Source organism: Eschscholzia californica, unplaced genomic scaffold (assembly GCF_041429995.1).
Source record: "Eschscholzia californica isolate CP2 unplaced genomic scaffold, dmEscCali1.0.p SCAF_1, whole genome shotgun sequence".
Taxonomy (NCBI): Eukaryota; Viridiplantae; Streptophyta; class Magnoliopsida; order Ranunculales; family Papaveraceae; genus Eschscholzia; species Eschscholzia californica.
In genome coordinates this window covers 68,601,264-68,744,363 of record NW_028238198.1, presented here as the reverse complement: position 1 = coordinate 68,744,363, position 143,100 = coordinate 68,601,264, and the positions used below count along the sequence as shown (strand labels likewise).

The following is a 143,100-nucleotide window of genomic DNA, read 5'->3' as shown; positions in this document are numbered from 1 at the left end:
ATGGACACCAAGATTTTTACATTGGATAGGAAGTGTTGGTCATTGATGATACCATTTGTCTCTCAGTTTAAAACTTGCATACTTTCAAAAGGCAATTGATGAACTCTGTCACATAACCTTACAAACTAAACTCTCAATAAACTTTACAAGAATGAAACAGTTCTTGTTAAAATATGTCATCAAATGGAGAACCAAGTGTTTATTTTTAGGCATTTAATCGACCAAAAGATACATACATTCTTACACCTGCAAATTTTTGGTTTTCATAGTGTAATTGTTTTATCGAATGTATTATTATTACATGAGTACAATAGACGTCATACATTATACTATAACATATAGTTTGGATACATATTGAAGAGAGAATATGTTCATAGTTGCTATGAAACTTTTATTTATACCATACCAGACTATAATTTCAGGTTGATCTAATTATATATGACGCGAGTGCAATATCTATGTGTATAGCAATTGGTTGCGGTTTTGGACTTTGCCACCTAAATACTAATTGATGATTGAGTTTACACACCTAAGGAATTGGTAATTGAACTTTGAGCGGGTTGGAAAACAAATATAATTAAGATTCAAATAGTAGCACAAATTAAAGTTGAGGGGGGCCAGAGGTAAAAACAAAAAACCCTAATTCTTAATTATATCCGTCCGTAATGGAAAGAAAAATAGTAGTGAAGAAACGCGGAGAACATTGAATGAGTTTTAGGATTTCAGCACCTTAGTCACGGAGTTTGAGATTAGACAGCGGGAATCAAGCTTCAATCTATTCCACGATGATGCATGATGAAAACTAGGGAAACCCACTTGATACAATACCTCAACCTTCATCAAAATGCATATACTCCTCTCTCCTATATCTACTAAGCTCTTTCACCACCACTTTGACTTATCAATGTATATAGTGTGTTTAGATGGCGGATTCATGAATCCACGAGTATTTAGAATTTATTATTACTTGGATTCATCAATCCAAGTAATATGTTTTGGTTTGTTTGGCAACTCATAAGAATCCTATTATTTATTATTATTTGAATATTTTTAACTACTTCTTTAGAAAAAACGGTCTTCGGAAAAAACGGGGTTTTCTTTTTTTTGAAGAAAAAAACGACTTTTGAATAAAAAATTGACTTTAAAAAAAATAATGATTTTTGAAAAAAATATATTTTAAAAAAATAGAAATAATTAGTTTTCAAAACAATCATCTTCTCTTCTTCTCTCTTTTTGAAAGAATTTTTCATTGTTTCATCTTTCGGTTTACTCTCTCATAATATAATTACAAAAAATCCGTGTCCATAGGGCATCTTTTTTTTTTGTGTTGCAAATATGTAGCATCTCTTCATTCATCCAAAATTTTGCTTGACCTACTTATGTAAGAGGATGCATATTGGTATTACCTGCATCTCCAAAGCCATTAGTCATAATTAGCTAGTGAATTTAATGAGACATCCTTGGATGAGTAGGTCAAGATGTGGTAATATGACATAATATCCATGAGACATAGAAAAAACATAAGGCCATTTGAGGTGGGTGTAAGAAATAAAGGAGACACCTAATGAATTGACATTTAAGGGACCAAACAAACATGGCGACCCACTTACTCCTTCCCACCCTTTTGTGGGTCACTTCCCCAATGGGGAGATGCTAGAGAGCCCAAATTTTTTGGGCATTTTAGTGCCCAGCTGATGTGGAATCACTAAAAGACAAGGTCTTTTCAAAGTTTGAAAAAACCTTGTCTTTTAGTGATTCCACATCAGCTGGGCACTAAAATGCCCAAAAAATTTGGGCTCTCTAGCATCTCCCCCTCCCCAATTTCATAAAACACTTCTGGCAAACTATGGTTCCACATCAATCTAAGATGGCATTTCTTTTTTCTTATTTGCGTCAGGAAAAAAAATCTTTCGTTGTTGTGACAATATATTGACGTTACAACAATACAGACAATGAACATAAATCATAATTTACTTTTAAAATTTAGTGCAAGTGGTGAGACATGACTAAACAGTAAAATGTAATTTAGAAATACTATTAACGATCTTTATGTAGACGACAAAACTATTTCTTTTTCCTAGGAAGTGCACAAAAAGATTAGGAATAATTACTGCTTTGTTATTATGGGTATAAAAAAGGTAAATCATAAAATGGAAGGGACAAGAAAACTTGGAGTGAAGATGATGTTGGTGGAAATGGAGGAAATCAAGAGGCAAAAACAATATATATTTTTTTTTCATAAATACTGTATCTAATTTATTAATTATGTTATCTCAGTGTATTTCTTTAGTTGCCCATCAAATTAAATACAATTTATAATTTTATTATTTATTTTTTAACTATATTATGAACTCAAGGTGTTGGTTTAAAATTCATCTTCTCCACCTTTAAAAGGGCTCCTTGTGCTTCAACTATTTTGGTACAATATTAATGGTGAAAAGGATGAGTTGTAAATGCAGTTTTTTGCTAATTTTAATACTTGTTGTTTCCTCATCTTTGTTTGATTATAGTTTAGCCTCTAGGTTTAGAAGTAGAAGGGAAATGAAGATTCATGAAAATCAACATAATTTTCCTACCAAATCAGTTACTCAAAGTTTGGATATTGAGAAGCAAAGAAGTTTATCTTCCTTATATCATGACAAATTTCATGTAATGGTAGATACTTCAGTTCCAAGTCCTGGGGTTGGCCATTGAAGATAATATCTATGCACCAATATATGTTTCTATAGTTCCTCACTTCCTTGTGATTGTTTGTTTCTCTTTCTTTGTGATACTCTTGTTCTTCCTCACTTAGATTAAATCTAGGAATTTTTATTTTTCGGTTTTGCAGATAAGTATAGGATCGATTAATGGAGGAAGCGAACACAATGTAATAATTAAAGTAGTGAAATCTTTGATATATTTTATGTCGTTCAATTTTTTTGTTTTTTGGATATAATATAGCTAGGATAGTAATGATGATTCGACCAATACATACTCACATCTAATATATTTCGTGTTCAAGTCGAAGGAGATGTGAGTTGAGTGTGGGCTCTAGTGTTCTAAAATGTGAGTAATGGTAATAGATGGTTGAGTATTTGTTAATCGTCCTCTGCAAAACATTTTTTGGCTTAGTTTTTTCAGGTAGTCTGTCCAAACAACTTCAAGACATTAACATTTTTTTAACTTTGGTTACTAAGCTAGTTCTCAATATTTAATTCGTGGGTCTATTAAATAAAAACTTGAAATAAAAAATGTAAATATTAAATATTTTCATGTAACACACCAATTTTAGTCACATCCCACTTTTGTGTTATTCACACACTACTAAACCAATTGACTTGGTCAATTTGCTAGGACCATATCAAACATTATACACACCTCAGGGCTCAGGTCATGGTCTCAAGTCGAGCTCATAAAAAAAACCTCACGATTTAACCTTCAACCTCAATCCCATCATCTAGTCATTGAAACTTGGCGCATTGATGTTTTTATTGGGGAAACCATGGAAAAAGGTACAAGTTAAAATCTTATATTGGTAATTGATCCATGCAAACAATATAATAAAAAGTGAAGATTCACCCATTAATATAAACCATTTAGCTAATCTTTGTTTCAATTTTTTTCATCGGAAGACCCAGGTTAATAGGAAAAAACCCTAGAATGAATTATATTCAGAAATATAAATCCGAGTGCAACTCATATGACTCGACTCGACCCAACGTACGTTGTCGGACATATGGAAAAAATGGTGAGAACTCATTGACTTGGATATAGACAACTTGGTTAGATGCCTGATGTGACATGAAAATGTCACATTTGGAGCGCCTAACTTAGACTAATTAGTCCTTTTCGAGTGTTACCAATAATACTTTATGTGTTTTTTCTTGTTAGGTATCATATTAATTTGGAGTTAAGCGTGTGATTCGGAATAAAACGAAGCACTAATCACTATCATTTCATGTGCCCAAAACGAGAAAAAAAAGACTTCAAGCAAATCAAATGACAAGTGGAGTCACTAACGAGTCCGACGGTGAAAATGGAAGTCGAAACAGAGTTCGGACGGAGAAGTTATGAAAGAAAGAAGTTCGAGGTTATTTTAGTCCTTTGTGACAATTTGGAGATGTAGAGACAAGGATGGAGGCACTTCTTGGTTTCTAAATCAAGCCCAAAACCAAGCCAAAAGCCCACACAAATCCAAAAAAGAATGACAAGGAAGAATTATATGAGCACCCTCTCTTATGGATTCAAGTCAACAAAGCCTAAACGAATTGACTAAGTCAAAGGACTCTAGGGTTTTAGTAGTCTATTATACTATGCATCTTCTTCTTCATCAAAAAAACAAGCAACAAGAGGAGAGAGAAAAAAAGAGGCTAGAGGCTATAGCTTTAGGGTTTGTTCTTGAGAAAGTTTTGAAGGTTGAAGGAGAGGGAAAGAGAGAGAAAGAGCCGGCCAAGCTAGGTCGGCCACTACCAAGGTCGGGCTTAGCTTGGCCGACCAAGTGTCACGTCCATATTCTTGGAGATTCTATATGGCGTGACGATTGCTACGATGGCATGCGAGCATATAGGCCGGAGGGCCAAAGACGAGGTCGAAGGGGCCAGAAGCTTCTTGGAGCTATGCACGGAAGGTGTCCGGTGCATTCAAGTCTAAACCAAGAGCGAGTATGCTTGGTTGAAAGGATTGATGTTTCCTTGTGGAAATAGGCTAAACAAGAAGTTGACTTTATAGGAGGGGGTGGTCTCCCTTCCTTATATATATCCTGCATATGCCAAGACCTCGTGGATGGGATGCTCGCCCATCTTAGCTAGTGTGCACGAAAGTGAGCATCCTCATGGCGCAACCCATGAGGCCGGCCTAGCATATGTGAGAGAAGCATATTGCATGGGTTCCCTTGTCATAGGAGATGGCTTGGGAGAGTACCTGGAGATAGGTTACTGCGGGTTCCTTTGGAGAGCTTGTTACATGTTCTCATGCCATGTCAAAGTGTGCGATATGCTAGCTTCTTCCATAAGGAGGATTGAGCTATAAAGGGGCTAGACCTTGATGTGCTATGTTGGGCATATATATATATATATATAATATAGAACATACCAATCAAATTGACTACACAAAATCCTTAAATCAAAACTCAAAACCTGATACCCTAAATCGGTTGTGGAATGGGAGAAGAAGATATAAACTGATAGAATGGGAGAGGTAAAGCTAAAGGTTCAGGAAAGAAAGAAAAAGATGGGGGGAGATGAATCGGTTAAATCATCTGTTACAAGAGAGAGATGGCAATGAAGTGGTTGATTGATGTATAACCCGTGGATTAGAGCTTATGATTATCTATTTTGGGAGTAGAAGAAGAAATGGTAACTTAGAGATAGTCAGATGCAGAGAGATGAAAATGGTTAGATTGAGGGACAGTCGTTTCAGAGGAAGATTGGAAGAGGGTAACGAAGGGTTGATGGGTAGCACGGATCCGTTAGATATCAACTGACGTGGCGAATAGGACGACAAGATGTATAACCTGTGGATTAGAGCTTATGATTATCTATTTTGGGAGTAGAAGAAGAAATGGTAACTTAGAGATAGTCAGATGCAGAGAGATGAAAATGGTTAGATTGAGGGACAGTCGTTTCAGAGGAAGATTGGAAGAGGGTAATGAAGGGTTGATGGGTAGCACGGATCCGTTAGATATCAACTGACGTGGCGAATAGGACGACAAGATGTATAGCCCGTGGATTAGAGCTTATGATTATCTATTTTGGGAGTAGAAGAAGAAATGGTAACTTAGAGATAGTCAGATGCAGAGAGATGAAAATGGTTAGACTGAGGGACAACCGTTTCAGAGGAAGATTGGAAGAGGGTAACGAAGGGTTGATGGGTAGCACGGATCCGTTAGATATCAACCGACGTGGCGAATAGGACGGCAAGATTTACCCTAGTCAGCATCTAGGAACATTAAGTTTGTCCTAGTCAGATTGTTCTAGTCACAACCTTTCTGTTTTGTTATATAGATTCTTTCAATCGTGGGTGATACTGTAATTAGAAATATCTTTCTATTCTTAGTTATCGGATTCCATTAGTTTATCTTTTGGGCAGGAGGATGGGGTTGAATGAAACTCTTTATGTGGTGTGAAAATTTCGTCAAAATTATTTGGTAGACAATTAGACATTTATATTGGATTCTAAAGAATCTATTCCTATTGAATGTTCTTTACTTATTTTCTCAAAATATATTGGAATAATACTCCCCCAGTGAATTGTCTATGGAAAAATGGAGTTTTTATCTATTTTATATTAAGTCTTAAACACAAACGTTTTATATTGGGCGCACCTCTGAAAATCGTGATAAATCATTAAATAAATGTTTTTTTAAAAATAACTGAAGAGTACAAAATTGGTTGTTATTTCTTTATAGGTTTCGTGTTTCAATCTTCACACGTTTCTCTATTTTTCTTGTTAAATTATGTCGTCTCACACAGGGGCGGAACCAGGATTTTATGTTAAACAAGGCTAGCCTAAAGTTATTACAAAATAACCTTCGACTGAAAACTTTGGACAAACTTGCAAAATATAGCGTGTCGCAACTCTGAAGTTAATGTGACATCTTTTTGTTTTACGATTCTCACACTTATCTTATTTTTCTGAGGCAATAACTTAATGGAGGATTTTTTGGTTTAACTTTATAAACTATAAAATATTAGACGATCGTACGGCAAATTTCTTTTGACAAATATTATACATCTAAAAAAAATACATGTTTTTAGAAACTGATGTCAAATTTTCTAAAATAACTGTATAGAGTTGTTCAGTAACACTTCAAATAAAAAATACATACAAAAAACCTAATTGAGCACACTAATGTGAATCTTTAAAGTTTATGTCATCGCAATTTAAAGGAAGTTCAAACCAGTAAGAAATTAGGAAAATAAAGAGTGTGATTGAGCAAATAACAATGCTCTTTAGCATTTCTTCTTAAAGGTGAAAGATATTAAACGCAAAAGATGAAACAATGGGGTTTGAACTCTGGTCGCCAGAGCATTGAGAAATAACGTCCACAACTAAAGCTAGACACACTTGCATTAAAAGAGGCTTACAGCTAATATAAATAGAAGTCAGGCCGGCAATTCCAAGTAGGTCCGCCCCTGGTTTCACAAAAAAAAGTAGGTCCTTTCATCAAAAAACAAGTACGGCGAATGTTTTTTTGACAAATATTGTACATCTAAAAAAAAATACATGTTTTTAGAAACTGCTGTCAAATTTTCTAAAATATCTGTATAGAATTGTTCAATAACACTTCAAATAAAAAATACATACAAAAAAACCTAATTGGGCACAATAATGTGAATAAGTTTATGTCATCTCAGTTTAAAGGAAGTTCAAACCAGTAAGAAATTAGGAAAATAAAGAGTATGATTGAGCAAATAACACTGCTCTTTAGCATTTCTTCTTAAAGGTGAAGAATATTAAAAGCAAAAGATGAAACAATGGGGTTTGAACTCTGGTCGCCAGAGCATTGAGAAATAACGTCCACAACTAAAGCTAGACAGACTTGCATTAAAAGAAACTTACAACTAATATAAATAGAAGTCAGACCGGCAATTCCAAGTAGGTCCGCCCCTGATTTCACAAAAAAAAAGTAGGTCCTTTCATAAAAAAAAAAGTACGGCGAATTTTTTTTGACAAATATTGTACATCTAAAAAAAATACATGTTTTTAGAAACTGCTGTCAAATTTTCTAAAATATCCGTATAGAATGGTTCAGTAACACTTCAAATAAAAAATACATACAAAAAAATTAATTGAGCACAATAATGTGAATCTTTTAAGTTTATGTCATCTCAGTTTAAAGGAAGTTCAAACCAGTAAGAAATTAGGAAAATAAAGAGTATGATTGAGCAAATAACAATGCTCTTTAGCATTTCTTCTTACAGGTGAAAGATATTAAAAGCAAAAGATGAAACAATGAGGTTTGAACTCTGGTCGCCAGAGCATTGAGAAATTACGTCCACAACTAAAGCTAGACACATTTGCATTAAAAGAAGCTTACAACTAATATAAATAGAAGTCAGGCCGGCAATTCCAAGTAGGTCCGCCCCTGGTTTCATAAAAAAAAGTAGGTCCTTTCATAAAAAAAAAAAAAAGTACGCCCTTGGTTTCACACACATGACAATTCTTCACTTGTTACATTTTTACACCACTAGCTTCTTGTTGGCTTCTTTCTACCTTTTATTTCTCTTTTCTTCATTCTTACTCCTAATTTACTTTTGTTCTATTTTCTTTCTTCTCCGTTTGTTTTTCTTACAATATTTTGGTTATTGAGATGGTAACAGAGACCTAACTTGTTTATTATTTTGTGATGACGGTCTCTCTTAGTTTGCTCACTTAACAATAAAAGTATAAGTGATGCGTGTTAAGATACGCTTTGTCATTTGAAAGTAAGGCGCACACTACATAATAGGATTTAGATGAACCACGATCACCTAATGCCTACTAGATACACATATATTTCAATAATATAAGAAAAAGATAAGTGTTTCAATAGACCTGCCAATAGGTCTATCTAATTTTTTATTGAGAGCTATAAGACTGATTCCCATATTGGATATTACGTTTATAAAGGATGCATCTACGTTAATTTTAATGAAGTGATTAGCGGGGGGATGCCATTTTTCAGTGGGATTTTGTTTTTTTCCTTCATAGATTTTGTTGATTCTAGGAAATGTTTTTATCATTCTGATGATCTTGCCTAGATCATTAATCTCATGCTGGAAGTAGTGGTCGCATCTCACTTTCCATATGATCCATAGGATGCTCGAATAGTGTATGTTCTCACTGGTATAGCAGAGACTGGAGTTGTCTTCCCACGAGAAAATCCAGTCATAGATGGATGTAATGTTCTTCGTAATGATATTAAAATAAAACCAAACATTTTTAGCCAGTTGACAGTGTAAAAGTGCATGTTCAATAGATTCTATATTATTACAATTAGGACAAGACATGTTATTATCTATGTATTTACCGATTTTCTCTCTGACTGGGAGAGCTTTTGTACATATTTTCCTGATGAAGGTTTTTATTCTCGGGATGATAGGTAGAGACCATATGAACTTCTAGTTCTGAGAGGTAAGAGTTTCGTTGGTGTTGTGCGAACTGAGATGTTGGTACATAGATTTTACTGTGAATTTACCTGAGTTAGTTAGCTTCCATTTGAGATGGTCTTTGCCTTCACTATTCACTTGGATAGCTTTGATTAGATTCTGAGTCGTGTTATCAAAGTTTTCGTTAAAGATCTCGTTGTTCCAGTTGTTGTTAGTGATAAGCTGCGCAACCTTGTTCAGTCTAGAGTGATTGTTGTTTAGCACTGGTCCGCGATTTTCGGAATCCAAAGTCTTCCCAAATGTCAATATCTCTGCCTGACTGCACTTCCCAAGTGTTAAGGTCTTTAATGAGGGTGTAGTGCTTCTTGATCGTTTTCCAACTCCAGGAGTGACGTGGCTTAGCTGGGCCAGGTTTATTAGTGTGGGGGAAGTATTTAGCTTTGAGGAGTTTGACCCATAAATTCTCAAGTTCCATCTTGAGCCTCCTTGCCAGTTTAGAGAGTAACGCCGTGTTGTCCAGCTCTGGCAAGTGAATCCCTAGGCCTTCGAGCTCATTCGGAAGGCAAATGTATGACCATGCTTTGGTGCATATACCTTTAGATTTCCACACCAGAATGTCCTCTGAACGGATTTGATGCGTTTGCTGACTCCTTTAGGAATAGCAAAGCATTGCATTTGATATCGGGGTACGGCTGTAGCAATGGCCGAGATGACCACTGTGCGACCAGCTTGGAAGAGAAAGGAGTGATTCCATTTATTGAGCTTGTTCCTGATGTGATCGAGGATATCATTGAATACTTTGATTTTCTAGGCTCCGATAAATAGCTGCGCCCCTAGGTATTTCTCAGAGGTGGAGGCATATTTGACTTTAAGGGTGCGCATAATAAGGCGTTTAAACTTGGGATGAGAGTTCTTTGAGTAAAAGATGTTGGATTTAGCGTAGTTGATCATTTGTCCCGAGGAAAATACGAGAATTACGAAGAGAATTTGAAGTAATTCAATTCAAGTATATCAGGAGGGAACTCAACTCACAAGCAGACAAGCTAGTTAAATGGGCAAGGAAGAAGAACAGAAGCAACAAGTGGTATAATGTTCCTTGTATTTTAGTTAATAAGTATTGTAATAATGTTTTGATTAATTAATGAAAGTCTAGTTCAACCAAAAAAAATATGTCAATCTGATTTCTTTTTTTTAAGACAATAAATAAACAATCCATTTAGTCATCACTAAACCAAACACACACTAAAGAAACAAAAGGAGATCTATAATTTTCAATGCTTTAAATAATATATAATATAAGAAAGAATGGAGACAAGAAATGAATGTAGAATTTTTAGTTATCTAAAAATTAAAAATTATATAAGAAAGATTCTATGTGGTAAGAAAGATCCATGGTCCTCAAGTAGTCCTTGTGTTTTTCACTACCGACTGAAGACCACAATTTTAACAGATCAAAAGTCTCTATGAGATGCGCGTCTCTTTACCATTTTAGGTTAATTCCGTTTTGGCCCCCTATTTGTGACCAATTTTGGTCCCAATAAGTGTCCAGCAGTTCGTTTTGGCCCCAAAATCGATTTTTCGGACAGTGCTGCCATCATCAGGTCAAACCGATACTTTTCAATATCCAAAATACCCCTCTGACCAAATTTTCCTTCCCCACACCAAATCTCGAGCCGTCACATCCCCTATCACATCCCTTCGGCTGTTTAATGCCTCATCCCTTACCTTTCCAACCTAACTTCACCTCAACTTCATCAGTTAATACTCAACTTCATTGAATGATTTTCTTCTTTCTTCATCTTAATTTAACCCCTCTTTCTTCATATTTCTTTATCTTCTTCACCAACACACTCCAAACACCAGCAAGAATCGTCAATAAAGTTTCATCTCTCTTTAGCTTCTTCATCTTTCTTTAACTTCTTCTTCACCAACCTTGTGGCCGAAAGAGATGGGCGACAGTTCTTCATCCCCACCAATAAGTTTCACAATTTCCTGTCAAATGTGTGATTAACCATTTCATTCAGCAATTGAATGTCTTTGGGTTTACAATCAGTGCAAAAGGCCCAAATGCATTGGCATTAGACGTCTTGAGGTTGCTAAGACTAGAGAAGGTAGGGTTAGGAAATACCTTACTTGCAAAGTTCATACCTGTTTTGCTTTCCAGTGGCTTGATGAAGCCAAGGATGAAGAGAGAGTCGAACAGAAAACGGTAGAGATAAATGAAAAGAAATCCCCTCCACAACAAATATTAAAAGCTCTTGGTTCTTACAACAAAGATGAATCATGCTTTTATTGTGGTCTTCACGATCACTGGGCGAAAAATTGTCCATGGGTAGACACCCCCTGCCCAAGATCAAATGAAAAGAAATCCCCTCCACAAAAAATATTGATGAAGCCAAGGATGAAGAGAGAGTCATACAGAAAAAGGTGGAGATAAATGAAAAGAAATCCCCTCCACAACAAATATTGAAAGATCTTGGTTCTTACAACAAAGATGAATCATGCTTTTATTGTGGTCTTCATGATCACTGAGCGAAAGATTGTCCATGGGTAGACACCCCCTGCCCAAGATCAAACTGCCAAGGTAGAAAGAAAATTCGAACATCGCTAACAGATCTGAATTTTGAAAATAATTTTTTTTCTTGTGTTGTTTGCAACAAGTTCGATTGGGTTCATAAGACTAAAGCAAGCAAAGGAAAGATGGTTACTATCCAAGTTCCATATGACCAAATGTGTAAGAAGTTTAAGGATTTACTTTGAGATTGGGGCAAATGGGAAATGAGGGCCAAAAGGTAATTGTTATCCAAGCTATTATGTATCTGTTTCATTGTTATCAAAGTTATTATGTATCTCTTTCATTATTATCCAAGTTACTTAGTGTCTTCAACTAAACAAGTTATTATGGATATGGGGGCCAAAATGGAGTAAAGCACATAAAACTATCTGGAAATTAAGTTATAAAACTGTCTGGAAAATAAGTCATAAAACTGTCTTCAACCACCAACTGAATACATCCATAAGATACATCCACAAAATAAGCAAACACAAAACATTGTCTAGAATAAAACCATATGATCAAAGTCAAAACACAACCACAAAATTCCCAACAAAACAATTGTCTTGAAACAAATATACTAGTCAGACCCCCCTGGGTCATTACGGGTCCCTAGCCTTTTTTCCATCCTTGCACCTCCACTACTCCTAGTTTGTTCTTGACTACCAACCCTGCTACTTGAAGATGCCTGCCCTGATGTGGGACTTGTGGGTCCTCTGCAAGATTTTTTGTTATGTCCATGACTCCCACAAGTGTAGCAACAATAACCACGACGTTACCACCCTGCTTCTCTGAAGCATCTCTCATCCTCTGAGTTCTATGTCACCCTGCTGGCCTAGTCATTCTTGGGGGTTTGACAACATATCGAGGCTACAAGGATACACATTATCATCAATTGTTGTCTATTTCTAAACAAACACGTGCGAAACAAAGGAAAGTAATTTTCCTGCCCCCATGTTGCCTCACCTGGGATTGACACAATATGATGACCATACGTCGCTTTATAAGCTTTGACAGTATAATAGTAGCTACAATACCTACATAAAAGGAACATATGAACCAAAACGTATAAATAGGGCCAAAAAGGAAAAGGATATAAACCAAAACATATAAATAGGGCCAAAACGGACTAATGGGTCATTGGACTTACTTTATAAGATCTTCTCTTTTAGGCACCGATACAGCGAGAGCATGCACACAAGGTAATCCAGATATTTACCATGCACAATAGGTGCATGTTTGATTACCCTAATCCACTTGCCATCGAACTCCAGTCCTCACGTTCACATTCTAGTAGTTCTCATCAGAGGGTTGGACATAGTAATGCTTGATCGACTTTTGAGCTTTTCGAGTGAGGCTTTAACCTTTGGCACCAACCCATTCTCTGGCCACTCTTTCGCCTGCATACGTCTCCTGTAGTATGTGGCCATGACCATTAACCAGTACTTCTCAATCATGTTGTAAAGGGGTTTGTCTTTAAGCTTCATAATCTTACTATTGAAACTCTAAGAAAAGTTGTTGGTGATGAAAATGCACTTCGAATCAGTATCGAAGTGTGACCTTGCCCATGAAGAAGGAGTTTCCCTCTCTAACCATTTTTTTGCAACCGGACTAACAAATTGTAAGACTGTCATCCATCTCCTAAAATCTGTAATTGAATGAGACTTGCCGCATTCCAGACAATTTTCTCAAGATGAAGCCCAGGTGGACTTGCTTGAAATTCTTATACATGTGACGGAAACAATATCTGTGTCTTCCATAACCAAGTATCAACAGCCTGAATAAGACCTTTCTGTTGGTCAGATAAGATAGTCAGTGGTTGCTCGTGTCGTCGCAATTGTGGACCCACTGCCTGTAGAAAAGACAACCATGTCTCCTTGCATTCGTTTCTACATATGTAGATAGCTATTGGAAAAATTCCATTTGTAGCTTCTACTCCCAAAACAGTGAACAAACACCGGCATATTTTCCCTTCAAGAAACATCCATCAAGGCCCAAAACTGGTCTACATCCTTTCACAAATCCTTCAATAGATGCTCGAAAACAAACACACATACGTGTAAAGGATTTTGTCATATCATGTCTTGATACTGTAGCTATACTTCCTTTGTTTGATATAAGTATCTGTCTTTCCAACTCAATTGCAAGTTTGTACCCTTCTTCAAAGTTTCCTTTAATTCGCTCTACCATTTTAGTTCTGGCAACCCAAGCTTTCTTGTAATTGACATTCACACCATGATGAAGTTTTACCAATGCCTGTATGTTCTCCGGAGTTAGATCCAAATTTTGAGCAAAGGTTTCCATCAGTTTATGAGCAATCCAATTTCAACTAACCATTGGGTTTTTATCATCTTGATCTGCAGTACATGTATGCTCAAAGTTGGCTTGGCTGAGCTTGTACGTGTGCTTATCACTTAGCTGCGGTACGTACACAAACTAGTAACATCCCTTTTCTTTGCATTTAAATCTCAACCTGTTTGTCTCATTTCTTACCTGAGTATATGAAAATTGATTGTCAATTGCAGTGTTTCTAATTTCTACTCGAGCCTGCTCAATCTTTGACCAAGTCTGGCCAACATACAAGTCATTTCTAATTTGGCCCCCATTTCCATTTTGGCACCCATTTCCGTTTTGGTCCCCTTCCTCGTCTGTATTGTACAAGTCTTCTTCTGCATAAAATGATCCAGACTCTTCAAATCTTGGATCATAATGATCATTTTGTTCACCATCTTCACCATCACTGGAGTATAAATCCCCTCCCTCACCCGACTCTTCCCCATTCAATTGATATCTTTCTTCAGGGTTTACATCATCACCAAAGTCCTAACATTCGTTTTCTTCTACAGTTGTGGAAGGGGTCATTTCTGATCGACCTTGTGAACTGCTTTCAAATACCTCCGATTGTAAAGAACTAAGTAAGGCATCACTTACTCCCACCATATCTCTAAGAGTAACCCTCCACTTATCAGAATCCGACATCAAAAACTCATTCTAATCAAGTGATTGTCGGTCAAAATTATTCCCTGTTTGGACCCCAGTTTGAGTGCCCTGTTCCATCTGGACACTCATCTAATCATCTTTAACTACATCTGCTTCCCGTTCAGTACACTGCCCCCTACAACAATTTCAGACTCATTTTGGACTTCCATATGATCATCTCTAACCATATATGTATCTCTTTCAGACTCCATCTCCACATCACTTAGATCCAACACGATCACAGGTGGTTCAAACATGCAAGGAAGATCGATCACCGGACGATCTCTATTGTAGGGCCATCTCTTAACAACAACTTGTTTAGGATACATGACTGTTTTACCACCCCACTGACGATTTTGCCTCGTCAAAAACCTTGATTTAGTCCTAGGTTTTCTTGGTGGGGGAGGGATTCAAACCAATCGATGTAAACATGCATATGACAAATGATTTCATAATCATTAGGAATCCCAACTTCAACCAAGGTGTCTAGACTTGTATCATCCATAATCTGAAGAAGTTCTATCTCGAATAGACCAACCCGATTCTCACTCTCTACAAGAGACCAGAGTTCGATGCTAACACCTCCTTCTAGCCCTAACTTTTTTTTACCAATGATATCCATCAGACGAAGCAACGTCAGTCTCTTTGAAAGGGAACTTGAATGTCTAGCATCAAGAATATATCCTCCCAATGTAATCACACGGCCTCACGTCAAACATGTCTTCGTTGTCCTTCCACTCGCCACCATAATGAACGATGATGTTGATAATCTTCGACATTTTTAACTGAGATTTACAGAGGTTATGATAGAGAAGAAGAAAAAAAGACTAATGAAAGAGAAGATGAGAAGAAGAGTAATAAAATAGGGGAGTTGTGTAATGAAAAATAAGAAGATTAATGAAAGATAGGAATATAGTGGGTTTCTTTATAACTGCCTCGGGAAGGTGCAGTTAGGTTAGAAAGGTAAGGGATGAGGCATTAAATAGCCGAAGGGATGTGATAGGGGATGTGACGGCTCGAGATTTGGCGTAGGGAAGGAAGATTTGGTCAGAGGGGTATTTTGGGTATTGAAAAGTATTAGGTTTGACCTGATGATGTCAGCACTGCCCAAAAAATCAATTTTGGGGCCAAAACGAACTGCCGGACGAGTTAGTCACAAATCGGGGGCTAAAACGGAATTAACCCTACTATTTTAGTATGAACTTTGCTTCATAAAAAAAGTCCAAAATGGTTCATCCAGTCATACTCTAAGCGCCTAGATACCATTCATAATCAGAGCATATTGTTGATAAAGAAGTGAAGGTTAATTTTCTAGGGTTTATATTCTGAAAATCAGTTCTCCTTTGATATACGATTGGTCTTGGAAGAGATTTAAAAATATTAACATCACGAAAAAGAGTTATTATGGGAGGGACTGAATATATTCTTATACTTCAGTTATGTCATTTAACCAAGATTCAAAATAGTGTAGTTGTTATGGAATTTGTGATTTTTTTATTTATAGTAGTAGGGGTAGTTAAGTAATTTTGCTATATTTCAGTCCTTTTCTTCCTTAGGGGTCTTTGTACGGGATTAAGTTTCGGAGACTTTTGGTTTTGGAGAGGTTAGGTTTGGAGATTAGTAGAAGTCAGGCGATTCAATTCTTGAAGGATTGGAAGTCCGAAGGAACCCTAGCTATCTTGGAAACTTTCTTATAAATTGATTCAAAGAAGGATCAGCCAAGCAGGTTCCTTCTTCAATCCTTCTTGAGTTTTGAAGTCTCGCGAACCCTAGACATAGATTAGCCGTTGACAAATTTTTTTCCTTCAACTTCTCTGTAATCTAGACTTTCTAGATGCAGCCTAGTTATGCATTTCAGTCGATGTTTTTTTACCTGAGTTCAGATAAACTGATAATGATAGGTTAGGGTTTTGTCATATCGTGTAATTTACTATTTGTCTGCTTCCTTTATGAATTAGATTAACTACGAATGTCGAATTGGCCATTTCGTTTGTTAGGGTTATATGATGAAAGTTTATTTTGGATAGATCGATTTAGGTTATATAGTTCATATGTATTTGATCGTTGATCTTTACAATTTAGTACCTTAAGAATACATTTTTTTGTTACAACTTAAAGTAAGGGTCTGCCCTCTCGGACCTGAAATCCTGGTTCCGCCCCTAAAATAATTAGAGGTGCATATCAATTATTCTTGTTTTATGGCTAGGGTTCCTATTCAATAAAATCTTAAGAAAGAATAAATATAGTCCGCAAATTAAACTAAATTCGAGAGGACTTACAAATATCGGAGTCGGTTCTGGTGTTGGAGTCGGTCCCGGTGTTGGGGTTTATAGTAGATGAGTTGAAGTTTGTATGTGTTTAGGGTATTTGAATTGATTTTATATGAATTTAGGTGATCATTAAATTTAATAACTTCAAAAATAAAATTAGAAATGTCGGAAGTTGAATTTTATCTCTATATTTGGATTCATAACTTGAAATTGGTAGTCTAAGATCCGGATAATTTGGTAAAGATGATAAGTTAAATTCGAGAGGACTTATCAATATTGGAGTCGGTTCTGGTGTTGGAGTCGGTTCCGGTGTTGGGGTTTATGGTAGATGAGTTGAAGTTTGTAGAGGTTTAGGGTAGTTGAATTAATTATATAGGTTTTAGCATAGTCGAATTAATTTATAATTTCAAAAATAAAATTAAAAATGTGGGAAGTTAGATTCAAACCCATTACCTCAAGGTATCATCCACAAGCCACATTGTCAATGCCATTGAATTGTGCTCTAGTTTTTGTGCTCTTTATACACGCACTGTTTGATATGTTATAACCCAACTTTTAACCAATACACCAAGGTCTTTTTTATGTCATTTGTATACTTCATTATATACATGATTATATATACCTACATATATAAAAAAAAAAAAAAAAAAAATTTACTACTACTACATTTTTTTCGGAAATGATTCAGGGGGTGCGGCCGCAACCCCTCTCACCCCCATGAATCCGCCCCTGGGTGCTACGAGATGGATGATTGTTCTTCAAATTCATTAATTGACCAAATTTCGTAATGTGTCATGTGTTGGTGTGCTATGTGTCATGTGTTAATGTGTTATGTGTCATGTGCGGAGTTTGTTTCAGTCTCTAACTCACCTATATAATTCTATCATTAAATACCTACAATATCTTATATCTCTTATTTATCTTATGTCTCCTGGTCAAGTAGCTTATAACCTTCTATGCGGACCAAATGAGCATCTTTTCCGCCATTCACATCTTTTTTGAATTAGAATATTCTAGTGTTGACTATTTCTACATAGTGGTAGGTAGCTTTCAATTTTAATTTATCTGTGTGTGGGTATTTGAACTTCACTCACTCCAAATAATGTCACATTTGATCTTAGTCATGTTGTTACCAAAACCAATAAAACTTGTGCAATTGGGAGATCCCAATTGAATGCTTTGTCTTCCACCTATAATTCTTATAGGTCTCAAGATTTACAAACGTATTTTTACCCACAAACTCTCGATCATTTCAACTATAGACCCGATAGGTATACAATTTTCCAACAAAAATATGTCCACTACTCTAAATATTGGGGTGGTGCTAAGATTGGGGCACCCATCTTTGTGTATTTAGGAGTTAGGAGAAGAGAGTAATATTGATGGTGATATTGATGCCATTGGTTTCCTTATTGACCATGCCCCTTTGTTTAGGCTCTAGTAGTCTTTATAGAGGTAAACTAGCCAATTAAAACATTATTTATTTATTTTTTCTAATTTTTTTATTAAAGTTCTGATCAAATTACAACACCTATATAAAGGGAAATCAATACCGTTTGCATCGAAGGAGGAAGCATATAGAAATGCAAGTACCTTGGGCTACTTTAACTCAGCTCAGCTTTGGTGGATTATGCCGAGGTCATTATAAGTCTAAAGACGAATTTAACGGCTAAGTCTTCTCCTGTTATTGTTTTCGGAGGTCATTATAATCTCTCTTTTTTTGTGGTATGTGTTATGTGTGGAGTTTGATTCTGTCTCTTACTCGCCTACATAATTCTATCGTTAAATACCTATAATATTATATATATATAAATATATATATATATATCTTATTTGTCTTATATCTCTTAGTCAAGTAGTTTATAACCTTCTAAGTTAACTATCTTATTTGTCTTATATCTCTTAGTCAAGTAGTTTATAACCTTCTAAGTTAACCAAATGAGCATTCTTTTAGCCATTCACATCTTTCTTGGATTAGAATATTCCAGTGTTGACTATTACTGCATAGTGGCACGTAGCTTACTCTAAAGATGAATTTAAGGGCCAAGTCTTCTCCTGTTATTGTTTTGGGAGGATCTTAGGGTGGAAGTAAGTCATCATTTAAATTGCTATTTTCTACATAATATCTCTCTTTTTGTGGTTATTATTTAGGCAATAACACCAAAATATGTACGTAGTGCTTGCATCATGGTTTTGGTTAAAGTATTCCCATGTTGCTATAGGCGTCTGAGCATCATCTGCACTAATATTATACTTTGACGATGTTGCACCCAAGAATGGGTATTATTCGGTCGTCTCCAAGGATTTTAGAGTAAGCTTCAATTTGATATATATCATGACAAATACACTTTTATTTTTATTTTTCTTCTTACTAAAGTTTTTTTTTTGAACTACATGAAGTTAGCAAGAATTGTTTCGACGCCACAAAAGAGTCGTGGTCAGAAATCGATAAAATTGCTTCCAAAAAAGACGGTCTTGCCCTCCTTAGTCGAAAATTCAAGACTTGCACGTAATATTTAGTTTCACCCTATTAACATTAAATATTCGAAATTTAATGGGAATCTAACTTGGGCCATTGGATCTGTAATATTTAGTTTCACCCTATTAACATTAAATATTCGAAATTTAATGGGAATCTAACTTGGGCCATTGGATCTTAAATGAGTATGGTGGACGGGTAAGTTCTTATTTAATTAATGTCTTTTAACGAGTCTATTTGATTTCAGAAAAAAATGGGACGAAGCAGATTATTGTTAATTGCATATTTCTAAAAATTAATCACGAGAAAAAAGAAATTTTTAAAAGAACACTAATCAAATACATCAATACATGGCATATGCAAATTGATACATCAATACATGGCATATGCAAATTGGTGCTCATTCTAATATGTTATTTTAAGAGTCTCTCTTTTGGGTATGTGGTATGTTGTAAGTGATATTTGAGGGGATCGGTTTGTGGATTCATTTTAGATCTTCCTAGAAAAAGCAACAGAAATTATGGGTTTTGATTGAAAAGGTGAGTGATCCGATCATGTTCATTATGTTGGAAATTATTTATTTTATAAACGGGGGATGGGATTAAAGTCCAAAATCGCATGATCAACGAGTCTAGAGATCAAAGATAATCTGAAATAGAAAATAAACCCACTCAAAGTAAATTACATGTCTATCCTCTTATTCTCTTTTACTGCCTAACCTATCCTAAGTTAAAAAAAAACAACCCAAAATAAAAGATACCATAATATATAGAGATTTATTAAATTATTTCTTTAAAAATAAACTTTCTTTCCCCGGAAAAAATTGCCTTTTCCGTTTAGCATAACGAAAAAAAAGTAGCCTTTTTTGTTTCAAAAAAATAACCAAAAAAAAAGTTACATTTTCCTCAAATATCAAACCAAAGAGAGAGAGAGAGAAAGGGAAACTCTTATCTTAAACACGCCCAAAATAAACCTAACAGAGAGGGAGAATCCATTGCTGGTTTCGTTCATCATCATCAACAGTAAAGAGTAAGTTATTATGATTTTCATCATTTTTGTTGTTCCTTCAACTTTGTTTATGATTTAGATTGATTTCTATAACACAAAACGAATTAGGTTTTAATTTTTACAACTTTAACTATGATTTATTTTTCTGAAATTGATTTGCTAATAAGAAATTTCTAGGATTTAGTTTTTTCGAAGTGATTTAATAGAAGTTATTTTCAAAACCCTAAATCAGTTCAAAGTGAAGAGTATGTTTCTTTTTTGCATGCAACAAAAAATTTGTATGGTTACCTTGTCTCTGTTGTTGTGCAATTTCTGTGAAGAAATAACATATGAAGCTTGATCTCTTTATAAATTGTAGTTACTACTACATCTTCTGCTTAAATTTTTTATTTTAGACCGACAATTTAGGGTTCTATCTAATTTAGGATTTTGTATTGTAGACTTTCAAGCATAGTGTTAGATCCAGAATATAGTTACTTTCAATAAAAACTTAACATTTTGTCCAGCATTATTAAGTTTCTTATAAAACTTTATCAATGGTTACCTGTCAAACCTGATTTTTTGACAACCATAGAACATTACATGGTGTAATATAAGAAAAGAATGAGAGAATAAAGTGGATTGTAAAAACAATGTCATTTGTCTAGCATTTTTGAAGTTTATCATAGAACCTTGAAATGGTTACTGTTCAAAACTGGTTTCATAAGAAAAATGACTTGTTTGACTAGCATTTTTTAGTTTCTTATAGAAACGCATAAATGGTTACAACCCAAAGATGTTGAATTGGTTTGTTGTTTGAACTTTGACAGGCCTGATTGTGGGTTGCATGTGATTTTGCACATGGAATAACTTTATATCGAATCGAAATATAAACATTTTCCTAACGAGATGCCAAAAGATGATTGGGCAAAACTAGCGCAAAGGAAGAAGGGTGAACTAACTTGGTTGTTGCTGAATGAATCAAAGGATATATGGAGAAAAAATGTTTAAGTACTTTAACTTGTATTTTGTAACGGGCTATGTGATAAAACGTAGCAAACATGTTTATGTTTTAAGTTTGAATAACATCTTGAGCAGTTATGGGATTATTTATCAATGTTCTATAATACCACAATTATATTATATTTTAGATGTCGTTCAACAGGTTTATAGGATGTTACTCAAATTTCTTGGACACTACTGAAACTATACAATTATAATACGTGGTAGGGCAAAGGCATGATGAACTCAAACACTTAATGCTGAATCCATTGACAACATATATAACTAAGGAAACAAATAGTTCGTACAAAAATATATCAAAAATCTAGACATTTTGATTAAAATATAACAAAGGCTAAAACCAACCTGCTTTGATTGTATTGAAAATTGCTAAATTGTTAGAAACATCAAACAAATTTTTCTAGCATGGTCCAATGGGTATAAAGATACCAGTAAGATGTTGACAAAATTTCTCCAACACTACCAGCATTTTTTCAGTTTTTCGACATTTTGTAACTTACTCTTAGCCAAATCATAATACCAACTGAAACATTGATCCAAATACATATGAGTATAACTACGATAAATCGTAACCATTGATAAAATTTAATAGGAAATAGGAAAATCCTCTTATTTAAATACGATAATCTGTTAACATTGATCAAATTCTCTAAACATATAAAAGACATAAGTAGAATATTTATGTTTCTAGCAGAGTAAGTAAACCTGCATAATCAAAATTTAAGTTAGTTATTATATTGCTATGGTGCATGAGGCACTATTGTGATAAGCCGGGTTTTTACACCGACCGCAAACCCTCATTTTTTTGGGTATGTTTCCTGAGCTCTCTCTTCTTACTGTCCTTGGTCTTCACAGTTTTCTCTTTGTTAACAGAGGTAGTGTTCTTGTTTCATCGTTGTACTCCATTGGCTCATCATAATTTGGTATTGGGCAGACATAATATTGATAAGTGTTGACGAACGCTTTTTTGGTGAATGATAAAAAAACTTGCCGTATCACCATCATGGCATGTCGACAAGGGATACCATCTATCGACCACCTACCGCAACTACATGTGAGATCAATGAGATTGACAGAGTGGGTAGGAAATGAGCATACCTCATACACAAGCTACTGTAACAAATTCATAATAGATGTCACTAGAATCGATAAAATGCTAGTAGAATACGGAAAATGTAACAAAAATAATTTCACTTTACACATTTTAATTACTAAAAAGTATTTGTTAACCTACTGTAACAAATTCATTCAACAGATACTGATAGAATGTAGAATATGCTAGTAGAATCAGTAGGATGCTAGAAAAATAGTATTTGCATTTTAACGTACTGTAATAAATACATTCAACAGATGCTAATAGAATGTAAAAAAATGTTATTAGAATCAATAAGATGCTAACAAAATAGTATTTTTTTTAACCTATTGTAACAAATTCATAACAAATGCTAATAAAATGTAGAAAATGCTAGTAGAATACAGAAAATGTAGCAAACACAATTTCACTTAATAAAACTTTTTTATGAAAAAAATATTGAATTGATAGAGATTTCAGCATTCACTTTTTACCAAAAAGTGATAAAAAAATGTTACATATAAGTTTTTTGTTAGAATAAATAATTTTTTTAAGAAGATTGTAGTAATAGAAATTGTAGTAATAGAGATTTATAGATTCTAACGATCAATTTAAGTTAGACATACCTCACAAACGAATTTGTAGATGTCTAATTAGATCGAGGTAGAGATAAAACGCAAATCACAACTTCATACTTTCTTGAAGTTTAAAGAACAAAGAGTTACAGAGAGAGAAATTCGTTTTTGGGATTGAGCATCTCATTTTAGGTAAATATCCATTGATTTGGTAGGTTACTTTAATCAAATACAACGGATTTAGAAATAATATACTTTCTTGAATTCAAAGAATATGGAGTTACATAGATAGAAACTCATTTTTTTTAGAGGACAACTCGTTTTTGTTAAATATCCACTGATTTGGTTAAATATTTATAGAGTTTATGGAAATAAAGATTGGTATTAAATATCCAACATAAATATTCTTTCATAAAATTTATGGAAAGAGTTATTAACTTAACCAGTATAAACCTTTGGTTTACCAATGGTTGAAAAATATTTATGAAAGGGCAAAAATGAGAGATAATTAAAAGGATTGATGCATGGGACCCACCAAATAGTTAATTTTTGGACTTATTTTACATTTTCGGTTTATTTTGGTTTTATTTTATTTATTAATTTAGGAGTGGATATATGACTCATTACCCCCCCTATTTTTGGACCTTAAACTCAAAAATCCTTTTATAAATAAGTTTTTGTTTGAGTAAAATTATATTCCATAAATACTTGTGAAAAGACACAAGTTTTATAGATAGTCACAACCAAATGGAGGGTATTTCATAGAGTCATGAGTAACTCTATAAATACTATAATTTGGTTTGTTTTTAATAATAAGATTGGAACAACTTTTAGTATATTTTTGTTTTTTTGAAAGTATCCTCAAATAGATCAAACGCAGAGACAATTAGTTCAAGACAAAAGACACAATACAAGACAGGAACTAAATTGTAACCAAATTAACATCTGAAGGACTAAATTGTAAACTTCAATAATTAATGGGGCAGAATTGAAGCAGCCAGGGCATGTGCATCCGTATTATGAATGTGACTGCGCCACGTGACCCCCATCTGTCCCTCACTAAGAATTGATCTCAGACCATTGATTTCGTGACTCAATCTCCACGGTAAAACTGGATCAACGGCTGTGATATAATCCACCAAAACCCTAGCATCCCCTTCCAATATAAAAGCATTGTTTTGGATCTCAGATGGTAGGGTTAAGCCAGCCTCCAAGCTCCTAATTTCACTGTCTAATGGAGATATCGGCGTTATTACTCGAGCAATCGAACCTACCACCTCACCTTCTGAATTTTTGGCTATGGCCGCACATGAAGCATGCAGATCACGGTATGCACCATCGAAATTAATCTTAATCACTCCTGGAGGAGGAGGGATCCAGTTGGTTTCCTGCACAGAGGAGTTAGAAGTAGAAGGTTGAGATAGATCAGTAAGATACCTGATAACATCCTTCGTTGCCCACCAAACACGAACCAGATCTGGTTGTCTCTGCCGAAAATGAGTTTCGTTCCTGGCTTTCCACCATTCCCACCATAGGTAAGTCACCTTGTACCAGTCCTTGTTCCCCATTTCCTTCTTAAGTAAAATATTTTCTAGACATTTGATGGGATTATCGTTTTTATGGTCAAGGTTATCAATCTCTGCAGTTTTGTGAGTTCCTGGTATCGAGAGCAAGAACCAAATAAGTGGTTCGTATTTTCATCTTCTCCTGTGTTACATAAGAGGCATTCCATTCAATGGTTGGTACTCTGATCCCTATATTCCCCAAATTCGGTAAGCCACTATGAACTACTGATGGGCCTAGATAGTTTCCTAAATAGGTCTACACCCGCAAGTGCACGGTGGTCAAGTAGTAAAATCCCGGTAAGACCGGGGTCGATCCGCAGGGACTAGTCAAACCTATTCTAAACTAGAACTGTTTTCTTTTTCGAAATAGATTTTGGTGATAAAATAATAAAATATTAAAACAAATAAAAGAAACGATCTCAAATGGGAGAGAAGTCTAGGATTTTAGAATCCATCTTACACATATTAACAATGACAAAATCATGCATATCTTTTCTTATCACTCAAGTTTCGGTAACCTATCATACCGAACCCCGGAAAATATTCGAGTTAAAGCCGACTAACCTTAAAGTTTAAACTCAAAGTATCGAAATGTCGAACTCGCAACTATTATCTATCAATTAGTAAGCATGACTCATTAAAGAACTTAACCTAAACATGAGCCATCAGATCAAAAGCATAGGTAATGAAGAAATATTCGAATATTCAAAACTATGAAATTCTTACAACGTTCGAAGCATTAAGATATTAAGCAAAAAAATATATCATCGAAAATAACATGTTAAAACTTCATCCAAAACCTTAGACAAAGAGTGTTAGCTAATCATGATCAGGATTAAAAGTAGTAAGTATGATGAATAGGAAAGAAAAAGGAGAAGAATTAAACTTTTCTCTCTGAATTTTCCACTGGAAGCCAAACGCTCCCCTGGAGAAAATTATTTTCCAGCAACGTTGGAGAATAATTTTCCAGCAGAAATTTTGATCCAAACAGGGTCTTCTTCTCCACTGAAATTTCTCTTTCTCTCTCTACTGTTCTGTTTTATGAAACAAAGATAAAGAGAAGATAATTCAATGTTGAATAATACTTTGTTTATTTCTTTTCTCTCTCTATCTCTCTTTACAATTACCTTCTTCTCTCTCTCACAAAGATACAAAGATAATGAAGAACTAGAATGAATATGAAATCCCTCTCTCTCTCCTCTGTTTTCTCTCTTTCTCACTCTACAAATTGCTTTATCTCTCTATCTCTCTCTCTCTCTCTCTCTTTAATTCTATCTCTGTTCTTCTTCTCTCTCTCTAAAATATTATCTTGAGTGCTCAGAGAAGAAGAAACAGAGCACTCTTCAATGGATCTTTGTCTCTTGTTTTTGTCTTCAAAAGAAGATATCCCTCTTTGTTTTCTCTCCCCTTTATATAAAGACAGCAGCAGTGTACTTAAAACCTAGACCGCTCGTTCTTCCTCAAACCATCTCTTAATAATCTTCTCAATCAAATCTTCAATCTCTCTAAAGTTTCGAATATCTATGTTTCTCAATCTCCAGCTATGAACCGAATCATCTCTCTCAATATTCTCCAATCTTGCTAAATCCGATCGGAAAAGGAGAGGAAGAAATATCTCCTTCATCCCTCTCTCTGTACTGTTTCTATAAAGATAAAAATTCCTATCTCTACAATCAGTCCCCAAGAGAAGATCATTCCTCTTTTTAATCTCTCATAAAATCTTCTCTCTCTACGGTATATTAATGAAGATAGAAAGAAATGAGAGAAAGAAGGAAAGGGACGTTAAAGAGAAGGATTTTTTAGGGAGAGGACCATAAAAAGGGGGGTAAATAAGGTTCTTCCCCAGTCATAACCCAAAATGTAAAAGAAGTCCAAATTGTCAGTGCATCACACCTTTTTCTTTTCTTTTTACTTTTTCATTCCCGTATTGCCCTTGGTTGTATACTGAGCCCCAACTTCCTTCTTTTGCAGATTGATTGAAAATTTGCATTTAATGAGGGTCCCATCCATAAGTAGGAAATCTTCCTTCTCAAATTTTTCTTCCCATTTTAGCTCCCAAGATCTCATATTTACCTTTTCTTTCTCTCACTACAATAAAAAATCTTCTCTTCATCCTATCTTGCTCTCAAAATTTCTCTCTGCTACCATTTTTATCAAAATAGATAGATGTGGTTTTCTAATATAGTGAATACCGTGAAGAAATCAGATCTGGGTTATTGATTTTGGAATGGTTTGTGTTTCTTGAACAGATTTGGTGAGTGTTTAATGGTGAAGAAACATTTTAAAGAAATTTCATGGTGAAGAAATTTGGAAAAATCAGATTCATCTTCTCTCTATCTCTAATCTATGATGTTTATGTTTCTGAAATTTTTTTAATCTTCCAATCCTGTATTTTTTGGGTATTTTTTTGGTTTAGCAATGAAGAAATGAATCAGTGATTTTTGGTTTACCAGGAAAAACCAAATCGTTGGGATTTGGAAGCAAAAAAGCTGGATTTTTTATTTAATGGTAAAAAAGTTCAGTTTGATTTGTGTATCTATCCCCCTCTTTCTCTTTACACAATCTGAATTTAGATGGGAAAAATCATCAACTTCTGAAAAATCATCAAAATTTGAAAAGTGTATCTTATCTTTACAAATCTCTGATATTGTTAGATCATCAACTTTTGATAAGTGTATCTTATCTTTACAATCTTTGATATTGTTAAAAAAAGAAAAAATAAATAAATCTGGAAAGATTTGAAAACATAATCGGCTAGTACATAAAACAATTCCTGGTACACAAGAAAATTCTCAGTACAAAAAGTGTCTAGTACATAACCAAATGACTGATACATAAATCAATTCCCAGTACACAAGAAATTCCCAGTACAAAAGTGTCTCGTACATAACTAAATGATTAGTACATTGAACATTTACCGGTAGACAAGAAAATTCCTAGTACAAAAGTGTCCGGTATATAAAAAGAATGTACAGTACATAAAATAGTTCCCGGTACACAAGAAAATTCCCAATACAAAAGTGTCTAATACATAACCAAATGACTAGTACATAAAACAGTTACCGGTACACAGGAAAATTCCTAGTTCAAAAAGTGTCTAGTACATAACCAAATGACTGGTACATAAATCAATTCCCGGTACACAAGAAATTCCCAGTACAAAAGTGTCTCGTACATAACTAAATGATTAGTACATTGAACATTTACTGGTAGACAAGAAAATTCCCAGTACAAAAGTGTCCGGTAAATTAAAAGAGTGTACATTACATAAAATAGTTCCCGGTACACAAGAAAATTCCCAATACAAAAGTGTCTAGTACATAACCAAATGACTAGTACATAAAACAATTACCGGTACACAAAAAAATTCCCAGTTCAAAAAGTGTCTAGTACATAACCAAATGACTGGTACATAAATCAATTCCCGGTACATAAGAAATTCTCAATACAAAAGTGTCTCGTCCATAGCCAAATGGTTAGTACATAGAACGTTTTCCATTAGACAAGAAAATTTCCAGCACAAAAGTGTTCAGTTCATAACAAAATGTCTTGTGAATTTTAAGTGAAAAGTTGAAAAGAAAAAAATCAAACATTGGTTAGAAATTGATTAAAATTAAGAGAGAAATTAGGAATGGGTTAGAAATGGAGAGAGATAGAGAGATAAAGTAGTTAGAGAGAATTTATGAGAGATAAATTAGGGAGAGAGAAATCACGTGAAAAGACGTGAATTGGTTAGAAAGAGAGAAAAAATAGAGAGAGAAAGTACACATGTCGCTTTTGAAAAGAGAGAACGTGAGGGTGAGATGGGATTGTTCCTCCAACAATCACTTCCCCTCTTTCAAGCGTCAGAAATTTAAAAAAAAAATCAGATTTTTGAATGGCATTTCTGTAATATCTCTAGGATTAAAGGTTTTTTCGCTTTCCCGTGTAAAGGGCTGACAACTTTGGACCTGGTCCGTAATTTAAGTCTGCTTTGGGCCCGGTCCTCATTGTTGCCCTGATTTTGGGCTGTTTGCCCAACGCCTCTAAAGAGAATAGGTATTGGTTGGCCAGTTGGGTATTTCCATTTGGTTTCACATTCCCAAGAGAAAATCACGTTGCTGACTGGTGAGTGCTCGATTCTCTATGGTAGGGGCTACCAAGTTCATGCGTGTCTCACTATGGATGACCGTCCGACGAGAGTTGACCCACATGTATGCAACAGATTCCATTGGATTAGGTCAGGGAGTACTAGACAATGAATGTGCAAAACACTGAATCACTATTCAAGATAAATCCCGAATGCAGTTCTGTAAAGCCCACCACTGTACCGAAAATTCACACTCGCTGCCGCGTGCCATCTAAAAGATTTGGTCAACCGACATAAACTCCAATCTTTGACTTGGTCAAACTCTCTCATCCGGACTCCGATTCGACTTCTGTTTTCGCCTACTGATTCGTCTTGGACTCTACTTTTCAACCGAGTACTAAAATTTCCAAAATACCCTCATGTCTAAATGACCGAAATGCCCTCAAGTGTGTATTTCTCCTGATTTTAGCTATTTTTCACACCGAACTCTGTAAAAGACATCTGAGAAAGAAAACACAAACAAATCATCAGAGTAACCGCTCGAACTAGACTAACTAACCCGTGTTAAGAGATTCAGATGGGACATTTTCATGTTTCATCAACTATTTTCCATATGAAATTTTGGATTTTTGGTGCCATCTAATTTTTCTTCCAAAATTCCTTCCAAGGATAATTATAAGCCTCCTGAGATAAAGCTGGGATCTCCTTCATTTCTGAGTAATATGACTTTGAAGAGAATTTACCATTTACATTAGGGCACCAAATTAATTTATCTTCTTGTAAGTTGTGATGGATGGGAGTAGATAAGATTGATGAGACTTCAGACTCATTAAAAAACTGATTTATCAATTATATGTTCCATTGAGTTGAGTCCTGCATCATAAGATCAGAAACAAGAATGATATTATCTGGAACATTAGAGAAGTCTATATTGCCATCGTTAGATAAGTTCTGGACCCATGGGTTTGTTCTAATGTTAATGAGTTTACCATTACCAATATGCCAGATCGTATTAGCCCTGAATATGGTCTTAGTGGAGTTAATAGCTTTCCAAAAATGAGACATTCCTTGAGTAATCTCATAAGACCAAAAATCAGAATTCTTAAGGTATTTGGCCCGTAATAGTTGGACCCAAATATCACCTGGCTTAGTCAGAAAGCTCCAAGTCATTTTAGCAATCAAAAAAAGATTAACTTCATGAATAGAACGAATTCCTAAACCTCCTTCATGTTTGGGACAAGAAATAATGTCTCAATTAATGAAATGAAGCTTCAACTGATTAGTAGCATGGCCCCACCAGAAACTTCTTTCGATCTTTTCCAAATGGCTAGACACATTCTTTGGAAGGATTTGGTAAATGCAGTTATATGTGAAAAAAGAAGACAAAATAGATTTAATAAGAGTAGTTCTACCTGCTTGGGTTGTAAATTTTTGTTTCCAACCCGAGAGAGAATTTTGAAATTTATCAATAAGCCACTCATAACTATCTATTCTATTTTCTTTTTTGAGGACAAGAGCACCCAAATACTTTTCTCTATCTGTCATGAGGGGTAGGGGTGGCAATTTAGTCCGAATCGGCGGTTTTTTTTTCAAACCCGCCCCTAATGGAACGGGTTTTACCGACCCGTTTATTAAACGGTTCGGGTTTGGTATGAAGTTAAAACAAATAATCGGGTTCGGGGCGGGTTTAGTATTAGATAGTAAACTCAGCCCCAAACCGATTAGTACGATATATATTAAATATATGTTTATTTAAGGTTATGTTTCTAAAACTTTAATCTTATATTATCAATTTAACTATGTTATGTTTTATATTATTTAAGTAGTTGTAGTGTTTATGATTGATAAACTCAAAATCTTATAAATTTTTTGTTAACGATTGTTATGTTACTTCGAACTAAAATAACTTTTGTGAAACAAAACACAAAATATTTTGTTTGAACCCGACCCGACACATGTTATATTAAACGAGGCGGGGCGGTAATGGTTTAGCAATTTTAACTTGGGGCGGGTATGGTAATTGAATATCCGTCCCGATTAATTATTGGGACGGTAATGGTAAAACCCGTTTGCTAACGGGACGAAGTTGGGAAGGGGATGAACGGTCCCAAAGCCGCCCCGTTGACATCCCTAATGAGGGGAGCACGTAGTCTGTGGATAAAGCTATCTTTGATGTTGGAGGACACCCCCTTGCTGAAATATAAAGAAGACTTAGAGAAGTTTACCTTTTGGCCGGAGAAGCTTGCATAATGATCCATTAGTTGAATAATTGTATTAAGATTGTTTGAATTTGCTTTGCCAAACACAATTAGATCATCAGCAAACAGCAAATGTGTAATGCTGGGAGCAGCTGAGTTGATCGAATATCCTGTAAACTTGCCTTGATTTTTATAGTAATGAAATAAGAGAGAGAGAGAGACTGTGAGGTAAGAATGAAAAGATAGGGCGAAAGAGGGCAGCCCTGTCTTAGGCCTCTAGAGGTCGAGAAATCCCCCACAATGCCACCATTGATAAGTATATTAAATGTGGGAGTAGTGATGCAGCACATGATAAGATCTAATATGCGCCTATGAATGCCAGATGCCTTGAGGACAATCTCAAAAAATTCCCAACTCACTCTATCATAGGCTTTCGCCATATCCATTTTGAGTGAGAAGGTACCATTCTTGGCCCTCGAGGAATGCATTGAATGGAGCAATTCTTTGGTAATCACAATATTGTCCATAATTTGTCTATTAGGGACAAAGGCACTTTGGGTCCACATAATTCCTTCCTCCAAAAAAGGTCTAATTCGATTCGCAATTAATTTAGTGATGAACTTATAAATCGAATTGCAAAGGGAAATAGGCCTGAACTCCGAGGCAGTACTCGGATTCCTAATCTTAGGAATTAAAGCAATGGTCGTATTATTTAAATGAGGATCGATCTTAACCGACGAGAAGGCTGATTGGATATACTTAATGAGTTCCGGACCAACCACTTCCCAGTTATGTTGGAAAAAGAAATATGGAAGTCCATCTGGTCCTGGACTTTTGACCGATCCCATGTCCATCACGACTCCTTTAATTTCCTCCGGCGTCGGAATTCTTGAGATATCAGCCAGTTGTTCGTCCGAAAATATCTTATATGCATTCATGACTTCGATTGGTGGATCAGTAGTTGGTTCTGCCTGAAATAAGTTCTGAAAATACCTAATGAATTCATTTGGTATTTTGTCCTCGTTTCTAGAAGATTGACCATTTGCAAGTGTGATCTTATGAATCTTGTTTTTCTGTTTTCTACTAGACATGGCAATATGGAAAGCTTTTGTATTCCGATCATCGTTTAAGACCCATTTTGATCAAGATCTTTGTTCTGCTTTAGTTCGGTTCAAGCTCTCTAGACAGATGATTTCCTCCTGAATCGTACTCTCTATTTCTAAAATCTCTGTTGTCGAGGGAAGACTTTGAACATCCAACAATCTTTTGTAGAGTATATTCAATCTATTTTTGATGACTCCGAAGGCCCTTTTACTCCAATGTTTAATCGAGTCCTTAACATGTTGAATTCTATCTATGAACGACCCCGAACTACTTTCCCACTTGTCTTTAAAAATCTATGAGTATTGGTTATGTTTAGTCCAAAAGACCTCAAACTTCGAAATTATATTGACTGGTCGGCCTTCCACCACAAGTTTCAGAAGCAGGGGAGCATGATCGCTGTTATAGCGAGGCAAGTGAAAAACTCCTGCTTCTGGGAACTTCATTAACCAATTTGCATCGCATAAAAATCTGTCCAACCTTTCTTTCGTAAGATGGTGAATGGATTTGTTATTTGTCCAAGTATAAGCGGGTCCGTTAAATCCCAAATCAATTAATGCCGCATCTTGGATAAACTGTTTAAACTGAAACATAAAAGGAATGTTAGAATTTCCACCCCATTTTTCATTTCTAGTAGATAAAGCATTTAAATCCCTTAAACAACAATAAGGATTGGTCAGGCTTTGAATTCTGTTTAAGAGAGCAGACCAAAAAGCTGGTCTATTTTGTGCATTAGGTGGACCATATATACAAAGCAAATCCCACGGATCCATACCCATCTGGTTGACCACAACATGAATTAAGTTACTAGAGGAATAAACAATATTAATATTAATATCGTCGGACCAGCAAAGGAGTAAACCTCCACTACGACCAACCTCATGAACAGGAAAATAATTAACTAGATTATATTTATTAAAACAACATAGAGGAATATATGTAGATGATGGGTCATGAAAATGTCCCATCGGAGTCGTTTAAATTAGTCGAGTTAGTTCGTTTCGAGTCTTTATTATAATAAAATGGTTGATTTTCTTGATTAGGTGTGTTTTGTGGAGTTAGGTGTGAAAATGGTAAAAAAATGGGAAAAAGATGCATAAAGGGTATTTTGGTCATTTGGAGTCGAGGACATTCTGGTAATTTGGCCAAAGTCAGTGCATGGTTGAAAAGTAGAGGTCGAGACGAGTCCGTAGGAGAAAACGGAAGTCAAATCGGAGTCCGGACGAAGGAATAAATCAAGGTCAAAGTTTTGTCAAAGTCTGTTGACTAGGTGGGACACATTCGGGCAAGTTTCTGGCCCGCGGTACGCTTAAGGACACGTGTCCATGTATGGAGGCTGGTATACGCGATTCCCGTGTTTCCGCTGGACAACGAAGTGGCCCTTATAAGTCTGATTCGGTGTAGCGCGTTGCATTGTGCTTCCGTAGCCCCGTACCCACGTTTTAATCTCAGCCGCAACTTCCCGCGTCATCAAGATCGACGGCTCCTGTTCATCCCGTGTTTTAGTGATCATCCCGTGCACCCGAAGCAACTTAAGCACCGCGCTCCGGGCCACGTGTCTGCTTCCCCGACGTCCAGATCCCGCGTTTCTCTTCATCCGACGGATCCTGTTGCTGCCGGTCACTTCTTCATCCGACCATTAAGCACCAAATTCGCATGTTTTTTTTGAGAAACCCTAGCAGGTACCTGGAACCGACAAGTGTCACCTCCCATTTCTCTTTTAGGAATCAGACTCCCTTCCCTCCTTGCGACACATGGCGCTCCCTCTTTTCCTTACCCAAACCCTAGCCGCCACTACACTTGTGTGTTTAGGGTTTTATATTTTTAACCCATTTTCCAAATATAACCCTTCACTTTATTCCTTTCTACCATTTAACCCCAACTAAACCCTAACTCTATATAAACCCTTTTTGAGAACCAACCAAGCTCTCCCCCTCTTAGCCTCTCTTAGCCTCCTTTTCTCTCTACCTCTTCTCAACTAAAAACCCTAGCCACCATTCCTTTTCTCTACCACCTTCATCTTTTCTCTAGATCTACTTTCTTCTTCTAATTTCTACCTCTAACCTTCTAATTTCTTCATACCTTCTTCTCTAAAATCTCTTCTTCTTCTATCTCTCTTCTAAATTTCTCTTCTTTTATCTTCTAATAAGCTATTACTTGGAGTTTTGAGCAATATTCTTGATATACTTGGAGCTTAAATTGGACATCAAAATGGAGATACATGGGAGTATGGATTGGGAACATTCTTGGTGATTTCTTTCCATTAATCTTTTGTAATTCCATTTATTTTATGCATTCAATGAATATTATTTTAGATTCCATGAGTAGCTAAATTTTGTATCTAGGGTGTAGAGGAAACCCATATTTGGGCTTATTTTGAGATATGTATTAAATCAATGAATCCTTATTTTGAGCTTCAATGCCTATTGATTGTCATTTCATGTTGATTCTATAACCTTGTTATCATTCATGTATTATAATTAGATATTTCATGCTTTTATTGATTTATTAGATGAGATATGCCTTTTAGATCTTGAATGATAGTGTAGGAAATTAGTTTTATATGGTAGTCAATCATACATTCTTGATTTTGAATTGTGCTATTAAAGAATATTATCCGAAACCTAATTAGTTCATTAAGCTAGGTTTTGAGTTATGAACAAATAGTGATTTATTGATTGAATGCTTGTCTTAAGTAGTCCATTTATGTGGTGAAATCGAAATCCCTAGATTCTTCTTCTTCCTTGATTTCATCCTTATTAGTTTATTAGCATTGTTTTCTCTCTTTAAGTAGTTTCAAAATCAAATCTAAAAAAATTGAAAGGGGTTTTAAATTCAAGATTTAGGTAAATTAGCTTATCTTTGGAACGATACTTTGAATACTATAACTTGACCCCGTATACTTGCGGGAAAAGACCTAGTTTTAGGTCCACCAAGTTTTTGGCGCCGCTGCCGGGGATAAGTTTAATTTTATTTTCAATCTTGAATTGGTTTTTATTTTTATTTTTGTCTATTTTGATTACTTTGACTTGTTTTTCCTTTCTTTTTGTAGATTCACAAAGGAGGGAGCATCAAGGAAGAGGACATCAAGAAGACCCTTTTTAGTTATTTTTACTTTATTTTTATTTTGGTGAGAGAGTGTTATAATCTTTTTTTTGTATTTCTTTATTTTTGTTGTTTTGTAATAAGGCCTTTATTGTTTTGACCCTAAATTAGAGGGCATTTAATTTGTAACCAAAACGAAGCCTCGGGTTCGAACACTCACGGGAGAGTGGCCCGGGTCGTCTACAAAGGTCGTCGCCCGTCTTGAACGGGAGGTAACTTCTTGATCACCCACGAATCTCCTGTAAGTGGGTACTTGTGATGTTTCTTGCTTGCTAATTGATTGTCGAACTATTAGTTTAATTATCATATTAGTAAGGGCATCAACCCATTACAAGATAGGAGTCGGATTTCATCACCGGTCTCTTGCCCATCTAGGTAACAACATCGCCGATCCCAAGCCTCACTTAAAATTAAAAATCGATTTAGACATTGGCCAAAGGGTAACGAGCTTATAGGACACTCTTGACAAATCTCGAACTTGATTAGTATTTGGAGTTTTCCCAGGAAGAGGGAACGATCCAAGAACACAATTCTTGATCGTTGTACTGTGACGGAGTAACTCCTCATAAGAATCATAGTTCAAGTTTGGTAAGAAGTAGAAGCTGTCTAGATCAATTTTTAGGTGAAAAAGACTACCCGGTCGTCTAGATTGTGTCTAGGTTGCTTGGTGGAGTCAGCTTGCTTGCTTTGTTGTTTTCCTTAGGATCTTCGTAGTTTCCTTAATTCTTTTCTTTTCAAAAAAATTTTTTCAAAAAAAAAAGAGTCCCTTGTCTTGTCTTTTGGTTTATGCCCCCTAGGTTACGTGATAAGAGAGGTCGTTTTGTTAAAGAGTCTGATTTGAGTATTTTACTTGAAAACCTTTCTTTAAAAGAGTCTATGGAGGATCACGTTGATCAAGATAGAGTCGAGGATCAACCTATGACTCTCAAAAACTACATGCATCCGGCTAGAGTTAGCCAACCATCATGCATTAGGCTACCCCCGACTAACACTTATTTCGAGTTAAAGTCGGGAATCATCAATATGCTTCCGGTGTTTCGTGGTTTAGAGAACGAGAACGCGTATTATCATGTTAGGGAATTTGAGGACGTTTGCAAGACCATGAACGTCCCTAACTCGATTGATGCCGTTAGATTAAGGTTGTTCCCTTTTTCTCTAAAAGATAAAGCTAAGTCGTGGTTGTATGCCTTACAACCTGAGTCTATTTCTACTTGGGCAGAACTTAGTGGTGTCTTTCTAGAAAAATTCTTTCCCAAGCATAAAACTAGAGCTTTAAGGCAGAGTTTGCTTAATTTCGAGCAACTCCAAGGAGAATCTCTCTACTCCTATATTGAGAGATTCAAGGACATTCTTCTAGAGTGTCCACATCATGGGTTCGAAAAAATGAAACTAGTCCAACTATTGTATGAAGGACTAGATTATCCTACCACCTCCATGATTGAGTCATTTTGTAATGGCGGGTTTTCTAACAAATCCGCCGATGAGGCCATGGATTTTCTTGAGGGACTAGCCGCACAATCCCAACAATGGGAAACTTCTAGAGAACCTATCACTCGGGCAAAGCCTAATCCAACTAAGGGCGGGATTTATAGGATCGATGATTCTGAGTCCAAACTTGACGCCATTACCAGAAGGTTGGAAGCCTTAGTGATGAATCAACCTAAAACCTTCGCGGAGGATCCCACTCATGTCATGAGTGTTGGAAATGAACCCATCTCTTACCCTTGTTCAGTCTGTGGAGACCCTACTCATACGGGGAACAAATGTGCCTTATTCTTTGAGTCTGCTAACAAAGAACAAGCTCATGCTCTCTATCAAAACTCTAGGCATGACAATCGTCAGAAGTATGATCCTTTCTCGAACACGTATAATCCAGGCTGGAGAAATCATCCCAATCTCTCTTGGTCTAAAGGTCAATACCAGAGTCAGCCTAGTAGTTCTATGAACCCTCAGGGGTTTAATGCACCTAGCAACCCTTTTGCTCAGCCCAGTGTCCAACATCCACCTGAAAAGAAGACATCATTAGAGGACACCATGCAAATGCTAGCTCAGAACCAGGTTATGTTAACTAAGAACCATGAGGAATTTCAGGAATCCACCCGTCAAGCTTTGACTAAGCTAGAAACATCTCACCAACAATCTTTGTCTAAGCTAGAAACATCTCACCAACAATCTTTGTCTAAGCTAGAAACCCAAATAGGTCTACTTCATGAAGCCTTGAGTCAGAGAGAGAAAGGTAAGTTTCCAAGTCAAGTTGAGCAAAACCCAAAAGGTCTATTGGGTAGACCACCACCAGATGAAGCTAATGCGATAACAACCCTTAGAAGTGGTAAAATTGTGGACAACAAGGTAAGAGCTCCTGAAGAGGAAGAGAGTGAGAACGAGCCGTCTTTGTTGCCAACCAGAGTCTCGAGGGATGAGCCTGAAAAGGCTCCTGAGTCAGAAAGTCCACCCTTAGTATCCGAGCCTTATGTCCCTAGAGCTCCATACCCTCAACGTTTGGTCGAGTCAAAGAAGAAATCTCAGTTTCAGGAGATAATGGAGTTGTTCAAACAAGTTAGTATCAACATTCCACTTTTAGATGCGATCAAACAGATCCCAGCTTACGCCAAGTTTCTTAAGGATTTATGTACTAGTAAGCGTAAGATGAATGTGCATAAGAAAGTGCTCCTTACTCAGAATGTTAGTTCGATCATCCAACAAAATATTCCACCTAAGTTCAAGGATCCAGGAAGTCCTACATTACCATGTACCATAGGAGATTATAAAATAGAGCGTGCTCTATTGGATCTCGGTGCTAGTGTTAACCTTCTTCCTTATTCTGTGTACTTACAGTTGGGATTAGGAGAGATCAAACCAACCTCTGTGGTCCTTCAGTTAGCGGATCGGTCTGTTAGGCACCCACGTGGCATAGTCGAAGATGTTTTGATCAAAGTTGGTGAATTCTTATTTCCTGTTGATTTCATCATTTTAGATACTGAGCCAGTCCATAATTCCAAAAGTCAAATACCTGTCATACTAGGGCGACCATTCTTAGCTACATCCAATGCTATCATCTATTGTCGTAGCGGCCTTTTGAAATTGTCTTTTGGAAATATGACTGTAGAGATGAACATCTTCCATGCTGGACTTCACCCCGATGATGTTGATGATTTTAACGAGTTAAATTTGATAGAAATGTTGGTTCAGGATTCTTTACCAACAACTCTATCAGATGACCCGTTGGAAACATTGTTGGCCTACTTTGGTTTAGATTTTGATGAGGAAGGTAGTATCAATGAGGTGAATGCTTTATTAGATTCCACCCCATTACTGGATACTGAGAAATGGAAAGCGAAAACTGAATCCCTCACAATCTCTGAACCAAGTATGGCATCAACTTTAGAGACAACTCAACCATCGGCAAGTGATGAGTCCAAATCACCCTCTGTCTCAGAGTCGTCTCAGCCTATTGAGAAACCACCATCCTTAGAGTTGAAACCTTTACCTGAGAACATGAAATATTCGTTTTTAGGACCTTCAGAGACCCTACCTGTTATTATTGCATCCGAGCTAGAGAAAGAACAAGAGGGTCGATTGTTAGATGTCCTAAGAGAACACAAAGAGGCACTAGGATGGTCTATAGCCGATCTCAAGGGTATAAGTCCGTTAGTTTGCATGCACCACATTTACTTAGAAGAAGATGCTAAACCATCGAGAGAGATGCAACGTCGACTTAACCCTCATATGAAGGAAGTTGTGAGATCTGAAGTCCTGAAATTATTAGATGCGGGTATTATCTACCCTATTTCAGATAGCACTTGGGTCAGTCCTGTTCAAACTGTTCCCAAGAAGTCAGGCATTACTGTAGTTAGAAATGAGTGCAATGAGTTAATACCCACCAGGATGACCACTGCGTGGCGTGTTTGTGTAGACTACAGGAAGTTGAACACGGTCACGAGGAAAGATCATTTTCCTCTTCCATTCATTGATCAGATGCTCGAGAGACTGGCAGGACATAGTTACTATTGTTTCTTAGATGGCTATTCCGGGTATAATCAAATTGCCATTGCTCCTGAAGATCAAGAGAAAACAACCTTCACTTGCCCATTTGGAACTTATGCTTATCGTCGTATGCCGTTTGGGTTGTGTAATGCACCCGCTACTTTTCAACGTTGTATGATGAGCATATTTTCTGATATGGTAGAAAGGTTTCTCGAAGTTTTCATGGATGATTTTTCAGTCTTCGGTTCATCATTTGATGAATGTCTACATCACCTCACACTCGTGTTGGTTAGATGTAAGGAGAAGAATTTAGTGCTTAATTGGGAGAAGTGTCATTTCATGGTTCGTTCAGGAATTGTCTTAGGGCATGTCATTTCAGCTAAGGGTATAGAAGTAGATAAAGCCAAAGTAGAGTTGATAAAAAGTCTTCCTGTACCAAAAACAGTTAAAGACATCCGATCTTTTTTAGGTCATGCAGGCTTTTATCGTCGATTTATCAAAGACTTTAGTAAGATATCAAGACCTCTTTGTAATCTTTTGGCAAAAGAGAACAAGTTTGTCTTTGATAATGCTTGTCTAGAGGCCTTTGATAAACTCAAACTTTTGCTTACTACTGCTCCTATTGTTCAACCGCCTAACTGGAAAGCTCCTTTTGAGATCATGTGCGATGCATCTGATTATGCAATAGGAGTCGTTTTAGGTCAGCGTGAAAACAAATTACTTCACGTAATCTATTATGCTAGTAAGACGTTGAATGATGCACAACTCAACTATTCGACCACTGAAAAAGAGTTGTTAGCTGTTGTTTATGCCTTAGAGAAGTTTCGATCATACCTAGTAGGTTCTAAGGTCATAGTATTTTCTGATCATGCCGCATTAAAGTACCTCCTCTCTAAAAAAGAGGCCAAACCTAGGTTGATTAGATGGATACTTTTGCTACAAGAGTTTGACATAGAGATACGGGATAAGAAAGGTTCCGAAAATGTTGTAGCAGACCACTTGTCTAGGCTTGTTGTGGAGTCCGTAAATGATGAGTTACCTATTAGAGAGAGTTTTCCCGATGAACATCTTTTTGTAGTCTCCCAATTACCTTGGTTCGCAGACATAGTGAACTATCTTGTTATAGGACAAATGCCCAAACATTGGACTAAACAAGATCGTGATAAATTCTTGTCCGAGGTAAAGCGGTTCTTCTGGGACGATCCATACTTGTTTAAGTATTGTCCCGATCAGATTATTAGGAGATGTGTCCCTGATAGTGAACAAACCAATATCATCTCCTTTTGTCATGACCATGCATGTGGAGGTCACTTTAGTAGCAAGAAGACGGCCGCCAAAATTTTACAATGTGGTTTCTACTGGCCGTCTTTATTCAAGGATACCCATGCATATTGTGTAGCTTGTGAGCGATGTCAGAAGTTGGGGAGTATTTCACGTAGAAATATGATGCCCCTAAATCCTATTCTTGTCATTGAGGTCTTCGATGTATGGGGCATCGATTTCATGGGTCCATTTCCGAACTCCTTCGGCAACCTATATATTCTAGTCGCGGTCGATTATGTGTCTAAGTGGATAGAGGCGGTTGCTTGCAAAACGAATGATCACAAAGTTGTGATCCAGTTTCTAAAAGAAAACATCCTTTCTCGTTTTGGTACACCGCGTGCGATTATTAGTGATGGGGGAACACACTTTTGTAATAGGCAGTTTGAGGTTCTAATGAAAAAGTATGGTATTACTCATCGAGTGTCCACCCCGTATCATCCACAGACAAGCGGTCAAGTTGAGGTTTCCAATAGGGAAATTAAACGCATTCTTGAGAAAACAGTCAATCCAAATAGAAAAGATTGGTCATTACGACTAACTGATGCATTATGGGCTTATCGTACAGCGTTTAAGACTCCCATTGGAATGTCTCCGTATAGATTGGTGTATGGCAAGGCTTGCCACCTCCCTGTAGAGTTAGAGCATAGAGCATATTGGGCTATCAAGCAAATGAACTTTTCGCTTGACAACGCAGGTAGAGAGAGAAAACTCCAACTTAGTGAGTTAGAAGAATTGAGGAATGATGCATATGAGAGTTCTAGAGTGTATAAGCATAAAATGAAGGTGTTTCATGATAAAAACATTTTGAGAAAATCATTTTCACCAGGTCAAAAAGTTCTTTTATACAACACTCGTTTGCATTTATTTCCTGGAAAACTTCGTTCTAGATGGTCGGGGCCTTTTGTTGTCAAATTTGTGTATCCTCATGGTGCGGTCGATATTGAGGATAAAAATGGTGTTTGTTTTAAAGTCAATGGTCAACGTTTAAAACCATTTTTAGAAATATCACCCGAAACCGTGGATGTTTTTATTGAAAATCCAGTATATCAGAAGTGATTCCCGATGTTCAGCTTAGTCTGGCTGAAGACTTTAAACTTAGCGCTTCTTGGGAGGCAACCCATGCTTCTGATATAGGACGGTAGCGTCTGGTAATATCTTTCCTCTCATCTTTTTATTTTGGCATGGTCTTCAGAACATTGGGGACAATGTTCGGTTTAAGTTTGGGGATAAGGAAGAACTTTTTGCTAAGTCCTTCATTTCGAAAATTCAAGAGGGTTCAAAATTTTTTCAATTTTGACCGAAAATGTGAGTCTAATGGTTGTTTTTGGCTTGTTAATAGTTATAGAGTCGAGTTGATCGTACTATCCGGTTGTTAAAGGTTTTTTCATGAATGTCGTGTCTTGAGGTCGTTTGTGTGCTAGCCACGTGAGTATTATGGAAGTGAAGGGTAGACGGTTCTGAGAGAACTAGATTAATCATTAGTGGAGACTTAACCCTTGTGAGATTTCTGAGCCTTTCTATTACCTTTGAGTGTACTCTTCTGCGCTGATTCCGAGTAGAGTGAAGAGCTACTCAACCTCGCAAATTTGTAAAAAGAGTTCATTTGATCTCGTGTGCTCAACTTCCATAGCCACTAGGAGTGACATCAGGATAGCGAATAAACCTTACTCTTGTAGTCCATGAAACTCGATAATAGTGTCAACTTTAGGAAGACGGATACTCCACCATCCATTCATCATATGACTCCCGAGAATGAAGGCATGAAAAGTAAAGAAAGAAGAATGTGAAAGCAAAGTGCGAAAAATAGAAAAGGCGATTGTTGAGAATACTAGTGTTGGTATTGCATTGTTTGTATTGTTTATAGTTGAATGCCAAAAAAAAAAAAAAAAAAAAAAAAAAAAAAAAAAAAAAAAAAAAAAATGAAGTGAAAATCTCTGAAAAAGAAAGTTTGTGTAAAAAGTTCATGTGAACTTTAGTTTGTTATGTAAAATAAGTGTTCGAAGCAAAAAGCTAAGTATGGAAGTTGCTTGAAGTTCTCTAGCATTGAAGGCGTCGACATTCTCGGGATCTCATCACCATCCATCTCATCACTTGTATCCGTTGACCTTTAGGAAGCATTATTAGAGGGTAGAGTGGGTGAGAAGGGTAAGTGAGCTTCCCCATTCCATTTAGTGGTTATATTCCTTTTCGTAGATCATTCGTTCTAAAATGTTGTCCTCACCCTTTTTATGTGTTGAGTTCAAGTTTAGTGATCACACTCGCACATACGAGCGAACCATTTCTGAGTGATTCATCTTTTAGAGCGTATGTCTGTGAGGCCAAAGTCGAGGCGAAATGTATTAAGATAGGGATCAAGGGTCTGTCTGCTTGGAACTGAAGTGATTCTCATTGTGGCTAGTCACGTACACTTTGAGTCTAGATTATTAGTGAAGAGATCTTTAGCGTCTGTATAGTGTTGTTAACTTTGACTGATTCCTATTAGCTTGCTAAAATTTTCTAGGAGATAAACATTTTTGGTCCGTCTTAGTTGACTTTGAGTGCTTTTGGACCCTTTTGTATTTTTGAAATGTTTTTGAATTTTGTGGGTATATTCTCTGGAAACCCTCACGAGACAAAACTCGTCCACTAGGGCAACCTAGGGGTTTAACGGCTTGTTGCATATGCTAAATGCAACCGGAATTCCTCCGAAAGTGAGTTAGGTTTTTCTTTTATTTTGTTTTGCTCGAGGACTAGCAAAATCTAAGTTTGGGGATGTTTGATGGGTCATGAAAATGTCCCATCGGAGTCGTTTAAATTAGTCGAGTTAGTTCGTTTCGAGTCTTTATTATAATAAAATGGTTGATTTTCTTGATTAGGTGTGTTTTGTGGAGTTAGGTGTGAAAATGGTAAAAAAATGGGAAAAAGATGCATAAAGGGTATTTTGGTCATTTGGAGTCGAGGACATTCTGGTAATTTGGCCAAAGTCAGTGCATGGTTGAAAAGTAGAGGTCGAGACGAGTCCGTAGGAGAAAACGGAAGTCAAATCGGAGTCCGGACGAAGGAATAAATCAAGGTCAAAGTTTTGTCAAAGTCTGTTGACTAGGTGGGACACATTCGGGCAAGTTTCTGGCCCGCGGTACGCTTAAGGACACGTGTCCATGTATGGAGGCTGGTATACGCGATTCCCGTGTTTCCGCTGGACAACGAAGTGGCCCTTATAAGTCTGATTCGGTGTAGCGCGTTGCATTGTGCTTCCGTAGCCCCGTACCCACGTTTTAATCTCAGCCGCAACTTCCCGCGTCATCAAGATCGACGGCTCCTGTTCATCCCGTGTTTTAGTGATCATCCCGTGCACCCGAAGCAACTTAAGCACCGCGCTCCGGGCCACGTGTCTGCTTCCCCGACGTCCAGATCCCGCGTTTCTCTTCATCCGACGGATCCTGTTGCTGCCGGTCACTTCTTCATCCGACCATTAAGCACCAAATTCGCATGTTTTTTTTGAGAAACCCTAGCAGGTACCTGGAACCGACAAGTGTCACCTCCCATTTCTCTTTTAGGAATCAGACTCCCTTCCCTCCTTGCGACACATGGCGCTCCCTCTTTTCCTTACCCAAACCCTAGCCGCCACTACACTTGTGTGTTTAGGGTTTTATATTTTTAACCCATTTTCCAAATATAACCCTTCACTTTATTCCTTTCTACCATTTAACCCCAACTAAACCCTAACTCTATATAAACCCTTTTTGAGAACCAACCAAGCTCTCCCCCTCTTAGCCTCTCTTAGCCTCCTTTTCTCTCTACCTCTTCTCAACTAAAAACCCTAGCCACCATTCCTTTTCTCTACCACCTTCATCTTTTCTCTAGATCTACTTTCTTCTTCTAATTTCTACCTCTAACCTTCTAATTTCTTCATACCTTCTTCTCTAAAATCTCTTCTTCTTCTATCTCTCTTCTAAATTTCTCTTCTTTTATCTTCTAATAAGCTATTACTTGGAGTTTTGAGCAATATTCTTGATATACTTGGAGCTTAAATTGGACATCAAAATGGAGATACATGGGAGTATGGATTGGGAACATTCTTGGTGATTTCTTTCCATTAATCTTTTGTAATTCCATTTATTTTATGCATTCAATGAATATTATTTTAGATTCCATGAGTAGCTAAATTTTGTATCTAGGGTGTAGAGGAAACCCATATTTGGGCTTATTTTGAGATATGTATTAAATCAATGAATCCTTATTTTGAGCTTCAATGCCTATTGATTGTCATTTCATGTTGATTCTATAACCTTGTTATCATTCATGTATTATAATTAGATATTTCATGCTTTTATTGATTTATTAGATGAGATATGCCTTTTAGATCTTGAATGATAGTGTAGGAAATTAGTTTTATATGGTAGTCAATCATACATTCTTGATTTTGAATTGTGCTATTAAAGAATATTATCCGAAACCTAATTAGTTCATTAAGCTAGGTTTTGAGTTATGAACAAATAGTGATTTATTGATTGAATGCTTGTCTTAAGTAGTCCATTTATGTGGTGAAATCGAAATCCCTAGATTCTTCTTCTTCCTTGATTTCATCCTTATTAGTTTATTAGCATTGTTTTCTCTCTTTAAGTAGTTTCAAAATCAAATCTAAAAAAATTGAAAGGGGTTTTAAATTCAAGATTTAGGTAAATTAGCTTATCTTTGGAACGATACTTTGAATACTATAACTTGACCCCGTATACTTGCGGGAAAAGACCTAGTTTTAGGTCCACCAGTAGACAATTTAGTTTCAGAGAGAAAAACCACAGAAGGTTTAATCGCTCCTAGGAACTGGTTTAAAGTATCTTTTGTCGGGGTGTTCCCTAGCCCGCGACAATTCCAAGCGAAGACCTTCATTTATTCTCCGGCATTTGGGTTGTCGTTGCCCCTTCAGTATTTGTCTCCACGTTAAAAGGACGAGTAGATCTTTTATAATGCTTTGTAGATCGGGCCTCTAGAGGGGTCATATCCTCATCTGTTGTGCCTGTTACTGACGTAGAAGCTCCACCCTGAAAAAGTGCATTATGATACAGATCTGTTGTATGGTTGTATATTTGTACTCCTCTTTTCCTGTTTTTTCATAAACTGGAAAGTAAATCACCAAAGTTAGATTTTATGGAAAGATCTGGTTGATTTCCATCCTAATTACCCTCAAGATCAGAAGTAGATTCATTGACTCGATTAGAGTCAGACTGACCATACGATCCCAGGATTTTAGTTTTGTTTCTAGTAGTAAATGGCACTCTAAAGTCCCCATTGTACTTAAGAGTGATTGCCTTTACAACAAGATTTCGCTGTTCAGTAGTCAAATTGTGTTTCAGAAGATCATTGGATGCCAGGACAGTAGGACAAAACTTTATGGTATGGCCTGGAATTCCGCAAAAAATACAAAACCTAGGTAATTTTTCCACTTTAAGAACAATGGAAATGAGTTTAAATCTCGAAAGAGTTAGAGTAACTCTCTGGTTCATAGGCTTGGTGATGTTTAGTTCAATCTTTACACGGCCGTAAAGGCACCATTTTGATGCCTCAACCGGAGTGGCTGGAATAAAGTTTCCAATAGATCCCGAAAGACGATTAACCGTCTCACAAGTAAGAAGATTTGGAGGTATTCCATGAAATTGAACATAAAACCAAGCCGAATCAAAAACATATTCCTCCGGCAGCATATCTGGTTTGCATTATTGAATCACTATAAGTTCATCTTGAATCACCCAAGGAGAGCTGTCGATGGCTAATTCTAATTCTGTTGTCGTGTTAAACTTGATGAGGAATACATTATCCTTTATCTCCGTTAAACTGAATTGATTCGGACCATGAATTACCCTTCACAGACGAGACATGGCTTGAATGATTTCTATTTTCTTTGTACTTTGGAACCAGATAACACCATTTTTCATCACATCTGAACTCCAAGTTTGGAGGTCTTCTCCTTCAACTATAATCGGGGTTGGATCATCTGTAGACAGAGCGGCGAACTGCTGAATGAAATTGTTGCTTGGTTCAACCATTGGCACTAGATAATCGTAAGAGAAAGGAAATAATATAAAGCAAGATAACTTAAAGACTGAATCTCGACAAAGAAACTCCTAAAGAGCGACTAACTTGGAATTCCAGGCTATAAAGCCTGAATTCGATAAATTGAAATTCAAAAAACTTAGAAACTGCCAGCCGCCCAAAAAGTAGCTGATAACTAACGGAACCGCTTAAGAAACTGATTTCCCCACCGTGGATGGTGGTGCCGGAATGAATCTAAGAAATCTCTGCCCGAGAGCCCGTTTTTGTTTTTTGGGTTTTCTTTTTGATAGTTTGGTTCTATCCCATTTCTTGTTTCTATGTCTCTTGTTTATGAGAACAATATAGAATGATAAGAGTTAGTTTCTTCCAAAATTCCATTTTTCTGAATCTTTGGTAAGTTTGGGGCAGATTTGCAAAAATAGCCCTGGAAAAGAAGGGTTGAACTCAGTTTTGAGTTAACCATGGATCTTGTTTGTGCTGCAAAATGCTGGCGTTCTTCTTCGAAGGAATCGAAGGTTTATCCTTTCACCTTTCTACTTCAATTACCAAGATATGTTTTTTCTCCTCTTTTTAATGATTGTTGTACCCATATACCAATCTGGTGATTCGAAAGTCTATTAAAGTTCTTTGGAGAAAGAGAAATGAAAATTTGTGATGTTTTAGACTTACTTGTGGTTTAATTACATGAATCTGAGTTTGTCGAATTACATTTTCAGAAGGATTCATGGAAGACAATTTTGTTGTTAGCATATCAAAGTCTTGGTGTGGTGTATGGAGATCTCAGTATCTATCCTTTATATGTTTATAAGAGCACATTTGCCAAAGATATTCATCATTCGGAGACAAACGAAGAGATTGTTGGCGTGCTTTCTTTTGTTTTCTGGACTCTAAGTCTAGTCCCTCTGTTCAAGTATGTTTTTATTGTTCTTCGAGCCGATGACAATGGAGAAGGTGAAATTCAACAAATCTTAGGGAGTAGTATTATCATATATATGTTCTTATAATTATGATTTGAGAACTTCTAATTGTGGGTTTTCAAGTGGAACATTTGCACCAGTGGCGGACCCAGAAAAATTTCTTTCCGGGGGCACTTTTAGTTATAATAAGTTTTAAATCGTGTAGAAATTTTGGTGTGACGTAGATTTCCATATATTATCTTTACATTCTAAGCCTACTCAACTACTATTGAACTAACAGTTGTATTGGTTGTAACCAATATAAAATAGACTTGTACACATTCGAGTTATAAAGAAGTTAAGAAACCAGAGAGAGTCGACTCATTTTAGAAAAATAGTAAGAAACTAATAAGACATACTTATATATATATACATATATTATAAACGAAATAAAAAGAAAGCATAAGGATGATACGAAGAAAAAAAAAACTTAAACCACATTTACGAGAATCAACAACGAATTTAAAAAGAAAAATGGCTAAAAGATGAGTTATTCTGTAAATAAGGCGTCAAAATGGAAGTAATAAAGCGCTAATTTGATAATTCGTTGAAAACTAGGGTGCCATAGGCAAATTTCTCCGTAAAAAAACTGAAGTTGTTAGCAATGGGATTCAAACCTCTGCCTACTAATATGAACTCCTTGCACTCAAACCACCCCGCTAACTCTTGTTTTCTGTTGAGTTTTTGGTGTTTTGACTTTTTTTTATATCTGTTAGCTCTATTTACGAATAGTCACTGTTTTAGACCCGTGGGGGTACGTGACCCCACGGGTCCCAACGTGGGTCCGCCCCTGATTTGCACTATATTCTTTGCTTTGTAGACATGCAAAGGTAAGTCTTTTGCCGAATAGGCAGGTTGCGGATGAAGCAGTTTCCACGTATGAATTGGAGTCTTCGCCGGAAACGAAAAACAACTCATGGTTGAAAAATGTTCTTGAAAAAAACAAGAGTTTACAAACTGCTTTGCTAATCTTTGTTTTGCTAGGAACTTGTATGGTTATTGGAGATGGAGTTCTCACTCCGGCAATTTCTGGTACTTCTCCACGAACCATGAACTTTTTTCAGCAGTTTTTTGATTCGGGTGGTTCTTCACGTTACTGATTGTCGATCTTTACTTGTCTATCCAGTTTTTTCAACAGTTTGGGGACTTGAATTGTTATCCATGTCCCTACTGAATTTACTCTAATGATAGACAAAAGTGAATAGAACGTCACCTGCTTAAACACAGACAACTTAGTGACACACCTCTGGCTCCGAGTTGCCTACTTGTAGAAAAAAGAAGGATGAACCTACTCATTAGAAATTTAGATTACCACCATTCAGTAATTCTTGACGATGGTAAGACATCACCTACTCGAAGACAAACAACTCGGACTGATATGTTCCACAAAACTAAAGAAAAATAATTGAGATAATCTTAACATTTTGATTCAACAAATGTTCGAAAAATTCCTTTTTCTCCTTGTTGAGAGAAATGAAGATGAAATCATTTCTTCTGACTCCAACCGATGGAGCTAATAACTGTTGGGGTCCCTCCTTATAATAAAAGGACTCCTATTTGGAATAGGATTTTCCTTATTCCTTGTTTGGGGAAAAAATAGAAACTTCTATTTTTTCAAGCCTAAAAAGGAATTCCTATTTCTATTGGTAAACCTCCCTATTTATCATTATAAAAGGGAATGAAAGGGAAGAGATTATTAACAACAACTTCCAGAACAAAGAGAAGTCAGAGAAAGAGAGATTTCTGAAGTGGTTCTTTCAAGAGAGATTGAAAGAGAAGAATATTGGTTTGAAGAAAAGAAGATTATTAATCTTGTGAAGCAATTTAGTTTGTGGTTATCTTCTTCAACCTTTAGTAATCTAGGATTTGTTCTAATCCTAAGGAGTAAGAGATTTATATTTCTTTGTTTCTTTGTTCAGTTTATCCACCATAGTTTTGGTGAAGAGTTGTTATCCAAGAGTGTTTCTACACATCTTGAAGAATTGGTTTATCCACCATAGGTTTGGTGAATAATTGTGTAACCCATTATTTAATTATAGTGGAAGATTTCTGGACTAGGTTCCGTGGTTTTTTACCTTCTATCTTGGAGGGTTTTTTTGCCATGTTAAATAATCTTGGTGTCTCTACTTTTACTTTCACATCGTTTATCTTCATATTCCTGAACAAGTTAATTAGGTTATTTTTCCTAACAATAACCCGGGTGTAGTGATACATATAACCATAGTTGTGGATAACAAAAATGAGGGGTGTGTATAAAACCATTTTGGGTGTGTAGGGTATATAATTCCGTCCTCCTCTTAACCATCATGGGTGGGTGGGGGGTCCCCCTAGTATCCCTTGAGCTTTCCCTAGGAAAGATCGTTGCGAGAATGTGGTGGTTCCTAATACTGAAAGAAACAAGGTTGAGAATGGGCCATGGCAGGGTGGAAGGCCCAATAGAAATCACAGGTTGGGCCTTGATTGTGTTTTGCTAGCCACAGCTCAAGAGTGTCCTCATGTTGAGACCAATTTAGGGCAACTTGAGTCTTTCATTTAAAAGTTATCCCTTTCTAAATTCAAAGAGCTAAACTAGGAGATGCTTACTATGGATTACTATAGCTCTACTTATAATAAAGGCCGCGGCTTTGGGGAATAAAGAAAATTCTTCGGGGAATAAAGACTTTTCTTAAAACTAGTCAAATAAGGTTGACTTTTTATGTTTCTTTTTATTGCTAAGGGGCTTCTAATTTTAGAAGATGCTATAAAAAAGGCTCCTCCATCTCATCACCTCTCTCTGCCACTTCTTCTTCTCGACACCTCATCATCTTCTCAGGCGAAGGTCGCAGGCCGGCCAATTTTCCGGCCGGCGACCTTCAAACATAATATTTTTTTTATTATTTTCTCTCTCCTCTCTCTCTCTCTAAATTTTTTTTTCTTTTCTTTTCTCTCTCTCTCTCTAGAAAAGATCTAGAGAGAGGGAGAAGGTTTGTTCTCACGAACCAACATTGTGACCTATACCCTAGAGGACAAAATACAAATCCAGCATCTGAAATTACCAGAAGCTCATCAAATAGAACCTAAAACACATTCCCAGTTAGGTTCGACTCACAAACTACGCTTCCAGTAATCAAGAAAGCAATTCTACACTTTGTGTTACGAAATTGACAACAAGAACTTCAATGCATCATATTTTGATCAAAAGGAGAAACTAACAATGTAAAACCACAGTACCCAATCATTCAATGTATCAATGGGTGTTCCAGCAAATAATTGATAAAGTGAAATTCCCACAACTCTCAAGCATGTAACAACCAAATGTTAAATTAGGGTTTTTGCACAAAACCAAGATATCAAAAGAACAATGTTGAAGGTAGAAGTGATTTTCTAGAGAGAGACTGACCAGTGGTGGTGGTAGATGAATATTTAGGGCGTTTCATCTTCTGAATCTCAAGCTGAATTTCCATAAACATTTGAGTCCTCTTTAATTCGATTTCTTTAGTGAAATCCATCCATTGTCTTTCCATATCCATCAGAGTTATTCAACCTAGATCTAGAAGAAGATCCACCGGAATAAATAGCAGTGATAGGAAGAGGGTAACGATTAGGATTATTAGGGCTATATAGTTTAACGGCGGGAGGAGGAGAGGGTTTATGAAGAACAGAAAAAATCAGAGTGGTTTTGAAACGTTTGGAAGTAGTAGGAGTAGTATTAATTTTGGTGGTGGTGGTGGTTCCGATGAGGTAATCTAAACGTGAATAGAAAGGCCATTGTGAAGGAAATGGTTTTGATTTCTCGAGTTTGTATTTTTTCTTGATGGTATCAATTCGATTCTTATCAGTTCTAGGAGGTTTACCAGAACTATCTCGATGGGCATTGACGGCATCGGCAACTTCTTTCCAGTCTTTTTGACGGAGATTACCACGGTTTAGTTGAAGATAACCATTGAAGGTCTGTTCTCTCTCTCTAGATCTGATCTAGAGAGAGAAAAGAAAAAAAATTAGAGAGAGAGAAATTTTTTTTTTTTTTTTTTTTTATGTTTGAAGGTCGCCGGCCGACAACTTTCGCCGGAGAAGATGATGAGGTGTCGAGAAGATGAAGTGGCAGAGAGAACAGATGAGATGGATGAGAACTTTAAAAAAATGTATTCTGTATTCCCTATAGAAATTTATTCCCCGGAGAATTTTGAAAAAAATCTGGATTCCCTCGAGAATTTATTCCCCGGAGAATTTTCTTTATTCCCCAAAGCCGCGGCCGTAATAAACTAATAAACATATTGTTAGGTGATCTCGCACTCACTCACTTGTTCAGTTGCTCGTAATTCTAATCGAAAAAACTAATATCTCTCTACTTACCCTCCATACTTAATATGATCTACAAGATACAATGGAGACTACTTTAACAAGGCATAAGAAACACTCTAGTGTTATAAGTTTAATGATGGAACCACTAAAAAGTTTTGCTCGCCTTATGACACACCGGACAGAGAGCTGATTTTTAGGATGTTTTGTTTTAATTGGTTACAAAAATAGTTTATAAGTTTTGGAGAATATTTGGGAAGAATTTAGAATCTTTTCGCTTGTTAACCTTGTGGTCATCCAATTCAAAACCAATTAGTAATGAGTTGATAGGACCTAGACATTATATTCTTGGATGCTAGATACCCCTTCTCCAATGTGAGACTATTCTCACATGCCCCCTCACGTATGGCCCTGTTTGAGCCTAGGAAACGTTTTTGTTTTCTTTTCGGGTGACGTGGAACACGTATGACTTTTAAGCTTGTCACGTTTGGGGCTAGCTTTGATACCCTGTTAAGTTTGTGGTCATCCAACTCAAAACCAATTGACAATAAGTGGAGAGAACCTAGACATTATATTCTCGGTTACCAGATACCCCTTCTCCCGTGAGAGACTATTCTCATATCGCGTTCGAAAAGATGTTTGCCTGATTAAATCGTAGCTCTTGCTTTAGTCTAATCCAAGATGACAATACAAAATACGAAGTAAAGATATCATTGATTGAAGTTAGCTACAAATCCTCCTCTTTTTTTTTAAAGATATTCCAAACTGATTTGGCTTTCCACGATAATAAAAATGTTTTTCATTATTTATGAATTGTTACATTAGTAACTTTTTTATATACAGGTACATCGGATTAATGGGCTTTTTTTGTTGTTGAAAACCGACTAATGTGCTTGCTAGAAAAAATAAACGTAGGTTGAACCAATCAGTTAGTACTATTCATGATTATACTGAAAATAGTGATTTAATATATTTTTAACAGCCTCTCAACAATTGAATTGGATCTTTGTAACAAAAAGGAAAACAATTGGATCATTCAATTTCAACAACAAACAAAACAATTGGATCATTGAAGTAGTGAAAACGATTCTCATTAAGAAATGAATTTGAGATGTTTACAAGTATTTAAAGATAAACCCTAACAAACTTAATAACAACTATTACAGAAATGTGATTTCTCTCTCTAACTATCTTAACCGACTCTCAACAAACTAACAAGCTTAAGTTATGATACATTGAGGCTGGACAATGGTTTTGTCCATCACTAACAAACTAACCACTCTTGAGTCTTCATGATTCTGTGAGAAGGAGCTGAATAAGAAATGAACCAGCTCCTATTTGAAATACACTCCATTACCCTCCCTCAAGCTAAGCGATGGGTAAGAGCTTAAGCTTGTTTCGAAAAAGAGAGAATTGAGGACCAGGTAGTGCTTTGGTCAGAACATCTGCTGGCTGAGAGGAAGTAGGCACATAAGAAAGCTTAATCCTTTTGTTAATTACCAATTCACGAATGAAATGGAAATCCAAAGCAAGATGCTTAATTTTGGAATGAAAAACAGGATTAGAAGCTAAGGCTAAGGCCGAGACATTATCACACCAAAGCAGTGGTGGAGTGGAGATAAAAACATGAAGATCTTGAAGAAGAGAACAAATCCATAGAACCTCAGCTGCAGATTGAGCAAGTGACCTATACTCTGCTTAACTAGAAGACCTAGATACTGTTGGCTGCTTCTTTGCTGACCAAGAGATGGAATTTCCCCCTAAGTAGATGATGAAACCAGAAGTAGAGCGACTATCACAAGCACTACCAGCCCAATCTGCATCTGCATAGGCTTGTAAATCCAAGAATTTTGATTTTGTGAAATGAAGACCATAATTGACAGTTCCCTTAAGATATCTTAGAATCCTCTTTACAGCCAAGAGATGAGAAGTCCTAGGTTGGCTCATGAATTGACAAACAAGATTAACAGAATAATTGATATCTGGTCTGGTCCAGGTTAGATATTGTAGAGCCCCCACCAAGCTTCTATAGTGAGTTGGATCATCAAGAAGGTCACCTTCATTTGGACTAAGCTTTGTTCTGTGAGGTAGTGGGGTTGAACAAGGTTTGGCATCAGCCATTTGTGCCTTTTTTAGAAGATCTAAAGTGTACTTAGTCTGAGTAAGATAAAGGCCAGACTTATCTCTTTTAACCTCCATACCCAAAAAATAATGGAGAGGACCCAAGTCCTTCATAGCAAATTGAGAGCTAAGTGTAGCTATGAGAGAGGCACAAGCTGATGAGGAGTTACCTGTGACTAATATGTCATCAACATAGACTAGCACATATAGAAGAACCCCATTATCTGAGTAGACAAATAAAGAAGTGTCTGAGAAGGATTTCTGAAAACGAAAAGCCAACAAAGAATCAACTAACTCCTCATACCAAGCTCTAGGAGCTTGTTTTAAGCCATAGAGTGATTTGTGCAATTTACATACATAGTTAGGCCTTGATTTATCTTGAAAACCTGGAGGTTGAGTCATGTAAACCTCTTCTTTGAGATGACCATGGAGGAAAGCATTGCTAACATCCAGCTGCTTGATCATCCAATCATTCTGAGTTGCTAAAGAGAGAAGAACTCTAATGGTGGTTGGCTTTGCTACAGGACTAAAGGTTTCTGAGTAATCAATTCCTTCTCTTTGATGGAAACCTTTTGCTACTAAACGAGCCTTGTACCTTTCAATGGTACCATCTGACTTTTGTTTCAATTTGAATACCCATTTGCAACCAACTAGATTCTGATTAGGAGAAGGAGGAACAAGAGACCAAGTGTTTAAATCCTCTAAAGCCTTAAACTCAGTGGCCATTGCTTCTCTCCAGTTAGGATCCTTATTGGCTTGAGTAAAACATGTGGGTGTGGGTGGTAAAGAATCAGTTTGGAGTGATGAACTAATAGGATGTTTAGTGGAAGCTAAAAAACCTTTGGGTTTGTGAATACCAGACTTGGACCTTGTTTGCATAGGATGTATAGACTGAGTAGTGGTTGGTAAGATAATAGACCTAGGTGAGGTAGTAGAACCAGATGTTTCAGTAGGTAAGGTAATAGGAATTGATGATGAATCAGTAGGTAAGATAATAGGATGTTGGTGTGGTTCAGTAGGAATAGAAGAATCACTTGAGTTGGGTGATGTAGTAGGAATTGATGATGAATCACTTGAGTTGGGTGATGTAATAGGAGTTGGGTGTGATTCATGAGGGGAGAGAGAATTGGGTACCACAGGTGATGATGGTAGATGCTGATCTAAGTTTGAAATGTGAGTGACTGGGGGAAGATAGGAAGATGACTGAATTGGGGTAAGAGAAATGGGATAAGTGCTTGAATTTGGAGAAGAAGAGGTCAATGAGGAATTTCTTAGAGATTGTAAGGGGAAGTATTCTTCATTGAATACCACATGTCTTGATATATATACCCTCCCAGTAGAAACATCTAGACATTTATAACCTTTTTGATTAATGGCATAACCTATAAAAACACATTCTATGCTCCTAGGATCAAGCTTGTTGGAAGTATATGGTTTTAACCATGGATAACAAGCACATCCAAAGACTTTAAGAAAGTCATAATCAGGAGAACAATAAAATAGTTTTTCCAGAGGAGAAATGTTATCTAAATGAGCTAAAGGTAATTTGTTAATTACATAGTTAGCTGCATTAAGAGCTTCAAGCCAATAGGAAGAAGAAATAGAGGCTTGAATAAGAAGGGTTCTAGTAATATCAATTAGGTGTCTATGCTTAGACTCAGCAACCCCATTTTGTTCTGGGGTATGAGGACATGTTAGCTGATGAGTAATCCCTTTGGTTTGAAGAAATAATCGAAGAGAGGTAGCAATAAACTCCCCTCCTCCATCTGTCCTAATCATTTTAACATTCTTGCCCAACTGATTTTCAATAGTGTTCACAAAAGAGATAAATGCAGAAGTGAAATCAGACTTAGAAGATAAAGGAAGGATCCAACAAAACTTAGAGAAATCATCTATCACATTAGCATAGTATTTGATACCACTAACAGATACAGTAGGTGCAGGACCCCATAGGTCTATATGTAACAATTCTAAAGGAAAAGAAGCTACATTATTTGAAGGTTTAAAGGAAAGCTTCTTGCTTCTGCCTAGTTGATAGTCTGAGCAGAAAATAGGTTTGAGAGGTGCAGAAGTGAACAAATGCTTCAACTTGTGCATTGATTGAAAAGAGGGATGACACAATCTTTTATGCCAAAGAGCAGGAGAAGTAGACCTAGCAAGTAAAGTTGTTATTTTGGGTTTGATTGAAGAAGCACTCTCAAGCTTGATTGGGTATAAGCCTCCTTCAGCTGGCCCTTGGAAAAGAGTCTGGTTCGAATTGAGGTCCTTCACATAATATTGAATAGGATCAAATGTTAAAGAGCAATGGTTATCTTTTGTGAACTTATTAACAGATAACAGATTATGTGTGGCTTGAGGGACAACAAGTACATTCTTGAGAGAGAAAGAATGATTATTATGAGAAAAATTAGAATCACCAAAGTGTGTAATTTTCATACCTTGGCCATTAGCTGTGGAGATTAATTCCTTTCCTTTATAAGAAGAAGAAGAAGAAGAAGAAGCTATGTTTGAGACATCTGGGGTGATATGGTGTGAAGCACCAGTATCAGCAAACCAGGGATTCTCTCCAAAAATATTGGCAGTAGCAAGCATAGCTGCTATGTTATTTGGTGGATTGCGACCTTGATACGCAAAATTCATACGATGGTAGCATTCAGCAGCTGTGTGTCCCACTTTGTGGCATATTTGACAAGTAGGTTTATCTCCATTAGAATTCCTTGAACCATAACTCTTGCCTTGAGAATTACCTTGAGAATGACCTTGAGAATTTCCTTGAGAAGTATAATTTTTACTTTGAGAAGAATGATTATTATATTGCCTTGAGCCTCTGAATCGATTATTGGACTGATTGGAATAATTTCCAGTTCCTGACCTTGGTTGATTGAATCGATTAAAGGAAAAAGATTGAGATGAATGAGGATTAGTGAAGAGAGCATGATTCACATTAAGCATAGACCTTTTTTGTCTTTCTGAGATAGTTATTTCCTCACTAATAAGAAGATTTTGAAGTTCAGGTACAGAAACAAGAGGTTTCCTCAATCGAATTGCTGCTGAAAAAGAGTCATATTCAGGAGGAAGAGCACGCAAAATACTTACAACTAACTCGACACTTGAAGCTGGACTACCAGCAGCAGCAAGTGAATCAGAGATTTTCTTCACTTTTGCAAGGAATTCAGGCATTTTATCAGTATCTTTCTTCAAATCACGAAGATTCTCCTGTAATTGAAAGATATGAGAGGTAGAAGCTGCAGCAAAAGAGTCCTCAAGATTTTGCCATAGTTGTTGAGAAGTAGTATTACCAATGACATAAGGAATTACTGAGTCTGAAAGTGTTGAATTTATCCAAATTAATAAAGTTTGGTCTTCTTCTAGCCAATCAAGATAATCAGGATTTATTTCCTTCTTCTCCTCATCTAGAAACTGATCTGGTTGTGGACGAGAGCCATTTATTAGATCAAGAACATTATATTTCTTAAGTATTGGTAAGAATAATGATCGCCAAGCAAGATAATTGTCGCTTTGAAGCTTGATTGGGATAACATTTCCCATAGAATTGATAGAAAGAGAAGTGATTTTCGGATGATCCATTGAGTTTGAGATGATTTTGTGTTTGAAACCGAGAATTAGTAAATTCGTAGAAGTATTTTGAAAGAAAAAGAAAGCTTAGAAGATGAAGATTGAAGTTCGAAGAAGATGAAGATTGAAGTTCGAAGAAGAAGAAGATTGAAGTTCGAAGAAGATGAAGATTGAAGTTTGGTTTTAGAGAGAGAAAGTAGAAATGAGAATTTCAGAGAAAAAGCGCATATAGCTCTGATACCATAGTGAAAACGATTCTCATTAAGAAATGAATTTGAGATGTTTACAAGTATTTAAAGATAAACCCTAACAAACTTAATAACAACTATAACAGAAATGTGATTTCTCTCTCTAACTATCTTAACCGACTCTCAACAAACTAACAAGCTTAAGTTATGATACATTGAGGCTGGACAATGGTTTTGTCCATCACTAACAAACTAACCACTCTTGAGTCTTCATGATTCTGTGAGAAGGAGCTGAATAAGAAATGAACCAGCTACTATTTGAAATACACTCCATTATGAAGATGGAATAATATCTTCCTAATATCTAATACAAAAATGAAAGAAAATCATCCACTGATTCTGTTTGATCAAGAAAATCTCTATACTAATCAAAGATTCCATAAGGAGTCAAATGTGTATTTCTTTTTCTTTTAAAAGTTTGGATTTTTTCACTACATTAACTATAAAATAAAATAGAAGATTAGGGTCGGGTCTCATATCCTCGTGTATATTTCTATTAGTTTTCTATGGTTCAAAGAGGCAGTTTATAGCAGATTGAATTTTTTCAGCCAAGCCCTTCCAAAATCTACATATAATAAGATGGGGCCGAGCTATACGTCACTGGACATAGGCCATTGAAAACCTAGCCCTGATGGAATTTTAGTTAGGAAGTCCTTAATTCAACCATTTGGTCCTCGTTATCGGGGCTTCGATATTTGAAATGGTAACGGTGTAGACTCATAACCTACCAGTCTTGTTCAATTAGGGTCAAAGTAGGAGTTCTATTAATTGAATTAGGCTCGTTATGGTACAGGAAGAGCATTGTCTAGTATGTGTCGTGCACAAACAAAGCGTGCTTTTACTACCACCTAAACAAATATTTTTATTTGTATAAAACAACTAATAAAGTTTTCGGGATAAAAGAAAAGACAAATGCTAAACGAAGCTGCATAATTGCTCCACAAAACTATTTGATAGACGCAACCGTTCTTTTTTATTAAATTGCTAAACAACACTAAAAGTTGGTTTATTGTATTTATATAGCGAATATTTTTTTTTAAATCTTAAATTACTAAATACAACTATGTTTTAACTCTACAAAATTATTTACTAGACTCAACCTTTTCTTTTGTCAAGTTATTAAACAAAAATAAAATTTGTTTTATTGGTGTTATCTAGCAAATATTATATTGAGAATCTAAAAAAAAACGTTGTTACAAATTAAACTCGAAAAATAATAAATATAAAATAGATGATTTTTTTAAAAGTTTACTAATTTGACTGTAATACAATTTATTTTATAATTTTTTTAAAACTGATTACTAATTTGACTTTAAACATTGTTGCGCTTGCTATATATGAGAACGGAAATCACTTTGTCAAGGTAAATTTGAAAGAAAATTCTTCAATTCTACGATTATATATAGGTTGGAATCGGTATTGTCAACTTTGTGCATTTGAATAAGACTATTGGATTCTACCTAGAATTACAGCATGAGATGTTCTGATTTGAATATAATATATTTTGATTAATTGTTAAAATTCGATAAAGTCTTTAGCTTAATGTTGTAAACAATTAATTATGGTAATAGAAATTTGAACCCCAAAATTTTTAAAGAAAAAATTCGGTCATATTTGATTGTTTGCTTGTGGTGTAAGTTTAACAATTCAGAAAGATATTTAATTAGTTTTATTTAGCTATTTTTGTCTAGTAGTTTTTTTTGAGTAAAATAGAGTTGTGTATAGCATGAAAGTTATACTTGGTTTTTCTTTTTGGTGTTAGTTAGCAATTTAAGACACTATTTTAATTAGTCTTATTTAGTTATATTTGTCTAATAGTTGTCTTTAGTAAAAGAGGGGTTGGGCAAAAGGCCCAATCCTTGACCCAAAACAAGAAGCAGGTCCACTAGGTCCACTGCAGGAAAAAAATAAGGGGCAGGTCCAATGGTCAGGAGGTGGGGGTGGAATTTCCGAAACGCCCTTCTTCTTTTCGAAATTTACGAAACGGTCATTGAAAAATTCTCAGGAAACTCAAAAATTTCTGAGAAATAATCTGACATGCCTCCCATCATACTATGTACTTTCCATAAATTTACAAAGTTGCCAACGAAAAATTTCCAGAAAATGCAAAATTTTTTGAAAAATAGTCTGACGCACCTGACATTAAACCTTGTACTGTCCACTAATTTACAGAATTGCCATTACAAAATTTACCAACTTGCCATTTTCGTTGTTTTTTCCAGATTTATTTCTTATTTTTTTTTTATTTTCTCCCACACATATTTCTCTCTCCAATCTTTTTAAATTTCTCTCTCCAATCTCAACAAATTTCGTTCTTTTTTGGGTTAATTCCGTTTTGGCCCCCGATTTGTGACCAACTGGCCGTTTTGGCCCCCAATTGTGTCCGGCAGTTCGTTTTGGCCCCAAAAAATTCCTAAATGGCCCCAACTTTTTTTAAACCTCCCAATTATACCCCCATGGCATTTCTGTAATTATTTTTTTTTCTTTTTCTTTGTCCAACTCATCTAACAATTACCACATCACTCTGTCCACCTCACCCTTCTTCTCCGGCGAACAGGTTGCCGGCCGGAATAAAAAATTCCGGCCGGCCACCTTTACTTAAAAAAAAAAAATTCTTCCTTTCTCTCTCCTCTTCTTCTTCTTCCTTTCTCTCTCTTCTTCTTCCATTCTCTCTCTTCTTCTTCCTTTCTCTCTCCTCTTCGTCCTTTCTCTCTCTCTCTCTCTTCTTTTCCCTCAATCTCTCTCCCCTTTCTCTCTCTCTCCTACCTCTCGTTTCTCTCTCTAAAACCTCCGGCGAAGGGGATTCCTTCGCCGGAGGAGATCTGCAACAGACCCCCGAGGGTCTGTTGAAGATCTGCTTCAACAGACCCCCGAGGGTCTGTTGCAGATCTGCTTCAACAGACCCCCGAGGGTCTGTTGCAGATCTGCTTCAACAGACCCCCGAGGGTCTGTTGCAGATCTGCTTCAACAGACCCCCGAGGGTCTGTTGCAGATATGCTTCAACAGACCCCGAGGGTCTGTTGAAGCACGCCTCCGGCGAAGGAAACCCCTTCGCCGGAGGTTTTAAGAGAGATAAATGAGAAAGGAAAGAGAGAGAGAGAAGAAGAGGAAGAGAGAGAAAGAAGAAGAAGAATAGAAGAAAGAGAAAGAAGAATAGAGAGAAAGAAGAAGAGAGAGAAAGAAGAAGAGAGAGAAAGAAGAAGAAGATACAATTTTTTTTTTTTTTTATGTTAAAGGTGACCGGCCGAAATTTTTATTCCGGCCGGTCACCATCCGCTGGAGAAGAAAGGTGAGGTGGAGAGGAGGTGGTGTGATGGAGGAGAGATAAGGTGAAGTGGAGGAGAAAGAGATAGGTGATGTGGCTTTTGTATGTTTATTATTTTTTTCAGAAATATTTCCATTTTGGCCCCCGAGGATAATTTGGTAAAAAATTTAGTCCTTGGGGCCAAAACGAACTGCCGGACACAATTGGGGGCCAAAACGGCCAGTTGGTCACAAATCGGGGGCCAAAACGGAATTAACCCTTCTTTTTTCTAGATTTATTTCTTATCTCTTTCCAATCTTAACAAATTTCTTCATTTTTGGTAGTTTTTCTTGAATTTGTAGAAGGAAATTTTCTTGTGTACTGGGAATTATTTAGTGTACTGGCCATTTTTTGGATATGTACTACAAATTTTTGTACTGGGAATTTTCTTGTGTACCGGGAATTGTTCTGTGTGCTGGCCATTTGGTTATGTACCAGACATTTCTGTTCTGTGAATTTTCTTGTACAGGGAATTGTTCTCTGTACAAGCCATTTGGTTATGTACTAGACATTTTGGTAGTTTTTCTTGAATTTGTACAAGGAAATTTTCTTGTGTACCGGGAATTATTTAGTGTACTGGCCATTTTTTGGATATGTACTACAAATTTTTGTACTGGAAATTTTCTTGTGTACCGGGAATTGTTCTGTATGCTGGCCATTTGGTTATGTACCAGACATTTCTGTTCTGTGAATTTTCTTGTACAGGGAATTGTTCTCTGTACAAGCCATTTGGTTATGTACTAGACATTTTGGTAGTTTTTCTTGAATTTGTACAAGGAAATTTTCTTGTGTACCAGGAATTATTTAGTGTACTGGCCATTTTTGGATATGTACTGCAAATTTTTGTACTGAGAATTTTCTTGTGTACCGGGAATTGTTTTGTGTGCTGGCCATTTGGTTATGTACCAGACATTTGTGTTCTGTGAATTTTCTTGTACAGGGAATTGTTCTCTGTACAAGCCATTTGGTTATGTACTAGACATTTTTGTAGTGAGAATTTTCTTGTCTACCTGGAATTGTTCTGTGTACTCGCCATTTGGCTATGTACTAGACATTTTTGTACTGGGAGTTTTTTTGTGCATAGGGAATTGTTCCGTGTACTGGCCATTTGGTTCAGTACTGGACACTTTTGAACTGGGAATTTTCTTCTATACCGGGAATGGTTTTGTGCACTGGCCATTTGGTTATATACTTTGATGTTTTTAGAGATGAAGAAGATAAAATGTGAAACAAATAAGAATGATGAAGAAGAAAAATAAGAACATAAAACTTTTAGAGAGAGAAAAACTGAAAACTTTGATGTTTTTAGAGATTGAAAGAGATGAAGAAGATAAAATGTGAAACAAAATAAGAATGATGAACATCCAAAAATAAGAACATAAAACTTTTAGAGAGAGAAAGAACAGAAAATTTATGTTCTTAGAGATTGAAAGAGATGAAGAAGATAAAATGTGAAACAAAATAAGAATGATGAAGAAGATTTTTGGATGTATAAATAAGAAGAAAGAAGGATGTGAAACAAAATATAATGGTCAGAGGGGAAAGAGGCCCCCCATTTGTGACCAACTCGCCGTTTTGGGCCCAATAAGTGTCCGACAGTTCGTTTTGGCCCCAAAATCAATTTTTCGGGCAGTGCTGACATGAGAGGAGAAAGAGAGATGAGAGAGAATATACAAATAAAGTTAAGTGAAATAAAAAAAGAAATAAAAAAGAAGGGTTAATTGATTTGACAACTTGAGATTTGATTTTGTTTTGTCAGAGGGGTTTTTCGGGGATAGGAAAGTATTGCTTATGTCTTGATGATGTCAGCACTGCCCAAAAAATTGATTTTGGGGTCAAAACGAACTACCGGACACTTATTGGGGCTAAAACGGCGAGTTGGTCACAAATCGGGGGCCAAAACGGAATTAATCCAAAAAATTGCCTGAAATTTCGTCAAAAAATGGCGTCATTTTTGAATTTTCAAAAAATATGAATGTTTCTCTGACATTACGTCATGTAAGGAGAATTAATTGCTTCGCTGTCATCCGTCAGATTGTCAGAAAACACGAAAATTTCCCGTGAAGGAGTAAAAGAGGGATAAATAAAATAAAAACCAGAAAAGTGTGAGCCGTCCTGACAATTTGGACTGGGTTTTTATTTTTGTTTTGGGCTAGGGTAATGCTTATTTACCCTCCATTTTTTTAGCCTCTCACTCAAAAATCTTTTAGTAAAATTAGAAATTGCATATAGTAGCATCTAGGGGTGGGAATCGGGCGGGTATGGGCACCCGCAGGTAATTCTGAGTCGGACTCGGGGGGGGTCGGGTAAGTTTCTCCTTTGCCCACTCGGGTTCTCGGGCGGATTCGGGCGGGCTTTTCTGAAATCTCCTATGATCAAAGCCCGCCCAAGCCCACTAAAGCATCGGGCAAGTCGGGCTTCGGGAAAATCGGACATCGGGTTTCTTTATCTGATATTTTTCTATCAAATCAGGAAACTCTAGAAATCTGATATTGTTCAAATAAGCTTCTCTAAACAAATTGGTACCAAATCTTTACAAAACTTATAAACCAAGAATGAAAGAAATACTCAGATTTCGTAACATAAGAAATCAACAACTGATATAGATCTATAGATGCAAACATGAGACTTGGTTGTCTTCCACTTTTTTTCTTGTCTTTGTATGTTCCACTAGTTCTTCTTTGTTCTTCCTTCACATCAAAATAATCTTAAAATTTGACCACTACATAGAGATGGAAGATGATCCCAATAACTTATTTAAATAGAGAAACGGCTAGAGAGACAACGTAGATTCTTTTTCTCTCTCTATGCTACCGAATTTTTCAGATTCAATGTGGTAAACTATTAGGGTTGCTTCAATGTGTAGTTTATATATATCTTGGGCTTTATAGTGAAGTATAATCGACACTCAAAGTGATTGGCATCTATAGGCACCCGTCGGGTGAGCATATCGGGCTCGGGTATGGGCGGGGTGGCGGGCAGAGCTTTTCACCCGAGCCCGCCCACGAAAAATTATCGGGCTGGGCGGGTAGTACCATCTTCGAGCGCGGGCGTCCATGGACATTGTCGGGCGCGGGTAAACGTGACGGATATCGGGCTTTCAGGTAGAATTCCCACCCCTAGTAGCCTCCAAAGAAAAATAGTCTTTTTTTTTTTTTTTTTGAGGAAATAAAATACCATAAAAGCAAATCTTACAAAGTTCATACAAGTTGAACCCTCAACCCTTAATCGAATATAACACATGAGCCGCATATATTCATCTGCAACTTATTAGCTTCTTTGCTGATTCATTTGTACCATCATCTTCTTCGGTTTTCAACAAAAAAAAAAACCATCATCTTCTTTGGCAGTAATTTGAAGATGAATCATTTATTTTAATTCCACAGATGTATGACTATAAATTATTTAGCTTTTTCTCTGTTAATTCTGTGCTCTCTAGTGGAAAAAAAAAGAAACAATCAAATCATTCAATGTAATGATAAGTGGAAGAAGATAAAAAAAATGCAGGTAGAAATGCAATAAAGATTACCCAAAATCGAGAGATAAAAAAAAAACTGAAAAAGAGCATCTTAAAGTTAAATCTTTTTCTGACAATTCTCTGTAATTTTCAGATTTTCTGCAATGTGGGGAATTAGTAACCTCAAATGTTGCCCTAATCTTTATCTAATAAGATTAATTGTAGGATATTAAGTTGCAAAGATTAAATTGTTGAAAAAGAAAATTTGGGTTTCCTCTGTTAGATCTATACAAAAAAAAAGTTTTAGAGTGAGAGAGAGAGAGAAAAAAAAAAAAAAAAAAAAAAAAAAAAAAAAAAAAAAAAAAAAAAAAAAAAAAAAAAAAAAAAAAAAAAAAGAGTAAAGAGGGAAGTTCGATTACAAGGGAAAAAGACAGAGAAAAGGAAGATTTTTATCAGGATATTAAGGGTGGTGTCAGTACAGATTTAGGTTTGGTGAAAGGATTGGAGCATGTTCAGCTCTATTGGACGTATACCCTCTTCACATGCTTTTGTCTATAACAATCTCTCTCATTCTAATTCTCATCCAGAGTCTAAACCATCTTTCTCTCTCTAACTTTTTTTTTCCACATTTTCTCTCTCTCTACTAATCTCATATTCATTGTTGTTCTACTGGTATGTCCCCTCATATTCTTCTTTTAATTCTATTTAAATCAATGGGTAATGGTGAAGATTCATTAATTCGTCTTCTTTCTTACCATTTTCTTCTTTTTGGCAGTCAGTCGACATTCTCAACTCTGAAAGTTGAAAGAAAATTAAAATATATTATCTGGGTAAGATTCTTTCTGGGGTTTAATCTTTGTTTATTTAAAGTACTGCTTTTCAAGTTTTCATTTTGTACTCAAAATTTTAAAGTTCTGTATTTTCAAAAGAGAGACTAATAAGGAAAGTAGAAAGTAGAGAGAGAGAGAGAAAGAAGTACTTGAAAACCCACAAGTGTGTTTTGAAATTGAAGGTAACCCTAGAAGAAAAAGAGGGATGAAGTTATGGAAAATGGGGATTTCTAAAAGACTTTGAAGTCTTTAATCTCCAATAAAGATTTTTGGGTTTTCTTTCTCTGTCTTGTTTGTCATTTCATTGGTTAGTTTTGTTTTAATTATTGGGTTTTCTTGTTTCATCATGTGCTAGGGTTTTTCACCCTTACTATTATACTAACAATGTCATTTTCAGCTTTTAAATTTGTATAGTGAACTTGAGGTCAAATTTAGTCTACCTAGAGTGATAAATTTTTCCAAAATTAGACTGTGAATTTAAGATGGCTGAGAAAGAAAAATACCAAACAAATGAGGTTGAAAATTATAGCCAACCTTCTCTACCAAAAATCAGTTCAACAGCTAACTGAAATTAGGGCTAGTGGTTGGTGATTTTGCTGATACCCAATTTATAAAGTTTAACATTTTGAGAATTTGGTAAAATTTTAGTAAAAATGAAAATTTCCGATTCAAAATATTAACCATGCAAAAGGTATGGATGATTATAATGGGTAGTTATTAGGTGATGGGGTGGGCCATTTCTTGTTTCTATGTCTCTTGTTTATGAGAGAAATATAGGATGATATAGTTTCTTCCAAAAATTCCATTTTTCTGAATCTTTGGTAATTTTGGGGCAGATCTGCAAAATAGCCCTGGAAAAGAAGGGGTGAACTCAGTTTTGAGTTAACCATGGATCTTGTTTGTGCTGCAAAATGCTGGCGTTCTTCTTCAAAAGAATCGAAGGTTTATCCTTTCACCTTTCTACTTCAAATTACCCAGATCTGTTTTTCTCTTCTTTTTAGTGATGAAGTCTATTAAAGTTCTTTGGAGAAAGAAAAATGAAAATTTGTGGTATTTTAGACTTGTGGTTTAATTACATGAATTTGAGTTTGTCGAATTGCATTTTCAGAAGGATTCATGGAAGACACTTTTGTTGTTAGCTTATCAAAGTCTTGGTGTGGTATATGGAGATCTCAGTATCTCTCCTTTATATGTTTATAAGAGCACATTTGCCGAAGATATTCATCATTCGGAGACAAACGAAGAGATTTTTGGCGTGCTTTCTTTTGTTTTCTGGACTCTAACTCTAGTCCCTCTGTTCAAGTATGTTTTTATTGTTCTTCGAGCCGATGACAATGGAGAAGGTAAAATTCGCAAAATCTTAGGGAGTAGTATTATCATATATATGTTCTTATAATTATGATTTGAGAACTTATAATTGTGGGTTTTCAGGTGGAACATTTGCACTATATTCTTTGCTTTGTAGACATGCAAAGGTAAGTCTTTTGCCGAATAGGCAGGTTGCGGATGAAGCAGTTTCCACGTATAAATTGGAGTCTTCGCCGGAAACGAAAAACAACTCATGGTTGAAAAATGTGCTTGAGAAAAACAAGAGTTTACAAACTGCTTTGCTAATCTTGGTTTTGCTAGGAACTTGTATGGTTATTGGAGATGGAGTTCTCACTCCGGCAATTTCTGGTACTTCTCCACGAACCATGAACTTTTTTCAGCAGTTTTTTGACTCGGGTGGTTCTTCACGTTACTGATTGTCGATCTTTACTTGTCTATCCAGTTTTCTCAGCAGTTTCGGGACTTGAATTATCCATGTCCAAGGAGCAGCATCAATGTAAGTTTCAACTCTGTGAACATTGCACTTATTAACTGCTATCTCGTTAATTCATATATGCCTACATGGGTTTGACAAAATAGGGTTTGGAAATTTGTAGTCTAAAACATGGTTACAGAGTTCGGAGTGACTTTTTTTACCCCAACGACATGATTTGAGCCCTGCTTTCTGAGGTGGAGAGACACATGGAGCCGCCCAACCAAAGTGGGCTTTACGGTTCACATTTACTTTTACCTAGCTCATGTGGATTTTACTTACAAAGAGAATCCCAACTCATATCCTTCGATTTTGAAATATGAATATTTGTAACAAATCCTGGAATACCAATAGGAGCCCACTTTATGGTATTAAGTGAGAAAGAATTCACATTGTTCGGTAGAAGTACTAGTAAAAAAATACCAAAAGATAACAAGGACTAATGTTAAAATGGTACCAATTTTAGCGTAATTAACATATTTCTTCTGCATATTAGTATTCAAAATCATTTAGTTTTCTTCTCTGCATCTTTAAGCGGATCAATTAGAATTCGAATTCATTTATAAGTTCTAGATTTTATTCTTCTTTGACTTCATGATCTTTTGCCGTATTTCATTTTGCAGATGCAGTAGTTCCAATCACTTGCTTCATCTTAATATGTTTATCTGCACTACAACACTATGGTACACATCGGGTCGGTTTCTTTTTCGCACCGATAGTGTTGACATGGCTTATATGCATCAGTGCTCTTGGCTTGTACAACATAATCTACTGGAACCCACATGTTTATCAAGCACTCTCTCCCTATTACATGTATAAGTTCTTGAAGAAGACAAAGAGAGGTGGATGGATGTCTCTGGGTGGAATTTTACTTTGCATTACAGGTATACAGTATACTTTCAAAATATATTCAGAATTAACGGTTCTTGTGTTATTTCACAAGGGGTTGTCTCGTGGTGGCATGACCCGTGGCTCACCCGTGATGTGTCTGTTGCACACATGCTGTGTAATAATCATGTCGTAGGGCAGGCTGGTTGGCCCGCTCCAAATTTGTTTAGATTGTCTTCGTTTGGGATATTTATAAGCCCCAACCACCCCACCACCATACACACGTACATACACTTGACTGGCCTAGCAATGTGGGAGAAAGGGTTTTGTTGTTCTAACGAGCCTCTTGTGAAAACTTCTGTTGTTAATGAATTTAGTGACAATACAATTATACGAAGAACTGCGTTGAAAGAAGCTTATCAAGTTGTTCTTCACTTTCTACTTGAACCAAAGTAGGAACTAGGCCTAAATAGTTTTGACTGTATATTTGCAGGCTCAGAAGCCATGTTTGCCGATCTAGGTCACTTCTCATACACCGCAATTCAGGTACAGTTAGTCTCTGCTGTTTTTGTCATCTTCTTTACGAAAACCATGTCTTACCCTTTGTTTAATTGCAGATTGCATTTACTTTTCTCGTGTACCCGGCACTTATTTTGGCATATATGGGTCAAGCTGCTTACCTATCGAAGCATCACCAACTACACAGTACTTACCATGTTGGGTTTTATGTCTCAGTTCCAGGTAGAACTACTAACTCGTCATTCTTAATCATATAAGCTACTCCAACGGATATAATGGCCCGGACTAATTAGTATAAACTTGAAAAAGTTTTCCCCGCTATTGATTCTGCCAACGCCTCCAAGTTATAAAATATATCAAGAGCTAGAATGTAAAAGCTACCGAAATGGATAGATTGACCTGAACTATATAGTAGAACCCTGAAAAGTTATACCTTCTAGTTGTTCTGCCATTGCTCAAGTTAAGAAATGCGCCTTTATATTAAAATTTGGAATATATATAGAGGTTGCTCTGACGATAGGTTTTATCCGGCCTACTTATGGAAAACGTAAAAAGCTGTACCTACTAGTGGTCCCGCCTGTGCCTCCAAATTAGGAAACACTACTTTATATCAAAATCTGAAATGTAAATATACTTGCCTGTTGGGAACAAAATATGATGCTGCGAAGTTCCTCATTGCAGAAAGCGTAAGATGGCCAGTACTTGTAATAGCTATTCTTGCTTCAGTAGTGGGAAGCCAAGCAATCATCAGCGGAACATTCTCCATTATCAACCAAAGTCAATCACTTGGCTGCTTCCCAAGGGTCAAAGTCGTTCATACTTCCGATAAGGTTCACGGACAGATTTACATCCCTGAGATCAATTGGATGCTCATGATTCTCTGTCTCGCTGTTGCAGTTGGTTTCAGAAACACAAAACACATGGGAAATGCATCAGGTACCACCACTTTCCTTCTTTGAAAAATCTTCCAAATGGCGAAGAGTCGCGTTAATCACCAAGATTATGGATCGATTAACGAGTTAAGTATAATTCTCGTATATTATTTATCCTGCAGGTTTAGCAGTGATGACAGTAATGTTAGTAACGACGTGCCTAACTGCGATGGTTTTTATTATATGTTGGCACAAACCTCCTATTATGGCTATTGCTTTCCTACTTTTCTTTGGCTCAATCGAAGCTCTCTATTTCTCAGCTTCCCTTATCAAATTTCTTGATGGAGCTTGGCTCCCCATTCTTCTAGCTCTAATATTAATGACTGTTATGTTCATTTGGCACTACGCAACCATCAAGAAATATGAGTTCGATCTCCATAACAAGGTTTCGTTAGAGTGGCTTTTAGCCTTGGGCCCAAGCCTAGGAATCGCAAGAGTTCCTGGCATTGGCCTAGTTTATACTGATCTCACTTCAGGAATCCCTGCGAATTTCTCTCGCTTCGTCACTAATCTTCCTGCTTTCCATCGTATTCTCATATTTGTATGTGTAAAGTCTGTTCCAGTACCTTATGTGCCTCCTGCCGAGAGATACTTAGTGGGTCGTGTAGGCCCATCAGCTCACCGGTCATACAGATGCATTGTCCGTTATGGGTATCGTGATGTCCACCAAGACGTCCACTCATTCGAGTCCGAGCTCATTGACAGGTTAGCGGATTTCATCCGTTTTGATGGCTCTAGAACTCGACAGAACACAAGTCCACGCCTCGAAGACAATGGCTTCCACTCTTCTGAATCAACAGGTGAATGTAGATTGACAGTAATCGGAACAGTAGCTTTTTCGGGTCCACCTGCTTATGAAATGGAAGAGAACATCGATCCAGCAAGCGTCTCAGTCGGGTTTGAAACAGTCGAGAGCATTACAGATATGATCGAGATGGAACCTATCGGTGGTCAGAGAAAAGTAAGGTTTGCCATGGAAGACGGCGACTCTGAAAATGATGAACAATTTGAAGCAAATTTACGAGTAAGAGAAGAGCTAGAGGATTTATGGGCAGCTCAACAAGCTGGATCTGCGTTTATACTTGGACACTCGCACATGAAAACAAAGCAAGGATCATCAATTTTTAAACGGGCAGCAATCGACATCGGATACAATTTCTTGAGGAAAAATTGTCGAGGACCAGATGTGGTGCTTAGGGTTCCACCGGTATCTCTTCTTGAGGTCGGTATGGTGTATATCGTATAACACGATACTTTATCTGTAATGCACATAAAATTCAGGGACTAGAATTAGAAATACTTCAGAGAAGATGATTGTAACTTAACTTGTATGGTTAAATGTAACAAGAATCAAGTTATATATGTACGAATATCTTCTTCGACTAGTATCTGTTAGATTTTCAAATTTCGTAGGCCACACGGCCAAAATACATGTGCCACTCGTCGCCATTGACTCGAATATGATGGACCTCAGATAAATTTTGTTAAACTAACCAAGACCCAGACGAAAATTCTTTAAAAAAAATTCATTTCAGTTGAGGAAAAATATGTGCTTCCAAATAACCCAAACTTAGGTTAATTTTCGACTTCCCAACACATCTAGTTTTTTTCATGTCCATATATTTCTGATTCCAACTTGATAGACCACCAAAAACCCTTTCACTTCAATTGGTCTGGCAAAAGGCACGTCCTTCATTATGGACCTCTAAATTTTTAGAACCATATATAATCCCAAAATTCTCTCTTTTAAACAAATCTTCTAGGAAAATTGTTTAGTCCTAATAAGTGCTTATTTGAGAATCTGAAAAAAAATAAATATGCAGATGAAATCTCTTCTTCTTTCTTCTTCACAAAATTATTCTTGTTCTCCATGTTTAAAGATTAATCAAAACATCACAAATAATCCTTCTACAAAAATCTTAAAATTAGGAGGAGTTTGGGCTAAACAAGATAAGAAGGATAAGGAAGATAAGAAAGAAGAACCCAAAAAGAAAAAACAATCCTTATTTGGAAGTGTAACTGAAGCTTTAGATTTTTCTCAAGTTAGGTCTCCTGAAGATGCTGATCTTATTGATGAAGCTAGACAAGCAACTAAGTCTGGAAATATGATGAACAGAGAACAGGTAATTCATGGACATTTGTGGATATATTTTCTATACTCATTAGTATAATACAATTCTATTTCAATATAACATATGCTTTTTTAATATAATTCGTCTATTTTGATCGTTTTTCGCTTGATTTTTCGTGTAGTATGGAGCACTTCGGCGAAAAATTGGTGGAACTTATAAGGATTTCTTCAAATCATATGTTGAAGGTTAGAGTTCTTACTTATAAAAATAGTGTTATGAGTAGTTTATTCTTCATCTGCATCTTAGCCAATTTATCAGAAAGTAATTCAGCCCGAAGACAAACCCGACCTAGGCCCAAGCTGCTGATGTCACTGGGCCTTGTCGGACCTCCCCTGGGCCTTGACGTGTCGAACAATGTGGTCATGTTGCTTATATTGACGTGTCAAGGGCAAGTGTCCTAGGCTAGCAGCTCGGGCCCTCGTCGGGGCTGAATAGACTGTTACCAAAACATATGCTTCAAGACCATGAACTTATATGGAAGTTTAGGTTTACTAATATTCTCAAGGCAATTACCATATAGCTAGTTTTTTTTGTTGAAAGACCCTATTGCTAGTTTGATTGCATAATTAAAATTTGCAAGCAAGAAATTGTGAAAAACACTCATATTCGTCAGTGCAATGCTTAATTGATTTCGAAATACTATGTTATTTTAGTCGATGGGGAGTATGTCGAAGAAGGTTGGGTTGACAAGACATGCAAAGTTTGTAAGAAAGACACCAAAGGTGAAGCAAGGCAAGTCGACAACATGGGGCGATACGTTCATGTAGCATGTTTGGAGAAATCAAAATCAGGGAATTTCTTTACAAGATTATTTTCATAATGAGAGATAAATTTATAAATTTTCCTATTAATTCTTCTTTCACTATAATTCTATAATTTTTCTTAAACGTTTATTGGAGAAGTGTCTTGGCTTGTATACTGAACTTTTAACTCAGCTATAACGAAATATTCATGGTTGTCTATATTAGTGAATATCACATTCCTTTGAGCAAAATAGAAGAATGTGAAGAATTAATTTAACAATGTCATAGTCAAAGATTAATTCTTGATTGATATGATTGATTGATATGATTTCATCCGTAAATTTGGCGACAAACAACTCTACATATAGACTTATCTTCGTTCATGTGGGAGTATTTTTATTGTATCTTATCGTGTGGTTTCTTTTGAGTCTATCATGTGTGACTTGGAATACGCCCGCCCGTTGAGTCTGTAACATGGGGACTTAACGTACTATAGTTTTAGTCATAAGGCTTTCTTTTGTCTATGTGGAAGACTTTTCTCACACGTACACTATGCACGGTCACTCAGCTCCGAAATAGTTACTCATCCAGTGAACAACCCTTGTTCATTCAATCAAGTTAGGAAACCTCGGGTCGATGTATATAATATATAGTAATGTATAGTGGAAACCCATATTGGTATATCTAGACAAGAGATAAAAACGTACATACAAAATTATGAAATTTCCTCTTACACAAATGTGAAGTCTGCAGCTCCTATTACTATAGGTTATTTTTTTTTCGATTTTGGAAACCTAAGCATTTGGTTGTAGACATCTATTGGTATCTCCCTAAACAAATTCATATCTTTCACCGAAATATTTAAGTTTTGAACATAAAGTGGACATGAAGTTTATCCTGTAAGATGATGAGATAATATTTTTATAAGTAAATATGTAAAAGGGATTATTATGGCTACTAATAGACAAGAAGAAAACACCAAAAATGAGAGGGGAAAGAACATCAACTATTCAAACTTGCTCGATCTATGGAGTATTGGGTATATCTAAAGAATATCAAAATGTAGACGAAGTATATTAACACGTTTATCTTAAAAGAATTTGTCTTCACTATGTCTGCACAAATTTCTGAATACCCGTGTTTGTGGTGCATTGATTGAAATAAAATAGCAAAAGTTTTGGGTACCTAATAAACTTGAAATTGACACAAATATTTCTCCAAATGATCAACAATCAATCTACCAAAATATTGTGAAGTCTTTTAGGGGTAATTTTACATTGTGAGAAATAAGACATAGAGAGGATTCTAGCCAGTATGGGTTGCATATATAGTCTCATGCGTGTTACACCAATAAGGTTCAAAGAATTGACCCAATGCATAAAGAAATAAAAGAGATAGATGCTTTTATTTAGCAATTGGTAGGTTTTCTCTCTACTCTTCCTCTCACTCTAGACCTATCTTCTGTGCTCTTTACCTTATCAACCAAATTTAACTGCCCTTTTCAACCCATTTTCTCACTAAACAAAACTATATATATATAGTACATTCATTACTATACAACTAGAACAACAAAAATAAGATATGCAAATTACTCTGTATTTGTTATCTTTGGAGTTGATTTTAGAACTTAAACCGCCACTAAATCGAACAAAAGTGATTATTTATTTTATTCGGTGTTGTAGCTTATATTGTTGACATAAATATATCAAAAGATGAAATAAGGGAATATATTTTATACCTAATTTTGAATATCGTGAAATCGAGGGATAGTGGATAGAGATATTGGTGGACACTCTAATGTCTCTCAATGTCGAGGCATTAACAAAGAGACGTTTAAAATGTATTCTTATTGTATGAGAGACATTGGTTAGAGATATTTTAAATGTCCTCTCATGTAGTGACCCATAACATCTTTTACTTTATATATACTTACAGACAACAAGAGAAGTTTTTTTTTGATGAAAAGTATTACTATTAAACCAGAGTCTATTACAAACCGACTAGAAATCCGAAAATAAAGAGATCGCATCATGCCAAGTTTTCTTATGACCGTGGGTACGACCCCATTTAGCTAATGCATCAGCATAAGTATTACAATGACCGTGGGTACAACCCCATTTAGCTAATGCATCAGCATAAGTATTACAATTTCGAGATATATGAGTGAATATAATTCCTGTAAATTTGTCCTTGATGTCTTTGATCTGTTGGATGATTCTTTGTGATTGCCAGTGAAGATTTACTCCCTTGCCGTTGAGCGCTAAGATTATTGCTTGATTATCACTTTCTAAGTGCACATAAGGTATTTGAAGTTGCATAGCACCTTGGAGACTAGATAATATTGCTAAGCTTTCACATTCTTCTGCATGTTGTCCTCGAACAATATCTGCCACCGCTAGTATGTAGTTAGCCTCTGCATCTCGTATGATATAGCCAATTCCCGCCTGTTCATTTAAACTGATGAATGAAGCATCTACATTGATCTTAATATATGGTGTCGATGGAGGTCTCCATGTTCGGGTATTCGTTTTTTCCTTACATTTCTTGATGATACTAGACTCAGTTCTGAGTGGAGTAGTCGTGGTATTGATAATCCTCTCTATCATTTGTGAAGGATTTTGTTTATTCGTCGTTAAGCAGTTTTCACATTTGGCTTTCTACAGGAACCATAATATTTTAGCATAAAGATTAATAGTTTCTTCTTCCAGCGGTTTCCATTGATGAATCCACTGAGTAGTAGTCGAGATAGTATCCGTTCTAATATTGAAATGGAACCAGATTGCTTTAGCAAAAGAGCAATGCAGCATAACATGATCAAGAGTCTCATCTTCGTTACAATTAACACATGAGTAATTATTGCCAATGAATTTACCAATCTTCGCTCTTACTGGTAGACTATTAGTGCAGCATTTCCAGAGAAATAGTTTAATCCGAGGAATAGTGTTCATGTTCCATATAAAGAACCAGTCCATCTGGTTTTGAGTATTATAAATAGTATTGTTACGTAGAAAATTATACATGCATTTAAGAGAGAAATTACCTGATTTCGTCAATGGACATATGGCTTTATCCTCTTCGTTGGGATTTAGATTAATGCTGAGAATAGAACTGCAAAAATCATTATCAACACACATATTTATTAAGTTTAAGTTCCACGTATCATTCGTAATAAGTTGAGATACCTTCTCGAACGTACAACCTCTATCATTCGCGATTGGTGGAGGATGATTAGGTATCCAATAGTCAGTCCAAATATTGATATGCTCGCCTTTATTAATACTCGAAAAAATAAGGCTGTCAATTTGATGATAGTGTTTGGAAATAGATTTCCAAGGCCAAGAATGATGATTCTTGGACTGCGTAGGTTTATGAGAGTTATGTAAGTATTTACCTTTAAGTACTTGAACCCATATAGCTTCCGGGTTTTTGACGATGCGCCAGTTTAGCTTGTGCAGAAAAGCTTGGTTATCGAGTTGAGGAAGACGCAGACCCAGACCCAGACCACCCTGATTGCGAGGTTTGCAAATCGAATTCCAGTTGATAGTATGGAAGGTTTTGGATTTTCCCCACCAATAAGTCCTTTGAATAGACTCAATGTTGTCACTAATGCCTTTAGGAAGGGCAATGCTGTCACCAATAAGTTGTGTCCACCAATTAGTGATTTGAACAACCTCAATTTTGTAGGTTGCACAATTCTTAGGATACACTGTCCATATCTTTTTAGTAGAGGCACATATTACCACTAAGAACAAATCTAATCAGACTGAAAAAACTCCGAAAATTATAGGTTAAAAGTCTCAATTGAGATTGTGAAATGGAGCTCTGCTAAATTTCTTGTGTCTCCTATATAGATCTTTAAAATATACTATAATTTCATTTGATCTTAGACATGTTACTAGAAGAATTCACAATATATAATGAAAGTTTTTTATATCCTTAAGTTTGATGATCATGACACTTAGATATCTTCGCGCGTACTTTTAAGGGTATCTAAAATACTACATAAACATCGTGCTAGAGTTCCAAATAGAGTGCCCAAAAGATGATTTTTCAACCAGCGCTTTAAGAATATACATGTCACTCTAAATTTTAGTAATTGAGTTTCCCATGCTTGAGGGCTTGGGGTTTATAACTTATAAAGTTACTAAGTTAGAGCACTTCCACAAGAGGGTTTATAGTTCCAACTCTCTAGATTCTAGATAGAGAGAGAGAGATGGAATTGCGATGATATAATTAACTTTTGTGGGTTGTATGCTTTATATGTTAGTTGCTGAGATCTAGGGTTTCTTTCACACCGTTCGAGCAGTTTGATTTCCTTTCTTTATTAGTAGTTGAAATTTTCACACACAAAAAGTTGTAGCAAGAGACACTTTTAAGAGAGAGAAGTTTAGACTTGTTAGAAGCAGAGCATAACTCAATTCATCTTCTTCCTTTTGGAAAACTAAAACCATAGATCTAAAGATATCAAGTTGAAGAAATCAACAAGTGGGTCTTGTTTGGATTACAAAGATTTTAATTACTCCATCTTATCCATGGATTGGAATAGAACCAAACAGAGCTTCATCTACAAAACAACAATTTTCTTCTTCTCCATCTCCATCTGTATTTTCTCTCTCTATGCTCTGTTCAATACTCTTAGCAACACCAAAACCATCTCTCTCGGTAAGAAAAATTTCATAATTTTGGTACTTACCCATTTCTTCTTTCTCACTAAAATCATGAATCTCAAAATACCCATTTCAAATTTCATCCCAAATTTAGTAAATTTTCGTAATTAAGAACATCACTCTGTAATTTCTCTTTCTCTCTCTACAATTTTGTGTTTTGCAGGTATTAGAAATCAAAGTACTGGTGGAAGAAAATCTGGGGACTGTTATTTTCAGGTAAGCTTTACAAATGTTTAAAAAATACTATGATGATTGAAGTCCAAAGTTTTTCTCAGTTTTAGTAATGAATTATTAGTAATTAAGGAGAAGAAGAAGAGGAAGAAGAGTAAAAATGTGACAGTGAGAAAGAGAATTGATCAGAGCCGTTGAATCCAATAGAGGAAGAAAAATGGTAGTTGTAGCAGGTAGAGAGAGAAAGAGAGAAACTGAAGCTGCAAAACTGTGTTCACGTGTTAGTAGCAGAGGTACAGACGTACTATTAGGCTATGTCCCTTTATTGTCGGTCTTTGGTCAATCTTTGAGTATGAAAAAAGAGATGAAGAATATTATACTCCCTCCGTCCCAAATTAAGAGTCCACTATTCCTTTTTTGGATGTCCCAAATTAAGAGTCCCATTCCTAATATATCATATAAAATCCCTTACTTTTCCATGAATACCCTCTCTTTGATACTTTTAATATATGATGCATTAATTAAGTTAATTAAGATATTTGACATTTTCCAACACAAAAGTTGGTTTTTCTTTGTAATATTTCAATTACTTTAAGAAAAGTTAATTACTTCAAGAAAAGTTACATGTATTTCTAGAATGGAAATTATAGTCCTTGTATTGCTTCAAGAAAAGTTGTCAAATAAATAAGGATAAATTTGGAAGAAGAAAAAATATGAAAATAAGTTGGATTACCAATATGGGACTCTTAATTTGGGACGGAGGGAGTACTTTTTTTTCTTTTAGAAATCATATCATATTTTTTAATCTTTAACCTATAGGTGGTATAGATACATCAAATGATAGAACGAATACATCGACAACCGGACAACCGTGATGCTACGCCCCACCCGAGCACACGAGTCGGCGGGCTGACGTGTCGGGTTACATGAACAACCGTGATGTTATGCCCCGCGCCAGTTTCGCTTTAATTCTGACGACGTGTCGGAATCTAGAGAGAGAAAATTTCCACTTTCTCTAATTTCTGACATGACATATCAGCTCATCGAGATTCGGTCGAGACTCGTGCCAGACAGTGTCATTAGTCATACATTGCTCTTCTACAAAAATATCAAACCCTAAAATGTTGTAGAAACAAACCCTAAATGTCATAGAATTTTTTTTTGTTGAAAGACTAATTATGAAAATTTAGAAGGAAAGTACATCCATTGGGCTGAAAGTTAGATCTTATAAGGGCCTCCGGTTTGATTATAGGCACCCAAAAACTTTGACTTCAGATCTAAGGTAGTTGCGGGCGCCTTTGACTTAAGGTCATTAGGGTACTAAAGTGAGATTAACACTTGTGTTATTGGACGACGCACGGGTTTAGTCTAAGTTAACAAATTAGTCGACTTGAATTTTAATGTTAAAAAGTAAAAAAGCTTTTGTGTTTATAGCAAATTATGCCTGAAGTAAATGTAAATGTACCAAGAAACAACTCCGAAATGTGAGTTTTATACATGAGAGTCAATTTGGTTAACTTACTACCCGTTAGAAAGCTCTCCGCCTCTACCGTCTTATTTTCTGTTTTTATTGTATTGACAGGTGAGTGACAATGCCAGAGAAGGGGAGATAAAGAAAGAAAATGAAATATCTACTTCATCATCACTAATAAGGAGAAGTTTGTTTTTGTCGTCGAAGATTGTTAGTAGTAGTGGTAGCAGTAGTAAAAGAAGGATTTTGAATATCCCTGGATCCTTTCCTCCTCGATGTATATCGAAATGTGGCAGATGTTCACCGTGTAAGCCAGTACGTGTTCTAGTCCCTCCAGGAACGCCCGTTTTGTCAGAGTATTACCCAGAAGCTTGGAGATGTAAATGTGGGAACAAAACATATATGCCATAAACATAAACTCTCTGGACTAATTTAGTGAATCAATCAATTTTTAGATGAGTAAAATATGTATTGATTCTCCTAGCTAGTATAGTTTGAATGGTTTCCTCCTTTGCTTTGTTGTGCTATCAATTCTGAAGGTTTCAAAGGGGGAAATGATTTCACAAATTCTGTTTTCTTGTCCTTTTAAGTGTGTATATATGGATGTGAAAAAGTGAAGAGGCCTTATGGGCTTTGGATTGTGACAAACTGGTCCGTACCGCTTCATATTTTAAGCGCTAGACCTTGTAACCCAAGCCTATTCCTTAGGAGTGGTTATATTGAAAAAATTTCTCACTTTGACAAAGTGGAGTCTTGTGATAAAGAATTTACTGTCTGTTCCGGTACTATCCACTCATTCTATTAATTTAAGTTGGTTTTCCTTCGATCTAATATGATGTCAGAATTAGATTTGCATGGGATAGGTTTACAATGCCCGAGTATACTGCATTACCAAATAAAAAGATGTCTTATACTCAAAGAATCTCACATTCACGGTCAATTAGCATGTGGGAACAGTATCACGTCTGAGACTGTCTGAAGTCTTAGACAACAGTTATAGAATGTCCTACTAGAATCCTGGCAGAAGGGAAGCTGTCTCAGCCCGCCACATACCCTGACCGAGATTGTGGCCAGACATTCGACCATTTTCCGTCTCAAAATCAAATCAAATACCCCATCTTGGGGCAGCGGGGCACAATATGGCTGTTCTGTTTTACTTAAACCACAACTTGGGGCACAATATCGGAACTATTGGCGGGAAGACGCAGAGCGAGATTTGGCGGGAGATCTTCTTAAATATAGGGTTAGACTCGTAGTACGACTACCTTTGCCGCCAAAAATACAGAGAGAGAGAGAGAGATAGAAAGCGAGTGTGTGAGAGAGAGAGAGAGAGAGAGATTAGCAAAAATGGTGGGTCTTCCTTACGACTGCTTGATGAACCCTCTCGGAGCTGTTAGGGTTACATTTGAGAAGGCGATAGCCTCTGGTTCAGATCCGACGACCTTCAGTGGCAAGGACTGGGGCGCCATTGATGTTTTCCGGGACTGTCTGTTCGATCAAGGAGGCCTTTCTCAGGTGAAATATCTATACCCTTCATTAATTCATCCAAACCCTAGTTTTCATTTTCTATTTGTAAACTCTATTTCCAATTTTGATGTGAAAACCCTAGCATTCTATCGATTTTGAACCCAAATACTTGCTTTCACGTGAATTTAGGTTCCGATCCTCGATTCCTCAAGTATAGGTCGGATCCAGCCAAATTCCCTAGTTCGATTCAGGGGAATGATTCAAGATATGCTTGGAAACGAGCTTTATGTTGGTGCTTTCAAGGTTTGTTAAGGCTTTCATAGATTATCTTTTAATGTCTTTATCTTCTTTGTTTCTCTTTTGTTAGTTCTCAACTAAATCGAAGAAATTCTGGTTTTCTTTACAGGATAACTCAACGTGGAGGACTAATAAGTTCACTGATGTTGCTTCGATCCATATGAATTCTTCATCTGAAACGCGTGTTTGGGATCGACATCTGCTTTATTGTGTGCCTGTAAGTTAGTTTCTGTTTTATTCGAAGAGAATAAACTTGTGTTGTTACCCCTCAAGTTTGTGTTTAGTCAGTCATAATGAACTTCTCAGAAAAACCAAAACTTCACCAAATGTATCTTTTAGAATTAGTATTTTGTCCTGAATAACTTCTAAGTTGTTAGATTTAGCGTAAGGGTTGCGTTCTTTATATTTTTGTCGAATGGTTGCTATGTCTTGATTACTTAATATCTCTACGCAACTGTGTAGGTCCCGGGACAAAGTCACTGGGTTGTGCCGGGCTCTTCTACTGAATCTTCATCTGAAACAACGAGTAATAGATTTCGGAGTGTGGCTTCCCAGCATGGAGAGAAGAGAAGGAGAGAGGATGATGATATGTCTGTGGATCAAACAGAATCCAGTGTATGTTCTAATTTGCTCTTCTGGTAGTTCTAATATTTTGATCAGTGTTATGTCATTCTCCTTTTTGACATACTCATAAATTGCAGGTATCAAGTCATGGATTGGAAGGATCACCCATTAGCTGCAAGAAAATGGTAATTTAGATTTACTAAATTCTTTTACCAACTAATTGACGGAAGTTATTTAACTTGACCATGTTTTCTATTATCACTGCTCGACTAGTTTTTTATATGAATCAAATGAAATTGAGACTTGAGATGGAACCCCATTGAGGCTAGGGTTGAGCGACCCCGACCCTTTAAGTGACTATGACTATTGTCGTATAGTGCACATAGAGAAGTAGTATTCCTATTATTAAACCAAGTATAAGATGTTTTCCATTATTTTGTTGTAGCATCCTTCTCCTTGTTTGGGTAGTAGCATAACCTGAGACGTGTACCTATTACTGAAACAAATATAAGATGCCTTCCATGATTCAATTTTGGAATCAATATAAGGTCACTTAATCGGATTGGTCTGGTAATTCAGTTTCAACACAGACCTTAAGTCCTGAACCCTCCTATGGGTAGAGAGGCTGTTAGGAAAAATAGCCTAATTAACTTGTTCAAGAATATGAAGATAAAAGATGTGAAAGTAAAAGCAGAGACACCAAGATAATTTAACGTGACAAAAAAACTCTCCAAGATAGAAGGTAAAAAACCACGGGACCTAGTCCAGAAATCTTCCACTATAATTAAATAATGGGTTACACAATTCTTCCCTAAAGCAATAGGGGATTAACCAATTCTTCAGATGTGTGGAAACACTCTTGGATAACAACTCTTCACCAAAACTATGGTGGATAAACTGAACAAAGAAACAAAGAAATAGAAATCTCTTACTCCTTAAGATTTCCACAACATGGTAGAACGGGAGACGGGAAAATCATTGAAGTGCATTCACACTGACAATGGAGGAGAATACATCGGGTCATTTGAAGAGTATTGCATAACCCATGGTATTCGACATGAACAGACAGTTCACAAAACTTGGAGCTCCCCACCAAGCAATGATAGTCTTACGAAGTGAAATCTTTGGTGATTCGAAGAAGTGATGTTATTTATTTTGTATAACACAATAAGTTGTGTGATAGTAAACTGACTTGGAAGTTATAAAATGGTCGTTTTTTGGCAAATGCAAAATATTTGTGGTTGCGGTCATGGTGACTGTCAGCGGTTACCATGATAAGTTGTTGAAGACTCCAGCTAAGTCGAAAAGCTATTTACAGTTCTGTTCCTGGATGTGCTTAAAGAGTTACGAGTTGGTGATAGAGATGAATGCAACTGTTAAAGGCATTTGGGAGACGTCCAAAGAAGGATTCCAAGGCCCAAATTCTGATTTGCCATGTCCTAGATGAATGACCCACTTAGCACCTTGAATAATGTGGGCCTGATCCACATAGGTCTTTGTGGAAACTCTACTAGTTTCTAAGTATTAATAATTAGGATGGTCAAGTGTCTTTAATGTCTTTTATGATGTCTTTTAGAGTCCTAAACCCTACTGTGTTCCTGCTGTTTAAGGGGACCGAGAGAGATGAACTTCATCAGCTTTACAGCTATCCATATTTGTGTAATGCAAATATATCCCTAGGTGTGATGCATGCCTAAGGGCTCTCGGAGTAGCTTATACTAGTGTGATACTAGTGGTTATCAATCTTATACTACAATTATTTTCTTCTCCAATTCCTTTTCCCCTTCTTGTCCTACATCAGTTGGATGCTTGTAACAAGTGCCTCTAAACACTTTAATCTTTAAGCAAACCACTTACTTGTGTAACATATCTCTTAATTTAACCACCTGAGGTGCCTGGTGTAATTGTTGTGGTTTAGAATTTTACAGTAATCTTGTCTTCATTTACTTTAAGTATTGAGATGCGTATATTTCTTGACAGCGGGATGATGGATTACCTTGCCAAGCATTTCCTTATCAAGAATCGGTAACCGGGGAGACCTCCCGATTACAGAGCAGAGTCCCTGATTTCGATACAAAATCTCTTCCATGTCTTGTCAAGGTATGTATCTAAAACTTCCACTTGTCTTATTGAGAGTAAAAAGTTTTGATTGGAGAAACTGCATGCTATCATATGTCCATCTGATATCTGGTTCTAGTTTTTTAATTATTACCTGATTTTCTAAGGTCCTTTTTCTTTCTACTATCTGTTTCAAAGAAATTTTCAAGTGCACTTAGAACTGTAACTTGCAGATATATGATACGCCAGAAACTGAACTGAAGCTGAATGATGTTTTTGAGTTTATTGGTGTTTATACCTTTGACCCATTGCTTATGGTTCAAAAGGATGAGTCTGATGAGCTACCCACTGACTTCTGCGGAGATGTTTTGGAACATTTGCCACCTAACAAGGTTCGTGAATTTCCGAATTTTACTAATTCAAAGAAGCAAGTTTATGGATTTAGTCTATCAACCAATCCATTAATTAGATGCTCAAAACTGACAGGTACCAAGACTCCATTGCCTGATACACCGGAAACTTTCAGTACAAGATTTTGTTATTGGTCCCACCATTAACGAGGTATGAATTTCTGGTAATTTCATTTTTATGTTCGTCAAGTAAACATAATATAATTCCCTAAGATCCATTTCTCTGTATCTCATTGTGACGACTGCTCTCATTTTGACCTTACAGCCAATGCCCAATTTGGTTAGAGGGATAAGGGATTCGTTATTGGGGTATCTTACAGCTGTGCTAGGGAATGATGGGGTAGCAGCTCAGGGTGTGTTGTTGCATCTTCTGTCTCAAGTAATTGTTCTTCCTCCTGGGTTTTTTTTGTTGCCTTTAAACTTGGGTCGGTATTGCTTTATAGTACTTCCTGACTTTCCTTTTAATGCAACATTTGAATGAGATATAATAGTAAAAAAAATTGCTCTCAAACCTCAAATGAGCAAAACAAACTTATTGCTTTTACCTTGAAATTAATGGATTATGATTCAAGCAGGTACATGCTCGGGTCGACAATATTGCAGTGGGAAAGCTATCACTAAACCTGATAGGTTTTAGTAGAGAAAGTGTATCTATATTTGGAAATCAGCTTAACCTTGCAATTCAGAATATTATACCTTTCACACAATCTATGCCTCTTTCAGTCGAGTATCTTAACACTTCGTCACTTGCTCCCAAGAAAGATTACCAGACAAACCGGTGAGTATTACTTGTAATTCTTGATCACCAATGTCTCACATAGATAGCCACTCATCGTTGGTAACTTGTCTTCTTCAGGCTTCTCACTGGAGTTTTGCAACTTCCTGAAGGGACCCACTTAACCCTTGACGAGACAAAACTAAATGCAGGGACTCTTAACTCCACTGGTGTTGAGAATGTGAATTTGCTGAAGAATCTAATGGACTTCCAAAAGGTATCTGTAACTATTATCATTTCGATATAATTAGTCAATTTCGTTATCCTGTTATATGATTAGTTATTAAGTTGGGATTGCGACGAACTCGGGGATGTAGCTAAAAGTACTTACTTGAATGTCTGTTTATGACAGGTGGAATATGACTTCGAGTATTTTAAGTTAGAAATGTCAACTAATGTCCAAATTCTAGTCCTGTCAGAGGGAAAATCAAATATCTTACCAGCAGACTTAGTATTGCCTTTCCATCCTTCTAATGTGGGTTCATCTATCAATGCCGATTCAGAGTTGCTACAAGCTTGGCGGTGGTACTTAGCAACTCTTAGATCACTGGAACACGTCATTAGCCCAGAATTACAGAAGGTATTTTATATGTCAAGCGGATTATTGTTTTCCCGAGCAACCGTTTCAACTTCAAATGATATCTGATCCATTGACAATTGCAGGTAATTGAGAATGATTTGGTTGAAGCTAGGCAAGAGGATAGGAGTATAGGAAGCGATGATTTCAGCAGGTCCTTATCAGATGCTTCAAATCCACTCCATCTCTTTTTTTTTTCTTTTCAATCTGGTTTTATTAAGACTTGCCCATGAAATTTTTGCAGGTGGTTGACAATGGCGCGGCTTATGTCAGCTAGCTTTGGCGAAACCAGCCTCTCTCTAGAGCACTGGCAAATGGTCAAAGAACTCGAGAGGTTGAGGAAAGAGAGACTGAAATAAAGAAGTAAACGATTTCCTTGCTTTATGTTTAATTTGTGTAATAGAAAAAGAACGAATTAGGTAAACTTCCACCTATTTTTATGCCCGCTTCAGTTAGATGGTAGCCGTTATCAATCTGCTGTAGAGAACATCATAACACGGTTTGGCTCTTGGTCAGGAAAGGTTTAATGTCTTCTATAAAACCATAATGTAATCGTAAGTAATACTCGAACTAAGTTATTGGTATTGGTGTGACTTATTTGTAAAACGTTGTTTATTTAGGTGACGTAAATTTGTAATGTCATTGCATGCTTTGCAAGACTAAATTTGTGGTTAGTAATACTTACTGAAAATCGAAGTTGGGCAACAAAATATAATGGGTGGATTTAGATACCAAATTTGACAATCATCAGATGTGTATTTACCCAACATTTTAAACTTTGTTGATGTGTTAATACTAAAATTTCCAAGAATGGGAGAGCGTTGAAACAATAACCAAAGCACTTACACGTAGCTAATGACACCCCAATAAGAATAACATTGGTCATACAGCTTATTATCTTTAAAAGCCTAAGGACTCGATGACAGTGTGATGGTCCAACATAGTTTCGAGAAGTAGCCAAAGACTGTCGGAGACTTATTGAGACCAAGAAAGTAAGTTGGTCACAAGTTAGAGGCCAAAATATAATTAATCTTAATTAGAATAGAAGATAAGCCACAATCTAATGGCACCCGGATACTATGTTACCATTTCTAAAAGAAATATGATAAGTACATAATGTAATGGCACACACCCAGATAGGAAGTTACGAACTTAAAAGAATCCCCCCATGCAAGGAATCCTTGTCTTATACAACCTCGGAATCCGATTAAACCTAGAAGTTCAAATTTACTTTTAGAAACTTAAACTATATAAACTTTAAAACTAGAGTTTAAATTTTAGACTTTTAGAAACTGTTCTGTGTATATAAGTTAACTATGCAAGTAAACTATTCACAAACAACAAAATAAGTCATTGTTGTGATCTTATACCCTCTGCTCTCTGTCGAAATTATTTCTCTCTAATTTTTTCATTCCCTACCACCCCTTATCTAAGTCTTGTTTTCCATTGATCCTTTCTCAATTCTCACCCAATAATGAAGATGATGAAGATGTTTTCATCTCTAAAACCAAAGTTTAGTACGAAACAAAATCACTTCAAGTATGCCCAATTGTTAGCAAAGGATACTAATTATACTACAACAGTACACAAGGGTTTTCTACCGGTTTACGTTGGAGAAGATTGTAAAAGGTACGTGGTTCCGATAAAGTATTTGGTATATTCCAACTTCAAGATGTTATTAGATGAATACTCAGATGAAGAGAATCCTGATTTCGATATCAAAGTTGATGGACCCATTGTGCTTCATTGTACCACTCAAGTATTTGATTATGTACTTAAACATCTCAAGTAGTCAATTAATCCGGAAAATATGACCCGAAGAACGAAGATTTAAAGTCGAAGAAGAATTAAAGTCAAAGAACAGTGTTCTCTGTTATGTAGATGATTAGTTTAAATGGTATCTCTTCACATATGCTTATATGAATCTTAGTCTTTTAATGGTCTGATCATTTGTTAAATTCAGGGTTAGGCTTTAAGTCCCCCCTCTTGTATTTGGTTTCATTCAATAATAATAACAACAATAATAGGTGGTGATTCTAATGATGCATGCTCCGTGAAGTGCCAACCTAGTTGGGATGTCACGTGCAGCACAGTGAAGATATCACACCTTTCAAGATATTAACATGGCTAGAATTTTAAATATGTAAATATTTTGATATGTTCTTTTACTTGTTGATTTTTTTTACTTCGCCGAATTATCATAGTTCTTACGTTTGAGAGAAGATTTATTTTGGCTATGATTTTTACTTGATTGTTTCTTTGACAATAAAGTTTTGTTATATCCTGTTTTGTCCCAGAAAAGAAAAAATAAACATCATTTCTTTATGTGGTGATCAAATCTATTTTAAAACCAATTTAACTTAATGACACTAAGTTAGTCGTCTTTTATTGAAGCTACAAGACTTGCAAGCTCATGACGAGGTCAATAACTTTGGGCGAAAATGTCATGTGGTTTGATATGATTCATGCTTTTGATGATTCTAATCTACCAAACCACCAATGATCGATGGGAAGTCACTTAAGATTTTTGTTAATAGTCTCCTTCATTTTTCTTGTTTCTTATCAATATTCTTAGTAAACCGAAAACTAAACTACCATAGTCGTGTAGCTATGTTTCTATTTTAATTGTAAAGTAAAGTAGCTATTTACTAGCAAACATTGTTTTTCAAAAGACTTTGACAACCACTGGAAAAAATATATTTTTTGTAAATGAGAAAGAAGGTAATAACTTTCCATGGTTAAAGAATAAATTACGGACATTTCAATTGCATTTATAACATAATTTTTGATCGTCGTAATGATTGCCACCGTTATTTATGTAGTGGTTGGACACCCACTCTGCATAACTTCCAAGTGCGATTCCTATGGACATAGAGAGCAATGATTTATTGAGCTTGGGTAGAAATAAAGTAAATTTAGGAATAAATGGACTCCATACTCCAAAAGATAGTCTTAAATGTCTTTATGTTATGACGAAATCAAGTAATCCAAGAAAAACAATAGGAAATAACGAAGAATTATAAAGAACACAAGAGATTTACGTGGTTCGGTTAGTGAGACTTACTCCAAGACGACAACGGCACGATGATTTTCACTATGATAAGCAAACAAGTTACACAAGAGATTCGTGAGAATTAGACACAAATATCTCATAGGGGTTTAGTTCACATAGGCACTAAAACTCTAATCCCACCGCCTCACCGGCTCTCTCTTTCTAAATATAGAATACACATGGATACGCTAACATTAATAACCGATATAAGCTCTGCTCCGCATTCCAGCTCTGCTTGGGTAATCAGCTCCACTAACGGGTCCAAAGTTTCGCAAGGAAATCTTGTAAGTGGGTTGGCGGGTCGTATATCGGGTCTGATATCACCCATATTCAAGACATTTTCAACACTTTATGAGCCAAAATGTCTTTGAGATGGTAGTTATTGAGTTTATACAATTCATGATGTATCCACGCAATATAATAATGTAATGACTCTTGAATCGATTTAAAATATTTCAATATAATTATGATATAATTAAATTGTTTAGAGGTTTCAGATTAAGTCTTCGAAAGATGATTGTTTACAAAGTACATTGTTATTTTTTAAAATTTTTAGAGGAAGGGTAAGATTGGAAAAGAAAAAAAATCAACTATTAAAGATGTTGAAATGGGTAGCTTTAGAAGTCTACCTCGCTCGGTCTCTCTCTATCTAAAACCTAGAGTATTCTCATGTTTCACATTCATCTCTCCCGCCCTCTCTCTCTGTCTCCCCCTCTACCTCGAAACTTTTATTTCCTTTATCGATCTCTTGTAAAACCTAAGGTATGTGATAGCCTATATTTTCTCACGCAAAACCGAGATCTACATGATTCAAAGGTTTGTGATGCGAGTTAGGGCTGCTTTTGCTTTGTTTTACATGATTTCTAGGGTTTGGGAGTTGTTGGAATATTTATTGCTGCTACTAGCTTGAAATGGAAAACCAGAAATAATATTGTTATACACGAAACTTCAAAGCTCGACAAATCGATTCTTTTAGAGAGTAATTCACCCTCTTCTGGTATAAACCACGAGTACAAAACGGGCCAGGAATTATGCTTAGTTCAAAGTATGTACGCCTTGACTAAGATCGAGAACACTCCGAATATAAACTGATAATGCCAAATAAATCGACTCCGAGATTTGACAAATAGTACGTAAATAAAATACCGAAGAAACTTTCCTGTTGATAGACAGTGGAAAATGGGAACAAAAGAGAGAGAGAGAGAGAGAGAGAGAGAGAGAGAGAGAATTTCGTTGGATGTGTTTAGAGGGGTCGATGGCACTTAATTTATAGTATAACAAGGGATTCACATGCATTGGATGTATCCATCCATAAGGGTTACTATGCCCATTCATCAAGCCTCACTCTGTAGCGGTGGATGCCAAAGGGAAGTGGTGCATCCCTTCATTTTCCATTCATCAACTTCCCTTCATTTTTCAATTTTGAAAAATTATCCAACAGGAGTTATATACAAACTGAGATTTTGACATACACCTCCACTATTATATGAATATTTGGATTACACCCTCATTTTTTGAAAACTTTTGATTTATACCCCCACGTAGACAGAAACTGTGAAGTCAGAGTTAAGTTGGCCGTGTGCGAAACACACGCGCCAACCATGACAATTTTAGCCTTTGTAATCCAACGGATCTCTGCATCTCAGAGGATCTAACTGTCGAAACTTAAGGCTAATTTTAATAGAGTTTCATCCAACCTTTATGCCATCTTTTCAACTATACCCAAGCCCGCACCAAATTCAAACCCTTTTCTTCTTCAAAGTTTCATCGAGAACTAGGATTTCTCATTGCTCCTGAAAGGATTTCCTTCCTCTTTAATGTGTTGGACGATTATATCTCAGAAAGTTTGGTCGATTTCATTAGCAGAAGATTGTTCCTTTCTCTCTAAAGGTAGGAACATTTGAAATCCCATTGGTGATTTAAAAATTCTGGTTCTCTTGTAAAGAATACCATCAATGGACGAAGGAGTAAGGTCCGACAGTCATCAGTAACTTAATTCCTAATTTGTTTTGTTGTTTTAGTTTGAAAACTAGAGTAAATTTCTCATTAAATACGGTGTAATTTATATCTCATCTATCTCTGGAAACCAAACCTATTAACTCAGAGAGATAGGAAGAATAATCCACCAAACAATTACACCGCTCAAGAATTTGATTCATAACTTGGAAAAACTTCTTACTTGTTATCAGGGCTTAGTTTATTTTTTCCCTTGTGCATAATTAGGGTTTATGATTTGAAATTCACACAACTAATTCGATTTTTTTGTGTTAATCATTGTACTCTTTGTTGGAGTAGATGATACATGTCACTGGCTATAGCCCAAACAAGTATTAGCTGTTTTAGTTGCATGAGTTTTCACCTATCTTTTAATTTTGATACTTTTTTTTGCTGTGTAAAAGTTGTTACTCTCTTTTTTGTGAAATTTCTTTTTGGAAGACTAACTTTTTGTGTGCAATGATGAAGATAACAAATTGTGTTTGGATTTGATGATGTTTGCATTGTAGGTTTTGGATTTCTCGTTAGAATGAAAGGTGGCCCTGTGATGATTATTTAAGTGGAAAGATGATGAGTTGAACTTGTTAGATTTGGCACGGGGACATGGAGTTTTTTTTTTTTTTTTTTTGTTGAAGCACGGGGACATGGAGTTAGTTGGGCATAGTATGATTTTTGAGTATTTCAAACAAGGTGTTGGATGCAAAATTGATAAATAAATGGACTTGCTAGAATGTTGGGATGAATATGACATAGATGGTAAAGGCAAGGTGCACTTGTTTTTAGACCATCAACCCCCATATGGCCAGCCCTAACATGTGGGAGGCCCCAAGAGAAACTAAAATATGGAGCCTTATATAGTGTTTGGTAGAAAAAATAAATAAAATTTTAATGTTGCTGCGAGGTGGGGTCGATCTCATGACCTCTCAAACAAAGTTTTAGCTCTTCAACCAGTAGCTATAACTTCATCACAGTGATTCCTTTGAAACGAAATTATTATCTTGAAAATAACATACATCATTCGGTATATAAGGCCCTTGATTACGTCGAGGCCCAAAGTGACCGCTTTAGTTGCTTTGGGCCCGGGCCGCCCCTGAACCCCCATTTATAGTCCAACCTCCTCAAAGAAGTCAAACAACACCTATGTCCAATATGACTAAAGTAAGAGCAAGAACACCAAGTTCTCTAAATAGTTCTATTGTTTGGAAGAAATTAAATGTAGGCAGTTTTTCTAGAAATAGGTCTCCACCAAAGAAGGCACATATTAGTGATGATACATGTGATGAAGGTTTTGCACAGGAGTTGAACAAATTAGCTAAAGAACAACTAAATGATATGACAATCTTCATCAAAAAAAAAAAATGATATGACAAATGTACATGGTGTCGATCCCACTGTCAAGACAGAGGAACATTATGTACATCGTGGAGCTAGGGATGAACCATGTGAACCTCAAGATCCTTAAACGGAGGAGGGTCTTCCTGATGAAATTGATGATACACCTGTGGAAGAAGATTACTTGAGTTTCAACTCATCAATCAAGTGATGATGAATATGACCCTAGCCACGATAAGAAGCAAGTGATTCTGATTTTGAAGAGGAATCTAGACCTACTACCAATGAGTTTAATGAATTTGTAGCTGCATAAGATAATTAGTTTACTTTACTTCTTTTTGTTATGGATTGTGAATAGAATTTCACTTTTTGTTCTTATTTTGAATTTGAAATGCTCATTGAGCTCTTTTGTGGATATTGGACATACGCTACTTTAGTTTAATGTTATGAAATCTGAATGAGATTCATTCAGTCTCATTTCGCTTCTTTGTCTTTGTTTTTCTCCGTTGCTTCTTTCACAGGAAACACGTTAATACATGAAATTGTCATACTCGCAGGAATTATGTTGTTTCATTCACAAATTTGGCAATACATTTTCTTGCAATTTTGTTTATATTTAGAGTAGCTAATAAGATTAGCTTAACAATTCGGATTAGTAAATTAACCCCACGGTTTTTCTCTAATTAGAGAAGGACCCCCAACCGTTATACCCTCGTAAGAATCTGAAACAGGAAGCTTTGAACCATAGCTTACTTGGTGATCCTTTCTCAACACTTCCTCCCATATTTTCTAAATTTCGATCTCCCAAATACTTCTTTATGTTTAATTTTTTAACTTGTATGAGAATCATCTGATAAACAAGTTTTAAAAGCAAAAGATAGAAGATGACTGTTGAAGGGCAAAGTGGGGATTTTTTTTCAAACAGTGGGGATGAAGTCCAAATTTTCACATAATAGTGGGTGTGTATGTCAAAATCTCTCGACAAATTTCAACAACTACACAGTGGTAAAATTGTCATGGTGGGCACGTGTGTTTCGCAAACGCCCAACTTAACTCTGACTTGACGGTTTCTGTCCACGTAAGGGTATGCGTCAAAAGTTTTCAAAAAGTGGGGGTGTAGTCTAAATATTCATATAATAGTGGGGGTGTATGTTAAAATCTCCCTTTTTACTTTTATTTTTGTGATAACCTATATTTTCGAAAGCAAAAATGATATCTACATGATTACGAGGCTTTATGATGTGATTTAGTGTTGTTTCGTTTTACATGATTTCTAGGGTTTGAGAGTTTTTACAAACTACAAAAAAAAGAATTGTTCAACTTTTCCGTAAACTCTTTTACAAAACCGATTTTGCTTCTAGTTTCTTTTTTTTTTGTTCAAAGTTCTAGTTTCTTTATTTTTCATGACAAACAACAAAGAATGAACCAGTTAATGGTAAGTTCATATGGATAATGATAAAAGATTATAGCAAAATGATTAAAGTTTGGAGCAACATACATTTTCGTTTCAGACTCTAAACCATTTGAATTTTCATTACTTGTGTTGGCATGACAAATATAGAATATTTATGTTAAAATGTACAATATGTGTGCATGAGATTTATAAGTATGTAACCGAAAGCAAAAATATACACCAAAGAAGGTAGAGAAGAAGTCGAAGGAAACAACAGCCACTAGGCCAAGACCTAGAAAATGAAAGAGCCCAGTCGAGTAACCTATTCCAAAGAAAACTAAATGCAGGGACTCTTAACTGCACTTGTGTTTAGAATGTGAATTTGCTGAAGAATCTAATGGACTTCCAAAAGGTATCTATAACTATTATCATTTCGATATAATTAGTCAATTTCGTTATCCTGTTATATGAACTAGGTTCCCACCGCGTCCGTAGGACGCGGTAGATCCTTCTTGGCTAACGCCGTTGTGATTCATTACGTCCCGATTTTACGAGTAAAGTGTTTTCGAGCATTCTCCGAGTCTGCTTATACTGTGGGATCTATGATCACGCCGTTGACATCACGTTGGGTCGAGCTTACCCGAGAAGTGTATGTACAATGATGTCCATTTTCACACAATGTGGGGTCACGCGAATACCTGTCATCCGAAATCATGTACTGATTTCGAATGAAATCACGTACTGATTTCGGATGACAAGTAAACACATGACACCAAAATGTGTGAAAATGGGCATCATTGTATATACACTTCTTGGGTAAGCTCGACCCAACGTGATGTCAACGGCGTGATCATAGATCCCACAGTATAAGCAGACTCGGAGAATGCTCGAAAACACTTTACTCGTAAAATCGGGACGTAATGAACCACAACGGCGTTAGCCAAGAGGGATCTACCGCGTCCTACGGACGCGGTGGGAACCTAGTTTTCATGTATTTCATCGTAAAAAGAAAAAAAAAATCGTAAGGGAAAACTAAAAATTTATTTATTAACCACGAAGATTATCCTTTATTAATTCCGACTGAAATCTAAATACAAAAGTCTTAAATAATGTCTCAATGTTGAATCATCACAATAATACTCCCGGATATATGGTGGGAACCTAGTTTTCATATATTTCATCGTTAAAAAAAACAAACAAACAAATTAAAATGTCAAGGGAAAACGTCAACTATATCTATTAACCACAAAGATTCCTTATTAATTCCGACTGAAATCAAAATAAAAAAAACCTTAACTAATGTCTCAATGTCACCTCGATAAAGCAACACACAATTGTCTATGGCTAAATACTGGAGTGCAAAGATCAAACCCCCACATTGTCTGAAAATGGACACCGTTATGCATGCACTACTTGTGTAAGCTCGCCTTAATGTGATGTCATCACGATACACGCACACTCGTAGAATTCTCAAAAACGTTTTTCATCGGCTAATCTGAGATGAATGTACTACAACGGCGTTAGCCAAGAAAGATCTACCGCGCCTGAGGGGCGGTGGAAGCCTAGTTATAATGTATTTCATTGTAAAAACATTAGAAATTAAAATGAAATTGGAAGGAAAAGCTAAAACATTTACTACTAACCTGAACAGAAAAAACAACCTTAATTAATATTGACGGAAATCCAAATATCATTAAGGGATGAATTAAATGTTCATAAGTTTAGTTTTAAAACCTTTAACTACATTAAAGTATAACTTCTTTAATTACCATAATAAAAAGGGAAAAAATTATTTAAATAGTTACCAACAGACAATCTGAATTGACAAACAATAATAGATAACAACAGTATGAATTGACAAACAATAAGAAGAAAAATCATCTGGTCAGGCATTTCTTCGAACACCTTGAACTCTCATAAAAATTTAACTAAAACTAAAACTATGAAACTAAACAGAATATCAAGAAAGGGTCGAATCTTATTGCTACCAAAATATCCAAACATGAAAAATATACATGAGTACAACAAATAGTTCAAATTCTGATTGAACAATGGATATCAACTTAAATCAAATCATAATGTCATTAAAGGTTTAGAAACCATATCCCACGGATCCAATGAGGAACATCGAGCTACAGCAAGAAGCAGCAGTTGTTATGGCGAAATCTTGCTTTTATGCGACATTGTTTTCAGTTTTGCTTTGTAGTATAAGTGATGAGTTCTTGAGGAAGATTTCCATCATAACTATGAGTATGTCAAAAGGCGAAGAACACGTGTAACAAAAGAAAAACAACTCTCATGAGAAAAATATAACTGGTAAGAATAAATAAGGAGAGACAGATCACCAAATTATTAGAAAAAAAAACATATAAGCACATATATATATATACTAGGTTCCCACCGCGCCCTACGGGCGCGGTAGATCCCTCTTGGCTAACGCCGTTGTGGTTTATTACGTCCCGATTTTACGACAAAAGTGCTTTCGAGCATTCTCCGAGTATGCGTATAACGTGGAATCTATTTTGTGAGTTCACATCAAGTTGAGTGGAGCTTACCCAAGAAGTGGATGCACATTGCTGGCCATTTTCACACCTTTTGGTGTCATGCGTTTACCTGGAATCCGAAATCAGTACGTGATTTCATTCGAAATCAGTACATGATTTCGGATGACAGCTACTCGCCTGACCCCACATTGTGTTAAAATGGGCAGCAATGTGCATCCACTTCTTGGGTAAGCTCCACTCAACTTGATGTGAACTCACAAAATAGATTCCACGTTATACGCATACTCGGAGAATGCTCGAAAGCACTTTTGTCGTAAAATCGGGACGTAATAAACCACAACGGCGTTAGCCAAGAGGGATCTACCGCGCCCGTAGGGCGCGGTGGGAACCTAGTTTTCATTTTTTTCACGGTGAAAATTTAGTTTTCAGGTATTAATTGTAAAAAAAATAAAATTATTTTTGGTTATTAATGAAATTGAAAGATAACTAAAGTAGCACCTAGCAACCATAACAAAATAGATAATCTATTTTAATTCCAAGTAAAACTAAAAAAAATAATAATAATCTTAAAAAATGTTGAATCATCATAACAGTACTTTTGGATGGACGACGTTTGTCGATGTACATGCATTTTTATCTTCTGACAACAATATATTCAATCTAGCAGCATCCGTAAAACAGGCACACGATGAGTGCACGTTTGGGTGAATGCACGACGCGTGTGACGTCTGACGGTTTGTGTATAGACAATGGTGTGCATGAACACTGCGGCACATGCACACCTGACGTATGTTGTAGAACTCGGTCTATAAGTATCACTTTGACATCATCAACCTACGCTAAATTCTAGCTCGTCTATTCTCACAAAGGTGTTATTCAAAAGGGATCTAAATACTTTGTTTAGAAAGGAACCCATATTATTTCATGCACACCTAGTTCGTCAAAAATTTATTACAAATAAATTAACAAATAAAAGTATCGATGTGATATTAAAAAATCATAATACTTTGTTTAGAAAGAAACCCATATAAATGCTCTTAAGCCAAATATAAATGTTCGTAGTGGAACACAGTATTTCCAATAAATGAAATAATATTTAAATGTACGTTGAAAACAAATAAAATAAATTTATAAAAGAACTTCATTATAAACCACATTTGTTGTAGTATTTGGTTCAGCTTCAGGAAGTAATATATGTAACTTGGTGGTGGAAGTGCATCTTGATAAAGCCACGTATAACTGCCCATGGCTAAATACAGGAGTACGCAAATCAATCCCGACAAATTTAACAGATTGACCCTGCGATTTATTTATTGTCATCCCATAAGCTAGTTTAACTGGAAATTGGCGTCTGCTGAATTGGACGTTGAAGTCTGAAGAGGTAGGTGTTAGAGAAATTCTCGGAATAAACACCAAGTTACCAACTTTATCTCCATTTAAGATTTTCGCTTCTATCACACGATGTGAACATCTTACAACCATCAATCGCGTGCCATTACACAATCCATCTTTAGGAGAAAGATTTCGTAACAACATTATGGGACAACCAACTTTTAAGTCTAACTTAAAAGGTGGAAATCCTGCAGGATTTAAAGAATTAAGAAACTCATTAGGATAACGAACATCTAAAGCGTAGTTGTTAACTTCGCTTTCCTCCATTTTATCTGCAGCAAGATAAGTTACTACTTCTCCGGGAGATATACTCAAAGCCGCGTCGTTGATTACGGATACATCTTCATTGCGTGCAGCAAGAATTGTTCTCTCAGTCAAATATTCAGTTGTTACGGTTCCATTAATATGTAACTCAGGATAGATAGCTGAAATAAGTTCATGGAGACTTCGACTTCTATTAATAGATGTTGGTAAATCTAGGATCTCTTGTGGATTTGTCCCAACCTACAAAAAGTGAAAAGATACCTTGCAAGTTCATATATTATATATGTATGTTGAAAAAAAATATAAATAATTTGTATTTAAAGAATGTCATACCTCGAGTAAGAAGTTTGCAAAATTTTGGTGTCCAGGTTCATCAGATCTTAACCTCATGTTCTGAGCAAGGGTTAACACATTAATCGCATGCCAAAGAGGTGATCTCCGTAGTGAAGCCCCAACTATCTGCTCTCTTACACCTTTTGGGATTACAGGAAGTATTTGACGAAAATCGCCACCCAAAACAACTGTTATACCTCCGAAAGGTCTATTGTCATCACGAATATCTTGAAGAGTTCGACTAACAGCCTCAACGCAATACCTATGTTGCATTGGTACCTCATCCCATATAATAAGTTTCGTTTCCTTAAATAGCTCAGCATGTGGTGATTGTTTACTGACGTTACACATTGAATCTTCGTGTACATCCAAAGGAATACGAAATGTTGAGTGAGCAATTCTACCTCCAGCCAATAATAACGAAGCAATGCCCGAAGATGCAACAGTAATGACTATATCACCACGAAATCGACAACTTGCAGCTAAAGTATTGTATAGGAATGTTTTGCCTGTTCCAGCTCCACCACTTAAGAAAAATATAAGTCCTTTATTCTGGTTAACAGAATCAATAATATCTCTATAAGCAGCTCTTTGTGAATCATTAAGACGTTCAACACTGGAAACTACATTTGACTCGTGAAGAGATATACGAAGTTGCGTATGCTCCCAAATCAACCTATTTTCAGGAATTTCGCTCCATATTTCACGTGGTTGTGGCATAGTAGGAAAATGTTCATTGAGATTTTTCCCAGTTTCTACCAGTAATTCATTTATTAAGTACAACCCGTAATCAAGTATTTGATCCTCAGTAGGATTTGCAACTCCATGTGTTGTCCGGAGAACATGCGCAAGATCGTCGCATATGTCTTTCGCAAACCTATCCCATAATAAATGTGGATTTAATGGATGACACTCCAGAAGAAGTGTACAAAAAAGTCTTCTCAATTGGTGACCACTATTCATTCGAGCAGCTTCTTCTAAACACTGTATCCACTCTCCATCATCCTCCAAAAGTCTACGTGCAACACATGCTTGTTTGAATGTATCATAGATTATCCCATCAAAAGTACGTAAACACTCAAACGATTTTGGCCCTCTTACAACTGTTAGCAACAACCTCAAGTAGAATCTCTCACCTGCATTAGGACTAACAAAATACATCCTTCCTATTGCGGAACCCTTCTGCCTCACTTTCCAAATTTTTAGAGTTTTGTGCCACACAAAGTATTGCGGAAATTCTTGATAAGTGTAGGCTCGAGCTGCTGGATAAGATTCACAACACGAAAAAAACCCATTAATGTTGATTTTTGTTGTGCAGCTCTAGATTGAATAACTTCCGCTCCCTCATTAGGATTAAAAAGCACATGATGCATCCCTGGGAGATGTACAACCAACCTTACAACAGGCGGATACTCTTCATGTAATAAAAAACCGAAAATTCTCCATGCAGCTTCCGGTGGGGCAATGTACCTTGAATCAAGGTATTGTCGAATCTCATCGATCCATCCAATAATCATAGTCGTGCGATCACCTCCTTTGTAAATATACTTGTGAATATATTTCACACATCGTACACTCGCACAAACTTCTACATTTATGTGACAATCAAATAGCCTAGAAAGATATGGATTGTAAGGCACTACATTTCTATTGTCAACTGATTGCCCTCTGACCGTAAAAATTCGACCGTCATTGTATACCTCGAGCTCAAACAAATGGAATTTTTGCATTCTTTGGCCTAAAAGATTGAACTTAATATTTGTAACATATATCAGCGAGACAAAACAAAAAACTTTTATAAAAAGTACAGTAACTGGTTAACTCTTAATTTCATCAAACTCATTACCTTTTGACCTTTGCAACTTAACAATAAAATGGACCCATTACGGGTAACAAAAAAAATCCTTTCCTGCAAAAAGAAGAAGAAAATTAGCATTAAGTAAATCAGTAAAAGTAAAGAAACAAAAAGAAACTACAACCGAGATCAATTGTGAAACAGAGACAAAGATGACTAAAGGAAATAAAAATCAAGACTAAAACAACAAAATGTTGTGATGAAGAACATCTGAGTTGTAAACACAAAAGTATAAACAATAGAAGATGAGTTCAAACACAAAAGTATAAACAATTTGACAAATTGTACTATAATTTAAATTTACAAATCATTATATACAATTTGAGTCTGTTTTGGCTTACCTTTTCATAGAACTTGATAGCACGGTCTAGATCGCCTACACGAAGCATGACTTGACGAAGTCGTTCGTCAAGTAGTTCAGGTGTTGGGCCCCTTCTTCAAACATGTAACCATTAGGATACTTCATACAACCAACAATAAACAAAGTTAGTTACCTTTCGAGCATACAACTAACATAGATTAGAAAATTTTCGACACACTTTTGAGAGAGAGAGAGACTGCAACTGTCTTCAAATCTCTAAGAAGCATTTACTCATACAACTTTTGTACAACTAAAGGGTGAGCAATACAAACTAACCTGAAATAGATTGAGTGGAGATCAGTTCAAACACAAAAGTTATAAAATAATCAAAATAAATTAACATATAATATTCACGACGAACATTTAGTATATAACAATAACCAAATTCACCTCATAGAAGATGAAAATGAGACTTCCAAACTGAAAACCCAAACTAACAAAATTAGATGAAATTAACAAATCAAATTACTGAAGGGCTGCACATTGATGAAAACCTCTCCTGAAGTATAGTTTTGGAGATGAGCTTTAGTGAGAAGCTGTGGCATACAAATGTTTAGAAATAACTTCCCATACATAAAGATTAGAAATAACTTCCCATGCATAAAGAGGAACTCATGTTGTACTGCAGTGAAAGATTTGGAAAGATAAGAAATCTTAAAAGTGATAAAAATTGATTAGCAAATTAAGAATATGCGAGTAAATGTGTATATAAGATATGATACCAAAGCCATTGCTGTTAAATGATAGGAGGAGAGGAATAGGTAACCAAGATTGTGTCACGCCTCATCGTGACACATCTTCAAATTCTACCCAAACTGATTGATATTAGAGAGAACATTCACCTCAAGCTGCAGTAATGTTTGTCTATTAGGCAAAAATATACATCCTTAGCAAGTTATTTCATATCAATCGTCAAAATTAGTTTTCCTGCAAAAGTAAACAATGTAATTCAGAAAAGCTTCCTAATCCAAATGTGCAACAAAGTAAAGTAGAAGAAAGAAAATATCAAACAACACGGAACTCATAATTCCATGCATTTAAACATTACAACTCATGGTTTAGGTTTTGGACTGTATAACAGTTACTAAAAGTTCAAAAAGGAATTCGAAAGTAGAGAACTTGAGCGAAGCATTTCTTATTCGAAAGGTAGAGAAAGTAAAAATAGGGATCCAAAGTTATACTTCAAACTATAAAAAGATTTGTAAGTGTTGAAGCATTCAGAAACTTTCTCTCTTATGAGCAAGACAGCAAAGGGTAGGATTTCTAAGTGCTAAAGCTGTACTTCAAACTATAAAAAGATCCATAAAAGCATATAACTTACCAAAGACTTTAGTTAAGCATTTCTTCAAATTCTTCAAATATCTCCCTGCAATTCAGAAGATCAAAGCTTACATAAAAAACGACAGACCCAAAAAATAATCAAATGAACATAAACTAAAAAGAAAATAAACTAAAAAGAAAAAGAAAAAGTGTGATTTACCTGGGGTACTCTAATTGAAGGAAAAGAAGGTATTACAAAACTGCAGATTGATTTCAAGAGAGGGTATGATTTCTATGGAGATGTTGAATTAAATTTTAAAGAATAATTAAAACTGTTTAGAGAGAGAAAGAGAGAGAGACCTGGAGAGAATTAACGGAGCTACAGTGAATTAAATTAGGGAACTTATAGTTTCCAATAAAACACCTTCTGAATCTGTAAATTGTAGCCCTTCATAGAAGTTAAAGAGAGAAAGATAACAATAGAGATTAAGAAAACAATAGAAATCTACAACTGACCTTCACTTTGGGTTTTGATTAGAAATCGATGCAGAGAAGGTTACTATTCCTAGGGCTTCTTCTATTTTAGGTTTTCCACCTCCATGGTTTTCTCTTAAAAAATCAAACTAAGATTTTGGATGGACTTCAAATTGAGATACAAAGATCTTCCGGAGAAGTTAGGGATTTCAGAATCGTGGGAGTTTGAGAATTGTCGTGGGGAGGTTGGAGAGATAGTAGGGAGAGTATAAAATGACTTTAATGCCCTTTTATTATTATTCTATTTACATAATTGTATATTTTATGGACCGTTCGATCTAATCAAAACTAAATTTGTCAAAAGAAATGGACGGCCAGACTTATCTCCTGGATAACCGACTGAGCTGTTTTAATATAATAGATAGTTATTAAGTCGGGATTGCGACGAACTCGGGGATGTAGATAAAAGTACTTACTTGAATCTCTGTTTATGACAGGTGGAATATGACTTCGAGTATTTTAATTTAGAAATTTCAACTAATGTCCAAATTCTAGTCCTGTCAGAGGGAAAATCACATATCTTACCAGCAGACTTAGGTGCTGTTTGTTTTTTACAATTTTCAGACCTGAAATCTGAATTTCACTCTAATTAAGATTTCAGATGTTTTTTTTATTTTATTTTAGCAAAATCTGAAACGTGGGCTGAATGACTATATGTCTGAATTGGGTCAATAAGGGCCCTATAATTTCAGACTTTAAAACAACTCTGAAATGGGCTTCCACCATCTGAAAACATCCAAAGGACGTATGTACCTCTGAGAAAATTAGGGAAATTCATCCCTATCCCCATCTTCATCTTTGCCACCACCACCCACTACCATCAAAACTTCCACCACCGACCACCCACTACCACCAACACCAGACCACCACCAACCACCGACCACCGACTACCAACCACTACCACCACCACCACGAAATCAACACCACTGACCACCACCATCACTACCACCACAAATACACCACCACACACCACAACCCACAACTTTCTCCCATTTTCAAGTTAAGAACCACCACCACCTCCACCAAAAAACCGAGAACCACCACCACTTCCACCAAAAACCGAGAACAACCACCACCACCTCCACCAAAAACTAAGAACCACCACCACCTCCACCAAAAACTAAAAACCACCATCACCTCCACCTCCACCAAAAAACCGAGAACCACCACCACCAAAAATCGAAAATCACCACCACATCCACCAAAAATCGAAAACCACCACCACCTCCACCAAAAACTGAGAACAACCACCACCTCCACTTCCACCAAAAACCAAGAACCATCACCACCTCCACCAAAAACCGAGAACCGAGGAACTAAGAGAAAGGGGAACAAAGAGAGATTTTGTCGAGGAGAGAGAGAGATGTGGCCGAGAGAGGCGGGTTTCGCCGGAGAAAGATCTGGCCGAGAGAGATAGGTTTCGCCGGAGAAAGATCTGGCAGGCAGAGAGAGGGAGGCTGAGAAATGAAGTGGTTTAGGGTTTTGCCTTTCTATTTATTTGAGAGAGAAAAAATATAGGGTTTTTGTAAAGTTAGGTTTGTTTGAGAAAAAATAGGGATATAAATGTAATTCAGTTAATTCAGACTTAAGAATTCAGATTCAAGAAACAAACATCTAACTTACAAAATAATTTAGCAAATTCAGATTCAGTAAATTCAGCTCAGCCAATTCAGACTCAGCCAATTCAGATTCAGCCAATTCAGATTCCGACGTAAGAAAAAAAAACAAATAGCACCTTAGTATTGCATTTCCTTCCTTCTAATGTGGGTTCATCTATCAACGCCCATTGAGAGTTACTACACGGTGGTACTTAACAACTCTTCGATCACTGGAACACGTTATTAGCCCAGAATTACAGAAGGCATTTTATGTGTAAAGCCGATTATTGTTTTCCCGAGCAACCGTTTCAACTTCAAATGATATCTGATCCATTGACAATTGCAGGTAATTGAGAATGACTTGGTTGAAGCTAGGCAAGAGGATAGGAGTATAGGAAGCGATGATTTCAGCAGGTCCTTATCAGATGCTTCGAATGCACTCGATCTCTTTTTTTCTTTTCGATGTGGTTTTATTAAGACTTACACATGAAATTTTTGCAGGTGGTTGACAATGGCGCGTCTTATGTCAGCTAGGTTTGGCGAAACCAGCCTCTCTCTAGAGCACTGGCAAATGGTCAAAGAACTCGAGAGGTTGAGGAAAGAGAGACTGAAATAAAGAAGTAAACGAGTTCCTTGCTTTATGTTTAATTTGTGTAATAGAAAAAAGAACGAATTAGGTAACCTTCCACCTATTTTTATGCCCGCTTCAGTTAGATGGTAGCCGTTATCTATCTGCTATAGAGAACATCAGAACACGGTCAAGAAGGTTTAATGTATTCTATTAAACCACAATGTAATACTCGAATTAAGTTATAAGTATTGGTGTAATTTATTTGTAAAAGGTGGGGGTGTAGATAATGGGTGGATATAGATACCAAATTCTGACAAGTTAGAGGCCAAAATATAATTAATCCTAATTAAAAAGAAGATAAGCCATAATGTAATGGCACACACCCAGATAGGAAGTTACGAACTTAAAAGAATCCCCCCATGCAAGGAATCCTTGTCTTATACAACCTCGGAATCCAATTAAACCTAGAAGTTCAAATTTACTTTTAGAAACTTAAACTATATAAATTTTAAAATTTAGACTTTTAGAAACTTTTCTGTGTATATAAGGTTACTATGCAAGTAAACTATTCACAAACAACAAAACAAGTCATTGTGATCTTATACCCTCTGCTCTCTGTCGAAATTATTTCTCTCTAATTTTTTCATTCCCTACCACCCCTTATCTAAGTCTTGTTTTCCATTGATCATTTCTCAATTCTCACCCAATAATGAAGATGATGAAGATGTTTTCATCTCTAAAAACAAAGTTTAGTACGAAACAAAATCACTTCAAGTATGCCCAATTGTTAGCAAAGGATACTAATTATACTACAACAGTACACAAGGGTTTTCTACCGGTTTACGTTGGAGAAGATTGTAAAAGGTACGTGGTTCCGATAAAGTATTTGGTGTATTCCAACTTCAAGATGTTATTAGATGAATACTCAGATGAAGAGAATCCTGATTTCGATATCAAAGTTGATGGACCCATTGTGCTTCATTGTACCACTCAAGTATTTGATTATGTACTTAAACATCTCAAGTAGTCAATTAATCCGGAAAATATGACCCGAAGAACGAAGATTTAAAGTCGAAGAAGAATTAAAGTCAAAGAACAGTGTTCTCTGTTATGTAGATGATTAGTTTAAATGGTATCTCTTCACATATGTTTATATGAATCTTAGTCTTTTAATGGTCTGATCATTTGTTAAATTCAGGGTTAGGCTTTAAGTCCCCCCTCTTGTATTTGGTTTCATTCAATAATAATAACAACAATAATAGGTGGTGATTCTAATCAGAGCCGTGTTTGAGGGTGGGCGGGCAGGGCGTCCGCCCTGGGCCCCCACCCCAAAGAGGCCTACCTCTTATGAAGGTCGTACTTAGATTATATATAAATAACCCTGAACAGTTCAATGCGAAACTCCATCAGCTCTAGTGGTCAAGTTTGTGGATTTCCACACTTGAGACACGGGTTGGAAACCCTTGACTCGTTTTGTTTCATTTTCCTTATAATTGTGAGATGGAGAGGATTATTGTTAAATCAATTCTTATTTATGCTTCGTCATACTTTTTCTTTAAACTGTTTTGTTGTTTGGGTGCATATCTTTCATCTACAAACGTGTTTTTAAGAAAAAGAGATCTAAGTATTTTTATTCTAATAATACATAAATACTTATGAGAAAATCATGATACAAAAGATATCATATTAAAAAAATCGCTTAGACTCTAAACTATACGTTGTACAAAGATTTTGTTTTATCATTTTATGTTACTCGTGCTCATTAGAAGTCTTTAATCGAGGCGTCGTTCAATTTTTTGCTTGTAATTTGTTTTTATTATACCAAAAGGCATAATCAAACTTCGCCCAGGGCCCTCAAATTCCTAGCCACGGCTCTGATTCTAATGATGCATGCTCCGTGAAGTGCCAACCTAGTTGGGATGTCACGTGCAGCACAGTGAAGATATCACACCTTTCAAGATATTAACATGGCTAGAATTTTAAATATGTAAATATTTTGATATGTTCTTTTACTTGTTGATTTTTTTTTACTTCGCCGAGTTATCGTAGTTCTTACGTTTGAGAGGAGATTTATTTTGGCTATGATTTTTACTTGATTGTTTCTTTGACAATAAAGTTTTGTTATATCCTGTTTTGTCCCAGAAAAGAAAAAATAAACATCATTTCTTTATGTGGTGATCAAATCTATTTTAAAATCAATTTTAACTTAATGGCACTAAGTTAGTCGTCTTTTATCGAAGCTAGAAGACTTGCAAGCTCATGACGAGGTCAATAACTTTGGGGGAAAATGTCATGTGGTTTGATATGATTCATGCTTTTGATGATTCTAATCTACCATACCACCAATGATCGATGGGAAGTCACATAAGATTTCTGTTAATAGTCTCCTTCATTTTTCTTGTTTCTTATCAATATTCTTAGTAAAACGAAAACTAAACTACCATAGTCGTGTAGCTATGTTTTCATTTTAATTTTAAAGTAAAGTAGTTATTTACTAGCAAATATTATTTTTCAAAAGACTTTGACAACCACTGGAAAAAATATATTTTTTATAAATGAGAAAGAATGTAATAACTTTCCATGGTTAAAGAATAAATTAGGGACATTTCAATTGCATTTATAACATAATTTTTGATCGTCGTAATGATTGCCACCGTTATTTAGTGTAGTGTTTGGACACCCACTCTGCATAACTTCCAAGTGCGATTCCTATGGAGATAGAGAGCAATGATTTGTTGAGCTTGGGTAGAAATAAGGTAAATTTAGGAATAAATGGACTCCATACTCCAAAGGATAGTCTTAAAGGTCTTTATGTTATGACGAAATCAAGTAATCCAAGAAAAACAATAGGAAATAACGAAGAATCATAAAGAACACAAGAGATTTACGTGGTTCGGTTAGTGAGACTTACTCCAAGACGACAACGGCGCGATGATTTTCACTATGATAAGCAAACAAGTTACACAAGAGATTCGTGAGAATTGGACACAGATATCTCATAGAGGTTTAGTTCACATAGGCACTAAAACTCTAATCCCACCGCCTTACCGACTCTCTCTTTCTAAATATAGAATACACATGGATACGCTAACATTAATAACCGATATAAGCTCTGCTCCGCATTCCAGCTCTGCTTGGGTAATCGGCTCCACTAACGGGTCCAAAATTTCGCAACGAAATCTTGTAAGTGGGTTGGCGGGTCGTATATCGGGTCTGATATCACCCATATTCAAGACATTTTCAACACTTTATGAGCCAAAATGTTTTTGAGATGGTAGTTATTGAGTTTATACAATTCATGATGTATCCACGCAATATAATAATGTAATGACTCTTGAATCGATTTAAAAAATTTCAATATAATTATGATATAATTAAATTGTTTAGAGGTTTCAGATTAAGTCTTCGAAAGATGATTGTTTACAAAGTACATTGTTATTTTTTAAAATTTTTAGAGGAAGGGTAAGATTGGAAAAGAAAAAAAATCAACTATTAAAGATGTTGAAATGGGTAGCTTTAGAAGTCTACCTCGCTCGGTCTCTCTCTATCTAAAACCTAGAGTATTCTCATGTTTCACATTCATCTCTCCCGCCCTCTCTCTCTGTCTCCCCCTCTACCTCGAAACTTTTATTTCCTTTATCGATCTCTTGTAAAACCTAAGGTATGTGATAGCCTATATTTTCTCACGCAAAACCGAGATCTACATGATTCAAAGGTTTGTGATGCGAGTTAGGGCTGCTTTTGCTTTGTTTTACATGATTTCTAGGGTTTGGGAGTTGTTGGAATATTTATTGCTGCTACTAGCTTGAAATGGAAAACCAGAAATAATATTGTTATACACGAAACTTCAAAGCTCGACAAATTGATTCTTTTAGAGAGTAATTCACCCTCTTCTGGTATAAACCACGAGTACAAAACGGGCCAGGAATTATGCCTTCAGGATGCGATGAAGTCTTAACAACTATCTTAGTTCAAAGTATGTACGCCTTGACTAAGATCGAGAACACTCCGAATATAAACTGATAATGCCAAATAAATCGACTCCGAGATTTGACAAATAGTACGTAAATAAAATACCTAAGAAACTTTCCTGTTTTTTTTTTTTTGAAACCAAGGGAACCATTTCCATTAATAAGTGATAAAATCACATTGTTTACATGGATGATACATCATTCTTATTTCTCTCCTCTGAAAACTTCATGAGAGTTACATACCTTTAAATGCAAAGTGCCTCATGAAGAGAAAGAAATTGGACTAGACACCGACTCAAACAAAAGACCCTAAAGGTCGAGAATGAGAAGACCCTGAAGGTCGCGAATAAAAAGACCCTAAAGGTCGACAAAAAGAAATAATAATACTAAAATCACCACCGTAGGCTACACCGGAAAGTCGTCGTCGTCACCGGAAAAACCGTTTTCATCACCGGAAAACCGTCTTCATCGTCGGAGAACCGCCCCCATCGCCGGAGAACCACCACCACAGGAGAACCGTCGTCAATGCAACTTGAAAATGTTGGCTTAAAGAGGAAGATGACAAGAGTATCTAGGAATAATTGTTCTGATTTGTGGGTAGAAAGTCGGGTTGTAATGAAATAAATCAGATCCTCTATGAATCAAAGGAAAGGGCTAGAAAATCTCTATCTCTCATCTCTTTCCTGTAGCAAGAAACCATTGTTTCACATCCTCCAATGATGCAATAATACCCTAGAAACTATTAAAGGAAGGAAGACTGACTACATACGAAAGAAAAAGGTCGATCCGGCGAAGGGAGGACCCTTCGCCGGATCCTTATTTTTAAAACAAAGTAGAAACTTTCCTGTTGATAGACAGTGGAAAATGGGAACAAAAGAGAAAGAGAGAGAGAATTTCGTTGGATGTGTTTAGAGGGGTCGATGGCACTTAATTTATAGTATAACAAGGGATTCACATGCATTGGATGTATCCATCCATAAGGGTTACTATGCCCATTCATCAAGCCTCACTCTGTAGCGGTGGATGCCAAAGGGAAGTGGTGCATCCCTTCATTTTTCAATTTTGAAAAATTATCCAACAGGAGTTATATACAAACTGAGATTTTGACATACACCTCCACTATTATATGAATATTTGGACTACACCCACATTTTTTGAAAACTTTTGATTTATACCTCCACGTAGACAGAAACTGTGAAGTCAGAGTTAAGTTGGCCGTGTGCGAAACACACGCGCCAACCATGACAATTTTAGCCTTTGTAATCCAACGGATCTCTGCATCTCAGAGGATCTAACTGTCGAAACTTAAGCCTAACTTTAATAGAGTTTCATCCAACCTTTATGCCATCTTTTCAACTATACCCAAGCCCGCACCAAATTCAAACCCTTTTCTTCTTCAAAGTTTCATCGAGAACTAGGATTTCTCATTGCTCCTGAAAGGATTTCCTTCCTCTTTAATGTGTTGGACGATTATATCTCAGAAAGTTTGGTCGATTTCATTAGCAGAAGATTGTTCGTTTCTCTCTAAAGGTAGGAACATTTGAAACCCCATTGGAATATAACTCCTGTTGAAGAGGAATCTAGACCTACTACTAATGAGTTTAATGAATTTGTAGCTGCATAAGATAATTAGTTTACTTTACTTCTTTTTGTTATGGATTGTGAATAGAATTTCACTTTTTGTTCTTATTTTGAATTTGAAATGCTCATTGAGCTCTTTTGTGGATATTGGACATACGCTACTTTAGTTTAATGTTATGAAATCTGAATTAGATTCATTCAGTCTCATTTCGCTTCTTCGTCTTTGTTTTTCTCCGTTGCTTCTTTCACAGGAAACACGTTAATACATGAAATTGTCATACTCGCAGGAATTATGTTGGTTTCATTCACAAATTTGGCAATACATTTTCTTGCAATTTTGTTTATATTTAGAGTAGCTAATAAGATGAGCTTAACAATTCAGATTAGTAAATTAACCCCACGGTTTTTCTCTAATTAGAGAAGGACCCCCAACCGTTATACCCTCGTAATAATCTGAAACATGAAGCTTTGAACCATAGCTTACTTGGTGATCCTTTCTCAACACTTCCTCCCATATTTTCTAAATTTCGATCTCCAAAATACTTCTTTATGTTTAATTTTTTAACTTGTATGAGAATCATTTGATAAACAAGTTTTAAAAGCAAACGGTAGAAGATGACCATTGAAGGACAAAGTGGGGATTTTTTTTCAAACAGTGGGGATGTAGTCCAAATTTTCACATAATAGTGGGTGTGTATGTCGAAATCTCTCGACAAATTTCAACTACACAGGGGTAAAATTGTCATGGTTGGCACGTGCGTTTCACACATGCCCAACTTAACTCTGACTTGACGGTTTCCGTCCACGTAGGGGTATGAGTCAAATGTTTTCAAAAAGTGGGGGTGTAGTCCAAATATTCATATAATAGTGGGGGTGTATGTCAAAATCTCCCTTTTTATTTTTATTTTTGTGATAACCTATATTTTCGAAAGCAAAAATGATATCTACATGATTACGAGGCTTTATGATGTGATTTAGTGTTGTTTCGTTTTACATGATTTCTAGGGTTTGAGAGTTTTTACAAACTACAAAAAAAAAAAAAGAATTGTTCAACTTTTCCGTAAACTCTTTTACAAAACCGGTTTTGCTTCTAGTTTCTTTATCTTTTTTGTTCAAAGTTCTAGTTTCTTTATTTTTCATGACAAACAACAAAGAATGAACCAGTTAATGGTAAGTTCATATGGATAATGATAAAAGATTATAGCAAAATGATTAAAGTTTGGAGCAAAATACATTTTCGTTTCAGACTCTAAACCATTTGAATTTTCATTACTTGTGTTGGCATGACAAATATAGAATATTTATGTTAAAATGTACAATATGTGTGCATGAGATTTATAAGTATGTAACCGAAAGAAAAAATATACACCAAAGAAGGTAGAGAAGAAGTCGAAGGAAACAACAGCCACTAGGCCAAGACCTAGAAAATGAAAGAGCCCAGTCGAGTAACCTATTCCAAAGAAAACTAAATGCAGGGACTCTTAACTCCACTGGTGTTTAGAATGTGAATTTGCTGAAGAATCTAATGGACTTCCAAAAGGTATCTATAACTATTATCATTTCGATATAATTAGTCAATTTCGTTATCCTGTTATATGAATAGTTATTAAGTCGGGATTGCGACGAACTCGGGGATGTAGCTAAAAGTACTTACTTGAATGTCTGTTTATGACAGGTGGAATATGACTTCGAGTATTTTAAGTTAGAAATGTCAACTAATGTCCAAATTCTAGTCCTGTCAGAGGGAAAATCACATATCTTACGAAAGGGTTTTCTATCAATTTATGTTTTTTTTTGATGAGGAAACATTGCATTAACGAAACCACGAACAAACAACATACAACATACAACATACAAACAAAATTACTAGAGTAAAGCAGAAACAAAAGAAGGTACAGAATTCCACACATTTCCATCCTCATTTCTTCTTCCCCATTTTGCAAGCGCATCTGCCGGAGCATTGCAGTCTCTAGGAACAAAGGTGAAGATGATGCCCTCGAATTTATCTGTAAGGACCTTTACTTGTTGCATATTCTTTACGGCTTGCCAGTGGAGTCCGACAGTTTGACCGTTGATGAAATTGACAAGAGATTGATTATCACTTTCTATATGAGCGTGAGTGATATTCAATTGTAACGCCCATTGGATACTAGACAGGATGGCTAGGCTTTCACATTCTTCCACGTTTTGGCACCGCACCGAGTCCGCTGCTGCTATAATGAAGTTAGACTCTTCATCCCTAATGATACATCCTATTCCGGCCGGATCTGTAGTATTGGTAAAAGAGGCGTCGACGTTCAGCTTTAAGTATGGTGTCGATGGAGGTCTCCATGTTTGTTGCTTAGTGTTCTTCCTACATTTGTTAGTGATAACAGTCTCAATCTTGAGGGGAATGATAGTAGCATTATTTATTCTGTCAATCATTTGTCTCGGGTTTTGTTTGTTCGTGTTAAAACAGTTTTCACAACGAGCTTTCCATATGAACCAAAGGATCTTGGCATATTGATTGGTGATATCCTCATTTAGATTTCTCCATTGTTGAATCCATTGAGTAGTAGACCTAATTTGATTTGTTCTAACCTGAAAATGAAACCATATTGCTTTTGCAAACGTGCAATGAAGCATAACATGTCTAAAGTTTCGTTTTCATCACAGTTAATGCAAGAGTATGAGTCTCCAATGAACTTGCCTATCTTAGCTTTTACGGGTAAGCTATTGGTACAACACTTCCATAGAAATAGTTTAACTCGAGGGATAGTATTCATGTTCCATATAAAGAACCAGTCGGTTTGATCCTGCATTTGATCTGTGCTTCCTGTTCTTAAATAATTATACATAGATTTTATTGAAAAATTACCTGATTTTGTTAACGTCCACATCGGTTTATCCTCTTGATTATTCTGAATGTTGATGCTCAGGATTGATCTACATATCTCATTGTTAAAGCATTGCTGTAAAATCTGAAAATTCCAACTGTTATTAGTAATAAGTTGTGAAACCCATTTAAGGTTAGACCCACTTTGGTTAGTTATGGGAGGGGGGTGGTTCGAGATCCAAAAATCCTGCCAAATGTTAATGTTAACTCCTTTATTGATATCCCAGAAAATAAGACCTATCATTTGATTATGTTGGTACGTTGTTCCAATTAAGTATTTGATATGTTCAAAGTTTAAGATAGTATTAGATGAATTTTCTTATACAAGTCATGAACTTGATACCAAATTTGATGGCCCTACCACTCAAATATTTCGGCATGAACTTTAATATCTTAAGTAGTTAAGAATTGCAGTTGAAGATAGGGGTATTTGGTTTGTTAATTGAGATGATTAGTATATATGCATATTCATCCTCATTCTTCCATCATGATATTAACATAGACTGCGAAAGAGGGTAACAGTGTCAGTGAGTGAGAGAGGTAAAGAGAGGAAAGAGAATATGTGGCAATAGTGGTCAGAGTGGTGGTGATGGTGGGAAGTTGTGGTGGTGAAGAAGAAAGACAAGATGAAGATTAGGAGACAATGTTTGATCAAGTTAATTTTTAGGTTAAAAATAATATGCCTCTGAGAATGTACCAATAAACATGGATTCCCTAGAGAAATGATTCCGGAGATTATTCTTTACCCCCAAAACTGCAAGCATAAAATATAATGGGTCGTTTGATGTGGATATCAAATTTGGCAAACATTAGAAGTGTATTTATCCAATATTTTAAGCTTTGTTGATTTGTATAACATGCAAATGTTCGAGAACGGGAGAGCTTTAAAATGATAACAAAACCACTTTGATGTAGAAACGCAGCGGAATTAAAAGAGATGAATAAATTAAATAAGAACGATAAAAATTAAGATTAAATAACTCTAAATACTCAATTTTATTAAAACTTCAAAGGGTTTTTTCTCTCAATCTAAGAATAATGGACAAACTAGATATCCTTTTATAGGATTTGGATTTTCCTACATAGACTTGAATTAGACTTTCCTATATAATCAAAAGACTGGCTTCCTAAATAGCTAGACTCAAATCTGGACCTTTCCAATTATTGGAAATACTAAAATAATATAATTTCCTTAAACCTAGATTCTCTAAGAATCATACTAAAATTGGGACTTCCTAAAAACCACTCCTCATGGCCGGACGGCCTATGGGCCGGTTTGGCCATGGCAAAAGCCTCCACGCCAGGTACCCCTGCATCAGCATCCCCTTCTCCCACGAGGTTCGTCCCGAACCGTTTCGATGAACAAAATAATATGATCCACCCGTATACGATGAATTCCGCCATGGCGATCCTTAATTCCCACTTTGCATGAAAATTACATGAAATTCGAAGTGGCCCACTTAGCAAGAAAGCACCAGCTTTAATTGGCAATCTCGTATTGAAATGAAGTAGATCCGAAGGAAATGAATGAGTGTCGTTATGTCCTAATTGAAGTATCATAGCTACTTTGTGGGTTCTTTTCTTACTGTGAAACCATATTAGCTCATTATTAATCTTCATCAACACAATACCTTTTGTATATAAATCAAGTAACTTCTTCGACGCAGTAACTCCGTTACAAACTCTTCCCAAATTGGCTAAGCATGTTCTATACCATCTTGTTACTTTCGAAGAAAAATCCTCTAGTACCCAAAAATCCACCCATGCTCTTCCTTGAAACGAGTGATACAATAAAACAATTGCAGGTTCCGTATCACGATCAAGAAACAAATAAGGCTCAAATAGATTATCTCCAACTGCAATGTGCAGAAAAACTTTCCATTCCCAACTGTTCGAGTCAAATATCTCATAAACATATGTATAAAAACCTTGATTTAATTGAAAATATAGTCGAATAATCTTATAATGCAAAACCTTATTTCGGTCGACGATCATAGCAGTGTTGAGAGCCCAATTATGAGCAATTTCATGTTTTGGAATGTGCGGCCATTCTTGTGTAGCTAACTTGCATAAATAAGTAGACTTAAGTTTGTTGACGTAGATAACACAACAACATAGACGGTAAGATTGCAATTTAATCTCGATTTGTCGACATTGTACGAAATCAAGAAAAAGAGGAGGAATTAATAATGGTGCGTGATCGACAAAGGAGACAAATCTAGTAATTTCTTCATACACATCTTGTTGAAGGAGAATTTTATGAGATGAAAATGTTGAAGCTCCTGGATCCCAAATAAAATTAAAAAATTCTTCTTCGAATTTTCGAACCACTGAAGCCAATTCCATGAACAACTTTCCTCCTTCTCCTCCTACCTGGTCTTTCTCTGCTTCTTATTTCTTCTCTTCTACAATAGCAGAAGCAGCAAGGTCATATCCAGTACTAGCAACAGGAGCAATGACAACATCATATTTGCTTGGATCCTTCAAGTATTCCTTCACCATCGAAACACTCACGGGGAACTTCTCAATCAGAACTTGTTCGGTGAGATTGAGCTTCTCGGTGTCGACGACTGATCCATTATCAGAACTTTTCAACAAGTATTTCTTGTTTCCGGCTTTCCCAGCATGAAGGCGAACATATCTTTTCGTCATTTTGTTTTCCCCCACTAAAACAACTGAATCTCCAAGTATTATATTACCAGCAACTTTTCTTGAGGGTAGAAGTAACCCGACTAGAGCAACAAGACTATTTCCCATAACTAGTAAAATCAGAGCTCTGTTCCGAACGTTCAGTTGATTGGTAAGGATGCCTGGAACTATATCGACACTCAAAGCGACTCTAACAATTTTTCCAGACTGGATCAACTGAGGTACGAACTTAGATACTGTTGAAGGTGCAATTGTGAACTCTATACCTGTTGATGTCCCCGCCGGAATATAAACTGTTGAAATAGAAGTTTGTTCTTTCGAAGGACTAGAAATAGAACTCATACAGTAAATAGAAGTAACATGTAGATGGATTGGAGATTGTGTTTGCCTGACCTGTAGGTGTAGTGATTTGTGGTTGTAGTAAATAGACGGAACTTGGGTTTGGTAATTTTCTTTTTCTACTGCAAGTGGTGGTCTTGCGTTGTGTAACCCTCCAGGTTTCCAATCAATAAAATCATGAAATCCACGATTGGCAGTCAAAATTTCTTTATCATCTTTATACCTCTTCAACATCAAATCAACTCTATCGAAATTTTCTTTCTTCCTTATTGAGAGAGTTTTGTTAACGTGAAGTTCTTCATTAATATTGTCGGGCTATGCTTCAGTGAACGTAACTTCGGCTTTTTCTTCTTCTTCAACTACAACCTCTTCATGGTCATCTTCCTTAACTTCTTCATACTTTTCCTTTTCTTCTTCCTGATTGAAAGATAAAATTGATGAGGAATATGGTTGACGTATTATTGTTTTGAGCTCGTCACACATATGTTGAATCTTAGCTAAATCGGATAGTAGTGATTGAATCGTTTCGGCAGAAGTCGGTTGTGGTGGCGGTGGTGGTGAATATGAAAGAGAAGATGATTGTTTTGGTGGTGGCAGTGAATACGGTTGTATATGAGGTGATGAATACATTGATGAATACGGCGGTGGTGTATAATGAGGGTACGGAGGTGGTGGTGGTGGTGTTGGTGGTGGTGGATAGTAATAAGATGGATGTGATGTTGTATAAGACACTGGTGGTGGTGGTGACGGTTGGTATTGACAAGGAGAAGGTTGTGGTGAGTTTTCTCGTACGGTTTCCCCCGGATTCCAATGATAATCGTAAGAATCTCTATTTGCATGTAAACATGATGCACATAAGCATTGATTCGTTATTCCTTCATGAGTATAATCTGATTGATTATAATCTTCTTGAGGAATAGAATATGATTGATACTGATTTAACTCGTCTGGAAAAAATTTTCTTGAATCATTCACCCAAAACTTTGGTGGCTCTGAATACCACATGATGTAGAAACGCAGCGGAATTAAAAGAGATGAATAAACTAAATAAGAACGATAAAAATAAAGATTAAATAACTCTAAATACTCAATTTTATTAAAACTTCAAAGGGTTTTTTCTCTCAATCTGAGAATAATGGACAAACTAGATATCCTTTTATAGGATTTGGATTTTCCTAGATAGACTTGAATTAGACTTTCCTAAATAATCAAAAGACTGGCTTCCTAAATAGCTAGACTCAAATCTGGACCTTTCCAATTATTGGAAATACTAAAATAATATAATTTCTTTAAACCTAGATTCTCTAAGAATCATACTAAAATTGGGACTTCCTAAAAACCACTCCTCATGGCCGGACGGCCTATGGGCCGGTTTGGCCATGGCAAAAGCCTCCACGCCGGGTGCCCCTGCATCACACTTACATCTAACTAATGACATCCCAATAAGAACCACATTCATCAAACAACTTGTTATCTTTAAAAGCCCAAGGAGTCGATGACAGTGTGATGGTCCAACATCATTTCGAAAAGTATCCAAAGATTAGGCTACATGTGCTAGCTCAAGTTTACTAGTGAAACATAAGGGCCTTTTCAATGGGATTGTGAAGATTTTATGCTAAAAAATGGAAGTAATTGGTGGGCTAATTGGGTCATTACTATTTCTCTATCCCAAGCATCCTTTTAGGATTGTTTGACAAGTTATATAAAATATGACTAGGCCTTTGAGTTAGTACACATGGCCCATATTATTATGGCAGGCCCTCAAAGTTTTTGGCTGTGACACCGTGCCTATAGTAGTAATTTTGGTCCATGAAATTAATAAAGGGGTCATACGGGAATAGTCCAAAATAAAAACCAAAAAATGTTTTGGATATCATTTTAATAGAAAATGAATTTTTAGTCCTTTAGATGATATGCCCATACCACCCCCTCCCCCAACCCCAACAAAAAGGGTAGCTTTAGAAGTCTACCTCTCTCGGTCTATCTCTATCTAAAACCTAGAGTATTCTCATGTTTCACATTCATCTATCCCGCCCGCCCTCTCTCTCTCTCCCTCTCTCCCCCTCTCTCTCTGTCTCCCCCTCTACCCCAAAACCTTTATTTTCTTTATCGATCTCTTGTAAAACCTAGGGTATGTGATGGCCTATATTTTCTCACGCAAAACCGAGATCTACATGATTCGAAGGTTTGTGATGCGAGTTAGGGCTGTTTTTGCTTTGTTTTACATGAATTCCAGGATTTAGGAGTTGTTGGAATATTTATTGTTGCTACTAGTTTGAAATGGATAATCAGAAATAATGTTGTTATACACGAAACTTCAAAGCTCGATAAATCGATACTTTTAGACAGTAATTCGCCCTCTTCTGGTGTAAACCACGAGTACACAACGACTCAGGAATTATGCCTTTAGGATACGATGAAGTCTTAACAACTATCTTAGTTCAAAGTATGTACGCCTTGACTAAGATCGAGAACACTCCGAATATAAACTGATAATGCCAAATAAATCGACTCCGAGATTTGACAAATAGTACGTAAATAAAATACCCAAGAAACTTTACTGTTGATAGACACTGGAAAATGGAAAAAAAAAGAGGGAGAATTTCGTTGGATGTTTTCAGAGGGGCTGATGCCACTTAATTTATAGTATACCAAGGGATTCACATGCATTGGATGTAGCCATTCAATAGGGTTATTATGCCCATTCATAAAGCCTCACTCTGTGGCGTTGGATGTCAAAGGGAAGCGGTGCATCCCTTCATTTTCCATTCATCAACTTCCCTTCATTTTTCAATTTTAAAAAATCATCCAACAGGAGTTATATACAAACTGAGATTTTGACATACACCCCCACTATTAAATGAATATTTGGACTACACCCCCACTTTTTGAGAACTTTTGATTTATACCCCTACGTGCAAGGAAACGTTTAGTCAGAGTTAAGTTGGGCGTGTGCGAAACACACGCCAACCACGACAATTTTACCCTTTGTAATTCAACGGATCTCTGCATCTCAGAGGCTAACCGCTGAAACTTAAACCTAATTTTAATAGAGTTTTATCCAACCTTTATGCCATCTTTTCGACTACCCAAGCCCGCGCCAAATTCAAACCCTTTTGTTCTTCAAAGTTTCATCGAGAACTAGGATTTCTCATTGCTCCCGAATGGATTTCTTTCCTCTTTAATGCGTTGGATGATTATAACTCAGAAAGTTTGGTCGATTTCCTTAGTAGAAGATTGTTCGTTTCTCTCTAAAGGTAGGAACATTTGAAACCCCATTGGTGATTTAAAAATTCTGGTTTTCTTGTAAAGAACACCATAAATGGACGAAGGAGTAACGTCCAACACGGACCGACAGTCATCAGTAAGTTAATTCCTAACTTGTTGTTGTTTTAGTTTGAAAATTCGAGTAAATTTCTCATTAAACACGGTGTAATTTCTGTCTCATCTTTCTCTTTGTCTAGAAACCAAACCCATTAACTCAGAGAGATAGGAAGAGTAATCCACCAAACTGACAATTAAACCGCTCAAAAATCAAAACCATCACTAAAACTTCCATTCTTCCTCCAACCATTTGTTTGAGTACTTTCCTATGTTATAGGTAAAACCCAAAGTAGGTTTTTCTGTTATTCAAATTTGTGATTCTGGGTTTTGTTAATTATTTACCTATATTCATCTTGAAGTTTAATTATTTAGTTACCATATTCGACAATCATCAGATGTGTATTTACCCAACATTTTAAACTTTGTTGATTTGTTAATACTAAAATTTCCAAGAACTGGAGAGCGTTGAAACAATAACCAAAGTACTTACACGTAGCTAATTATCTTTAAAAGCCTAAGGACTCGATGACAGTGTGATGGTCCAACATTGTTTCGAGAAGTATCCAAAGACTGTGGGAGACTTATTGAGACCAAGAAAGTAAGTTGGTCACAAGTTAGAGGCCAAAATATAATTAATCCTTATTTTAAATAGAAGATAAGCCACAATCTAATGGCACCCGGATACTATGTTACCATTTCTAAATTTTCAACAACAAAAACAATGTAATGGCACACACCCAGATAGGAAGTTACGACTTCAAAGAATCCCCCCATGCAAGGAATTCTTATCTTATACAACCTCGGAATCCAATTAAACCTAGAAGTTCAAATTTAGACTTTTAGAAACTTTTCAGTCTATATAAGTTAACTAGGCAAGTAAACTATTCACAAACAACTAAACTAAGTCATTGTGATCTTATACCCTCCGCTCTCTGCCGAAATTATTTCTCTCTAATTTTTTCATTCCCTACCACCCCTTATCTAAGTCTTGTTTTCCATTGACCCTTTCTCAATTCTCACCCAATAATAAAGATGATGAAGATGTTTTCATCTCTAAAAACAAAGTTTAGTACGAAACAAAGTCACTTCAAGTATGACCAATTGTTAGCAAAGGATACTAATAATACTACAACAGTACACAAGGGTTTTCTACCGGTTTACGTTGGAGAAGATTGTAAAAGGTACGTGGTTCCGATAAAGTATTTGGTATATTCCAAGTTCAAGATGTTATTAGATGAATACTCAGATGAAGAGAATCCTGATTTCGATATCAAAGTTGATGGACCCATTGTGCTTCATTGTACCACTCAAGTATTTGATTATGTACTTAAACATCTCAAGTAGTCAATTAATCCGAAAAATATGACCCGAAGAACGAAGATTTAAAGTCGAAGAAGAATTAAAGTCAAAGAACAGTGTTCTCTGTTATGTAGATGATTAATTTAAATGGTATCTCTTCACATATGTTTATATGAATCTTAGTCTTTTAATGGTCTGATCATTTGTTAAATTCAGGGTTAGGCTTTAAGTCCCCCCCTCTTGTATTTGGTTTCATTCAATAATAATAACAACAATAATAGGTGGTGATTCTAATGATGGTCTGATCATTTGTTAAATTCAGGGTTGATTTTTTTTACTTCGCCGTATTTTCGTAGTTCTTACGTTTGAGAGGAGATTTATTTTGGCTATGATTTTTACTTGATTGTTTCTTTGACAATAAAGTTTTGTTATATCCTGTTTTGTCCCAGAAAAGAAAAAATAAACATCAGTTCTTGATGTGGTGTTCAAATCTATTTTAAAACTAATTTTAACTTAATGACACTAAGTTAGTCGTCTCTTATCGAAGCTACAAGACTTGCAAGCTCATGACGAGGTCAATCACTTTGGGCGAAAATGTCATGTGGTTTGATATGATTTATGCTTTTGATGATTCTAATCCACCAAACCACCAATGATCGATGGGAAGTCACATAAGATTTCTGTTAATAGTGTCCTTCATTTTTCTTGTTTCTTATCAATTTTCTTAGTAAAATGAAAACTAAACTACCATAGTGGTGTAGTTATGTTTCTATTTTAATTGTAAAGTAAAATAGCTATTTACTAGCAAATATTGTTGATGGAGACCATCAAGACGGGCCTCACAGCCGAACTAGTTAGAGGGCCTCATGGCCGAGTCCATTAGGGTTAGAGTTTAGGAGTTTCCATGTTTTAGTATTTCCTACTAAGTCTAGATTTAGAAGTTTCTATGTTTGAGTATCTTTGATATTTAGGAATCCTAGTTTGAGTCCATCTAGAAGTGTCTCAGTTCTTATAAAAGGAAGTCATGTCTGTCCTTGTTATTCAGATCAGAGAATATTATCAACCAAGTTTATTATTATTCAAGTTATTAATCAAGTTTATCGTTTATCGTTATTTTATCAGTTTTATTTCGTTAGTTTAGTTTATTAACAATGGTGGATTCCATTACTTTTACGCTTCCGCAACAATCTACATCAGCTGGTATTCAGAGCTTGAAGAATCTGGGAATGAAAGATGAATTTTTTTTCATGGATACATCTCTCCTTGAATGCTGGATTTTTTTTCCACGTTTAGGTTGGAATCCCTTTCGAGATTCAAAACAATTTTATGTTGATCGAAAATATGAAGAAAAAATTAATACCGTTTCTAAAATTCCTCTATTTGACGGTCAATATCATATAAATTTTTGGATTCAACAGTTGGAAGATTAGTACATAAACCAAGATGTTAGTGATGAAGATAAGGTTTTTGTCGTTGAACAACACTTATCTAAAAGAGTCTACGACAAATTCAACGAGATGCAATGGAGACTCGTTAATCAAGGAAACCCCTTCATTGATGATTGGAATCAACTGAAAAATATTTTTCGGTATGCTTTCCTTCCTTTAGATGAGTATTCATCTTATGTCGACCCCCATATTCTCTCGACCACCATTGTTACAGAAGAAGTTCGCGACAATAATATAGATGAGTTCTTTCAGACGAAGGAAGAAGGAAACAATTCGTCGTTCTCCAGTCCAAACCCTAATTCACATGCAGAAAAAAAGATTGAATCGAGAAGGCAATACTCCAAAGTTAATTCTGCCTCTGTGATCAATGGTTTTGAAGAAAAAGTTCTTGACAAGATGAACAAAATTTTCTCAATGGGCGAAGAAGAAGAAAGAAGTAATTTTTCTTGATCAAACCTAAATTCTATTCGTGATATGAAGAAACCATGTCCGGACCAATTATTCGATCCATATACAATTTCGGGAGAAGAAATTCTCGTTTCGAATCATAAAATTCTTCCGACTCTATCTTCATTGGTTTCAACTGCTACAAGTCAAACAAAAACAATAAAGGAAGAAAGACTTAAAACGGCAACCATGTCTATCATCATTGAGATACTGCTTCAGACCGTAAATACAAGGTCAAGAATATATCTCCGACCGATTTCTGCCGTTTTAGGATCGAGCTCAATGAAGTTGAGATGCCTCGTCTGATATCTTCTTGTGTTGGATCTGACCCATATATGGATTCCCTTTCCATCCCCAGATACGTGAATCACAAGTCCAAGAATAGGTTTTGTCCTACTGGTAGTTATAGCGGCGAAGTGGAAATTATCGACATCTTGGAATCTGGTAGTTCTTCGACCACCAATTCTAAGAAGAAATTCAAACAGATTCAGGTTGTTCCAGATGTTACTGAAAATGATGGAGACGATTCAGATGAAACTTCCTTCACCAATGAGAAGTTTATAATAGATAAAAAGATAAAGGATCCAGTGGCACCTCCAATTGTGTTCCCTACCAGTGAAGCAGCTGGCGCGATGAGTGATACTTCTCAAAATTCAGATGATCTTGATCTTGTATTTGGGTTGGCGGGTCGTATGTCGAGTCTGATATCACCCATATTCAAGACATTTTCAACACTTTATGAGCCAAAATGTCTTTGAGATGGTAGTTATTGAGTTTATTCAATTCTTGATGTATCCACGCAATATAATAATGTAATGACTCGTGAATCGATATAAAAAACTTCAATATAATTAAGACATAATTAAAATGTTCAGAGGTTTCAGATTAAGTCCTCGAAAGATGATTGTTTACAAAGTACAATTGTTATTTTTTGAAATCTTTAGAGGAAGGGTAGGATTGGGAAAAAAAATCAACTATTAAAGATGTTAAAATAACAATCATTCAGAGTTAATGAAAATTAGGAGGCTAGTGTAATTAATAGAATCCCCCAATTTATGGATATCTAATGAAATCAAAGAGAAACAAAATCTAAGATTGCATCTGCCTAGTTTTCCCACACAGTAAGACTTAATTGAAATTAGAAAGATCTCAGTGGTTTCTGAATTTCAGTTGGACGCTGACTCCACGGAATCCCTTGAGCTTCTCCTATATAAATGAAATTCCTAATTTACTTAATGCACTATCTATGAGTGATCATACGCTAGCTTTCCTCTACTTGAAATGCTCTCGTCTTTTGCTTCCAATAAGAGTTCTTTCTCTCCTCTCTTCCTTCCAACTAAATAGTGAATTTCGATGATTAATGCAAAAAAGAAAAGAAATAGTGAAGATCAATATGTTTTCGCCACTAAGAAGAAAATTGAGCAAGAAAAAGAATCACTTCAAGTATGTCTCATTGCTAACAAAGGAGACTAATAATAATAGGGATATTTAGAGTTAGGGTCAAAGAAAAGTACCGCGACATTAGCATTTGGGTCAAGAATTTATCCGTTATAGGGTCTGAGTCACAGACTAATCGTTGACCCAGTTGACAACAGACGGTCGTCAAGAATCGTTGGTTTGTGACCCAAATGTTAATGTCGGTACTTTTTCATTGACCCTAATACTAACTTTACCTTTTAATAATTGGAATATCGGCGTCTTAAGAGAAATTGGTGAGAGATGTGTTGGGTGTACACATTTCGTTGGAAAACTTGTCAGACGTAGAGCGGAGCCTAGTCTTAAGATAGCTCTTCCACCATCTTTAGAGCTACGACAGACACAAACCCTAACCGACAAACCCGCTAGTAGAGAGTCATGAACACCAACGACCTACCGTTAGGAGAAAGACAAATTGTGTTAGCATAGGTCACTCAAACAGATCTACTGCTGAGCATATATCCTTCAATGTATCAATGAAATAGTCGTAAGAACTCGTCCCATGAGATTCCCAGAGAGCAACTGTATCAAACGCTCTGGAAGAAAATTAAGTCCATGTGATATTTGTGAAAAAGATTTTGGGAAGTATAAAGAGTTCCACGATAAGAAAAACGAGTGCCATGAGAACAAAGACGCAATGATTTGAGGGCGCGCATTTAGTGCAAAATAAATCATGTTCCCTCTACGATCAACATATTGAATTTGATGAGCATTTATGTTTTTTAATTATATTGTAATTTTGCTAAATTGATCAATATACTTTTATTTTGGTATTACAATTTACTTCTGAGATATTTATTATCAGGATCAACGTAAAGCACCGACATTAGTATTTGGGTCACAAATTAACGGTTGTTAATGCCCGTAACTACTCAACTGGGTCAACGGTTAGTCTGTGACCCAGACTTTATAACGGACAAACTCTTGATTGAAATGCTAATGTCAGTACCTTTCTGTGATCCTAACACTAAGTATTCCATAATAATACTAGTTCAATACGAAAGGGTTTTCTATCAATTTATGTTGGTACGTTGTTCCAATTAAGTATTTGATATGTTCAAAGTTTAAGATGGTATTAGATGAATTTTCTTATACAAGTCATGAACTTGATACCAAATATGATGGCCCTACCACTCAAATATTTCGGCATGAACTTTAATATCTTAAGTAGTTGAGAATTGCAGTTGAAGATAGGGGTATTTGGCTTGTTAATTGAGATGATTAGTATATATGCATATTCATCCTCATTCTTCCATCATGATATTAACATAGACCGAGAAACAGGGTAACAGTGTCAGTGAGTGAGAGAGGAGGAGAGAGAATATGTGGCAATAGTGGTCAGAGTGGTGGTGATGGTGGGAAGTTGTGGTGGTGAAGAAGAAAGACAAGATGAAGATTATGAGACAATGTTTGATCAAGTTAATTTTTAGGTTAAAAATAATATGCCTCTGAGAATATACCAATAAACATGGATTCCCTAGAGAAATGATTCCCCGAGATTATTCTTTACGCCCAAAGCTGCAACCATAAAATATAGAATTTTTGGGTTTATAGCCCAAAAAATGACCCCTAATAAGACATTTAGTCCTCTCTAATCTTATAAAGGGTTTCAAAACCAAAAAAATAATACAAATGGATATCTAGTCCATTTGGTGTCATCTAGAAAGAAAACACAAATCGCTATAATACATATCAATTTATAATACCTATACTAACCTTCCTTATATATAAAATTTGATTTACATTCTAAAATCCAAAATATCTTTTTCCAATTTTATCTCCCACCTTTCTCTCTCCAATCACGTTTCTAAACAAAGTAACCGTGATCTTTATTATCTTTAGTAACCGAAACTTGCTTATTTTTTCTCTCTCGAAACGAAGTAACCTTTTGATAATCATCCATTAATCTCAGAAATCTTGTTTCTTCTTCATTAGACAACCTAAAATCATCTTCTTCATCGTTTATGAGGTAAAACACATTACAAAAGTCATTTTTCATTCCATTGAAACAGATTTTGAATCAGATTAATATTGCTTTTCAGGTAATGTTAAAGGTTTTAGTTTCTTCTTTTATGTTTAATGTTTTCATCTTCATCTTTAACTTTGTTCATGAATTTCATTATAATTAAATTTCTCTCTCTATCATCTTATCAAATCTTTATCATTATTTAGTATTTTCTCTCTCTAAGATTCATAACCGATTTTATGATGTTAATGTTAAATCCGTCTTTACAATTCATTTTATTCGATTAAAAAGTGTTTGTCTCTATGTATTTTGTTACTTTTTAGTAGATTTAGGTTACAAATTTTGATTTTTAGATCATTTTTTTAAATCTTCATCAAGGTTTTCGTACAATTTTTGATGCAGTAAAGATATCGAACGATTTGTTATAACTGAATGCAAACGATATATAATTTCAAATAAATTACGGATCGTTAACAATAAATTACATATCATTTTTGATCCAGAGAAGATTTAGTACGATTTGGTTGTAACGGAATGTAAACGATATATAATTTACACGACATTACATAATGTTTACTGAACATAACACATACATAACTCAAACATCTTCTGTAAGATGTTTGTATAACAGAATGTAAAATATATGTATTTTGTTACAAATTATACATATTTTACAAATAATATAAAAAACATCTTATAAATCTGCAAAAATTATATATAATTTATTCAACATTACGCGTACTTTTTCCCCAAAACAGTTGTTGTTTATAGTACAATAAATGTTCCAAAAATTATATGTAATTGATTGCACATTATACATATTTTTTCACATAACAGTGACCTTGTGATTCAAACGAAAGTTATGTTTGTCTCCTAACACATTATGAAGTTTAACAAACAGTATGTACAATTTATTCCATTATACATGTCGTTTCTAGTAAATTATATGTTTTGTTGACAAATGTATATGTTTTCTTTTTATAGTTTTGCTGTTACTTATGGAATTTCATACTGAAGTTGGTCATTTGTTTCGTGGTGGTGCAAAAGCATTTGAATATGCTCTTCGACAATATAGTTTAAATGTTGTTTGTCCTGCTTAAGACTACATATGCTCTACGACAATATAGTGTAAACGAATTTTTTGTAACAGAATGTAAACGATGTGTAATGTAAAAGAAATTATGTGTAATTTATTGAACATGCCACACGTACAGTTGATAAATTACGTTGTATACATGACAAATGTTGGTTTCCTCGTCATAAATAACAAATAATTTACGTATTTGTTTCATAATTTGTATTCGATGTGTATTTATGTATGAGTAAAAACAAAAACAAATGTTGTTGAAATGTTCCCAGAAAAATATATTATTTCCAAATCTGAAAATTAAGTGAGAGAAAGTGATATATATACGTTTTGTATATTAACCCCGAAATCAAGCTAAATTGATCTCAGAAAATATACTCTTTCCAAATCTGAAAGTTTAGAGAGAGAAAATAAGTTTAATTTACAAATCTGTTTAGAGGAGAGAGAAATTATGATTTGTTTCTATCCGTTTTTTGCTAATAAATTCCCCAAATCACTCCCAAATTTGATTTCTTTCTTTTCAGCGTTTGATTAGTCTCTGGTAATGGCGTTTCGAAGATTTAGGTTAGGATTTTTGGAAACGTTTCGTTTTGGGAAAGTTTCGATTTTGTTTCCTATAATTTATCCCAAATTCACGGTTAATTAACTTGTTGGAATTTTCGGTTCGGCCCACAATTTAAAATCCCGTGAAAATAATTTAGGACACAAATGTAATTGTTTTATAGATAGTATGGGTTTTTAGACCTAAGAGCAAAAGGACTAAAAATCCATTTTTTGACAAGATTGGACCCTAAACCCTTTTTGAACATTATTATGGTCTATATACCCACGGACCCTAAAATATAATGGGTCGTTTGATGTGGATATCAAATTTGGCAAACATTAAAAGTGTATTTATCCAATATTTTAAGCTTTATTGATTTGTATAACATGCAAATGTTGGAGAACGGGAGAGCTTTAAAATGATAACAAAACCACTTACATGTAACTAATGACATCCCAATAAGAACCACATTCACCAAACAACTTGTTATCGTTAAAAAAGCCCAAAGAATCGATGACAGTGAGATGGTCCAACATCATTTCGAAAAGTATCCAAAGATTAGGCTACATGTGCTAGCTCAAGTTTACTAGTGAAATATCAGGGCCTTTTCAATGCGATTGTGAAGATTTTATGCTAAAAAAATGGAAGTAATTGGTGGGCTAATTGGGTCATTACTATTTCTCTATCCCAAGCATCCTATTAGGATTGTTTGACAAGTTATATAAAATCAGACTAGGATTTTCGAGTTAGTACACATGCCCCATATTATTATGGCAGGCCCTCAAAGTTTTTGGCTGTGACGCCGTGCCTATAGCAGTAATTTTGGTGCATGAAATTAATAAAGGGGTCATACGGGAATAGTCCAAAATAAAAACCAAAAAATGTTTTGGATATCATTTTAATAGAAAATGAGTTTTTAGTCCTTTAGATGATATGCCCATACCACCCCCTCCCCCAACTCCAACAAAAAGGGTAGCTTTAGAAGTCTACCTCTCTCGGTCTATCTCTATGTAAAACCTAGAGTATTCTCATGTTTCACATTCATATATCCCGCCCGCCCTCTCTCTCTCCCTCTCTCTCCCTCTCTCTCTGTCTCCCCCTCTACCCCGAAACCTTTATTTCCTTTATCGATATCTAGTAAAACCTAGGGTATGTGATGGCCTATATTTTCCCACGCAAAATCGAGATCTACATGATTCGAAGGTTTGTGATGCGAATTAGGGATGTTTTTGCTTTGTTTTACATGAATTCCAGGGTTTGGGAGTTGTTGGAATATTTGTTGTTGCTACTAGTTTGAAATGGATAATCAGAAATAATGTTGTTCTACATGAAACTTCAAAGCTCGATAAACCGATACTTTTAGACAGTAATTCGCCCTCTTCTGGTAGAAACCACGAGTACACAACGGCTCAGGAATTATTCCTTCATGATACAATGAAGTCTTAACAACTATCTTAGTTCAAAGTATGTACGCCTTGACTAAGATCGAAAACACTCCGAATATAAACTGATAATGCCAAATAAATCGACTCCGAGATTTGACAAATAGTACGTAAATAAAATACCCAAGAAACTTTACTGTTGATAGACAATGGAAAATGGGAACAAAAGTGAGAGAGAATTTCGTTGGATGTTTTCAGACGGGCTGATGCCACTTAATTTATAGTATACCAAGGGATTCACATGCATTGGATGTATCCATCTAATTGGGTTATTATGCCCATTCATAAAAGCCTCACTCTGTGGCGGTGGATGCCAAAGGGAAGTGGTGCATCCCTTCATTTTTCATTCATCAACTTCCCTTCATTTTCCAATTTTAAAAAATCATCCAACCGGAGTTATATACAAACTGAGATTTTGACATACACCCCCACTATTATATGAATATTTTAACTACACCCCCACTTTTTGAGAACTTTTGATTTAAACCCCTACGTGGACGGAAACTGTTAAGTCAAAGTTAAGTTGGGCGTGTGCGAAACACACGCCAACCACGACAATTTTACCCTTTGTAATCCAATGGATCTCTGCATCTCAGAGGCTAACCGCTGAAACTTAAACCTAATTTTAATAGAGTTTTATCCAACCTTTATGCCATCTTTTCGACTACCCAAGCCCGCGCCAAATTCAAACCCCTTTGTTCTTCAAAGTTTCATCGAGAACTAGGATTTCTCATTGCTCTCGAAAGGATTTCTTTCCTCTTTAATGCGTTGGATGATTATAACTCAGAAAGTTTGGTCGATTTCCTTAGCAGAAGATTGTTCGTTTCTCTCTAAAGGTAGGAACATTTGAAACCCCATTGGTGATTTAAAAATTCTGGTTTTCTTGTAAAGAACACCATAAGTGGACGAAGGAGTAAGGTCCGACAACCATCAGTAAGTTAATTCCTAACTTGTTTTGTTGTTTTAGTTTGAAAATTCGAGTAAATTTCTCATTAAACACGGTGTAATTTCTGTCTCATCTTTCTCTTTCTCTAGAACCCAAACCCATTAACTCAGAGAGATAGGAAGAGTAATCCACCAAACTGACAATTAAACCGCTCAGGAATCAAAACCATCACTAAAACTTCCATTCTTCCTCCAACCATTTGTTTGAGTACCTTCCTATGTTATAGGTATAACCCCAAGTAGGTTTTTGTGTTATTCAAATCTGTGATTCTGGGTTTTGTTAAATACTTACCTATATGCATCTTGAAGTTTAATTATTTCTCTTTACTATCAATTTTGTATGAATTTGTATCAGTTTTGTATAGATTTGTAATGTCACTACATGCTTTGCAAGACTAAATTTGTGGCTAGTAATACTTACTGAAATTCGAAGAACTGGAGATGTGTATTTACCCAACATTTTAAACTTTGTTGATTTGTTAATACTAAAATTTCCAAGAACTGGAGAGCGTTGAAACAATAACCAACGCACTTACACGTAGCTAATGACACCCGAATAAGAATAACATTGGTCATACAACTTATTATCTTTAAAAGCTTAAGGACTCGATGACAGTGTGATGGTCCAACATTGTTTCGGGAAGTATCCAAAGACTGTCGGAGACTTATTGAGACCAAGAAAGTTGGTCACAAGTTAGAGGCCAAAATATAATTAATCCTAATTAAAATAGAAGATAAGCCACAATCTAATGGCACCCGGATACTATGTTACAATTTCTAAATTTTCAACAACAAAAAACAATGTAGTGGCACACACCCAGATAGGAAGTTACGACTCAAAAGAATCCCCCCATGCAAGGAATCCTTGTCTTATACAACCTAGGAATCCAATTAAACCTAGAAGTTCAAATTTACTTTTAGAAACTTAAACTATATACACTTTAAAACTAAAGTTTAAAATTTAGACTTTTAGAAACTTTTCAGTCTATATAAGTTAACTACGCAAGTAAACTATTCACAAACAACTAAACAAGTCATTGTGATCTTATACTCTCCGCTCTCTGCCGAAATTATTTCTCTATAATTTTTTTCATTCCCTACCACCCCTTATCTAAGTCTTGTTTTCCATTGACCCTTTCTCAATTCTCACCCAATAATGAAGATGATGAAGATGTTTTCATCTCTAAAAACAAAGTTTAGTACGAAACAAAGTCACTTCAAGTATGACCAATTGTTAGCAAAGGATACTAATAATACTACAACAGTACACAAGGGTTTTCTACCGGTTTACGTTGGAGAAGATTGTAAAAGGTACGTGGTTCCGATAAAGTATTTGGTATATTCCAAGTTCAAGATGTTATTAAGTGAATACTCAGATGAAGAGAATCCTGATTTCGATATCAAAGTTGATGGACCCATTGTGCTTCATTGTACCACTCAAGTATTTGATTATGTACTTAAACATCTCAAGTAGTCAATTAATCCGAAAAATATGACCCGAAGAACGAAGATTTAAAGTCGAAGAAGAATTAAAGTCAAAGAACAGTGTTCTCTGTTATGTAGATGATTAGTTTAAATGGTATCTCTTCACATATGTTTATATGAATCTTAGTCTTTTAATGGTCTGATCATTTGTTAAATTCAGGGTTAGGCTTCAAGTCCCCCCTCTTGTATTTGGTTTCATTCAATAATAATAACAACAATAATAGGTGGTGATTCTAATGATGGATGCTCCGTGAAGTGCCAACCTAGTTGGGATGTCACGTGCAGCACAGTGAAGATATCACACCTTTCAAGATATTAACATGGCTAGAATTTTAAATATGTAAATATTTTGATATGTTCTTTTACTTGTTGATTTTTTTTTTTTTTACTTCGCCGAATTATCATATTTCTTACGTTTGAGAGGAGATTTATTTTGGCTATGATTATTTACTTGATTGTTTCTTTGACAATAAAGTTTTGTTATATCCTGTTTTGTCCCAGAAAAGAAAAAATAAACATTATTTCTTTATGTGGTGTTCAAATCTATTTTAAAACCAATTTTAACTTGATGACACTAAGTTAGTCCTCTCTTATCGAAGCTACAAGACTTGCAAGCTCATGACGAGGTCAATCACTTTGGGCGAAAATGTCATGTGGTTTGATATGATTCATGCTTTTGATGATTCTAATCTACCAAACCAACAACGATCGATGGGAAGTCACATAAGATTTCTGTTAATAGTCTCCTTCATTTTTCTTGTTTCTTATCAATTTTCTTAGTAAAACGAGAACTAAACTACCATAGTGGTGTAGTTATGTTTCTATTTTAATTGTAAAGTAAAATAGCTATTTACTAGCAAATATTGTTTTTTAAAAGACTTTGACAACCATAGGAAAAAGATACATTTTGTGGAAATGAGAAAAGAAGGTAATAACTTGTCATGGTTAAAGAATAAATTATGGACATTTCAATTGCATTTATAACATAATCTTTAAACGTCGTAATGATTAGCACCGTTATTTAGTGTAGTGGTTGGACACCAACTCTGCATAACTTCCAAGTGCGATTCCTATGGACATTGAGAGCAATGATTTATTGAGCTTGGGTAGAAATAAAGTAAATTTAGGAATAAATGGACTCCATACTCCAAAGGATAGTCTTAAAGGTCTTTATGTTATGACGAAATAAAATAATCCAAGAAAAACAATAGGAAATAACGAAGAATCACAAAGAACACAAGAGATTTACGTGGTTCGGTTAGTGAGACTTACTCCACGGCGACAACGGCGCGATGATCTTCACTATGATAAGCAAATAAGTTACACAAGAGATTCGTGAGAATTGGACACATATATCTCATAGGGGTTTAGTTTACATAGCCACTTAAATACAATTAAGACATAATTAAATTGTTCAGAGGTTTCAGATTAAGTCTTCGAAAGATGATTGTTTACAAAGTACAATTGTTATTTTTTGAAATCTTTAGAGGAAGGGTAGGATTGGAAAAGAAAAAAAATCAACTATTAAAGATGTTAAAATAACAATCATTCAGAGTTAATGAAAATCAGGAGGCTAGTGTAATTAATAGAATCCCCCAATTTATGAATATCTAATGAAATCAAAGAGAAACAAAATCTAAGATTGCATCTGCCTAGTTTTCCTACACGGTAAGACTTAATTGAAATTAGAAAGATCTCAGTGGTTTCTAAATTTCAGTTGGACTCTGACTCCACAGAATCCTTTGAGCTTCTCCTATATAAATCAAATTCCTAATTTACTTAATGCACTATCTATGAGTGATCATACGCTAGCTTTCCGCTACTTGAAATGCTCTCGTCTTTTTCTTCCAATAAGAGTTCTTTCTCTCCTCTCTTCCTTCCAACTAAATAGTGAATTTCGCTGATTAATGCAAAAAAGAAAAGAAATAGTGAAGATCAATATGTTTTCGCCACTAAGAAGAAAATTGAGCAAGAAAAAGAATCACTTCAAGTATGTCTCATTGCTAACGAAGGAAACTAATAATAATAGGGATATTTAGAGTTAGGGTCAAAGAAAAGTACCGACATTAGCATTTGGGTCAAGAATTTGTCCGTTATAGGGTCTGAGTCACAGACTAACCGTTGACCCAGTTGACAACAGACAGTCGTCAAGAATCGTTGGTTTGTGACCCAAATGTTAATGTCGGTACTTTTTCATTGACCCTAATACTAACTTTACCTTTTAATAATTGGAACATCGGCGTCTAAAGAGAAATTGGTGAGAGATGTGTTGGGTGTACACATTTCGTTGGAAAACTTGTCAGACGTAGAGCGGAGCCTAGTCTTAAGCTAGCTCTTCTACCATCTTTAGCGCTGCGACAGACACAAACCCTAACCGACAAACCCGCTAGTAGAGAGTCATGAACACCAACGACCTACCGTTGGCAGAAAGACAAGTTGTGTTAGCATAGGTCACTCCAACAAATCTACTGCTGAGCATAGACCCTTCAATGTATCAATGAAATAGTCGTAAGTACTCGTCCGATGAGATTCCCAGGGAGCAACTGTATCAAACGCTCTGGAAGAAAATTAAGTCCATGTGATATTTTTGAAAAAGATTTTGGGAAGTATAAAGAGTTCCACGATAAGAAAAACGAGTGCCATGAGAACAAAGAGAAAGTGATCTAGAGAATTTGTAGGGAAAATAATCTAATATTTCGAGGCACTAGTACAACAATTTTCGAATCGAAAATACGCAATGATTTGAGGGCGCGCATTTAGTGAAAAATAAAACATGTTCCCTCTACGATCGACATATTGAATTTGATGAACATTTATGTTTTTTAATTATATTGTAGTTTTGCTAAATTGATCAATATACTTTTATTTTGGTATTACAATTTACTTCTGAGATATTTATTGTCAGGATCAACGTAAAAGCACCGACATTAGCATTTGGGTCACAAATTAACGGTTGTTAACGCCCGTCTCTAGTCAACTGGGTCAACGGTTAGTCTGTGACCCAAACTTTATAACGGACAAACTCTTGATTGAAATGCTAATGTTAGTACCTTTCTTTGATCCTAACACTAAGTATCCCATAATAATACTAGTTCAATGCGAAAGGGTTTTTTATCAATTTATGTTGGTACGTTGTTCCAATTAAGTATTTGATATGTTCAAAGTTTAAGATGGTATTAGATGAATTTTCTTATACAAGTCATGAACTTGATACCAAATTTGATGGCCCTACCACTCAAATATTTGGGCATGAACTTTAATATCTTAAGTAGTTAAGAATTGCAGCTGAAGATAGGGGTATTTGTTTTGTTAATTGAGATGATTAGTATATATGCATATTCATCCTCATGCTTCCATCATGATATTAACATAGACCGAGAAAGAGGGTAACAGTGTCAGTGAGTGAGAGAGGAGGAGAGAGGAGAGAGAATATGTGGCAATAGTGGTCAGAGTGGTTGTGATGGTGGGAAGTTGTGGTGGTGAAGAAGAAAGACAAGATGAAGATTAGGAGACAATTTTTGATCAAGTTAATTTTTAGGGGAAAAATAATATGCCTCTGAGAATGTACCAATAAACATGGATTCCCTAGAGAAATGATTCTCGGAGATTATTCTTTACCCCCAAAGCTGCAAGCATAAAATATAATGAGTCGTTTGATGTGGATATCAAATTTGGCAAACATTAGAAGTGTATTTATCCAATATTTTAAGCTTTGTTGATTTGTATAACATGCAAATGTTCGAGAACGGGAGAGCTTTAAAATGATAACAAAACCACTTACATGTAACTAATGACATCCCAATAAGAACCACATTCATCAAACAACTTGTTATCTTTAAAAGCCCAAGGAGTCGATGACAGTGTGATGGTCCAACATCATTTCGAAAGTATCTAAAGATTAGGCTACATGTGCTAGCTCAAGTTTACTAGGGAAATATCGGGGCCTTTTCAATGGGATTGTGAAGATTTTATGCTAAAAAAAATGGAAGTAATTGGTAGGCTAATTGGGTCATTACTATTTCTCTATCCCAAGCATCCTATTAGGATTTGTTAACAGTAGTGAGATGAAGATCGGCTAGGGTTTTTGATATCAACGAAATGATATTTGGTTTATGAGAAACCTTTTATTTGTTAACTCTAGTCAGTTGATCAAAGTCAAGTAGTCAAGGCTTAGCTCAAGTCTGCTTAATAAAGTATGAGGGCACCACTATTCTGTATGTAGGCACCACTACTCTCAGCTCAGTTCGTCTCATTGAAGTCTGGAGGCAGCCACTGCTAATCTGAAAATATTAAGGGTTACTTAGTAACTAATAATGGTAGTTAATAACTAATTCAGTTACAGTTTTATTAGTTGTAACAAATTCTGTTATCATAACAGAATTCTTTTCTTTCTCACTCTAATGTGTATAAATACACCTTGTAATTCACCATTACTTATATTGGAAATAAAATTAGAGTTTGAGTAAATCTTACATGGTATCAGTCTCAGTGTTAGATCCTCATTAGGGTTTCACTCAAGCTCAAGAACAATCACAAAATTTAAACATCTCGCAATATCAAACATCAAAATCTAGAAGAAGAAGAAGATCAAATCTATCATCAAATCAAAAGAAGAAGATTGATTTGCAGAAAACAAGTTATCAAAATCAAATTCAGCTAAAAGAAATTCAAAGGTTCCTTACTATTTTTTCGTCAAGATCAATAGGATTCATCAATGGCTTCCGCACTTCAAGGTATTCTCCCACCTATTTCTGCTGTCACTAGCTTCATAGTTGAGAAATTAGATGATTCTAACTATCTCATGTGGCGTGATCAAGTAGAAACTATGTTAAATACCTATGAACTCATAAGTTTCGTTAATGGTTCGATTGAGGAACCACCTCAGTTAAAGTTCATTCAAGGAACTTAACAGATTCATCCCGATTTTCAGCAATGGAGATCAAGAGAAAGTTTTGTTATGTCCTATCTTAAAAGTACTCTTTCAAAATCCATCTATTATGACATTTATGGTCTGAAATCTGCAAAAGATATATGGGAGTATGTTGATCTAACAAATAACGAATGGCTTGAATCCAAAAAGGATCAATTAAGAAGAAAACTACAAAATTTAAAGAAAGGAGATGCTTCAATAGCTGAATATTTGAGAGAAATTAAACAAATTTCTGACTCTTTAATGACAGTTCATGATAAAGTTTCTAATTCTGAGCTAGTAAGAATAGTTATTCATGGTCTTCCATCTGAGTATGATCAGTTTACTATTGCCTTAAGAGCTAATAATGAGCTTTTGTCTCTGGCTCAACTAAAATCCAGACTTATACAGCATGGACAATGGTTACCAAATAAGGATTCTATTCATGAAGTTTATTATATAAACAAGGTGAATCAGAAACAAATTTCAAGAAGCAAACCTTCACCAACATTTTATAAAAATCAAGTTTATAAGAAAGAGGTATCTGCTGTTGTACCAAACAATGCTCAAACTAAGAGTAACAAGGCAGAAGATTTTGATTTTACCTTTGTTCCATGTGGAATTTGCAAGAGATGGGGTCATTCAGCAGGACTCTGCTATTTTAGATACAAACCAAACAAACCTCAATCTGGGTATCACACTGAAGAGCAACATCCATCACCAGGACATAAGAATGATCAAAATTATCTGGATTCAAAGTCTTATCCTTATGAGGAAGAATCCTTACTTGAATGTAACAATGCAGTGGTATACAGTTATGGGCATAGTGATGATGATGATGTTTTTCAGGAATGCCAAACTGCCATAGAATGTGATGAATTTGACGATGTTTTTCTAGAATGTGAATCTTTTGATATTGACATGGATATTGGCTCTGAATCATGCTTTACTATAAGTACACAGTCAGACTTATCAGTTTCTAAGGATGGTGCCTGGCTAGCTGATACAGGAGCCAGTAGTCATATGACTTATGCTGCAAAAAACCTTATTTCTCCTCAAATTTATAAGGGGATAGAAGCAGTTATGGTTGGGAGTGGCAAATTTTTGCCAATTGAAAGTAGAGGTACTTCTAAGCTTTCTACTTCCACTTGTGTTTTTGATTTACACAAAGTTCTATGAGTTCCACATCTAAAAAGGAACTTGCTTTCCATATCAAAGTTTACTAAAGATAACTCAGTTTCTGTTGAGTTTATGCCATGGGGATATAGTATTAAGGATATCTGATCCAAAAGAATTTTGGCTAAAGGGCCAGTTTAAAACAACCTATATCCTATTGAAGTGCAACATAATTTCTATTCAGAGAAGTCTGAGTATGCTCTTTTAACTTAGACTGCATTTTCTTATGATATTTGGCATGCTAGACTTGGGCATTCTTATTATGGTATTTTAGAACAACTAAGTAAAGAGAATAAGATACCGTTATGTGCAACAAGTGACACCAATTTCTGCAAGTCATGTGAATTAGGAAAGAGCAAGTGTTTACCTTTTTCAACATCAAATAGTACCACAAAATTTCCTCTACACTTGGTACATTGTGATATTTGGGGACCAGCCCCTGTCACTACTCCAAATGGGGCCAAATACTACATACTGTTTCTAGATGACTTCAGCAGGTATAGCTGGATTTATGCTATGAAATTCAGGTCTGATAGTGTTAAGTGTTTTCAACACTTCAAATCTATAAATGAAAATATTCTCAAAATGAAGATTGTGTATTTTCAATCTGATGGTGCACCTGAGCTACAAAAGGGTGAATTCAGGTCCTTTTTGGACTCAAATGGCATTATTTTCAGAAGCTCATGTCCTTATACTCCCCAGCAGAATGGCAAAGCAGAGAGGAAACACAGGCATATAACTGAATTAGGTAATACTCTCTCTTTTCATTGCTCTTTGCCAAAATTTTTGTGGTTTGATGCTTTCAGCACAACTGTTTATATCATTAACAGACTACCCACAACCACACTTCATGGTTTATCACCTTTTGAAGCATTATTTTATATGACACCTGCTTACTCCAATCTTAGGATATTTGGGTGTCCTTGCTATCCTCATCTATGAGATCTTAGAAAGAATAAACTTAGTCCCAAGAGTGTTCATTGTGTCTTTTTGGGATATAGTAATGAGCATAAAGGTTATAGGTGCTATGATCCTATCACAAAAGACTGTATATATCCAGACATATTACTTTTGATGAAGGTAGTTCTCCTTATACCAGCATCTCTAAGCAGCAGTCTAGGTGTGATCAGAGTACTGAGCCATATTTCACTCCCTCTTCCACCTCTTATCACTTCACAGCCCTCAATCCCTGAATTAGGTTCATCTAGTTCACTTACTAGCCCACCAGCTAATTCTGGGTCAAGGGAGCTACCTTCTCATGAGATAGGGACACCTTACTATTCAGTTAGTACACCAGCTATCACTCAAGGGCAACTTCATGCTGATCAGATGATAACTAGAGGTACAAATGGGATAATCAAGTGTAAACAATTACCCTCTGACTTTGTGGCTCACTTCTCCTCACCTCACACATTAAATGTAACCTATATATCAGTTCTACAACTACCCACTGAACCAGCTACTTATAAAGAAGCAGCTAAACATATTAAGTGGTGTAAGGCAATGAATGATGAGTTCTCAGCTTTACAACAGAACAAGACTTGGTCTCTAGTTCATTTTCATAGTAAAATGAATGTTTTGGGTTGCAAGTGGGTATACAAGTTGAAGCAGAAAAGTGATGGTACCATTGAAAGGTACAAGGCCAGATTAGTGGCCAAGGGCTTTCATCAACAGGAGGGTGTTGATTTTGCAGAAACCTTTGGTCCTGTTGTTAAAGCAAGCACTATCAGGCTCATTCTTCCTATAACAGTCACTAAATCATGGTACATCAAACAACTGGATGTATCAAATGCCTTTCTTCATGGGGTTTTAGAGGATGATGTCTATATGATACAACCCCTAGGATTTATTGAGAAAGACAAAGAAGATTATGTCTGCCATTTACACAAGGCTCTTTATGGTCTAAGGCAAGCTCCTAGGGCTTCGTTCAATAGGTTTGCCACTTTTTTATATCAGTATGGTTTTCAGAAGAGCAAAACAGACCACTTTATGTTTGTTTTTCATACAAACAATGATATAATAGTACTTTTACTATATGTAGATGATATAATTCTCACAGCCAGTTCTGCCTCTATGATAACAAAGCTCATCAATGATCTTAGTGTTGCCTTCAAGATGAAAGACTTAGGATCTTTATCATATTTCTTGGGCATTGAGGTATCTTATGATTCAGCCACTTCAAGCATGCTATTAACTCATAAGAAGTATACTTTACAACTACTGCAGAAAGCTTCTTTATTAGATTCAAAGCCTTCAAAATTACCTATCTCCAGTGGCCAAAGGATCTCCATTTTAGATGGTGTTGAGCTTTCAAGTCCCACTGAATACAGAAGCTTAGTTGGAGCCCTCCAATACCTCACATTAACTCGGCCAGACATCTCTTTTGCAGTAAATTAGACAACTCAGTTCATGCATAAACCAATAGACAAGCATTTGGTTATTGTCAAGAAAATATTGAGATACTTAAAGGGGTCTATGGGATCTGGTATACGACTATCTCCTGGAGATTTAACCACCCTTTCAGCCTATTCTGATTCGGATTGGGCTGGGTGTCCAGATTCAAGGAAATCAACAGGAGGTTTTTGTGTGTTTCTAGGATCGAGTCTCATCTCATGGAGCTCTAAGAAGCAAGCTACGATAGCAAAATCTTCAACTGAAGCAGAATACAAGTCATTATCTACTACTGCGACAGAGTTAGTATGGATTTCTTACCTCATGATTGAGCTTCGATGTCCACTGAGTAAACCTTTTCTGCTTCATTGTGACAACATAAGTGCAAAGCACCTGGCCTCAAATCCCATTTTTCATGCTCGCACGAAACATATTGAGGTGGATTTTCATTATGTCAGAGACCTCGTCTCCGATGGCACGATTTTGGTTCAGTATATCTCTACCAAAGATCAACTGGATGATATCTTCACTAAGGGTTTATTTCTGGAGATTTTCTCTCATCTAAGAGACAAACTGATGGTTCATTGTTCCTCTTTCCCATCGGTTTGAGGGGGGATGTTAACAGTAGTGAGATGAAGATCGGCTAGGGTTTTTGATATCAACGAAAATGATATTAGGTTTATGAGAAACCTTTTATATGTTAACCCTAGTCACTCGGTCAAAGTCAAGTAGTCAAGGCTTAGCTCAAGTCTGCTTAATAAAGTATGAAGGCACCACTATTCTGTCTGAAGGCACCACTACTCTCAGCTCAGTTCTGCTCATTGAAGTCTGGAGGCAGCCACTGCTAATCTGAAAACATTAAGGGTTAGTTAGAAACTAATAATGGTAGTTAATAACTAATTCAGTTACAGTTTTATTAGTTGTAACAAACTCTGTTATCATAACAAAATTCTTTTCTTTCTCACTTTAATGTGTATAAATACACATTGTAATTCATTATTACTTCTATTGGAAATAAAATTAGAGTTTGAGTAAATCTTACAGGACTGTTTGACAAGTTAGATATATAAAATCGACTAGGATTTTCCAGTTAGTACACATGCCCCATATTATTATGGCAGACCCTCAAATTTTTTGGCTGTAACGCCGTGCCTATAGCAGTAACGTTGGTACATGAAATTAATAAAAGGGTCATGCGGGAATAGTCCAAAATAAAAATCAAAAAGTGTTTTGAATATCATTTTAATAGAAAATTAATTTTTATTCCTTTAGATGATATGCCCATACCACCCCGGTCCCCCAACCCCAACAAAAAGGGTAGCTTTAGAAGTCTACCTCGCTCGGTTTCCCTCTATCTAAAATTCTCATGTTTCACATTCATCTCTCCCGCCCTCTCTCTCTCTCTCTCTCCCCCTCTACCTGGAAACCTTTATTTCCTTTATCGATCTCTTGTGAAACCTAGGGTATGTGATAGCCTATATTTTGACACGCAAAACCGAGATCTACATGATTCGAAGGTTTGTGATGCGAGTTAGGGCTGTTTTCGCTTTGTTTTACATGATTTCTAGGGTTTGGGAGTTGTTGGAATATTTATTGCTGCTACTAGCTTGAAATGGAAAACCAGAAATAATATTGTTATACACGAAACTTCAAAGCTCGATAAATCGGTTCTTTTAGAGAGTAATTCGCCCTCTTCTGGTATAAACCACGAGTACACAACGGGCCAGGAATTATGTCTTCAGGATAGGATGAAGTCTTAACAACTATCCTAGTTCAAAGTATGTACGTCTTGACTAAGATCGAGAACACTCCGAATATAAACTGATAATGCCAAATAAATCGACTCCGAGATTTGACAAATAGTACGTAAATAAAATACCCAAGAAACTTTACTGTTGATAGACACTGAAAAATGGGAACAAAAGAGAGAGAGAAAGAATTTCGTTGGATGTTTTTAGAGGGGTCGATGCCACTTAATTTATAGTATACAAGGGATTCACATGCATTGGATGTATCCATCCATAAGGGTTATTATGCCCATTCATCAAGCCTCACTTTGTGGCGGTGGATTCCAAAGGGAAGTGGTGCATCCCTTCATTTTCCATTCATCAATTTCCCTTCATTTTTCAATTTTAAAAAATTATCCAATAGGATTTATATACAAACTGAGATTTTGACATACAGGCCCACTATTATATGAACATTTGGACTACACCCCCCACTTTTTGAAAACTTTTGATTTATACCTTTACGTGGACGGAAACTATTAAGTCAGAGTTAAGTTGGGCGTGTGCGAAACATACGCACCAACCAGGACAATTTTACCCTTTGTAATCCAACGGACCTCTGCATCTCAAAGGATCTAACGGCTGAAACTTAAACCTAATTTTAATAGAGCTTCATCAAACCTTTATGCCATCTTTTCAACTACGCAAGCCCGCGCCAAATTCAAACCCTTTTATTCTTCAAAGTTTCATCGCGAACTAGGATTTCTCATTGCTCCTGAAAGGATTTCCTTCCTCTTTAATGTGTTGGACGATTATATCTCAGAAAGTTTGGTCGATTTCCTTAGCAGAAGATTGTTCGTTTCTCTCTAAAAGTATGAACATTTGAAACCTCATTGGTGATTTAAAAATTCTGGTTTTCTTGTAAAGAATACCATCAATGGAAGGAGTAAGTTTCGACACAAGTTAATTCCTAACTTGTTTAATTTGTTGTTTAGTTTGAAAATTAGAGTAAATTTCTCATTAAACACGGTGTAATTTCTGCCTCATCTTTCTCTTTCTCTAGAAACCAAACCCATTAACTCAGAGAGATAGGAAGAGTAATCCACAAAACTGACAATTAAACCGCTCAAGAATCAAAACCATCACTAAAACTTCCACTCTTCCTCCAACCATTTGTTTTAGTACTTTCCTATGTTATAGGTAAAACCCAAAGTAGGTTTTTGTGTTATTAATGACAGTGAACCGGTGGGACTCGGTTAGAGTCTCACCCAAGTAACAATCTTGGGAATATCTTTTGAGATATTCTTACATTTCTTGTATATCAAGTATTTCCTTTATGTATATCCCTTATTATGTAAAGTTTCCGTTTAATTGTAAACCCTAGTAGTGTAAATATAATACAAGGGATTGGTATACAACCATCCTGTTTTACGGTATCTATTGAATTGTTTCATGGTATTAGAGCCGTAAACTATTTTACATAAAGTATTGTGTTTTTTTTTTCCGATCTCTAATATCGGTTGTCTTCTCCGATCGCTAATATCGGTTGTCTTCTCCGATCGCTAATATCGGTTGTTTGTCTGGTTTCAAGTACTCATATTGTACTTGTTGATTAATATTTGGTATTATTTTTATCGGTGTTCGTATCACTTGTCTATTATTTCTCAGTATGACTACTCATGTTGAATCGACTATGTCAACTGGTTCTTCTTCATCTCCTACACCCATTATGGTATCCTTCCCGCAAATCAGTTCCATGATCAGTCTAAAGTTGTCATCCGACAACTATCTCCTATGGAAACCACAATTACTATCCCTATTGGAAAGTCAACAATTGCTGCCCTATATCGACAGCTCGGTTATTCCCCCTTCTCCAACTATTCAGACAACTGACGGGTCTCTTGCTATCAACCCTATATATGAATCTTGGAGAAAAACGGATCGACTTGTGTACTCGATTCTTTACAGCTCGTTAACTCCGGAAGCCATGACTGAAATCATGGGCATTACAAATGCAGCTGAGGTCTGGTCTCATTTAGCTCAGACTTATGCCAATCCTAGTGTAACTCGTTCTCTGCAGCTTCAAGAAGAAATTCAGAATCTACGAAAAGGTACTGCCTCTATTACTGACTTCTCTCGCACTTTTCGTAGACATCTTGAATCGCTTGCAGCTATCGGAGAACCTTTATCAGACCCGAAGAAGGTTTTCTATTTTCTCAAAGGGTTGGGACCCGACTATGCCTCTCTTGCTGAATCTATACTATCTAAGAGTCGTCTCCCGACATTCAAGGAACTTCTACCTATGCTCCAGTCACAGGAAGCACTTCGGACATCGTTTCGATCCTATCAACCAATCATTGAAGGTGCGTATTACTCTCAAACATCTCGGACTTCTAACCGCTCTCAAAATCTGAGACAACAGTCTACATATCGATCTCAATCTCCAAATCGTGATCGACGACAACAACCAAAGTTTCGACCCCCTTTAACTGTTGATAGGAGGGACTCGGGTTCGGCCAAACCCGTAAGTCCTCCGTATCTCTGCCAATGGTGTGGACGTAACGGTCATACTGCCGACCGATGTTATGATTTGATTGGTCGCCCACAACGAGACTCCTCTCGCCCTGCTACTGTTGCTCGTCGTCCGTCTTCTAATGAAGCCCATGTGGTTGAGCACACGGTCTCGGAAGATGTTACAGCAGCTCTAACTGCACTTCAAGTTACCGATCCCCGAGACCCAGCCTGGTATGCGGACAGTGGTGCTTCTAACCACATGTCCTCTTCTTCTGGTATGTTCACTCATATTACTCCTTATACTGGTCAGAGTCATGTCAAAATTGGTGATGGTTCTCCTATCTCTATCTCTCACGAAGGGACTCTCACTCTTACTACTTCCCATGGAACCATTACTTTACCTAATGCTCTTCTTGTTCCGTCGCTCAATAAAAATTTGTTGTCCATTAGTCGTTTAACTGATGACTTGGACTATTTCATTCTCTTCTCTAAGA

The 143,100-nt window shown here is 36.0% G+C and overlaps 7 protein-coding genes and 1 long non-coding RNA gene across 19 annotated transcripts; 6 read left to right on the top strand and 2 right to left on the bottom strand.

Annotated features, from left to right (window-relative positions):
- The first annotated feature begins 32,938 nt into the window (after positions 1–32,938).
- On the top strand, positions 32,939–44,678 carry LOC147568612 (uncharacterized). Its single transcript, XM_086655023.1, has one exon. It carries the CDS (start codon positions 35,835–35,837, stop codon positions 41,409–41,411), a length of 5,577 nt encoding a protein of 1,858 aa, XP_086511149.1. The 5' UTR covers positions 32,939–35,834; the 3' UTR covers positions 41,412–44,678.
- Positions 44,679–46,690: 2,012 nt separating this feature from the next.
- KT2 (potassium transporter 2) lies at positions 46,691–70,620 on the top strand. 10 transcript variants are annotated; one of them, XM_086655012.1, is made up of 12 exons: positions 64,071–64,625; positions 64,722–64,997; positions 65,101–65,155; positions 65,992–66,097; positions 66,264–66,498; positions 66,587–66,832; positions 66,927–66,980; positions 67,580–67,840; positions 68,278–68,330; positions 68,402–68,525; positions 68,985–69,239; positions 69,358–70,620. In XM_086655012.1, the coding sequence occupies exons 4-12, from the start codon at positions 66,044–66,046 to the stop codon at positions 70,479–70,481; spliced, it is 2,406 nt and encodes an 801-aa protein (XP_086511138.1). In that variant the 5' UTR covers positions 64,071–64,625; positions 64,722–64,997; positions 65,101–65,155; positions 65,992–66,043; the 3' UTR covers positions 70,482–70,620. The 10 variants fall into 10 exon arrangements, with proteins under 10 accessions (XP_086511147.1, XP_086511146.1, XP_086511138.1 ...); XM_086655014.1 differs by having other exon boundaries at positions 64,080–64,633; XM_086655013.1 differs by lacking the exon at positions 64,071–64,625 and having other exon boundaries at positions 64,706–64,997.
- Positions 70,621–70,796: 176 nt separating this feature from the next.
- LOC147568610 (potassium transporter) lies at positions 70,797–72,329 on the top strand. The gene is made up of 3 exons (XM_086655022.1): positions 70,797–71,358; positions 71,489–71,552; positions 72,021–72,329. The coding sequence occupies exons 1-3, from the start codon at positions 71,053–71,055 to the stop codon at positions 72,185–72,187; spliced, it is 537 nt and encodes a 178-aa protein (XP_086511148.1). The 5' UTR covers positions 70,797–71,052; the 3' UTR covers positions 72,188–72,329.
- A 3,816-nt stretch (positions 72,330–76,145) lies between these two features.
- LOC147568609 (uncharacterized) lies at positions 76,146–78,986 on the top strand. The gene is made up of 3 exons (XM_086655011.1): positions 76,146–76,772; positions 76,941–76,993; positions 78,531–78,986. Exons 1-3 carry the CDS (start codon positions 76,643–76,645, stop codon positions 78,828–78,830), a joined length of 483 nt encoding a protein of 160 aa, XP_086511137.1. The 5' UTR covers positions 76,146–76,642; the 3' UTR covers positions 78,831–78,986.
- A 384-nt stretch (positions 78,987–79,370) lies between these two features.
- LOC147568608 (mini-chromosome maintenance complex-binding protein-like) lies at positions 79,371–85,173 on the top strand. Its single transcript, XM_086655010.1, has 15 exons — positions 79,371–79,399; positions 79,548–79,934; positions 80,076–80,189; positions 80,293–80,400; positions 80,646–80,798; positions 80,885–80,932; positions 82,728–82,847; positions 83,039–83,197; positions 83,292–83,366; positions 83,481–83,594; positions 83,791–83,993; positions 84,072–84,207; positions 84,343–84,570; positions 84,654–84,721; positions 84,812–85,173. The coding sequence occupies exons 2-15, from the start codon at positions 79,767–79,769 to the stop codon at positions 84,924–84,926; spliced, it is 1,809 nt and encodes a 602-aa protein (XP_086511136.1). The 5' UTR covers positions 79,371–79,399; positions 79,548–79,766; the 3' UTR covers positions 84,927–85,173.
- An 8,452-nt stretch (positions 85,174–93,625) lies between these two features.
- LOC147568607 (uncharacterized) lies at positions 93,626–101,009 on the bottom strand. Of its 3 annotated transcripts, XM_086655008.1 has the most exons (11): positions 100,825–101,009; positions 100,669–100,741; positions 100,529–100,568; positions 100,370–100,414; positions 99,891–99,975; positions 99,439–99,670; positions 99,227–99,324; positions 99,029–99,147; positions 98,679–98,741; positions 96,833–98,570; positions 95,850–96,739 (listed from the first exon to the last, which is right to left on the bottom strand). In XM_086655008.1, exons 10-11 carry the CDS (start codon positions 97,991–97,993, stop codon positions 95,972–95,974), a joined length of 1,929 nt encoding a protein of 642 aa, XP_086511134.1. In that variant the 5' UTR covers positions 97,994–98,570; positions 98,679–98,741; positions 99,029–99,147; positions 99,227–99,324; positions 99,439–99,670; positions 99,891–99,975; positions 100,370–100,414; positions 100,529–100,568; positions 100,669–100,741; positions 100,825–101,009; the 3' UTR covers positions 95,850–95,971. The 3 variants fall into 3 exon arrangements, 2 of the variants coding, with proteins under 2 accessions (XP_086511134.1, XP_086511133.1); XM_086655007.1 differs by having other exon boundaries at positions 96,833–98,741; positions 99,439–99,584; XR_015231068.1 differs by lacking the exons at positions 95,850–96,739; positions 96,833–98,570 and adding an exon at positions 93,626–93,834 and having other exon boundaries at positions 99,029–99,324; positions 99,439–99,975.
- Positions 101,010–102,643: 1,634 nt separating this feature from the next.
- Positions 102,644–103,190, top strand: LOC147568606 (uncharacterized). The gene is made up of 3 exons (XR_015231069.1): positions 102,644–102,703; positions 102,787–102,854; positions 102,942–103,190. It is a non-coding gene; the product is annotated as an uncharacterized LOC147568606 (long non-coding RNA).
- Positions 103,191–110,429: 7,239 nt separating this feature from the next.
- On the bottom strand, positions 110,430–110,987 carry LOC147568605 (uncharacterized). The gene has a single exon (XM_086660384.1). It carries the CDS (start codon positions 110,985–110,987, stop codon positions 110,430–110,432), a length of 558 nt encoding a protein of 185 aa, XP_086516510.1.
- Between the last annotated feature and the right edge of the window lie 32,113 nt (positions 110,988–143,100).

Bases quoted from the DNA above. Each gene is read 5' to 3' on its own strand.
- LOC147568612 (XM_086655023.1), top strand. From the start codon at position 35,835: ATGCCCCCTAGGTTACGTGATAAGAGAGGTCGTTTTGTTAAAGAGTCT.
- KT2 (XM_086655021.1), top strand. From the start codon at position 46,847: ATGGATCTTGTTTGTGCTGCAAAATGCTGGCGTTCTTCTTCGAAGGAA. The intron at 66,833-66,926 runs GTACTTCTCCAC...TTGTCTATCCAG, and splicing joins TCTCACTCCGGCAATTTCTG to TTTTCTCAGCAGTTTCGGGA. The intron at 66,981-67,579 runs GTAAGTTTCAAC...TTCATTTTGCAG, and splicing joins GTCCAAGGAGCAGCATCAAT to ATGCAGTAGTTCCAATCACT.
- LOC147568610 (XM_086655022.1), top strand. From the start codon at position 71,053: ATGCAGATGAAATCTCTTCTTCTTTCTTCTTCACAAAATTATTCTTGT. The intron at 71,359-71,488 runs GTAATTCATGGA...TTTTTCGTGTAG, and splicing joins ATATGATGAACAGAGAACAG to TATGGAGCACTTCGGCGAAA. The intron at 71,553-72,020 runs GTTAGAGTTCTT...ATGTTATTTTAG, and splicing joins CTTCAAATCATATGTTGAAG to TCGATGGGGAGTATGTCGAA.
- LOC147568609 (XM_086655011.1), top strand. From the start codon at position 76,643: ATGGATTGGAATAGAACCAAACAGAGCTTCATCTACAAAACAACAATT. The intron at 76,773-76,940 runs GTAAGAAAAATT...TGTGTTTTGCAG, and splicing joins CACCAAAACCATCTCTCTCG to GTATTAGAAATCAAAGTACT. The intron at 76,994-78,530 runs GTAAGCTTTACA...TTGTATTGACAG, and splicing joins CTGGGGACTGTTATTTTCAG to GTGAGTGACAATGCCAGAGA.
- LOC147568608 (XM_086655010.1), top strand. From the start codon at position 79,767: ATGGTGGGTCTTCCTTACGACTGCTTGATGAACCCTCTCGGAGCTGTT. The intron at 80,401-80,645 runs GTAAGTTAGTTT...GCAACTGTGTAG, and splicing joins ATCTGCTTTATTGTGTGCCT to GTCCCGGGACAAAGTCACTG. The intron at 82,848-83,038 runs GTATGTATCTAA...TGTAACTTGCAG, and splicing joins CTCTTCCATGTCTTGTCAAG to ATATATGATACGCCAGAAAC.
- LOC147568607 (XM_086655008.1), bottom strand. From the start codon at position 97,993: ATGTATTTTGTTAGTCCTAATGCAGGTGAGAGATTCTACTTGAGGTTG. The intron at 96,740-96,832 runs GTATGACATTCT...CACTTTTTGTAG, and splicing joins TTGCAAACTTCTTACTCGAG to GTTGGGACAAATCCACAAGA.
- LOC147568605 (XM_086660384.1), bottom strand. From the start codon at position 110,987: ATGATTGACAGAATAAATAATGCTACTATCATTCCCCTCAAGATTGAG.